This window comes from Aspergillus saccharolyticus, assembly GCF_003184585.1.
Source record: "Aspergillus saccharolyticus JOP 1030-1 unplaced genomic scaffold BP01scaffold_1, whole genome shotgun sequence".
Classification (NCBI taxonomy): domain Eukaryota; kingdom Fungi; phylum Ascomycota; class Eurotiomycetes; order Eurotiales; family Aspergillaceae; genus Aspergillus; species Aspergillus saccharolyticus.
This window is the reverse complement of record NW_020290611.1, coordinates 1,310,839-1,432,734: the sequence shown is the minus strand read 5'-3', so window position 1 is coordinate 1,432,734 and position 121,896 is coordinate 1,310,839. Positions and strand designations below refer to the sequence as shown.

Below are 121,896 nucleotides of genomic sequence, written 5' to 3'. Positions count from 1 at the left end.
GAGAATGATCTGCTCCTATCCCCCTCTGCTTCATATTCAATGCTCCAAACAACTCAGTCCATGAACTACTTCAAAGCCATTACCCGCGGCCCCCTGACATGGATTTGCAAAACGCGAGTCATGAAGTAACTTTCACTCCACTCCAACAGCGTTCTTCGCATAAGCATCGAACAAGAGGTGGGGGTGGGCAGAGAAAGAGGAAGGAAAGGAACTAGAATCAAATATCAGGGAAGGATGATGCAAGAGCCAGTTCGGCGCCTCCGATCGATCTGAATCCTAGGCCCAGATGCTCCGTCAGCTTTGAAAGGACATACTTGGCTGGATGACATTTATTATTCCTATTTTCTCATGTATTTCTTTGTTCAATCAAGTGGTGGCGTGGCATTGAGCAGCAACAGCAGCAGCAACAGGGAAAAGAAATACCCACGTGAATGCCTTGCTTCCCTGTATCCGGAGTACTAGTCAAAGTATGTCTAGGCGGCGGGAAGATCATTTTGTCATGATTATTGGACGCCATCTCAGCAGTATTCCAGTTGCATTGGAACACTAGCTATTATTATAACTTGCGCATCAACTGTTGTATCATCCTTAGACACCAAGAGATATTCAAGACTCAAAATCAAGCGTGGTTAGGATCAATCCGTGCAAAAGGGGGCGGGTAGGTTAGACTCAAGAGCAAGTGAAGATATACATACGAGGTATTGTGCAACAAATGGCAACAAAAAAAGGGATAAAAAAAAAAAAAAAAAACCAAACCACCTTGTACCAGCACCGAAAACAGCAAGAAAAGCAAAGGGTAACATTCACTAGGAAAAGGCTGCTCAGGTGAAGTTACCACCACAGCTATTACCGTGAGAACGCCCGCAACGGCCCGTATCTGACGAGTCCACGTGGAAAAGAATTTTTGCAAGAACCCCTTGCGCCAGAGCAGTTTGTGCTTTGGCCCTCGTTATTTTCCTTTTCCACCCCCTCCTCTCAAAGGCGCGGGCAAAGTGGTAAGAAGGGAGCTAGTGCGCTCTTACTAGTACAGTACAGTATGATACAGGATGTTGTGCTACCGCTGGGATGTGACGGTGTATTACCAGTTTCAGCTCGTATCAAAGGTTGCACCGTACCATGTACTGTACCACAAAGAAAAGAAACGGATTTGAAATATCTTACCAAGCCGCAGCCCAGCTAGGGGAAAGCTCCACTCACATCAACTCCTTGACAAATTCCCCTTGAGAAATTGAATATATTTCTCGCTGGTTTTTTCCGGATTTGGTAATTGGTGCAATGTGTTGCCTCTGGGTCCCTGCGCAGTTTTACGCGGGTGAAGTTGCGGAGATGGTCCCTTCTGTGTCGAGGCGATCACTTGCTATAAGGGTAAACAACGACCATACAGCTTACAGTACCAAATACTTAGTTATGAATCTTGGTTGATATAAGAAATACATTAGAGAATTCAATGTCGGCCAGTTTAAGAAGAAGAATTGACAGAGTCAAGCATGATCACAAGTCAGTTGCATGTAGAAGTCAAGGTCCATGGCTTGTAATGGATGCATCAGTATTCTTGTTCTAGCACGGAGTTGTATCTTGCGATGGACAATACTGTAACATCGGCGTTACGATGATAAGGTGATATTGATTTCGGTGGTTTCTGTCTGCAGAAGACCGGTTTGTGCGAAGTACTGTACGTCTCAGTTTTTCCCTTTCACATATCCGATCGGATCGCCGAAAAGGCCAAACCCAAAACAAAACAAAACAACACAGACAGACAGACAGTCAGACAATTAAAAATAAATTGAAAAAAGCTGCTGCCGATCACGGGCGGACCGGCAAGGCGGGTACCCTAATCCCAATCCAGCAAAGTCGATCTTCGTGCACACCGAGATGCTCCGAGAGCCAATGAGAGCTGTCAGGGAAGCTCTGATCTCAACGTTGTGCTTGGAGGAGGGGGGGCCCATGAGATTTTGCTCTCCTTGGCTGGCATCGATCAGAAGTGCCTGCCCAGTGGGGCCCACGCGCGCCGCTAACCCTGTCCTGAGGAAGCCAGGCCCTCTCATCTCTTCTTCTACTGCACCGTCTACGACTCAGCCAGCCAGTCCAGTCCGTTAGCCAAGTTAACCTGACCTACCCCAAGTCCTCAACAGCTGGCTGAGAGAGAGCAATGGGATGAAGGGGGGGGAGAGATGGGGAAGGGGTAAGTAAGTCCACTTGTTCCAGCCTTTCTTACTCATGTTTCCCATTTCCCACCCCCCTCTTCTTCTGGGGAGAAACTGAATTTACGGGAAAAACAAAACGGAAACCGGAGAACTTCCATACCGACACTCAAGTATAGTCATTGAGCTCTTCTCCTCATTCGTACCTGGAAACCGATACCGTGGACGCAGTGGACTAGCTATGGATCCGAGCATCACCTCCCAGAAGTCGAGCCTATCAGGAATCACGAAAGGGGGAAAATAAAGAAGAAAAAAATTCACATATAAAATAAAAAGAAAATCGGATAAACTCACGGCACGATGTCGATGGGGCACAAATCGATCGGGGCGACGGAAGGGCCGTGTCTGCACTGCGTCACTATGGATTCCTCATCGCATATTCGTTTTGGGACACCAGCAGGAAGAGGGATCAGGAAGTCGTATCACTAAAAGAATAGTTAGTCGGAGAGTTTCCCCTTTATGTAACAACAAGACACCAATCCTTGCCTAGAGAGGTCATTTACTCGCTGAACAGGGAGGGCGCTGGCTGTCATGCGGATGATGGTATAGATTAAATTGTTCTGATACTACTGCGAAAAGCTTGACCGACAGTCGCCTATGTGTCAGGATTTGTGCAGCAGGTACTGTACTATGTACTGATACAATCCCGTACCCGCGGGTTCGCTTTTTCGTTGAACGAGAGAGGGGGTAAGAGCGGCGAAGTGCCGACCGGGCCACACGATTCCAATAGATTAACCCAAACCCCCGATTATCTCAAACAGCGAATGAAGTGAATCGGAATTGCGGGCAGGTCGTCCTCAGCCGGGGTGGAGGAAATAGTCGAGAGAGGAATGATGATGCTAGTATTCAGCGACTATGCTCGATGAGGTATATGCAAGTGGTCTCTTTAATTAATCTTTAATCGCTATACTGATAGATGATTGATTGATAAATGCTTGGCCCATTTGCTTGGGACCGGGGGGAGACTTCAAGCGGACGAACAAGAGTTTCCTCTTAGATTCGGGGAGAACAGAACCTCGGGATCAGTCCCGCCCGTTATAAGGGTTAAGCGGTCTTCCCGGGGCAGGTCCCAGGCATCAAGGTGGTTCCTCGAACGAGGTACACATATTTGAGATATGCTCTGTATAACTTGGTTTTCTGGCTGCACGTCCCTTACAGGTAGGAATTGATCGGATGTACCCGACGCTATGGTACCGGCTGCCTGTCAACAAGGTTATCCTTTCGGCTTCTTTCCACTTTTCATCCCTCGAGACGAGATTTGACATAGACTTTTGGCAAAATTCTAATCGTAGAGGGACCGCAAGAACAAGGTTTTGAAATCACAAGAGATTCAGATGCCAATGTCGAATCGGGCAGGATAGACGAGGGGCGAACAACAACCCCTCAAACACGAGGCAAATGATGATGGGCCTTTTTCCAAGTCAAGATGCCTGCAATCGTGCGTCATGGACCTCCTTCTCCTCCTCCTCCTCCTCCTCCTCCTCCTTCTCCTCCTCATCATCATATCAGCCAGTATTATTGAGCACAGAGCTTAGTTGGTGGTAAGACAAAACAGCGAGACGAAAGGCTGGAAGGTATATCCGCATTCCAAGGGTCGCAACGAAAGTAAATGAATCAGACCCACAATGAAACTCCGCGTCTTCAACGATGCTCTTTAAATGGATGATATATAAATATGGAACGATCCCGGGACTAGTGTACTGTTCAAGTTGCGGATAGGCCAGCGACGCGCTCACCAGAAAAATTTCCAAGTTCAATGTACAAGAGCCAACTTATCCATCTATCCCCCTTAGAGAAGCTGAAGATTAGATGCATGAAGAAAGGAAGAGCAAGCAAGCAGGATTCCAGAGCTGAGTATAGTATAAACCCGATCGTTATCCCCGAAAGCACGACGGACCAATGGACAAACCAAACCAGGGGGGCTCCGCCTCAGTAGACTAGAATCGCGATTTCCGAAGAGTGGCGGGAATATCTAAGGCCCAAACCACCACTCCAGGTCTACCATAGTATCGTTGGTAACAACCGGATAACCCGGGATATACCTAGGCTTATTTTAGCCTCAAACCTTTCCTCGTAAATTTGACGCGGCTGTTTCACATCAGGGACTAGTCCAACTCTTGGTTCTGAATTCTATGTAATTCTCCTTCCGGGGGAGGTCGCTTGCCAACCGACAACGACAACGGTTTTGGGCGGTCAAGCTAGGGCCACCGGAAGATCATTACTAGGAACTATGTGGAACGCGCTGACTCGCTGAGTCGTATAACGTAGACCTACGGTCGGTACCAGTCACTGTGGATGATGCCCACAACGACGGAACAGTTGAATACCGAGAGGGAAAAAAAAAGCGAAAGAGGAAGAGGAAGAGGAAGAAGAAGCAGCAGATAAGGACCAGGTGGTGTGTCGGGCTCGGCAACGCCGTTGGCTGGCTGAAGTCAAATACACTTAATCTTCCAACCACGAAGCCAAGAAACCATGATTGTGTAGGTGTGTTTCCCGGACGTTGGGCCAGTTTCCCAAATAAGTAATTGGGCGTTATGTCCAGAGTCATTCGCACATCAGAACCAGATGTGTTTCACAAGTGTTCATGAATAGAGCATTGAAACAACTATAGGTACTCTAATATAACAGTCACAAGACACTCAGCCCCCAAATGCATGCTATGAATTGGTCAGATCCTTGTCAAGGTCTAGATCAGGTTTTGTTGCTTCGGGATAGGCATAACAACCGTTTGTTATTACTTTCCGTCGGGACGGGCAGATCAGGCAGCTACACTATGGAGTACGGAAGAGGAGTCTAGGCTGTCATAGTAGGAAGAACATTAATTGTCGAAGAGGGGGCCATAATAATATTGATAATAGAAATGGATCGAAACAACTTTAAACTATGGTCGCCGATAATCAACTTGGAACGAAGAAAAGCTCCCCGATCCATGCACCAAGCTGCATATATCTGACGATCACAGAGATTTGCGCCAGCCTCAATGCTCGCGCCCTCTCTTCGCCTCCCAATGAATTATGAGAACACACCAACAATGATAAATTGATGGTGACTAGTACTCCGTAATTGCAGCAACTCATGGCTCCTCCCTGCCTCCTTTTCCACCTATGAGGACAAACACCCAGACATAGACGTTGATAGCTCTCGAATTCGTTGAGCTGCTAATTTACGAATATGGGCACTAGAACCCCACAAAATAGATTAAAACCCGCTTGCACAAGACCAGAATGGCAGCAAGCCCACAAGCAGATCGTGTTTGTTGTAACTCGGGTTTCTTGCGGCGGGTCGAAACAGATCAAATTCCCTTTCCTCCTTATCGTATTCTGACCGAAGCCGAGGAAGGTTCTGGATCGTTTCAAAGTTCTTCAGCCCATGAACTAGGACTTGTTTGGGGTCACTATCGTTGATATGTCATAATGCCCCAGAAGCTGAAAGAACAGACGATGTGGCTTTGTTTTTCTGTCTTTCGATCCATAAGTGGGTGGACATAGTTTCAGCTGTCAGGCTGACCTTCGATCTTGTATGGGGCAATTTAGATAGATTACATGTTTAGCAATTTTAGGACAAGACCAATGAAGGTTTAACAGTCAATCAAGACAGCTGTCACTCTGTTTCCTTTCAATATCATTTTAATATAGTTTGATAAATTAAACAATAATATATCGTGTTAATACGACAAGGAGGTCGCAAGTAGGGGTGAAGGGGAGCAAGAGCACACGATATAGTGAAGTTGATGGATACAGAGACATCATATATTTGCATACTCTAGCAGATTACTGCGCTCAATTACGATGTTGTCTTTGTCATATCAGGCCATGTCATTTCGTGACAGCAGCCATTATTTCGAGGGGTGGGGTGTCAAGGGGAAATCGTGTAACGGTTTATTCTTGTCTAGTCCCCACATACAAGCAGCAGCAGCCTCGTTCTTCTTTTTTGTCCGCTATTCTTGTTCACTCGCTTGAGTAATTGGTTACTGAGGGAGCAAGAAGGCTTGTGTTGATGTGGATAAGTGTCGAGTCACCGATGATAACAAGTCAATTCCTCTCTTCCATCGAAACACAAGGCACTAGGACTTGACAAGGTCATGATTAGTACCGGTAAGGTTACGGAGACTCAGGTTACTAGGTATTAGCTACAAACATGGGCTTTACTTGATCCTACTTATCTTCACCCACACAATACATTTGTCACAAAGGGGGTTGTGGATGAAGAAGCCTGAGTAACGAAAAACCTGGGTAATAGACTACGTCACGCTGGGCAGGCTACGAAAGAGCAAGATAGCAAAAAAATTGAAAATAAGGGAAAAAAAAAGCAACCACCTCCTTCCGACCGACCCCATGTTTTCTCTTCTCTCTCCCTAAAACGGGAAAGTGCGGCGCTAACACTCGAGAATTCCAAATCAATTGCAACTGTGAGGATCGGCGGGAATTAGCGCAGCCCATCTCTTGGCCGTGCAAGGCTCTAGAGAACTACTACTACGTAACTGGACTACTTACTTTACTGTACAGTATGTATCTTAGGAGTATGTATGTACTCCGTACCAGAGATCAATTTCTGTCTTGTACGAAGTAGAATCATCAGCTCTTCAGGTTGTGAAGTGCTTTCCCGCTCGTGCTCAGTTGCGGACAATTGTCACTGAACCTTTTACTGAATGTCATTGTTGCCGTTGCTATATTTGTACTTTGTTGAAACAGGGAAAAGGATTTCACTCCAAACGGTCGACACTTCTCTTTCTATCCTTTCCGCTCATTCGCTTTTTTTTTTTTTTTTTTTTTCTTCATTCTTCTCCCGCTTGTGCTTTCTCTATATATATGCCCCCCCACTAGGCGGTTCGCATGTTTTAACACCCCGTGTAACTGTAGATGTTACTCGAGACCCCGGTTCTGATGTGTCCTCGTCAACTTATGTATACACCTACATGGGTAGGAACCTTGCGTGACAGCAATATTTACTACGCTTATCTAAAGGTATAACGAGGCACTAACATAGACAATGTATAGGTATGCACTGTCATGTGTACGCGGTGGAATAATTGGATATGGCCTAGACCAAATAACAAATGGTGACGAATCGTGGTGGGCGGGATAGTGACTTATCGTAGATCAGTCATTGAAGCCGATTAGCCGGGGTGGTATCCGTAAGTGGAGGAATGCACACAACATCAAAAAATGTATATCAACTTTTAAATGGCTCAAGGCAAAACGGCGGCGGAGGGTGGGGGTCGAAGGCAGTTTGTTCGAAGCACACTTACAGATGGAATGAACTACTTACCTATCATCATATCGGTAAGGCTCCCAAGTGCACAGTCCAAGGCTAACTGGCCTGAAGCAGACTGGCTGAAACGGGACCAAAGTTGAAAGACGACCAGAAAGAGAAAAGGACAACGGGCAAGCCCCCGCCAGGAGAATCCATGCAGACTATTAAGTATACGACATCCGGACCTCGGGCTCAATGGTCAACATGCCAGGTTTCCGCTCCCCCACTTGGGGACGGAGAAAGGTCCAGACGTTCATGAGTCAGGCGTAGGGTGTTTCCTTGATCATTATGCAGTCAGCGAATGTGTGTTTCTGAGGGGAATGTAGCTCCATGCAGTGGCGAGTCAGTCAGGTAGTGGTAGGGAGCCATGTCCTTTCCCATGCTTGGTCTATCAGGACCGTATCTAAATGGGAATAACGAGGACGCGCTACCGGGTTGAGGCAGCCAGGTGGGTGGTGGCACATGAGAGCCGAGTGCGAAGAGACATTCCTGTGGCGGAACGGGGATCCTTTTGCCTATTCTTCACTTGTCCCCTGTACATCTCCTTTGCTACTCTCCTTGACGTCGCTCATGCCATGTCTCCACCAAGACAGGGATGAATGGTTGAGACGTTCTTGAGCCGAGATAGAGGGACAACAGTAAGGTTAACGTGGTCCGCTAGGATGCTTTCTCCTCCCTTCAAGGCTGAGAGCGGGAAATAGGATCTTATGCAGCCACTTGCGAATATGCAGTTCGCTCCATCTGATCAAGGTCAATATTTAAGCAGGAGCGAGACCGCGGCCGATCCGTCTCCCAAACGTTAGCGACCAAGAGAGGTAGAGTGTGAAAAAGGATGGCCAGGGAGGGGCACTAACGAATCATCCAAGCCTTTTCGTCCAAAGTCAATCACAGTTCGGCCAGTCCCTGGATAAACTTTCTCTGGGTTATCAACCTTACCTCCCCGAGCATCCTGAATGGGGCCAATCCACACACCCACTTTCGCCATTTAGAAGGGAAGCGGGTGAGCATCCGGCCATTATGTAGCAGTCGGGTCATGCATGAACCACCCATCCATTCACAGATATGCTCATTGACCAGTTGAAAAGACGAGGGGGTAAGTGGAGGGAGGGATTGGCTCTGGATGGTTGTCAGCTGCGTCTCTCGATGGACCTATCGATCCCCAACTCCTTGCAAAAGACCATGTATGGGGAGGATGTACAGTACACGAAATCTATCCTCTCGGATTCTTTCTCTTGCTCTTCATTCAATTGTTTTGGGTTCTGTCTCTTTTTTTGCTCTATTCTCGGAATTTGCAAATGTTCATAAGTCGTGTCAGTAATCCATCCCGCGGGTTGCTCGGCTCAATTTGCTCTGACTCCCCGAATCTCGTTGCCTCGTCTTTTCCTTTTGTCGCCTCCTCGTAAGTCGTGCGCCGCCCCTTGCGCGTGAGCTCGTGAGCCCACGACCGTTGGCTGGCGAAGAATGGGCTGATGACAGCCAGCCACCTGGATGATGGATAAGCTGTGTTGCGGGACTGGCATTCTTGGCCCTTCCCATTCGTTGCAAGTCCGCTCTTTCTTCGAACCGCGCAACGGTCGAGATGGCGCTTCCAGTGAACATTTCCGGGCAAAATCATCCGATTATACGCGATGCTCCGAGTGGAAATGTTGATTTAGACGAGGGAAAACTTAGGAGAGTACTTAGTATTAAGGTATTATTGGATGTAATAATAGTAGTAGAAATGCTCTTCCTGCGCGTGACATAATGTAACAAGCAAAACAATCATGGGGTATTATTAAGTCCAAGCTCACACAACATGGCCGAAAGAACCAAAATCCAACACATACATAGAGCAAAACACAGTCTTCAGATTTGGGTCCGCTCTATACCCAGAAATCCTCACCACAGTTATCGAGTCATCGGTAAACAAAGGAGAGGAACAGACAGAACAGAGATAAAAAAAGAAAAAACAGAGTTCTCCCGAAGACTTTTGGTACCGTAAGTGAGCCAGTTCGGTCGCTTGCCACGTGACCCGCCGTGGAGATAAGCCCGAACCATGGATGAGAAACAATGTACATGGTATAGATACAAAGGAAAAAAACGATGCAGGAAAGAGTGACAAGGGTCGGTCGGGGTTTCGTGATGAAATTAAAGGAGTCATGGGATCATTCTCAGTAAGTCAACAAAAGGACCGTCGTGGATCAATTGAGTAGGTTTTGAAGACCCATGCGAGCATCGCGCGGCGACCCGGTCTTGTCTTCTGAAGAGACAGACCAGGCAGGCGATAACGAGGTCGGTCGATTCCAAGGTTGATAGTCGGAGATCCATCGTTGCTTGAGAGATAGATCTGAGATAGACTCCCGTGTCTTAGGTCCGTAGTAAGAATTGGGTAGGTAGCTCTCATCGGTGGTTTGCATAGACGATGCACTTTGCCTGCGAGAATCACCATAGAGAGGTCTCATGTCCACCGGGAAAGGAAGAAGCTGAGGAGACGCGACGGTTCTGGGCGAGGAAGAGATAGAGTTGCGATCTGACATCATTGATGGGGGCTCCATTGACGGGGCGTCGGAGTATGTGGGCGAAGTCAGAGGCGTCTCGACCGGGCGATTGAGGGCGGGAAGGGTGAAGATAGGCGTCAATTGCCGGGGGCAGTCCATGGAAGATGCTGAAAAGGATTCCCGGCGAGAAGAGGGAGATTTCGTCCAGGAGGTCATTGGTCTCTCGCTAGAGATGGAGGAGTAGCGGGATCGGCTAACAGGGCTGCTCAAGCCCAAAGATGTCCGCGCATAGGGAGCTTCAACCCGTCCATGAAAAGTACGTCCCGAAAGAGCAGAACCAGTAGTGGGCAGGCCTCTTCTCTTCCGGTTCATACTGCCATTCCACCAGTTCTTGACCGCATTGTCGCTACGATTCCCCAGACGTCGGGCGATCTCAGCCCACCGCTTGCCCATCTCATTCACCATGCGCTCGATCATCAAGCCTTCTTCAGCCGAGATCGGCTCGCGGTTCAATGAGGGTTTGAGGTTTTGGTGAAATCGCTCGCGACATTGCTTAGGAGAGCGGTAGTGCATGTGCTGAGAGATCCGGACCCAGTTGTTGGGGCCTTGTTCGCGAACCAACTGCAGTAGTAGCTGATCTTCCTCAGGGACCCAAGGTCCACGACGATGAGTAGGGGCCATTGTGAACGGAACTGCCAGAGGCGGCTAGCTATGGATGTTAAGAGGATTTTAGATTGAGTTACTGTAAGGTAGAGATTAGACTTGCGTCATGATATATGGATCAGGAAGAATATGGTTTTGAGTGTTGGGACGATTAAGTCAAAAGGCAGCTTGTGGGAGAAGGAAAACGAGCAGACATTTTGAGTGCTGGTGAGGGTGGGTGGGAGATGGCTCAAGAGTAAAATAGTGAAGGGTGTCTTACCGTGGGGTGGTGTATTGTAGTGCAGTTATGGTGAAGTACTACTACTAGTATTGGGTAGTAGGTAGTCAAGTGGTAGCCGTGCACAAGACTAGACCAACGGAACAACAGCAAACGTGGACCGCTGGAAAGTAGGCGAGGAGTAAGGAGCAATGGCCACAGATCTAAGCAGCTGGGTATTGTAAGTCGTGAGAGGGTAGAGGATTGGGGATTGAATGGCTTTGAGAATGGTTTGTTCAGGAAAATAAGGTTCGAAGGTGCGTCCCTGAGATGGTAGATATAGGATGCGAGGGGACTTTAAAGATGTTGACAAGGACGGTTGACAATAGTCAAGTAAAGGAGGGAAGGAGCTGGAGAAAGGTTACGATCTTCTATTATAGCAACAAGCAGCAACAGAAGGATACAATGACCAGGAAGACGGGTCAGAGAAAAATGGGTTACTGCTCCACACCTACAGCACGCTATAGGAGAAGATCTGATCCAAGATCTCGGAGCTGACAGTTATCGGAGGAATAATTTTTTTATATTTTTTTTCTGAAAAGAAAAAGATTTTCAGTAAATAAAAGGTGGTTATTATTATTGTCGATTTTAGTTTGGTTTTCGTGTTTACCTTTTTTTTTTCTTTTCCCTCTTGTTACTCTTAGTATCTTTCATTCCTTACCTGACCGAAAAGTATGACGAGTATGTATGGTAATACATTACTCGTGGTAAAAGAGTAAGTTACACTAGCTATCCGACACGCTTAACAGTAGTCAGTCTTAGGCAGGTACCACCGCCCACCGGGCAAGGAGGCAGAGCTCGTCCAGGTGCTAGTATTAAGGCACAGACCTATCAAAGAGGCTAGATCGCTTGATCAATCGAGTTTCTCATCCTGCTATATACAGCATTCGTCCCGGTCAACAAACATTGTATCTACTTACCTAACCATAATCACACAGAAGCGATCATATTACTACATTGACCTGGACTTGAACGATGGCCTTGATCTAGCGGTTAAGGACTATCTCCTGCAGTATCTTCTTTAGGAAACATTGGACCCATCATTGACAGGGAAACGAAACAACCACGCGGCTGAAAAAGCAAGCAAGACAGCTATCAGCTGCTGCTGCAGCTGGCGTTTCTGAGTCGTGGGGAAGATTTGCCACTATCCCAGACACTGACGGGCTTTACCACAGGATCGGGTGTTGCAGCAGGGATATTGACTGTGCCTGTCGCTGGCCCGAGTGAGGCACCGCTGCAGCTCTATGCAGCTTCTGTTCTATTCTGGACGCTTGCTTTTATTTTTTGAAATCCCTCCTCTCTTGTTGCACCGACCGACTCGTGTAAGAGGCAGAGACCGCCTGAGACGTCCAGGAGGTGTCAACAAATCCACCTCAATCGTATCTAGAGCAAAGCTGTTTTGGTTAACAGGAGCTCCGCTATAGTAGCGAAGCAACTACATAGAGCATTGAGCATTGTCTGAACTGAAGTTCTTTGCTGCGAGCAATATCTTTCTGGGGCGCTTACTCGCATGGTACACCCTGGTAATATGATCTTCGCTAGTTCTATATATCCCAGGGTAATGATTTAGCTCCGTCCAGGACCCTCATCACTCTTTCACTCTCCCCCTTTTGTTGTAGTTTCCAAAAGTGTAAGAAAGTAGAGCCAGAACACTGCTTAGGTCGGACGACACCTGACATAATCGATGGCCTGACTTTGCGCTATTCCCCACCTTGGCAGTAGTTACCATGTAAAAGTCCATACACACTTGGTAGACTTTCCGCTCTCATGGCGGTCTGCAATCATAAGCCATCTATCGACTGAGGCGAAGTGAGCAGCTGCAGATTGGCCCACGCCTGTCTTAATCTCAGGCGGCCCTGACAGAAGTAACGGGGGCGGCGAAAACGGCCAAATGTACAGCAGGCAGATGCGAGGAGGAAGGGGGCAAGTGATGGTCATACACGTCGAATGCAGCATGTCATGGATCCTGCGGGGCGGGCTCCTCCGGGGACCATGAATAACAAACTACAAACGACCAGAGGAAGGCGGAGAGGATTGACAGGGAACAAGGGAGTAGGTAAAAATAAACCAGGGAACAGAATTCGAAACCATCGTTGCATCCTGCCATTGCCCCTTCCGCCCGCATGATGAATGATGGTGTTGAGCTGCTGCGCCAACATCATGGGCGACGAGCCCATTCAGGGTTAATCTAGGTCGGCGAAACAAGAAACCCAGAGGAAGCAGAGCGGAATTAGGATGGATCCACCACACTAATGATATTGGGCAGTGACAGATCGGGCCATGCATGAGGGATGAATCTATGGATGGATTTTTTCCTACTACGGGATACGTACGTACTACCTTTGGGACTGAAATTCGGTAAGTTGATGGAGGGAATGTGCCATTTTGGTAGGGAGGTGCGGAATTGATTACTGAATCATTAAGCAACCAACCCTACTTAGTTATTGGCGGCTACAGAATGGATATTACACATCAATACCATCCTAGAAACAGAAGGCGCATGTCTCTGCAAGAGGAAATCGAACCCAGCTTCCATCAATGAGTTCAGCCAGCCATCAGAATGCTTCAGGGCCGCTGCAATAACAACTTTGAAAGGTAACTAATCTATTTTCCTTCCCGCTCCGTCCTTGATCTCTCCACTTCTTCCACCCCCTCCTCCTTCTCCCTCTCTGTCCCGTGGACCGTTATCCAGAACTTGAACTCGAACTGTTTTGAGTGGAGGTCTTATGATTGGCGCAAACCAACCTTGACAATTTGGAATCCTTTTATTTGGTCTTATACCTTTTCCGGCTGGGATCGACATTCAGATCGCGCACAATGATTTCTGGGACAGACAGATATTCGGGGACCTTAACTAATCCTGTCTCCAGCAGCACATCCTTAGTCATGCTTGACATAAGACTCCGTTCCTCCTTCCTCTACCAGGTACTTGGTAACCTATACCATAGGTGGGTTAAACTATGCCGCTCACCCCCTGGTTTCAACGGTGTGTCCGCTGCTCATTACGCACAGCTGCCAGTAAGCTTCTCGATCCGGCGTCCCGTCGTGCCAAATACACGGGACAGTCGACCATTTCCCTGGTTCAGTTATGTTTGGTTGACGGTACGCCGTACTGCTGCAGACTTGAAGATACCCGATGACTAAATTCCACTCACATCTCCTCTTTTCAACCTGTCGTACTTTTCATAGCTGGATTTCTTTTCCGATGCAGGCGCATAGTTTACTTTAGTCGTGGAGGTTCGAGCACCGGGTGAATGCCTCCATTTAGGGGCACAATTGGTGGGGAAGCGGGCTGCTTGCAATATCGCAAATACCACCACCAATCTCGAAGAAAAAGCCTTCCCCCCAAACGACAAGAAAGGAAAAAGAAAAGAAGGAAAAGTAGGAAAGAAAAAGAAAAATCAATATTTCCGGCGGCTTCGGTCCAATCAGCAAGTCAAGCCCAGGATCATGACTCACGTTTGGCTGCAGGGTTCTTTTTTCCGGGCCCCTTAGCTTCTCGGGCATGTTCTCTTGTATCGCATCTGCAGTCGAAGGATGATAGATCTCATCGAATAATCCAGGATTTCCCCTATTTGGCCCTCGTTAAGCCAGTGTGATAGACACATGTATGGCTGGCTCCTGAGGATTGCGAGTGGCCTGCCATCTCAAGGCTAGCTTTGATCGGTGCTGCACATTGTTGCGAAAGACATACGCAGTCACCGCTGATTACCAAGGGATACTACTCCATCCCACTCGCTCGCACCCCGCCGCCGCCGCACAGGAGACATAAAACCGGCAACTAGTATACGGGGACCACGATCATCCGGGGAAGCCGGAAGATTTGAAATCTGTCATGGAGGACGGAAGTACCACAGCCAGCCATTCAGGAGATGTTGCCTACGCATCGGAAGTGTTCTAATCAAGCGGCGGCGCCTGTCCCGCTGTCATGCTGACGGGACTAAGAAGCTAACGTCAACCCTTTTTTGCAACTATGGTCCACTAGCACCTCGCTTCTCAAAGACTTTTAACCTGCTTGATGGCGAAGATGTGGTTCTCTATACCAATATTGTCCGATTAAGATCTATGATGATTGCAATTGGTCGATCTGAAGTGATCGAAGCTTGCTTATTGAGAATGGTCCTCGGTCGTGGGACCAGCGTGGGATATAAGCGGAGAAAGGTGGATAAGGTGAGTCGATCTTATCCAGATCATGGCGCAGTTATCATCATCATTGTCATCGACAATCATGAGCAATCGTGAGGTAGTGCAGTCGGCAAAAAAGAAAAGAGCGATCGTTGCTCTTCTCCGTTCGCGTGGGTTTCAGATCACAGGACGCATCGCCCACTCTCCGGCCATAGAATGTCCCCAAAAATTTCCTCCTTCCCCAGCCTTATTTCGGTAAACTCTTAACGCGGGCGCAACCTAGAAAAGACAAAACAGAAATTCTCCGTGAAGCGAGATCGTCGTTACCTAGAGGTCGCCTGTGTGCTCAATTAAAGATTTGCAGCACAGAGCAGCGGATGATCCCCCTTCCCTTCTCCCTCTTTAGCTGGAGTCCAGTCTATCGACCGAAAGATGGATATCTACCCTCACTGACTGGTTGTCATCTGAGACAACCTTCTGACCGAAAGTCAACTTGCGACTGTCGCAGCTCGCAACCAGACAGTGTCCCCATCTTCTCGAGCATCAGCTAGGCAGCTGAGCCACGCATAGGTCACAAAACGATAGCGCTTTTCAGGGGAACGCCACGAGTTGGGGGCAACCGTTGAACCATTGTAGGAAAGAGGAGGAGAGATGGATTATCCGATCGGATGAATGTCATTATTACCTACCCGTCATACAGCGCATGGGAAGTTTGGTACCTTGCAAGGAACTTACCCATAGCTTGTTTTCCGAGCCGAAAATGCAAAACAGGAGACTAGACAGAAAAACTGAATGCATGAACCCCTGAGCCACACATGACGTGACGAACCATTGCTTCGATCAGCCATCTTCACAAGCTGATTGGTTTGCCGTATAAAGATATTTGTCATTCTGGAGCCTTCAGAGCTAGACCGAATCAGGGAATGATAAACGGGAATCCATAAGCCTTCAGATCGGATGTATGTATCTCGATCCCATGGACCCATTAGGTAGAGAGAGCACTAGGGAAAAAGCTACTGTACCACACCATCTGGTACAGACTACAGTACCTAGTACCTGCCTCAGTTCACTTGGGCTTTTTCATGGAATGAAACCTACATGAAATAAGACGGTGGTGAAGAAGAAGAAGAAGAAGTAAATACATGAGCCATGAGCAAAACAAATGCTAGAATCAACAATCATATTATTTCGGTTTTCAAAGAACCAGCCGGCTCTAGTCCCATCCTCGAACTAGAGAACCAGGAGTGTCGCGACCAAATTTCTATTAATCTTGTAAGTCAGTATTGTAGACGGACTCTACTTTCTGGACTTTCGGTACGACTGTTAACGGTGGAGCAGGAAACCGAACGATAGCCTTTCTTCCTGCCCACTCCCCCTTGAATCCTGGAATCCTGCTCAACGTCTGTCAAAAGTGTCAACCTTTTTTTATGCCCTTACGTTGCCCCCTTCGTGATGTCTCCGCTCGTCCCAGGGAGAAAAAGGAAAAGCCTAGCGAAAAGGTAGAAAAAATTTCAACGTTTTCCGAAGCTGGTGGGGAGTGGTGCCCGGGTCAAGTCTGTCCATGAAGCCCCCTTCTCGTATCTGGGCTGAGCTTGGTTGGGAATTGCATTAGGAAAGCCTAAAATCAATAAAGACTATTGAAAACCCGTGGGAGAAACAGCCATTTACGTCGTGGGAGAAAAGATGGTTGTTGTTGCAAGACTGCCATGTGGACGGCTACGTACAGGTTACCTGGCGATCTAAACACTGTGACCCTCTCTACCCCCTCCCTCCTTTACCTCGTGGTACGGAAGGGTGAGATGAGCGGAGGGACATACAGAACATACATACATACTTTACATACAGTATTTTATCATTCGTATGGACAAATACCGAGAAATTCATATGTACTGTGCGTACGCTCGTTGCAGTGTACATATACACTTGCCAATTGATTCAGTAGTGCTCCTGTCTTGTGAATGGTAGCCACCTCATTCATACATACTGCGAAGAAGCTCAATGATTGACTGACCAGACAAACCATGAACGGGATAATGAGACTGCCACCACTCCCTATCCTCAAGCAACTGTGGAGATGGAAATGCTTTCCGCTATAAACTCGGCGGAAACTCGTATCTCGTATCGGTCGTAACGCGTAACCAACGGCCCGAACGAGGACGCCGCTCAAAGATCATTTTCCCAACCGCTCCGGACTGTTGAATGGTCACAAAGGGGGGCGGGCGTCCCGTCCAGCGGAGGCTAAACCGGAGCAGAAGGGAGGGAGGGGAATGGCGTGAGATGTACGCCGTACTGTGCAGTACAATGCTACGATCAGTTGATGCTAGTACTGTACATTACGCACTAGGTACAGTCTTTTCCGAAAAGGTGTGTTCCCCGACCCTCCCTCACCAGTGGTAGGTAGATACCTTAGGAATTGGGTGTCCAATCACAGCATATAGGGACAAGAGGTAAGAAAGGTATTTGAGATAAACCCTGGTCAATTTCTGCCACTTTAGAGGCTTAGCGTGCAGCTTTCCTCTGTCTCCTGTCTCTCTTCTCTTGCTCTCTCTTCTTCAAGATCAGCCCTGCCACTTGCCTAAATCAAGCACTTCGTTCATATCAACTTAAAGCGCCTGGCCGCCTTGAAGTAGATTGATTCTCCAGCTCGCCGCTTGATCATAAGTTGAAATACGCATTAGTAGGAGGAGTGTATATGTTTTCCCTTCACCCAATGCTAAACCAGATCTTCGCCTGTCCTGGGGGCTATGCCGCCCCGTCCATGCTTTCCTACCCCTAGTGAAATCGGCTGATTCTAGACGATGGGTGACGGAATCCTAGATCGGATCGACGCATATGACGAAAACAGCAGCTGTAAGTTACTTAGTAAGTATAGCTGTCTCATCACTGTAATACTTGAAAGCGATAGGGGAGAGAGGGACGCAAAGGAAAAAATTGGCACATAGGATAGATAGACAAAGACCAAGCCCTCATAAGGCCTGTCTCTCATTCATCGCGCCATGCAATGCAGTGCAACTCTGGAGGGAGAGTTGAACAAGGATTGTCTGTAGGTAGGTCTGGATTGGGGAGAGGCTAGTTGCTAAGAAAGTGTGTGTGAGAGAGACAGAGAGCAAATGGAGAATAGGGTGGAGCGAACGGCGCTCTCGCATCCCGCCGCTGTATCCTGACTGTCGGGCCTCGAAGGCTGCGAACCTCAAGGGGTCCGAGCACCGGCTGTCAGTCACTTCCAGAAACTCTATCCAATACAATCAATTCCAGAATGGGAAGAGAGGAAAAAAAAATAGAAAAGAAAGCCCTGGAATGCAGTACAATCAGGTTCTACATCTTCACCTCTCATTCTGCTGGATAATAACCTATAATCGGGCACAGGAATTTCCTGGAGTATTGCCCTGCTTGGGGACAGGATTCTCCCCTTGATTTGCGCGCATGATTAAATGGTAGACAGGTCGGATTCTCCAAGGATAGTCGTACACCAAGTCCCAGCTCCCCAGGCACGGACTAGGATGCAGTATCTTCGTCACCAGCAGGGAAAACGAGAATGCTCATGCAGGTGTTCATACGGCTGGGTAGGAAGGGCTCTCAACGTCGAATCTCGGTGGATGTGCGAGGCTTACAGCTACTGACCAGAAAAGGCAAGCTCTACGCATTCATGGAAATATGCAAATATCTATACCGGCAACCATCTGAGGTTCCTTGGTCGAAAAATGGCCATTGCTCCCTACCGATGATAACAGTAACAGGATGATTCTCTCGATTCTGTTGATGATGTGGTTAATGATCGAGATAATCCAGATCTGGGATGAAATTTGCTTCTATGCCGGTCGATATCCGATGGCGGATGAATGTGGTGGTACCTTTCAATAGCTTTGAGTGACCATGACGTCGCCGGGGGAAGGGGAGTTTTGCGACCGGGCTGCAGTCGGGGAAGCATGCAGCCATTGATTGGATGCCCTCTCTGATCGGGGTTTATGTTTTCTCCCTCGGGGACCATGTGGGTTCCCCGATCCCTTCCAGATGCCCGGCTGGGCTGTCCCCTCGAATTGTCTGTTTGGGGTTTAGGGTAGATTCAACCGCTCCTTCCCCCCTCTTTGTCTGACTAGGATCCACCGGGCAACTAAGCACGACTCACTCCGGAGTAAATACATACACTACTGTAATTCTGCACTAGCTCACTACGTATCTGTAGAGTAATTTAATCTCCTACCATACCAAGTCAATATAGTCATGTATTCACTACCTCATTCCCTTCCACTTGCACCCCCGTCTTCTAATGCAGAATCGGATTATGCAGGGACAAGCGCTGCACAACAGTCTGTTACTCTTCCCCTCATTGTTTGTGGACAAGAATGCCTGTCAACCTGTGTAGATCGTAAACCTCGACGTAACCATGATGATTGATAAACGACTATGGAGGGTTGATAAAGAAGGGAAGGTGGCACTAACATCATCCCTTCTACCAAATGCGTAGCTACGCATGCAAGGATGATAAGTCGTACGTGGTGGATACGTGATTGACGTCTCCTCTTCTTGTGCTGTAGAGGATGGATTCATTCCTCAACTCCTCCCCCTCCCTCGAGCACATGCATTGCCTAGTCTGAATAGGCTTCCTTCGTACAACCACGACCACCACTCCCCACCTCCTCTGGCAGCACTAAGTTCACGGGCTAGGGAGGGTTGGATAGTAGACCCGCGATAGCCTGCTTCTCGATTCTCAAATGCCGCGGTGCAGCTGGCCGTCGAGAGGAAGTTGCTGCTCCATTCCAAGTGGTGACTGTGTGTCTGGGCCAGTGCAGATAGATGTGATGCGACGGCACTATTGCCTCGGTTGGAGACCTGATGCCTACAGGTCTTTATACTTTCAATGGTGTCGCAAGTCTGACAAATTCTCAGATTGCTAATTGCTGAGTAGCTAATGATTCAGTTCCCGATAACTATTCAACTTTCAAGCCTATATCCCTTTCTACGTCGCGCTCTCTGCGGCCACCCACGCCAACATAGAGAGACAGGGAGGAATCGTGTACGGGACCAACTGTTCCATTAACGAATTGACACCGTACGCCCTTAATCCCGAACCAGACCTCATTCATAACGGATGTTCCGCTGTCAAGGAAGTTTATTCTCCCTGTGCTCGAGCCAGTGTCCGGGCTAGGGCAAAGAGGGAGAAGAAGCATACCGGAACAGGGCACCTGCAGCCTGGGTTCGGGATTCTAGGCCCAAGAGTGGTTCTGGCGACGGGGATCAAGGACAATCAACGTCTCTCCGGGGAGGAGAAGTGGTCCCCTCACCGTCTTCGGAGTTCAGTTTGACTTGCGATATGCTTCTCTGGCCCTGTTCAGTCAACATCGATAATCGACCGGGCTAGTGGCTGGATGTGGGCTCTACAGTTCTCCCTCCTTTGCTTATTTCTTCTCGTCTTGCTTTTTTTTCCCTTCAATTCTTCTTTTTCCTTTCAATTGTTTGTCTGTAGTTGTATGCTCTTTTCAACCATACCGGGTGAGTTCAGCCTTTTGGGTCCAGCCAGACGGGAACGAACAATCCACTCCCAACTTAATAATCAACCTAATCTACCCGGATTTTAAACCCCCCAAAAGAAAAAAACTCAATCGAGTGAATCTCGACCCGATGCTAAGGTAAAGGGCATGGGCGTCCCGTCCGTGACTTGTCCTTAGCACCAATGAGCTCGGGAGCTTCATAGCCTCCTCTTTCCTCCCTCTCCCGATAGACGGAAAGAGGCTGCAGATCCTTGGAAATCTTTCTATGGCCAATAGTTTGAATCCTTCCACTACTATATCTGACCGACACTGGAGCATACGTATTTTTGTTCTGGCAACGATCACATTACACCAACAGCAGGATGATTTGCTCTTACCAGCTGATTGTTGCTCACACACTCTAATCTAGCCCCAGTTCATGATAACTGTGTCTATGTACATCCCCAGATATCCGTCTATGAATATCAAGCAAATTGGGGTCCATCCTCTTCCCAAAACAAAACTCTGAGACTAGCAGGTCTTGTATTGATTGATTTGTCGCACCACTCCCCGACGGGGCTTGGGGAGCCGTGTCCCCAACTGCTAACCCACTGAACACTAATAATAAACATATTTTCTCTCAGATTTGTTACCCGAAGGACGGAGACAAGCTTGTCGGCGAGTCAATCCGCACGAAAGAACCCACCCGATCTCCTCCCAACGACCACCAACAGGAGATGTCAAAATAAATGAAGAGAGGGTCCTTCGCCCCTCCCTCCTTCTTCCATCAAGCACAAGCCGTGCGCGTACGAGCGCCCTATTCATCACTGATCAGGCTCTAGTACACCCATGCATTGACTACTACTTTTTCCCAATCTCCCCCGCCGCCCCCCCTCTAATCCCCATTCCCCATCGCAAATCGTGGATCACATTAGACTGGGTCTATAGTGGCTACGTTTAAGGAACTGAATCTCCACAGTCCAGACCGGAACCCCCCTTCTCTCTCATCGACTCCGTCTCCGCCATGTTCTCGTCGCAGATCCGACGAATCCTCTTTCAATGAGCTCTTCTGCTCCGCCGTCAGCCCCTGTCATTCTTTATCGTCTTCAAACAGTCTAGCGGTTTCCGAAAATACCGTCTCGATCCCCACGAGGACAGCACAGAAGGACGAGGAGGGTGCAGCGGTACGACAGCAGCGTTTAAGAGGAAGGGGAAGGATGGATTGGGGTTTAGTGGATAAATACTTGTACATGCAGTAGAATGGCCCGTCAAATGGCCCGTCAAGCGCTGACGGATATCTGGTGAGCGATTTGCCATCGGAGGATTTCCCATCAATGATGGATGGATAGGCACTACACAGACCATGTTAGAGTGGTCTGTCTATCTCTCTGGATAAATACGTACGTATCGTGCTACGGCAAAGTATGTGGAGGATGGATGGATGAGAAGGTTGAAGAGGCGAGAGACGAAAACGAAGGGAGGGGGGGTTTATACTCTGCCGAGACTCCCAATGTGGAAGGAACTCACCAGGTCACCAGGCTCCCTGCCTCGTTAGCGACCATCTCCGTTTTTCTTTTGGGGTAAAAGAGTATGTTCCATGTTTCCGCTGCTTACGAACCAGGTGTGTATGGCCACCTACTACTGTACTGTACGCAGAGACGACTTATGTAGTCTAGTCAGGATGGATTGGAGGCGGGAAGGATGATGATTGATGTCTGGATTGTGCTGCATGAACCAAGGCGAGGGAGAGCGGTTATCCGGATGCTGCTTGCTACATCCTCGCCAAAACCTGATCATGCAGATAGAAAGAGGGGCAAGTTAGTTAGTATCACGCTGAGCATGCTACCAGTGTTGTGATACTGATGGAGTGCTGCTGCTGCAGCAGTAGTTCATGGTACTTTTTCCTATCCTTGGCTAGTCAAACGTGAGGTCCATCACATCACCTCTATTCATGAAATCAAGCAATCTAAATCTTCCTTTGAGTCGAGGACGCCAATTGAATGATCTCGATTCCGCTTGGAATCGTTTATCTCGATGACTCAGTACCATACAGTATAGCTCCGATGATGGTGGGAAGAAAAGGATCCATTGAATCATGCATGCGCAATCCATTTGCGGCTGGGCTGAGAGCCCTGCAATTGTTCTTTCTTTTCTTGCTATGCATCGTTCAGTGACTGCTGAAGATACAGACTAAGTACCTGATAGGGTAAAAAGGAATGTGGCTGTGGCTCAGCTCAGGCCTCTGGCTTCGATCTTGTGGCTGTAATGTCTTCTCTTTTTCTTTTTCTTTTTCTTTTTCTTTTTTTTTTTTTCTTTCTCTTTTTTCGACTTTTGCCTCTCAAGATGTGCTGTACGGAGTTTTTTATATTCTGTTCCGAGCATTCAGCTTTACTTGGTATTTTGCTCGCCTTGCTCCGCATGTGTCTTCCCATGCAGGCATTTCCCCCATCATTTGCCACATCTTAGCAGGCATCTCTCAGTCAGATCAGCTCTGTTTGCTTCAGCGACAACTGCGCTTATCTGGGAAGAAATCCCTTTTTAGCCTTCGATAGTGTGCTTCGCCAGGGCGAATCATACCTTAATTCGTCTGCAATGCAGAGACACACGCTAGTTATAGTCAAGAAACACCAAAACCGGATGTCTGGACTTCTTGTATCAAGAGATTACCCAATCTCTCGACCACCAAAGCACCCAACCAGCAAAAGTATGCTAGCCGGGTGGTTCTACTGTGAGGTAATCATCATTGACGGAAATACAGTACAAGCCCATATCCTACATCTTCGGGCTTTGGGTACTTACTGGAAGCGGGGACGGAGTACATCTCAATACATACTCCGTCGCATAATTCGAGTCCGCTAGGCTATAGCCTACAGTAGCACCGGTTACTGTCGAGTATAAGATTCCCCGCGCTTAATTATGCTGCCTCGGGCTACATCAACGTATTCTGGAGGCAAGGACGCTCTTTCCTGCTTGCGTTCTTGTGTCGCCCCTCCTCGTGGAGCTCATCTCTCTCCCTAGGTCCATGTCTTTGCTTCGCATGCAGTTTGTAAATACACAATTATATATTATTCTCAATTAGATTATGTCATTTTTTCTTCGAGGTTGCCATCTCTTCTGTTCCCAGGTTAGACGTCTACCCTGAAACCCAATATGCTTTAAGGATCTCATTATATCAGTATATTAAGGAAAGAAGAACAAGTGATGACTATACAGCAAGATGACTTGCTTACTGTTACCCAAGGTACTAACCTATATCGATTTTTATAGTGAGATTATTTCCATAAGTATATACGTATCGAGCAGGAGGACTGTCGAATATCGACCCCTCTGCAACTTCTAATTCCCCATCACAACCGATAATCGCGGTCACGCCACGCCACTTCAGTCTTTCGCCATAACGAGCTTTCTAGAATTGATGCTAGAGACTTACCAAAAGTCCTTTTCTTTTCCCTGGAAGATACCAAGTCCGATGTCTATTGGATGACTGTGTTGCATACTATATCTAATTCGGGGACACCCAGCGTTCTGGCTCATCGTCTGAAGCTGCATATACAGCCAGAGTCTCTGGCGATTCTACCCCAGTCAAGCTTGGGCGCCGCCTATACTCGAATAAAAACGGGCATTGTCTCAATGGGACAAGCCACCTCGACGTCGCGTCCTCCTTGGTAGACCTGATCGCGCTTCTCATCCCACAGCTTCCACGACGCTCCAGCCGGTAGATAGGCCGTGATCGTCCTCTGTTCGGGCTGCAGCACGGGCACCACCAGATACTTTGAGCCGAAAAGGTACTGCGTCTCGCATTCCCAAGCGCGGGAGTCGTCGGGGAACTCATAGAACAGGGTCCGCATCACTGGGGTCCCCTTCTCGTGCGCTTCCTTCATCAAGCTCCGGGTGTAGTCCCGCAGCTCCTCGCGAATGTTGATGTACTTCCGGCAAATCTTGTAGACCTCCTCCCCGTACGACCAGATCTCATTATCGGCGCCGGATGCGGTGGGCTGGCCCTCCGGCTTGGGTTCGCGGTCGCCGTGCAGCCGCATCACCGGACAGAACGCCCCCCACTGGAACCACCTGGTGAAGAGCTCTCGGAACGCCGGATCGTCGGGGTTGCCGCCGTGGAAGCCCCCGATGTCGGTCGTCCACCAGGGAATTCCTGCAAGGCCCATGTTCAGGCCCGCCGCCAGCTGGTTGCGGAAGGTGGGCCACGACGAGGCGATGTCCCCGCTCCAGACCAGGGCGCCGTACTTCTGGCTGCCGGCCCAGGCGCAGCGGAGGAGGTTGACGATGTTTGTCTGCCCCTGGGCCTGCATGCCCTCGTAGAAGCCCCGCGCGTATTCCTTAGGAAAGATGTTTCCAATCTGCAGATTGCTGCCCGCGTGGTAGCGATAGATGTCAAAGTCGTAAATGCCGTACTCGGGTTCCGCCTCGTCGAGCCAGAAGACCTTGATACCCTTGTCGTAGTAGTGCTGCTTGGCCTTGTTCCAGACGAAAGCGCGAGCCGCGGGGTTCGTCGCGTCAAAGTGCGTGATGTCAGCATCGCATTGCATGGCGACCCGCAACCCGCGGTCATGGCGGATGAGAAGACCGTGTTCGAGCATCTCGGGATAATTCTCGGATGCAGTCTCGACTGTCGGCCAGATGGAGACCATGACTTCCACATTCATATCCTTGAGCTCCTTGATCATTGTGTCTGAATGTGCGTTAATGCTGTTGACCACTTGATGCCAAGTGTGTTTTCGAGCTCTTCCTGGGGGGAAGCATACCTGGATCAGGCCAGAACTTGGGGTCAAATTTCCATTCTCCCTGGTGTGGCCAGTGGAAGAAGTCCACTACAATGAGGTCCAGTGGGACCTGTCGGCGTTTATACTCGCGCGCCACATTCAAGATTTGTTCCTGGTTCCAGTATCGTAGCTTGCATTGCCAGAACCCGAGTCCGTATTCCGGCATCATCGGGACACAGCCCGTCACCCCACTGTAAGCCTCTTCGATTTCCGCGGGACTATCACCCGCAATAACCCAGTAGTCGAGCGCTTTCGTGGAGTACGCTTCAAAGCTCATTATGTTGGTGCCCAGCACGGCTCGCCCGATACCAGGGTTATTCCACAAGAATCCGTATCCGAGCGAGGAAAGCGCAAAAGGTACGCTGGCTTGAGAGTTGCGGTGGGCCAATTCGAGGTCCGAGCCTTTGAGATTGAGTGACGGCTGCTGGTACTGACCCATGCCGAATATCTTTTCTCGAGGGTCTAGCGACTCGAGCCGCATTGTGAGGTGGAAATCGCCCCCTAAAATGGGCCGTAGCTCTCGCGCCTCAATCTCCAAGGCACTGCATTTCGGGTCCTTTGGATCCCGGCGATGACGGGCATACTCCTCGAGAAGTTTGTTGCCCTTGTGGTCGAAGATGGTTATCTTGCCGCGTTTGGAGACAGTTGCTCTGATCTTACCATTGACGATGCTTGCTTCCTCCGTCTCCGAGATTGTAATGGTCGCTCTCGGGGACTGGACCTCTAAAGACAGTGCCCAGTCTTCAGTAGGCATGGATGCAAGCTTCGTGGCCCTGATACGGAAGGCATTCTCGCTCCACGGTTCTATCCAGAGAACATGATCATCGAATCGAAAGACGAGTTTATTCTCTTCGGCGTAAAGCATGGTAAGTATCACAGCGCGATCTGGTCAGGTCTCGCTTGAAGACCCGGGGAACGAAAGAATGAAGGATTGTCCTTGAGCGAAATCACAGTATGAGTCGATGTTTCCGGTAGCGGGGTGGCAGACTTTAACATACCGCAATCACAGCTGCAAATTCCCCATAATAGCCGGGATATTGAAGTGACGCCGTGCCTCTCAGGCATGGCCCAATTGAAAAGCTCGCACAACGTATTCCGCGGTGGCCGCATCGTTGCATTGAGTGTCACCAGGATTGTCATTGGTATATCGAGGACTCTTCCATTGTTGCTGGATGCAAATCTTTCGTTGTGGAGAGAGTCTGGATGAAGCCATATGAATCCGTGTGCGGTGCCGATTGGCTTGAAAGAGGGGAAATAGCCTAAATATGGGCGTTTGTAAGAGACATGGCAGACGAGAAGCGGGGAAGGCTGTAGCTACACGTATGGAGTAGCTAATACGGATAATGACTTTCACTACCTCCCTCTCGTCCAATATCGTGCTGCTTCAGTTCTTCGTATGAAACAAAGCAGCTTTCGTGTTGTGTCTTAGACCTTTCATACCTTGTTTCACACGTTGCTGCAGTCTAGATTATCGAGTAGTCACCCTAGGCTTTTGTGCAAGAAGAACACTGCGAAAAATGATTTCCGTCGATATAAGACCAATATCCACGTCTTGAGCCGTCAGCTTGCATGTGTCAGAGTTGATCTTATCTTGGAGAGGGAATGGCCGTTGAGAGTTGAAATTAGCAGTAGACCTTATTCTGGGTCATATCTTAAATGTATACGCAATGACGAGGTTTTGTTATATTTGCATTGATAGTCTCAAGGATTTGGTTGAACTTGATCAGTAAGTTGGGAACTATCCAACAGCTTACTTTGTAAAAGAGACTGGCACTAAGTGAGAGGAAATTAGTAAGTATGGCTTTGAAGGCTATGCTTTATGCCATTCTTAGCATGCATCAATCGCCTCTTCACAGTTATACTCAATACCTCTAGCATATAATGCTTTGAAATGAGGCATTCCAGGCACACCGAATAAGGACTACATGCATCACCCCGGTCTGGCTGATGCTAGTGAAGTCGATGCTATGTATAGAGACTATATTCAGTATCAAGGAAAGGTCTGTGTTCATTGGGCCTGGGACTAGGTCCAGAAAGAGCCGTACTACAGTCGGTATCGAAGCAGAGTGGCGTATTTGCTGCTGTCATTGAAACGAAAGTAAAAGACATGAGGAGTACAGAGTCAACTTCAGCCCATTGAGTACGGATGGCTGCGGCGCAGCTCCGCCGACAGATTCCCCGGGCGGTGTGGAGGTCAACTTCATGTCGGCCTCAGTTTGCGACCAATTTGACTTCCTCTTTGCTCGTATTCATTCCACTTTACTTCCCCTAAATTGGTTATTGCAACGAGGGAGATTAGCTTTATACTTCCTCAAATAATACGAATTATCTTGCACGTCTGCCATCGCCCCCTTGCTGAAGGTCGCCATTGCGCAACACCTTCCTCTGCATAACGCCCAAGTCCCCAACAGTACACCCACTTCCGACACCATTATGGCCTCCATGGACATTGATATGGACATTGATCTCGGGCCCCTCCCAGACGATGATCACATTGAGATTGTAAGCCCAGTTGTCCTCGTTGGTCGATAGTCGTTGCGAGTCTCATTGGTCCTAACACCCTTCGACGTTCGCAGGAACAAACAGCTGCAACACCTACCACCGACGAAGCCGCCGATGCCCTTTCTTCGGACGCACAATACGAAAAGGTCCACATACGCGGTGTTGACGAACTGACGACTGATGATATCAAGCGATTTGCCCACGAAAACTTCGCCCTCGAGGATCCAAGCCGTGTCGAGTGGATCGATGACACATCCGCAAATCTGCTGTACTCATCGCCAGAGGTCGGCCTCCAGGCACTGGCAGCACTCACACAACCAAATGAAGAGGAGGATGTGACTCAATACCCCGCGTTGCGTCTACGGTCGGCTAAGCTCCTCTCTTCGCACCCTGATTCCGTGCTCCAGGTCAGAGCAGCTGTTAAGACGGATCGTAAAAAGCCACGTGCGCACGAAGCCAGTCGATTCTATCTCATGCACCCTGAGCATGACCCTCGAGAGCGCCTACGACGCGAGCTTGCGGAGAGACGTCAACACGGCAGTGGGGACAGCAGCGATGGCGACTACAGGCGGCGGAGATTTGATGGTCGGGAACTGCGGCGACGTAGGGACCGCGACGCCGACGATAGTTTCAGCGCTAATATGTATGATGACGCGGGCGTTGACAGCGCCGATCGCTCTGAACCATCTCGGGGACGTGGCAGACGAGAACCTAGGGATCTGTTCCCAGAGGACGAAGGAGGCCCTTCGGGACGTCTGCGCAACCGCAGTGCTTCACCGGGCCGCGATACATTGATGGAAGATGGATACGTGGAGACGGATCGCTCTAGCTCTCGTCGGAAGTTCCGTGAGCGCTCGCCGCCGCCCAGCCGTCGCAACGAGGGCCGGGAGCTCTTTCCCTCTTCAAAGGCCGGAAATAGCGACTCGCACGCGCGAGAGCTTTTCCCACACAAGACAGTTAAAGAGCTATTTCCAAGCAAGCATAGCAACCATCGCCGGTCCGATGCGATAGATGCTGCAGACGAGACGGCAGATCTGTTCGCTCGAAGGGTCTCCGTGCCCTTAGTCGATGGAGCGCAGGACTTGCAGCCTCGGCGGAGAAACAAGGACATTGAGCTCTTCCCTGAGAGCTCCGATTCGAGCGGGCTCAACATTCGCGGGGCTGCTGGCCAGGGGCGGGACCAGGGGATGTCTATTCGCGGTGTAGCAGGAGGCATGTCAATTAAGGGACGGGGAGCATCTGTCCGGGAGCTTTTCCCGTCCAAGTTTAATACCAACGCCGGCAAGGAGCTGTTTTCGGACAAGATTGAAGGGCGAGGGGGTCCTCGCCGGAGGGCGGAGGATATGTTCAGCTGAGGCATTCTGCATTTCGCACTAGAAAATACCCCTGCAAGGAAAGGATGCCTTTTTGCATCTCCGTTTTGTAGTATCATTACATTCTAGTCTTATCAAGTTATCCTTCCATGGCGAGTCTCAATTCGCAAACAATGACAAATCCCAGCTTTGATAGCAATCATTCATCACTTCTAATCCTATGTTTGGCAATGCGTGTGTGAAATTACGAAAGCATCTATGCGCAAAGAGCGCAATCATGTAGATGTCAAAGTACTGATGCTGTCATTGCAATGATAGAAGGCTCTAACTAGCCGTGTGGATGACTTATGTCAGAAAATATATTGCCCCTCACGCTTGACCCTGCCCCACATTCCCTCAAACACAGCAATGGAAACACAATGCCTCTCGAAGCGCGAAGCTCATCGTTGGCGAGCGAGCTTGTAGCTCGCTTTTTGCGCACGCACAATTACACGGAAACACTCGATGTCTTTCTCCGTGAGGCAGGATTGCCGGCCACCGCGGGGCAGTCCCGCAGGGGGGAGGATGACTCCTGGACCATCGAAGGCGTGCTCGCCGAGAAACGAGCGTTCGACAAGAGCGTGAACTTTGAACGGTACAATGAAAGCGACAAAGAGAAGGATTTCTGGAGTGAACCAGGCACCGTACCCTTAATCCCGCACTCGAGCAAGAACAGAGATGTTAATGCATAATGTATAGCACCGTCCAGCCCCACGGTAATCCAGACGCCAACATCGTCCAATCTGCTGTGCTGCTCTGTAGAAAGATGGCAACATGGCGATGAGAGCGAGCAGCAGCCCGAGGCCCTCCTCGTTGCCACGGGCGCAGATAAACAGCTTCATCTCTTCGAGACCTCTACGGGGAATGAGCTCGTACGGTCCTCCTCCACATCCGAGTCACCCATCCTGTCCTACACCCTGATCCGACAGGGCAAATTAGTGTTCCTGACCAACATGTCGGGCCAGCTGCTCCTCCAGCGCGGGAGCAACGTCGTCGACCGCAGGAAAGACCATGCCAAATACGCAGTCAAAGTGGTCGCTCACGAGGCAGACGAGGCAGTCTGGATCGCTACCGCCGGCTGGGACGCGAAGGTCTTTGTCTATCGGCTCCGCAGCAGCCTGTTGAATGGTGACAGCCCCGTAACCATCGGCGAGCCGGTCGCGCAGATCTCTCTGCCGACGAACCCGGAGTCGATAGTCTTCGTCCGCCACGTTGACACCCAGGAGCTCCTGCTTCTCGTCTCGCGCAGGGACTCGACGTATATCTACTACTACCAGGTGGAGTCACGAGTATCCACCACTACAGACACCCCGCCACAGCAGAGTAGGGAGTGTGTCCTTCTCGCTCAACAGAACTTGGCCCCTCACTCGAACGCCTGGGTCGCTTTCTCTCCTGCGTGCATGGCCCTCAGTCCGCATGACCCCGGCCTGATTGCAATCGCGACTTCGACGCTGCCGCACATGAAGGTCATGATCGTGCGGCTACTGTTCCCTGCGACGGAGACTCAGAGTGTCGATGTTGCGGGCGCAGGGGCCCCGGAGACGCAGGCCACGCAAGCGCTTGCAGCGCTGTCGCTGCAGAATCGGGAAGATGCTGCGATCATGGTTCAGGCGAACACTTTCGCGCCGCAGACGGCGTATTCGACCCCGCAGATTGTGTGGCGCCCGGATGGCTCGGGCGTCTGGGTCAACGGGGATGATGGAGTTATCAGGGGATTGGAGGCAAAATCGGGGAGGCTTGTCTCGGTCTTGAAGGAAGGCCACGAGCCGGGCTGTAAGATCAGGGCCATCTGGGCGGGGTGGGTTGAGCTTCCAGGGTCCAAAGGTGAAGTTGCCAGGGAGGAGTGGCTGGTTAGTGGGGGGTTCGATAAGAGGCTTGTGGTCTGGAAAATAGTGTAGTCGCTGCATTCTACACTTCTGTGAAGTGATTGAATGGCCCATATCAGGTTTGAAAATACACATTTAACAAGAAACATATGATGATGCAAGTTTCAATTCTTTGACTGTAGCTCTACATTAGTCTACTGGGCATGTAACACTCCGTCTAAGCACCCTAGAGCCATGGAGAACAAAGGCAAAGGGTGATTAATAATCGGGAGGGCATGGGATCTTCTCTCGGCACGTTATAAAATCCTTCAGCAAGCGCGCATGGGAAAATAAGCACGAAGCTGTACACACATATGCCTGCCCTCTGACTCCAGTTTCGGGCTTGGATGATTCAAAGCCAACCGGTGCGAGATTTGCTACCCACTGCCATGTGAGCCAGCAGGAAAAAGCAACAGTAGAACTGAGAACACTTTGTAACTTCCATGTATACCCGCAGAACCAGTCAATTTTCCCTCGTTATGTGACAACCATTTCGGAAAACATGTAGCCGAGGCGAAGACCAGTCTGGGCCTAAATCCGACAAGACAAGACGATCCCACTCATGCTGCGCGGAGACGTGGTGGGAAGAAGAAAGATCAACCAACTCAAATCGCTTTCATTTCTTTTTAAAACGTTTCTATATTAGTTGATTTATGCGACCTCGCGCTTGCCCTCCTTGCGCTCCTTCTGTTCGAATTGTTAGCTGGCTGACTTGAGATCGGAGGCCGATGAAGCATTTGAAAGGAAGCATATGCGAAAACCGAGAGGTTCGTCAGGTCAACGTACCAGGGCCTTGGCGGTACCGTGAAGAGCGTGTCTGTGGTTGCGGCGGAACTTGGGGTCAACACCCTTGAGGGAAGGGTAACGGTTGGTCTTGGGCTTCTTGATACTGTTGCGGCGAAGGATCGACATGGTCAGCGTCTTGCATTCTTGATTTCCCACTCAAATGATCTCATGGATATGGTGACGATGGCAGTGCTGTGCCTTGTTGGATGCAAAGCGCATGTTTCCCACATGGAAACACTCCTCCAACTCGCGTTGTATCCAACATAGCATAGCGACCACCCCGCCCTCATTCCATTCGTACATCGTAGATCGTGATTCCTTCAGGACTTCTTTCGGCAGGGATTCGAGGGTACGCACCCGTTACGGTGAGCCTTCTGGCTGTTGTGGTGCTGAGACGCGTTCTTGGACTCTGTGTAAAAATCCTGTCAGTGACTTCATCACGCTTGCCGAATATTCCCGCGAAGCATAGGAAACAGCCCCAAAGAGGCTCCTGGCTTTTTTCACGAATTGTGCATATTTCGGCGAACAAAATTTCACATAGCAGGAGGATGTACATACTCGCCATCTTGTCGGATTTGTCGCAACTGGGAGACGGTTGACGAGGAGTTGGCGGGTGAGGTTATCCTGAACTGAGCGGAAGGCCAGAGTCCCCAAAGCAGGTTCGGCTAGGGCTGGTTTTCAGTGTGGGATTTCGCTTACCGAGCACGGCTAGCGTCGCGGCCTCAGCTATTTACTTCCTGATATCTTCACTGCTTGACTCTTCCCCAGATGAAGGGAGCGATACCTGAACAATTTACATTACGCATTGCACTTAATTCTGACGTCTCTCTATCGTTTGAATTGAGATAGCGATAGAAAATTAGCTGGGGTAAACGTTGCTGCGCTATAGGATCGTTAGGTACCTAAGGCATCAGACTCCGTGATCGATGATTAACGAGATATCGTGACATAGTTATACAAGCTCATCTTTTGTAAGACTCAATTCTAATACCCATATTACAGAGAGAGATCACGAGGTGACAACTCTTGAGATGAGCTGGGAGTTAGAGACAATTCGTGGTTGATCGCTTTACGATGACATCGGTCGGTGACTGACCTGAGACGCCACAGAAGCATTGTCTCAGTGGCTAAGCAATGGCCGACATAACATCACGTGATGATATAGACAAGATCTCGCATCATACTAAATCTTGGCTTGCGCTCATATTGGTAGCTTGGTAGATAGTCCGTTTGAACAATTATGCTGAAAATGCAAATCACTACCATGCCCGCAGCAGGTAGTCAATAACAGGGTGTTCTTACGCCTTTGCGACTGGAACGTTACTTGATGCTCGCTGTTCACAGATGGATTTGTGGAAAACACAAAATGACAAAGAAGATATATGTGGATAGTATCGAAGTATGCTATGACCGGATAGATAGTATCAGTAGCGTTCTCGTTGTAGTTGGTGACCACATTTGACCACGGCGTTTGGAGTAACATACTTGGTAAATGGTTCTTTGCCGGTTGTTGTCGCGCGGCACAGCACGTGACCGAAAGAGCCGCTAGGGAACAACCGGCATCCGACTTCGACCTTTGCAACTCTCAACTCAGGTTCAAGAGGGATACTATTACCACCACCTCCATTCCGTCCATTGCAAGATGAGCTCCCTTCGCTTCGCTCGCTCTGCTCTCAGGGCTCGTCCCTCTGCTTTCCGCGTTCCTCTTCAGCGCAGAGGTTACGCCGAGGCTGTCAACGACAAGATCAAGCTTTCGTTGACCCTTCCTCACCAGGTACGTTTCCGACCCTATTGAGCAATCCTCTGCGTTCGCCATGATGTTCAGTGACTGATATGTTACTTTCGCATAGACTATCTTCAAGTCTACCGGCGTGTACGTGGCCTTTTGACCCTTCCATGCATCGAGCAATTGGACGATTCTCTTTCGACCTTGACCGCCCCCGTACTTACGAATCTTTCCATTCAGTGTCCAGGTCAACATCCCCGCTGAGTCCGGAGAGATGGGTGTCCTCGCCAACCACGTTCCCTCCATCGAGCAGCTCAAGCCCGGTCTCGTTGAGGTCGTCGAGGAGGGTGGTGCCAGCAAGAAGTTCTTCCGTACGTCCGATTATGCCCCGGCGAACAAACCGGCGTCATCTCTACCCCAAATATACCTTATTGGATGGCGCTTGTCACACCTCTCAGATCTGGCTGACTCATCGTTTTCTTGTACAGTTTCCGGTGGCTTTGCCGTTGTCCAGCCCGACTCTCAGCTGAGCATCAACGCCGTCGAGGGTTTCCCCCTTGAGGACTTCAGCGTTGAGGTAGGTTCTCCCCGCACTGGAACTTCTTGCAATAGGATAGCTCATGTAATATCCTCCCGATACTAGGCTGTCCGTTCCCAGATCGCCGAGGCTCAGAAGATCGCCAGCGGCAGCGGCAGCGAGCAGGATATTGCCGAGGCTAAGATCGAGCTTGAGGTAGGTCAAGTCCGCTTCTCTGTATTGTGAGATTGTCTACTAACGCTGTGACCAGGTTCTGGAGACCCTCCAGGCACACCTTAAATAGATACCTGATGTACATATCCAGTCGCGACTTCCAACCTGACCCTGTAGAATTAAGCAAATTCTCCTGAGATGTTGTTTTGCCAAAGCCTTTGCCAAGGCCTTGTCTGACATTAGTTCCACTGACAAATGCTACTAACCAGCCCGGATGAGTTACAGCGGGCGGTTCCCACGCCGCTCTTTCCTAATCTAGGTGCTGAATGGTAGAACAGCTGAATAGCCACCCACTCTTTCTGCCTTCCGTGAATCCTGACCTCTTCCCCTCTCGCTTCTTTCGCCAAAGCACCGTCTGGCGACCTATCAAGGAACTTCTAAGTGCGCAGGCTTGCAGAAAATCCGTTCATGATGGCCCAGCAGTCGGTGGTGCCTGGCTCAAGCTCTGCGGTCAAAGATGCCGAGCTCGGCAGCCACAAACATTCCAACGTCCTGCCGCTTATCTCGGACCTGATGTCTATGAAAACCACTCAATCATCTCCCGATCGTGACATATCCAGTGGACTGGAAAACCGCCCCGTGCCCGCAGCTTTGCAGAGAAATGACTCCCGTGATACCGATACGTTTCAGATTTTTCCTATGGAGGTTGACAATCACAATCCTCCAATCACGGCACACAGCACATTTGAGCGGGGAACCGGCCCTGAAATCCAACGTGGCTCATCGATTCCGATACCCGGGTCAATCCAGGAGGATGTATCATGCGACATTGGAAGCGGACAGTCCACGAAGTTGACTTCGAACGAGCTCACTGTGAGCGCGCTGCATGATATGCTTTCTGCCTCTAGCCTTACTGGAAGTGCCAGCCAAGAGTCCGTTCACAAGCCTCCGAAGCCCCCAAAGCCGGCTTTCCTATCCGAGCTACAAGTTTTTACTTCCCCTGCGTCTGAGAAAGTCCCCGTCATGGATTCCGGAACGACACGTCAGAAAAGAAACGTAATAGGCGCAGATCCTCCATTCATCGCACCACGGGAGGGACAAAGGTTTTCTTTGCGTCTGTTCAACCTATCATCGACGGGACGATATCAGGGACATGAAGCACCGAAGCAAATCCAGAAGCCCTGGACCAGTCATAGTTCCTCGTCGTCGCGGTTACTTTCGCGCCCTATACAATATCCGAAATCGACAGCCTACGCCTTGAATGAAATTTCAAAACGGCCATTGCCGGCACCTTTTCCGATGGTAGATGAACCGTTTTTCCAGCATGACACTGAATCATTCGGTCTCAACGTGAGCGACACTACTCAGCTTCCTGCTTCTGACGCATTTCGCCAGAATCAGCCACAGGGAGAACGTTCGTTTGGCCACTTTCTGAACACGCATATATGCAAGCCCCTCCAAACGACATGGCTACGGATCAAGGAGAATGAGTGTGCTATTGTCAGCTTATTGATAGGACAGCGATCCGAGCAGCATCTCTTATCTCAGTCGAAATCATGCTCGTTCCATGTGCATGTCAATTGGCCAATCGCACAACCATTTGCTAGAGATCGTGGTCGTCTCAAGGATGCCTTTGTCCCTTCCTCCATGTCTACGGCACACCTCCTCAGGGTTGACATCATTGTTCCACTTTTTCTTCTGCGCATGATTTGGTCATTGAAGGCCGCACTCCTCAAGGTCGTAAGGTCTGCAGCTCTCTGTGCACTTATTGATCCGCTTCAGGCTCTCCTTCATTTCTTCGTCATGGTCCTACTTTTTCTATTAGAGACAGCCGGTGTTAATGTATTTATACAACCCAGGGAGGCCCATAGTGTCTGAAGTCCTAGTGGTATAAGACGCACGTGCAGCTGACCAAATGGCCCAGCATAAAGCCGTGGCCACCAAGGAGCTTTACTCGCCGGGAGGAGGGGGGGCCCGGCACATCAAGAGCACATTGGGAGCTGGCTACTTGAAATGTTTCTATCATAGCATGTGATTGTTGTGTACTTCCTTACACAAATGATGAACCCAAGGCCACAAGTCTAGAAAAGGGTGGTGACATGATCATATCTAGTCCAATCACTGGTCACTTCCGTGTCATTGAGGAAAGAATGGTAGCCTTGATCCTTACTACAACGACATCCAATATCCCCTCTATGCCGGCCTCATCACAAGTTGAAAGTAATATGATTCAAATGACCTTATGTTCAGCCTTCGTGACGCGTGAGACCAGAAACCTCCGACGCATCTAGAAACAGTTGTAACTCTGTATTTCAGGAGAAGTCTCCCCAGGCCTGAATCACTATGGCCGTGTTCGGAGTAGGTGTGTCGACGAATCCCGATATGGGGTCTCTTTTAGTCTGAGGAGACTCGATTCTTCGTCCAATCTGAACAAGGTGGTCTCGCGCTCAGGCTACTATCCCGCTTATTGAAAGGAGGTAAACCTGCCCTATCCTTCGTCCTGTTTCCTGACAACCGAGCAAGTCCGGTAATTTTCGGCCAGTCAACTCGCATAGCCGGCGCGGCGACTGCCTTTGAACTTCTAGTTGTATGTACGGGCTGTAATGTCCCTCAATCTTTCCCTTGTGGTTCGATTATGCCGCTGTGTTGACTGCGCCCAGTGGCTGCATCACAAAGCACCTGCTCAAAGTATCTATTTTGTTCTGCTTTGATGCATTGCGTCAGCCTCCAACCAAGCAACCGCTGCGGCCTTGAACGTGATGGACTACCAAAGAAACCCTTTACAGGGGTCATCATCATAAGTTAATACATTATGATTACCAAACTTTCAGCATTACACTCACATTTGACCAAGATCGAATATTTCGACCGGCCGAGCCACGTACGTGCGTGCGTTCATTACTGTAATCACAAAAGCAACAGCACCCATCACAATAACCAGATGAGGGGCCCGGACACACAAAAAAATCATGTACATCAAATTATCAAGATCAACATCAACAATGAAGAGCTAGTAAAACTGACAAACAGAGATATAACCTTACCACATGAGATCGTCAGAGTCATATCGTTGCTATACAAAAAGAAAAAGAAAAACAAGAATCAAGTGTGCCCATTTTATCAGGTGAATTCAACGCCTTGCTGTCGCTCTTGACGGGCTCGAGCTCGTTCCGCACGTCTTCGACGTCGATTGCTTGCGTATTCGCTGGCTTCGGTTCCGGTAAATGTTCCAGTGCCAGGTGATGTGATACTGGCTGCGCCGTATGGGTGACTGGAAGGTACAGGGGGCGGGGGCGGAGGGGGCAAGTTGCTCGCATTTGGCGGAGGCGCATAGTAGGTTGCAGGAATACTAGCTGATGGAGCCGCCGATGTCCCGAGACCAGCCGCCGCCGCGGCTTGCTCTCGTTGCATTTGCTCCTGCTGTTGGCGCTCCAATTCTTCGACACGACGCCACCGATCGTAGGAGCCCCCTTCGTTTCCGGATAAGGAGCTTGCACTGCCGGCTCGGCGACGCGAATTCCTTCTTTCTCGACGCCTTGCTTCCCGGCTAGCGGCAGCTTCTTCGTCGGTCAACCTCCTGAGCGTGACGTGGCGGCCATCGTTGTGCATTTTCAATTTGACAGATACAGGAGGGGAGTCGACATGATCGTCACGACGCCGGCTTCTGCTGCGGTGGCGGTGGCCAGAGGAGGCAGCTGCGCCCAAAGCAGCCCCAGTCGCTACACCAGCTGCCAGGTTGCCTGAATCGTGTCGAGGAGGTGGTGGAGCAGGCGCTTCCGATACCACATCGTGTGGGACTGGAGGAGCAGATGCTGGAGGCAGGTCTGAGCGTGCTCTATCAACCGCCCCAGATGCCATAGGCACAGCAGAAAGAACGGAATCTCCATGCGATGGACGGCGTAGCGGGCGAGTCAACTCCGTCGAGAGATCAGTGGCAGTGAACGACTCTGGTCTTCCTCGCGGGTAGTAGGCTTCTCCGGGGTACCGTCGCCCACTATTTGCGCGAGTCAACCTCTCGTCTTCCATCTCGCGACGACGCAAGTCTTCTAATCGGCGCTGCTCATCATTCGCTTTGTTCCGACGGGAGAACAGACCCTTCAGTGCAGCGAAGGCCCCGGCACCTAGAACCGCATTTCGAAGTGTATGTGATGGTCTCCGTTCGGGTCGCTCAGATAGGTACGTGCTGTCGTAGTAGTATGATGAACCTGGGCTCTGAGGGCGACTTGCAGGCCTGCCTGGGGGTCTACTCCCTGGTCGGCTTGGCGGTTGACTGGGAGGGCGATTTAAAGGAGTGCGCTGCGTTGGCTCCAGCCGACTTAAGCTTTCTTCCGTCATACTATCACTTCGTGCATGAGCACGGCTATAACGACCAGACTCTGTATCATCGTCCCGATCGCGCTTCCTGTCAAGAAACTTCTTCACAAGCCAGGCACCACCACCGATAGCTCCCAATTTGAGCATAGTGTCTTCCCAGCGTCCCCGGCGTCGTCCTTCATCGGAGAACTTTTCTTCTGGGTAAACCGCGTGCGGATCCTCATATTCATATTCCTTGTCCCGAGAGCGTCTTCTGAAAAGTGAGCCCAATCCCGAGCCTGCTGCGCCCGCCCCTGCCATAGGACCTAGAACACCAGGGGGTCGTCCATCGTGACCAGAAGGCCCGGACACATAGCTACGACGAGCTTCAAAATCGCCCTCCATATGGTAGCCCTCAGTATCGTATAGGTAGGACAATACAAACCATGTTGCTAGAAGCGCAAAGGCGGCGATGGCGTATAGAATAAAAAGTACTTTAGGTGAGCCGTAAAGAGTGAGACCGAGTGGTATTTGCACAATCCCTAAGATCGCTAATGCGCGGCCAATCCATCGATGTATCTAGCAACTGATCAGTATTGATGCAGGCACTCATAGAAGCCATGTTCACTTACGACAAGCTTCAAAGGCACATGAAAGCGCCTCTTGTTCCTCTCAAACTTGTGAACTAGCCACCCCCATAAGACTTGAAAACACACCAAAACGTAGATTGCAAGGCCGATTCCATGATGCGGATTGGTCAAACTACGTCTGGGACCGACAGCGAACCAGCCGAATACAAATACAACGGTGCTCAACATCACCGTCAATACTTGGCACCAGACGTGCAATTTGAATGCCCAGTATGGGTTCCATCGCGAGTAATATCGAACGATCAAGATTGAGATGGGAACAAGGCCGAGAAATACGATCGTAGCGATGACCCCGTGGACGACAATGAGAGTATGGTATTCGGGCATATCTTTGAATCTGTTCCCCATTCCTAAGGTCAATTGTAAGACAGCTGAGCCAATCCTAAGGTCACTGACTTGGACCTACCATTGTATCGCATTGTGTCAAAATTGATACCCATCAGATTGGGCAGCAGAAATGTATCGCGCTCCGAGTCCCATGTTCCATCCCCAACATGGAGCGTATTCGAAGAATACGTACTGCTCCCTGGAGCCGTGAGACCTGAATCCGCCGCCATTGTTCTATAGAAGAGTCGCTTCTCCTATGATGTCAGGCCGAAATCGATGCTGGCTCTTCAAATGGCGAGATTAGATGTTGTGGAATGTCGGAACTACCGAAGGAGATCTATCGAGATCCCCCACACCGAGGAATGCACCATGCGCCGACGGAGAAAGACTGGAATTGACTTTAATCGCTAATTTGTCCTCCAGTCGGTGGACAAGCTGTCGGGGGAAAACGCGTGGCTTGAGGAATCTCTTAGGGAGATATGACGAAGGACTGCCCAGCTCTGTCTGTGCGTGCAACAAGCGCAAGCGGTGAGTGGCAGCACTAATCGGGATAAATACAGCTAGAGAGAGTCGTCAAAAGGGCAGAGAACCACGAGTCAAAACTATGACAAGGGCCAGAATCAGGAACGAAGAGAAATGAACAATGGAGGTGGGGGGGGGGGAAAGGAGAGTGTGAGAACAGGGAGGGAGAACAAGAACGAGTCTAGTCAAACGCGGTCGAGATGCAATGCAGGCAGGGTAAGTTACCAGTTACTAACCAAGTGGACTGGGTTGCTTACCGCTAAGTTTACGGATGGCTGGGGATGCGATGCGATCGCGGCTCATACTCCGTTACGGCAGGCACTGGGCAGTGGGCACCACCGACTCGAGCAACAACTGTTTTCTATCTTGGGTTTAGCGCGCCAGCGCATATCCCGGACAACCATTGCTGACTCAGTGGCCCTCGACCCCTTCTGCCGGCACGGACCGCCTGCGCATTCCATCGATCGCGTGCTATCTCTCGTCTTTAGTTATCCATCTTATCGCGCCCGCTCTTGGATCATCAAGTGATCCACCCCTCCCAGCGAAGATAAAAGACATGATGTCTCTTCCCCGTGTCTGATTCCCTGAATCTTCGTTTCTTCTATCTATGGCTGTTTGAACGGTGCATAGTTCGGAGACTATGGCCTCTCAACTCGAAATATTCGTCAAAGCTCTCTCCCGGTAAGTGTTCTCCTTATCGATGCAGGGGTCGACCGCCCTCAGTCAAATGTCACTAACACTTTGGAACATAGCCTTTTGGGCTGGATCTAGTATGTCCTTGAGCCCACCTCCGAATTTGGAGAGGAGTTACCTCTGTCAGGTTCTATCAAATCCCTATTCAGTGGCTTATTGATTGGCGTAGCACGCTTTGCTGGTCCGCATCGTTCTATCCCCAACCGCTCAACAACTTTCGGCGACGTTCAACCACAGGTCTAGCTATTGACTTCCCTACGATAAACGTTCTGGGATTCGTTTGTTATACGATTTATACATCTGCTTTCCTTTGGTCTCCGGTCATTCGCCATCAATATGCTGCCCGTCACCCTCTCGCGCAAGACGCCACGGTGCGCTTTAATGACTTCGCTTTTGCCATCCACGCTGTCATTCTCAGCGTCATATATTACTCCCAGTTCTGGCCCTTCATCTGGGGCTTCAAAGTCTCTCGGTACCAACGGGTCAGTAAACCTGTCGCCGGTCTTTTCTGGGGCTCTATCGTCGGCGTGGGTGTCGTCATTGTGATTGTTCTTGTCAAGAGCCCCAACGGAGGACTTGATCCGTTTTCGTGGGCATGGATCGATGTTGTGAGCAATCCTGAAATATTGCAATCCACTTTCATCTGGCCAGTATGGACATGACTAACTCCGCCAGATTTATGCCATTTCATATGTGAAGTTGATAATCACTATCGTGAAATACGTACCTCAAGCGTGGGTGAACTACAAGCGCAAGTCCACATATGGCTGGAGTATTGAAGGGATTCTCTTCGACTTTTCTGGCGGTGTTCTGTCTCTAGCGCAGCTGATAATGGACTCCAGCTTTCAAGGTGATTGGAGTGGCATCACTGGAAATCCCGCCAAGTTCCTATTATCCAATGTGACCATTTTCTTCGACGTCATCTTTATCGTGCAGCACTACATCCTTTACAAGGATGCAAATGACAAAAACAATAAGGGCCAGGACGCGAACGATAGAACGCCGCTGTTGTCTCAGACCAACGATCTGCCGTGAGCTACCAGTGTCTGTGTATGAGACACGAGGATTGGATTAATTCATTTTGCTTTTTTCTGGACCTTCGCGTTGCGAGTATCTGCCTGTATCGGTTGCAATTTGCTTTGTTTGTCTCGCCTCGGGTTTGCGTGCGATAATATCACAGCCGAGGCTGGAGATCTTCTTGGATTTTGTACACAACACTAGAATTTCCGTCGCAGCAGATGGCGGAGAAGCCGTTCTCCTGAGCACCGAGTAGTTGAAAGCATCTTTCGCGACCGAGGTGGCCAAGAGATGACTCAACTGCTGGTCCTCGGAAATGGATAGAATATTATTTTTGGAATTGTGTTTCACTTCAGGGTATGGCACATACATCATCTCGATGTAACATGACCTTGACACACCTACGCACGCATACACGCTCCAACCGCAGAGATCTGCAGGCCGATCAGGGCCAGCCTGGGGGGTTGGATGCAGTGAAAGCAATACCATGCATAGTAGCGACGGTGCCGACACCGCTCTTTATCAGCCTTCGGCGCTGACTGCAATCCTTTGATGCGGCTACCCTTCCACAATCCCGCCAATCTGGGGATCGCCACGCTGCGGAATCTGGCAACATGGCATGAACTTCCATGCTGCAGCAGGGATGTCCTCCTTGAGGCTTATGGTCCATCTGGCGGTAAGCAGAAGAGATCTGCATCTCAGCCATCTTCAATAGCGCCTACTTGATTGCCCGTTCCGATTAGTTGAGATGTGCCAGCCTTGCAAGCGTGGGGGGCCTAAACATACCGACAGCCATTCATGTCAGCCTGTCGGCCTCGTCCCACCCGCAACGGCGAGAGGAATCGTGCAGAACCATGACTCGAATTCTCGCATATTTGTTCTCCAATTTTGGTTTTCATTTTGTGATACGTCCTCTATGTCCCCTTTTCTTCGTGATTTCTTTTCCTTCCCGCTATTTTCGACTGGAATTTCAGAGCCCGCAGCGCTCCGGCCCTGAGGCTGAGACTCTGGCCCGGACAAGGATTCTTCGACGACACGCGAATACCGCATGCATATTATGCTGCATGCTAAACTGCCGCGCAAATATAGCCTTGGCCTGTGAAGTAATATTATAATCCAAGCTATCTTGTCAGCAGAGGACCGCGTTGTAGTAGTTACTGGGTTGGAAATTGGCGTAGATTTCGAGCCATGCTTCAACAGCATAGTGAATTCCTGACTCTGACAATGCATACGGATCCTTCTGATTCGTGCACTGTGGCTGATTTCATTTGATTGCTATGCACCTCAGCCCTATCAGGTAACCAATCTTGAGCCATGACGGTCAATATTTATGTCTGCACAAGGGGTGAAGATCTGCTTTGAAAAGAACAAATGAGACAATGCCCAGAAAACAATAGTCCGAGTTCCTAGTCTGGGATGCTCTTGGCTGGTATCTGAAATTCTTGCCCTTGGTGTTATCTATGCATACTCCAACCAAAGATGTCATACGGACTTTACCGGCTGGCACTTTGAAGTCAGCTGCGATTCTGGAATTCAAACGCAGTGGAATGACCGATTACATCATGCACCTTGCAATGCTCCCCGCTTTACATCAACCCCATGGATATGATTTATATTAATCACGAGTTTCAAAGCTAGTGTGAATGCTGCTGACGGCGTCAACGTCTGGCGAAGCCAATGACACAGTGGTATCAAACTTCAAGAGTGGATTTATTAAGCAGAGACTCGGAATGACTCCCGCTCAGCTAACCGGATTGACCGTCAGCTCTCGACACATGCATAGCCACATCTGACATCCAGAACCGTTCCTTCGAGATCAGTAGTATGTCCAGAAAGACCGTGATTTATATTGATCTGCAACATCCTCCATAGGCAACTCGAAAGAAGCTAGACGATGAAGAAGCACTGACCAGAATCTTGAGCCTGATGATACTGATTGTTAATTATCCTGCACGAGGATCACACTCATTGATGAGAGAGGAACGTGTCCATGGAAGAGGGTACAGATGTAAGTGAGAAATTCCATTCGTGGAGAATCAGGCCTGACACCCATATTTAGCACGAGTCAGCCTACAATAGAGTGTCTGCTAGTTCAGAGCCTTCCATGATGACTTCACGAACTATGACTGACAACCGGGTGCTGCTTGTCCCCGGCTCCTTCGTCCCAAGTACCATGTCATTGCAAATGCAGCCGCACCTTCTTCCAGCGGCAACCTTCCACGAGGCCTCTCTGTCAGCCATTCATGGGGTGCCTGGAAACCTGGGATATACGCTCAACCAACCCCACGGCAGAAATCCGGGAATGGACGCTGTCTTCTTCCAGCAAGGACCTTACATGCAACCTTTCTTGGGCCAAAACCTGTCGTCTTCCACCCAGCATAATATGCCACTGTCAGCACATTCGTTAGCAAGCACATCTAGTCAAGCTTACCATGTGCGCCCGGGAGGTTGGTCGACGCAGGTGCAGACGCGACTACAGGCACATACACCAACCCCAGAACCGAACGCAGCAGTCGAGTATCACTTCACAACGCCTCATCAGCACCAGCCAACATTATCCCAGCAGCAACTGACCCCCGTATCCACCTCAACGGCCGACTTTGACCTCGACCTGGATCTCGATCTTGATCTGGATTTCGACCTTGACGAGCCTCCATCTCATCCTCAAACACACCTTCCACACCCTCTCCCACATGACAACGCCGCCGCTACGGTCTCATCAATCTCATCCTCACCACCGCGCTCCGAACACCCTTCCAACAGCCACCATCCTCATCGCGACCTTACAAACTACGGCATCCCGAACCCCGATGGAACATGGCGCTGCGCTTTCCCAGGGTGCTCTTCACAAGCCCTTTTCCGTCGTGGCTGCGACCTCCGCAAACACTACAATCGACACCGCAAGCACCTCTTTTGTCGCTACGAGGGTTGCCCACAGGCCGTGCGGGGTGGATTCTCGAGCAAAAAGGACCGAGATCGACACGAAGCCAAACATAACCCCGAGATTCCATGCGAATGGGAAGGGTGCCGCCGGGTCTTCAGTCGAATGGACAACATGAAGGATCATGTTAAAAGGATTCACAAGAGGCGAGACACCTGAGAAGCTCTCTTTCGCCCCCGCCTTTCGCCCTCCTCTCTCGGTCACCCATATCCTGCAAGGGAGGGCGGCAAATTCTCGAACAAACCCTCTCGCCCCCATGGGACGAATCCTCTGGGGGGAACGGACTGGTCAGCTACACCTACATAACTACATACGTTCTGCTACAAAGTATGTACGTAGTGTTGTGCTCCTTTCCCCTTCCGCTGACGAAAAAAAGATATTTTTTTGTTCTCAGCCTCATCCCATGACTCGACCAAAGAGGAAGGAAGACGTATGGCCCCGGGTTTGGCTTGCGTGCTTGCAGGACTTGGCTTACCAGTCATCATTAGCCTAACCCGCGCACCTCCCCCATTCGTCTCACCCACCTTTGCAAAAAGGTGTGGTAAGCTAATCAATAGGTATTTATCATCATCATCATCATCATCATCATCATCATCACCATCATCGCCCTCGCTTTTGGTCGCAGGAAGGATCAATGCTCGCAAACTCCGATCCAACTTACCATCCATGGAACCAGGAAACAACAACTGGCTTCCACACAGACCTTCGGAGGATTACCGGTGCACAATGCACGGGCAATACAGCATCCACTCCACTAACATTATCAACACTTCGCCTTCTAGATTTATACCCCGTCTCTTAACACATGAAGTCACACCCCATGATTACCTTGATACCATCCACTCCAGACAAGTCCACTAAATCCCACTATGCGGTCGCTCTGCTCCACACAATCTGAAAGGTCACTGCAGGTCAGTGAGGGCATTCCGGAACATCTGATTCACTCGTGTACTCTATCCACTTACCATTCTTCCACATCCTTGCCCGCAAGACCTATAGGAATTTGTTCCTCTCTCTGTGCCCTCTGTTTATCTACCTCCTCCTCCTCCTTTTCACCTTTCTTCTTCATCTGGAATGTTATCTATTGGGATATCACTTTTTCTCCTTTTTTTTTTCTTTCCCCTCTCCTGTTTTTCTTACTGCATTGCCGAGGCTAGCTGGCTGGCTGCGCAGATGAAAATTCGAAAATGCGATATGGGGAATCTGTTCAAAACAATCACGAAGAGTTAGAAAAAAGAAGAGACCTCAATAGAGAACTCTTAAGATCAAAAAAAGAAGAAAAAAAAATTAATCCCCGCCTCTCGTTTTTCTTCATTGGGTGCCAATACTTTTCCTTCCATGCCTCTGGTATCTGATGCGCACCCATTAAGGATTAGCAGGGTTTAAAATTCAAATTCATTGAAGGAAGCCGCTTATCGACCTTCGATCAACGCCAGAGCTCCTATATGTATATGTAAGGGGATAATTTACGGTAGATGGACTGCAAACTGTTTAAAAAAAGGCGTAGAAGAGAAATCAGGCACAGCAGAGGAACGAAGATGAGGTTTGAAGAGAAAGGTCTCGAAAAGACAGCAAGGAAAAAGAGGTATCCGGCAAGCTTGGCACAAAAAAAAAAAATAAGAAAACGCCGAAGAGTCCAAAAAAGTCTTGTACAAAAGAAAAATATTGCGCGAAGGTATTCAGCAACGGACGAGGATAGGCAGTATATGCAAAGCAACGACTTTGAACGAATGGCTTGGAGCAAACGAGTCAAGGGGAAAAATGATGGCAGAGAATCAAAAGCGGCTCTAAGAACATTTGGTATCACTGAAAGAAGAGTATCAAGAAGACGGACGGGACGAGCTCATAATGCATGTGCAGTATACAAGAATCGGAGAATCGGATGGCGGGCCATGGGCAAGAGTGGCTGCGTGATTCTCAGCATGACTTATGAAGTATCAGGCTCGTGTTTGGGAAAGCCACTTTTCTGAGGACTAAATCAACGCGCTCACTCTCGCTAATGCAATATCATATGAATAGTAAACCTGCACTTATGTGGGGAGTCCTTCATAATAATCATGAAGAGGAACGCTCATTGGGGGTTGGTGCGGCGGCGCCGACCGCGGTTGCTTCCTTCCGGCCTCTGAGCCAGGACCTGCCTGAGGGCCGGGTCATCCTTATTCTTATCAACATGATGGACTCGGACATGCCTGTTGGAAGTATGTGAGTCGCAAACTCAGACTGCCCTCTCTTAGAGATAAAGCTTACCGTTGAAGGTTATCCGGTCGAGGATACTTATGTTGCTGATCGGGACAGAAAGGGCAGACGTAACCGGGAGAGTTATGGACAAGGCCATGTCGGATCATCTCGTTCTTTCTCTTGAAGCCCTTGCCGCCTGGCCCACGAGGACAGCCTTCTATGGGGCAAAAATGAGGACGGTCTTGGGAGTGGACGTTCGCGTGAGAACTGCAGAGTCGTTGAGTCTGTGGTCTCGAATCGAAAGGGGTCAAATAGGCGCTTACTTGAGTAGATATTGAGTCTGGAATGGAGGTGCCGTGCATCCAGGATGACGACATTTATAGGTTCCAGCTGTTACAGGTCCGTTAGTGTGCGCAGGAGGGTTAAACTGTCGATCGCAGGTTCCTGTGGGCGTCTGATCCGTAGGAGTAGGATAGCTTGTCGCCGGGCTTTTGACCGTGGAGGGCGCCACTTCATATGGGGAAGCCAGATAAGGTATCTCTTTTACTCTCCAGTACGGTGATTGTGAAGCAGGAGATGGCATGGTTGACAATTCCTTTGAGCTTGCAGGAGACAGATGTGAATATGGGCTGGGCGGCACTTGAGGGGGGGGTCCAAATTGTCCCATCCGCTGGTGATCCCAAAGGGTGTCCGCCCTCGAAACTGGAGACGAAGCTTGTACTGGAGGCAAAGTGTACGAAGTTGAGCTATTGATGCGTACGGCAGGATTCGGCGGTACATCTGAGACTGCTGCTAGTGCAGTTTGAAGAGAAGGAAGACTATGGTCCACAGCATTGCCCGTCAATGTCGAGTGAAGCGCCGGCAGAACCTGGCCTGGAGATGTCGCAGGATTGAAGAACAGCAGATTTTTTAGGCGGGTGTCAGAATCATGTTGCTCAATATGCTTCCTCTGGGGTGGAGGAGGATCCGACAGTAATGACGAGATATTGGCAGGCGTATGCTGCTGTTCTTGTTTAGGAGAAGGTTGCTCTGGAGACTGGTTGGGCTCTTTTGGCGTTGATCCAAACTGGACGTTCTCCCTGGGATCCTCCTTGAACAGATCGAGCGCTTGTTTGGCTGCATCCACAGCTTTTAAGTTGTCTGAGTCCGTAGATTTGAATTGATCCGGCGGCAAAGCATTCTCGAACTTAGACTTGAGTTTAGTAATCTTATCATGGGATTCCTCCGAGTCTGCCTCATGGGAGAAGCCCTGAGTATATTCGAAGTTGGCTATATCAGGTCGATTAGGCTCTAGATGTCTGATCAGCACCGAGTTGCCCTCGAGTGTTCTGGGCTTGGGAGATTCCGGCAGGCGCTTACGGGAACTGCCCGAAAACGGCGCCACGTCGTCTACAGCATGTTTAGGATCGTCTCCCTCAGGCGGCGGTTTCCCGAACGGCGGAGGCGAATCCTTGAGTGAGTAATCGACCCGGGTGACTTTCAGCCCGGGAGAACCGGGCATTTCATCGGGATCGTATGATTCTGTCATGAAGGCGGTGGTTTGAGGCGCATCAGGTGCGCCAGCCTATTGCTTGTCGGCGGTTTCTTGTGCTCCACGCCGCGTGAGAGGATGCGATCACACGGCAGAAGCAGTGGGATCCAGGTCTTTAATCTCTGCAGCGGGCACAGCAGGCCAGTCGTGCTGTGGGGCTCAGAATGCACTGTCATCTGATTAGTATGTGCGCGGGTACAGCCCAAGCAAAATGGCGTGTATGACACGAAAGATGCAGCTGACAGAAAGATGAGACGAGCAAATCGCAGTAGCTATAGCCCCATGAATCAGGACCTGAGCATGGCCCAGCGAGAAGGATTGGAACAGTCCAAGGTTGAGATGGAAACAAACAGCGAGGCAATGAACAGGCAAGGTTAGAGGATCGGACCAATGGGTTAAGATCCGATCTGTAGCACTTCGGGAAAACACCACATTTGGACCCGTTGCAGTGAGTGTGGGGTGCAGATCTAGCAAAAGACAGCCAGGAGATGTGGAAGGCAAATAAAGAGAAGAGAAACAGAATGGAGACCAAGGATATAGAAGGCAGGATTGTCATGTTTTCACATGACAGCAAGGGTCCTCCTCCCTGCTAATATACATCTTACATGTATATATCTGTTGGCTGTGTGATAGAGGATGGTGGGACGAGGAGAACAAAGAGGAGAGAGAAAACGGGGCAGGTGTAATTATTCTTTGCTTACCTGCTGCTGTCACGGAACCCAAGTCGGGTAGCCTCAGGAACCAAGCGATGAGGCTCAAGCGGAAGTCAATCAACCGCACGTCGAAATCCACTCCGCAGAAAGGCTGCACTGCACTGTGCGCATAGATGAAACAATCGGTTGCCCACACCAGGATGAGAAGCCGTGGGAACAGACTTCTGGAGAGAACCTGGATCGTCTCCCAGTCGGAAGGACAGTCGTTTGGTTCAGTGAAGCAAGAGCGGGGGATGACGATAAGAAAAGGTCACAATGTCACTTCTGGCCCGGCAAAAGATGGAAGTAGAAGAGAAGCAGGTAAGCGAGCATCAGGTCATGGGAGGAAAATCATCGTCTAACGGCGCCAGGAGTAAGCGACGGCAACAGCGGGACTTGTGGTGATAGCAGTAGCCGTAGTAGATGTAGTAAGATTGTCCATAAGCAATGGAGAATAGCAGCAGCAGCAGCAGCAGCAGTAGCAGAATGAAACCAGGGCTAGAATGTAAAGGATTAACACAAAAGAAACGAAGCACAAGGTAAGGTAACTAAAGTCAGAACAATGGTGGGCCGGCAGTAATTAAGACACGATGGAATAGTGTCCGATAAAGCTAATAGTTCGAGCCAACGGGATTATGACGCGCTTGGCAGAACCCGAAAAAGAAGCAATGAGAAAAATAAAAAAAATATATAGCAATAATGATGAAACCGAAAGAATAAAATAAAATTGGATAAGATAGAAAAGGATAAAGAAAAAAAAGGTTCAGGTCAGGGTACGGCCGAGCGGTCAGGAAACCAAAAGCAGCAACAGGAGCGTGGGAAATGGCAGAATTGAAAGGAAGGATCCGGTTAGAAGCAGGAGAAAGAATTGGGAGGGAGAGAAGGGGAAGAAGGACGACAAGAATGGGAAAATCCACACAATAGCGGATGGATGGATGGATGGATGATGATGAGTGGATGGAATTGGAATGGAGACGGAGATGGAGATGTGGATAATGGGGATGGAGATGGGATGGAATAGAGACGGAGAGAACTGTAGACTAAACTCACCTCTGAACTACCTAACCTAAGTCCTAACCTAACCACCTTCTTACCTTACCTCAGTCCACACAAAAAAGCCGTGGTACTCGGAGTGGGATTGAGGAGAAGAAGAACCGTAGGAAAACCCGCGGACTGAAAGGTCGATCCACAGACAGCCCGGGCTGGAAAAGACAGACAGACGCGGTGGAGAACAATCAGAACAGACAGCCGACAGGACAGGTTTCTGGCTTGGACACTACTACTAGTAGCATCAAGATGGAGAAGAGAAAAAAAAAAAAATTATCAGCTTACGAAGAGAGCAGGAAACTCGAAGTGATACTCTCTCTTCCCTGCCTTTTTCTTCTCGTATTTACCAGTTATTCCCTTCCCAGCTACCATTCCAGTTCCGATTATTATTGACCGTCAATGGTCCTCTTTCTATCTTTCTGCCTGGCTGGGCTGGCTGATTCTGTACTGACCTAGACTCCGTCTCTGGTACATCCCCTGTCTCTTTTGAGATCTGATTGAGTGACTTGGTGGGTAAGGTTCTCGCAAGAAAGTTTGACTGCCAGTCATGAGAATCATACCCGAGAACACTGATTTCCTGAAAACAATGTCCTAGATTCACCTTGAAAGTCTTCACCAGCATCTAAAGGGAAGGGGGCAAGAGGGAGGTCCTGAAGAAGACGTTGAGCGAGTGACTGATTGAACGCTGACTCCCAGACGCGCCACTGCAGCAGGCAAACAGAGGCAGGTGGGGTGAGTCCCTCGCCCCTCTCTCTCACACAACAAGAGGCGGACATTCGTTCACCAATATTTAGTTAATACTCCGTAAGTTAGTAATACCGTTAGTTAGTTACATGCTGCTGTTACTACCTATGAATGAACCACCATGTGGTTATCACCTTGCAGATCTATGCTAGCCTTGAACGCTCTCTTCATTTCTTTCTTTTGACCTTGATCGAGCACGCAACGAAAATAACATAAAGTCAAAACAGCAAGAAGAAAGAAGAATAATGCCACGTCCACGAGGCTGATCCAGCCAGCCTAAACCGAATAGAGGCTCCACATAAATGAGGCTCTCTGCATGAGACTCAATGATTGGTAGTCATTGGCGGGCACAGGTGAAGAGGCTGAATTGTTCATCTGCACAGAACCGTCGTAGAACTTGGCGGCGAGGGGAAAAGGTGTGTTTGACTTACCGCCGCTGCTCTCCAGGCTGACGCCGCCGCTGCCACTTGCTTGCGCTTCACAGACTTCTTTCACGCAGCTCGATCGTCGCAAATCGAGGAGATTCTCGATCGATCTCCTTCCCTCCCTTCTAGTAGTTATTGAGTATATCTAGCCACGCACGCGCATAGTTGGTTTCAATTGATCGACATCACCGTCATTTCTCGTTGTACTCCGTACAGTACCTCAGGCGATGGAGGGGCTCGCTTGCCGTGCAGTCGATTGATTAATGGTGATGATGATGGCTGACCGCCTCGGAACGAATCTCAGTCGATTTCGCAACCTCCACTTGGCCCTACTGGAGAAAATCCTTCTGGCTCGGTAACACGGACGGCACGGCATAGCTTTTTAGGTATACAGTCATCCACTGATCCCTTCATCATGCACAGGGATGTTCATCAATTTTTTACGAAGAACAGGGTTTTGAGGCAGCAGCCTTTGGGACCCGGCGATGAAAACAAACAGTCGCGACCGCACTTGCGAACAGGTCACATTGAGGACGAACGAGCAATCTTCAAGAAGAATAGTAATGAGGTTGATGATGATGCAACAAGAGAGTTCAAATCAGAAATCATGATTTCCGTACGGACATGATTGACCAGGTAGTAAATAGATTGATTGAGGTCCAGTAGTGATTGTTAGTGGCCGCTAACGAGCTGAGCCGAATCTGACTGCCCCCGTCCTTCGAACCTGACCAGTAGCCGCCGGCAGGATTGAGCATACTACAGAGTCCCGAGTACAAAGAGGAATATGGTAAGGGTTGAGGCTAGGGGAAAGAAGGAATAATAATCATTATCATCAAGTCCGCTGTGTCCCACTTCTACCACTCCCTGTTTCTTCCGGTTCTCCCCCCAGTTACATCGCATGGCCATCTCATCATCGTTCAAGAACTAAACCCATCACTGACAACAATGTCAGTGGAATTCGTATTCTGGACGGTTGGCGATTGCAGACTTGACCTCTTCGGCATTGGTTTTTCGACCCGTTGAGTCCCAGAACCATGAATCGGAATGGGTCTGGGGGGTTTGGGCGGGAAACGGTTATCTACACCAGAGCCTTTAACTAACCCCGTGTAGGAAAAGTCCTTGGACCGGACCTGAGTTAAGGTAGTGATGATTATAACTAGCCAGTGGCTAGCCACTCGACTAAAAGTTACTCTTCCCCTCTTTCGGCTCAACCAGAGACCTAATTGTCCCTTCGACGCTTGGCTTTCTGGAGTTCAATTCCGGAAGGGCAGGGAAGAATCGCAAGGGAAGGAAAGAAGAAGCAAAGAAGAAATAACCAAGACCGCCCAATATAAGAAAAAAAAAAAGGACAAGAAGCATGCTTGATGCCCATCCGTACCCCCTTGTTCGCATCCAATCCTTGCTCTGATATGCAGCCAATCCTCTATCCCTAATTAGGCAGGTCTTCGGAGACTGGCTGAGCCTGTAACTTAGTGACAAACTTACAGGAAGTTAACTATGTGTTGTGGACTGACTGACAAAACTACAGAGTACGGTGTAGTACTACAAACAACTAGGGAGTAAGTACAATTCTCTAGTGGTTCTTGCGCCTTTCTCAACCTCCTCAGTTCCTCCCCTCCTCTTCTTACCACCCCCCCTCCCCCTCCTTAGCCTAGAAGTGCTAGTGCTAGTTCCGTGGCTAAGACCCGGAGTAATTCAGGCGTGGTCACTCTGGTCAGACTTTCAACTGTCACTCTGCAGATGATCGGGTTGTAGCCAGCCCCCGGCCCCACGCGCCTTTTCTTCTTCCTTATGCCCCTCTCTTCCCCCTCCCCACCTCGTTGTCAGTGCACCGAATGATCGAGGCTCGTTTCACAACAGGCCATAAGGAAGAAGGAAAGGCGGTAAAAGCTCTCTCTTGATGCGGCTACTGCTACCTAGTCTGCTACCGCTACTCCCACTACCGGCCTGCAGATTCCGACTCCAGCGACCAGCAACTGAGGATTAACAGCGGATCACTTCGTGCTGGGGTCCATTTATTCATCTGCAGGGCTGACCAGATAGCGCACCTACATTAACGTCTCCGAATCCACTTTACATGACGACACTGCCCTTCGATGAGGATTTTCTGAAGCTCTTCGATTGTGATGATTTCCAGTGCTCGGAGGTGGGGGAGGGGGGGGGAACGGGTTGCTTATTTGATTAAGCCTGTTCATCCCGTTCCAGATATAGTGGGAAGACACTCATTACTCCATCTATCTTGATAATGTACCCGACAATCTGCCAGCACAGCATTCTGCTCCACGCTAGGAGGACTACCTCGCCCAAGGAAAAAGTACCGTGCCCATGATACATAGTTGTTTCTTGAGGGGGCTTACGGCGGCACTCACTTGCTTCCTGCACAACCATCTTTGCCTGGCTGCTCCAGTTAGGAGTCTCTCGCCGTCGAATTGTGGGACATTGACTATGGGCACTCAAGTACCACCTTCCCAGATACTTAGTTACATAAATCTCTCTATCATGTCAACCCAGCCAACCAATCCATAGAGCGAAAGTCATCATGCTCGAGTCACGGCCCACGAGCAGGTAACTCTCAAATGGGCACAGATCAACTCCAGAATGGTTACTCTGCACGACGGAAACCATGAAGAAGCCAACTTGTCCTCAAGAACAAGAGAAACACCAACCAAAGGAAATGCCCCGATTCAAGGGTTCTAAATCTCCTGAGAAGCCGAGTAAACCCCCAGAGAAAGGAACAACATGAAAGAAACAAGGAAACAGAAGGTCTTGCAAAGATGCGACATGTCATCCGATGAAATCGACCGGATAGGGACTAGAGGCGGCCCGCGCCGAAGCAAACTGACGGTTCAGTTCACCAATGCGCGGATGGATCATCGGCGGTACTTATAATTTCCAGGTAACTACTATGTGTGTATGTATGTGTGTGTATGTGGCCTTAGCCCTGTTTATTATTGTTGTTATAGGCAGTAAGCAGCACACAAACAAAAATTAAAAACATGCTCGCATGCAACTGAGAGGGAGATACTTCACTTATATTAGTTATTCAGAATCAGTATCAATCGTCAAAAGGCCAAGACAGCCGCCGCAATCTGTGCATCATAATGGTCCTGGTCGTCAACGGGTTCCTACCACCAACAAATGAATGTACTGTAACACTTCACACCTCGACCCCCCTTCGTCTGCATCACCCAATTTGATCGACATCAAGACGGCAAAAGAAGGGAGCTAGAAAACTTTAGGAAATTAAGGGAGGAAATGCCAGTTATATCGAAGGCGGGCGGATTACGGTTTGCCAACTAAATTTCAACGGTTGTCTCTCTCTCTCTCTCCGCGCCCACCAAAACCTCTCACCTCTCCTCACCTAAGACAAAACTCCCACGTCGAGAAGGAAAGTAATAATATGGCTCGGTTCAACCTCTTCTTTAATATCCTATCCGGCCCCTAGACTAGCCGACTAACCTTAACCAGCTAGTCAAAGGATTCAGATCCCGTGTATATCCACTGTACATACGACGGGCGACGGTGGAAGTATGATAAAACAAGCAGAGTTATTCCTCGGACAACATCCCTCACCTTGCCCTAAATCCCTTTAAACTTCCCGAATCTTTCGGGAAGGAATTCGAACTGTTTACTGTAGTACTAAACCACGATGGTCCCGAGTATTGTACAATGTACACAACTCCCGCTGCTTGTTGAACAGCAAAATGATACAAGTATAGTGGCTGCTGTCAAGCGTCAATGCTTGAGACTTCGCCGTTGACCGGCGACACGGTGTCGATGGTGGTATAGTGAGCTTTCTAATCTTGATTTGTTTGTTTAGTCGGTGCGGAGAGGAGGTTGGGTACTCATGGTTAACTAGTAGTAATAGATGAGTACAGTGCGTTTGAAGTAGAGTTGGCATGTTGCCCCGTGATACATGCTACGGGCCTACTGCTTCCATAGACCATTAGCTAGTAGGTACCTATGGGCGGCGGTATGGGGGCGATTCATTGCCAGATAGAGCAAGGATAGATAGCTATCTAGTAAGAGTAAGCTGCAGTGGTGCAGTGGGTATTCAAATACTAGTTAAGAGTTACTTAGTACCTAGTACGTAATGTCTTAGCTTGAAAGGCACAGGCTGCTCCACCTAATATATGGATGTCAGATCTGCCACCCTGTACCTTTCGGTTTCCTGTACTTACGTAGTCTCCTAGGAGAATAGTGATCACATCGTGCGGGGGTGAATGGAGTGACGAGCGAATAGAAAGATACTTAACGTGTATATACTCGGAATTTTAGTTGATGGTACTTTGATTTTGAGGCCCGGTTTCCCACTCCACGAGCCACTGACGTTCGTTCGGGAGGTGAATCCTGCCGAGGCCCTCCCACAGCATGGACCACGCAGCGAATAAAAGAGAACAAAAGTAGTCAGAACCCAGAACAGGGAGTGCACCTCTTGATTCATGATGGTGTGTAGGGTGTGTATGCTATCGCAGCTCCTACCTCAAAGAGAAGCTGCAATCGCGAAAGCGGGGCAAATTTATAATTGAAGCTCCAATGTGTACCGATACTGAACTGTACAATTGTGTCTCGATTGTGTGTCGCAACGCAGTCAGGGCCTCCGTTCGCATGGTACAGTCATGTGTACAGTTAAGCACACTGATTCCGGCGCTCCTCGGCGTTTTGAGAGGGGGTAGGACCTCGGATCCAAGCTGAGGCTGCTCAAAAGACGGAGACCCTAAGTGCATTAGCTCACAGGGAGCCGCACCCAATTATTTGCCTCAACCAGGGACCTCATGCGTTGGTGCCGGCCTCTTTGCTGACTTTTCGCATTTGGTCACCCAAAGAGGCGTACGCTCGTTGCTGGCCCGGGTGCTGTTCCCTGCTAAGTAAGCGCATATACGAGGAAATCCGGCGTCATCCGCTTCAATCTCACGCTCTTATTCTACCTACAGCTAATCTTACTATCCCATCCCACTCACTAATCGACTAGCTCAACTAGTAAGTTCGCTTGGCTTCCCTATAGGAACAAGAAAAACCCACGGGGAGAAATTAAGAAAAACGGAGGGAAAATGTAAAAGAGATCAAATAATATAGTTTGACCGTGCACTCTGAGGCTACTGCTGCCCACACTATTCATTGGCACTAGCGTGCATGCTGACTGACGCACTGACATTGGATTCTTTTGTTTATGCTCTTCTCAAGCGTGCACACGTACAAGTGCATCTGCTCTTCGAGATGTCACAGCCCGTCCCCGGCTCGCTGGATTCGACGAGGCATCTTGCATGAGAGAGGTCTCCATGAGTCTAAAGATCGTGAACTGCATGAGTACGAGACATGGATCACAACATTACGCCAGTTCATCATAATGCACTTATTTTTCGATGATGTCCCGCTATATATTCTGAATGTCAAGGAGCAGGCGAGTGAAGAGGGCTGAATGGGCAGAAATCACGCTTTCAAAATTTGGCCCGTTGTTGCAGCTGTTCTTGCACCTGCTTGACTCGCTCCCACGCCTTCATGGCAAATGGATTGGTGTTCCTCGCGTATTCAACAGCGCGAGCACTACTGGCCTGCCGAAGTGCAAATCGGGCCTTGATGCCCTGCATAATGACAGAGCTTCGCCATGAAAAGAACGCATCTCCCCATGGAATGTCGGGTGTAGGGTCATAGCCGGACACCTCCTGGTACCATTGGACACATTCAGCTCGCGTGGGCAACCCAGGGACCACGTTGGGCTTGAACTGGTCTGTCTTATGATCCGTTCCTTCCAGGAAGTATGGGCTAGTCAGATTACAAAGGTCTGACAGCGGATGCCCCACCGTGGCCATTTCCCAGTCCAATATGCCGATGACACGAGGCTCGGATTTATGGAAAATCATATTATCAATCTTGTAGTCCCCGTGCACGAGCGTGCCCCTATCCTGGGGCTGGGTGACCTTATTGGAAAAGAAACGCACCATGTCCATGAAGTGAGGCAGTTCTCCGACCGGTTCCTTGGTCTCCACATCCACCGCTTGGGCCTGGGCGCGAGACACTGCAGTAAATGTAGCAATCTGACGATCATAGTAGCCCGACGGCTTTCCGAACTGTTCCAGACCAACCAGCTCGGGAATGATTCGATGAAATCTGGCTAGTGTCCGGACCGCATCCTGCCATCTACATTATCTTAGCTCGAGGGACCTACTAGCGAAGGGAGGGAAACCCTGCAGGCCTCTGAGCGACTAGCAACAAGGCGATAACATACAGTGCAGTCCTTTCGGCGGGGTCAATGCCGGGCATAGCAGGATCAGTGAAGTGGCGACCATCCAGGAACTCCATGATATAGAAAGGTGTGCCGATCACAGCGTTATCTTCGCACAGGCAGTAGGCCTTGGGTACGGGCACGTCCGTATGTTCCAGAGCATGAATGATCTTGTATTCACGCTCGACCTTGTGCGCCGTCTTGGAAAGCAGCTTGCCTGGGGGCTTCTTGCGCAGGACATACTTGCTGCCGTCGGCGGTTGTGAGCTGGTAGGTAGGATTGGATTGTCCAAAACCGAACTGACCGAGGGATCAGTAAAACAAGTTTTCATGATCGGTGCTGTGAGCTAGTCAGGAAATTCGCTACCTGCTTCACATCTACTGGTGTTTTGATCTCCGGAACATTCTGCTCGAGGTAGCGTTCCAAGGAGGGAACGTCAATCGGTTGACGCACGGCTCCAGCCATAGCCCGACGGTCTAAATGGATGGAGGTGATGAAGATACAATGGACGATGCAGTTAGCTCACAATTTGGCCCTGTCAGTTAGAACGCTGGGTAGTCGTGAGCTGAAAATATGTAACATGCTTGACAGGGCGAGCAGTCGGTGGTGGTTTATAAGGCACAGGTACAGGTCAATTCCAGCCGAGGCTAAGCAGCGCACCGCATTCCATAGGACATGATTTGCGGGGCGTCGGCTTAACCTTCAAGGTTGGAGGCGGAGGGAGAGCCAGCCGCGGGTACAACCCTTTTTGTCATGCAATCAAACAGTGCAAACTGATATCCGTTGAGTAAGAAAAAGCAGAGGCAGAACATAGCACTTAACGCGCTCGTCGCGCCAGACGCGTTCCCGCCATGAAAGCTCCCCTCACCCTCGCATTTCGTCGCTTGTCTCGACAGATCGCATTTTTTCCTTCTACTCTTCCTCCTCAGAGAATCACTGGAGGAAGCAATAATTCTAGCCACTTCTTCTCAACATCAATTCCTACATCATCTACACCAACCCTTAAGATAATGACCAAGGAGACCACCCCTCCTCTCCCCACCGAATCCACCGCTACTACTACGACCGCAACATCTAACCACGAACCTCCCTCCGCTCCCTCCTCCCCGCTCGCCAAACGCACAAAATCCAACACCACCGACGAACAAAGCCAGCAACAACAACCTCAATCCCAACAGACATCAACAATGGGCTCCACCGCTAATCCACTCCCCACCCTCCTCGTCCAAAAGCTCACCCCCTCGGGTCGCGCTCCGACGCGCGGCTCTGCCTTCGCTGCCGGCTACGATCTTTACAGTGCCAAGGATACTGTCATCCCCTCCAAGGGCAAGGCCCTCGTAGACACAGGTATTGCCATTGCGGTACCTGAAGGAACCTGTAGGTGTTGACTTCAACGTTTCGTGTCTCGGACGCAAATATTCCCTCTTCCCGCCTCGGTTGTCCGCAGTCAGACCAAACTCGGTCAAGCGAGGCTTTGACTATAAGCGTATCCAGACTAACCGCATGAATCATGTACTCTCTAGATGGCCGCATCGCTCCCCGCAGCGGTCTCGCTTCGAAGCACTTCATTGACACCGGCGCGGGTGTCATCGACGCTGACTACCGTGGTGAGGTAAAGGTGTTGCTTTTCAACTTCTCGGACGTGGATTTCGAGATCAAGGAGGGTGACCGGGTGGCACAGTTGGTATTGGAGAGGGTGAGCAAACCCTATTTTACCCAAATGATCTGTCGAAAGGAGGAGAAGATGGAGAATCAGTTGGATTGAGAGATCTCAACAAATGAGCTAACGCAATGCTTTGTTTCTGCGCAGATCTACACACCTGAGGTGACTGTTGTGGAGAAGCTGGAGGAGAGTGTTCGTGGAGCTGGTGGGTTCGGCAGTACTGGTACGAACTGAATGACAACAAACATGAAATTGATGTGATGATGAGTGCAGGGGCAGAAAAAAGAACTCTTGATATACCTGTGCATATTTGGAACATAGAAAATAGCGAACCAAGAAGAGTTTCAAGAGTAGATCTTGGTGGAAATATATTATCCGCAATTTTGCGACTTTTAGTTTACATCATCCCTTCCGCTTTCATTAACAAGACAACCTCGAAATAGCGGTCTACTGCATACAGTCCCCGAGTTTCTATTCCGTCAATGCTGGACAATATCTATAATCCATCTATGCAAGCCCCATCGGTGAATATGGAAGAAGTTCTTATCACCGGAATTGTGATGGTAGATCATCTTTACTCCATTCCTGGGCTGGGAACTCTACCGTGGGCTCGCGTAGTAATTGTACATGGCGCACTACTCGGACCTCCGCGGCTTTGCTCTCACGCAGGTGCTCTTGTTTTCGCCTCTCTTCTTCACTAAAAACTTCCCCATTGGAAATGACTGCCGCCTGCAGCTCTGCGTTGCGCGCCTCCATAGTCTTCTCGAGGATACAGTGCATACTGGCGAGGACCTTGACAGTCGACTGTGCCAATGGCAAAGCGGTAGCGGAAACATCATCTGGCGAGACCCAAGACTTGGTGGTGCGAAGGGCGGGGTCAGCAGCAAAGACAGCCTCGCGGAGCCGTGCCACCGTCAGGGCAGCAAACATGTCCCCCGTCCCGCTAAAATAGCAGTCTAATGCAGGGACGTCCACGCGAAAAAGACGCGGGGAGCCATCAGAGCGGGTGGTAGAGCCGATCACAGTGAGAGTGTTTGCGGATGGTCGAGTGGATGCCGGTGACGAATCTTGTGAGAGATTGGAAATCTGGACGGATGTGATGATAACGTGGGGAACTTTGTAGGTAGCGTGAATGGCGGTGATGGCTTCTGCGAGAGTGCTGAGAGAGGTGATCTTGACACCGGATAAGACCCTGTTCGTGGACATTAGGCCACTGCTCCTATAAATGGCACACTAAGGAAGAAAGCTCACTCAGCTTCGAATTGGTTCGGTAAAATTAAGTCTGCGTGATGGATCATTCTCTTGTATGCAGGAACAACATCATTGTTGACATAAAGTCGACCTTGGTCACCCATGACCGGGTCCAGGACTGCGCACAATTAGATGATTTTCCCAGGGGAAGGCTGACCTAGCTTACCCCAGAAAAAAGAGCCTGGCTTTTTCGCCGCCTTGCGCTGCAAATCTATACCGATAGCTCCAACAGCCTCCACTGCGGCCGCGCTGGGGGCATAGCCCGACAGCATAACGTCAAAGTCGGTGAGATGGCTTTGTGTCAGGCCTTCGTACAGCGTGGTAATCTCTTCGGCAGTGGCTCTTGTCCCCTTGAATTGCCTGTACCCCGTGTGGTTACCTGGACACCGGATCAGTCTTGTGCTCGGATGATGCCATGAGACAATAGGAACAACTGACTGAAGTGCACTGTATTCAACGCGGCAACATCACAGCCCAGGAGCTGCATGACCACACTCGCCATTTTATTGCCAACATATCTGTCTATTCAGTCAGCCTTGAGCTATGTGGCGACAAGTACCATGATCAGAGTGCATATAGAGGGCAGGCTTGGAAGTGGGAGTCATTATCAATTGTTCCCCGCGGTAATATGACACATACCCATAGACAACCTAGTCAGGCTGGGTCAGCTGACTGTCCGAGGGTCCTAGGAAAAAGGTGGGAGACATTGAACATCACATACATGGCTAGCGACTGCGAGGACCCGCGTTTCAGGAACAAAGAGATCTGCGACCATGATGGAAATGAAGGAGAACCGGTGGAGGAGGGGTAGGGGACTGTTCAACAAGGTTCGGTTTTCGGACGATGGAGATGTATCATGGTGAAGAGATCCGCTCTGGCACTGGGTCGCGCGATAAGCGACCTCGGAGCGGCGGAGGTCCCTCCTCATTGCCGCCGTAGCGATTGGTTCCTGAGGCCGACCTGGAGCCCGTGCCAACCACGGCTAATCTTGCCCGCCTTCTAATCTTTCCCCCTTCAATTTCCACTTAACCTTGGAAACGAACTCCGAGCTCTGACAGAAACCTCGATCAGTTGAACCAAGCTCTCACTTCGCTGCTCTGTCAGTGCATTGCTGAAATTCTTGTCTATTGGACGAATTCTATGATGAGTTGATGTCAAGCTAGCTTTGGCCCCCCACCATCTCTGAAGCCATGCAGGCAATAGCAGTCAGCAGAGGGGAGGATGTACATGTACTTTATGGTACAGTACATTCATGAACACTTTTCTCTTTCCACCAACCCTTTTTCAATTGCTGGACAGGAGATACTGAATTCCTAAATAGTGTTGTCCGCTTTCCAACCTTCTGTCAGACCATCTCTGCCAGTGAAAACCATGCCGTCGCACTGACTCGGCATGGTCCAATGAGACCCGCAGCTAAGAATAACCCTCGACCGGTCCAGACTATTCTCTTGTCCTCTGGGTCCTCTGGAATTCGGCTCTCTCTCCCACTGCAGGAAAGACGGTATCTGCACGCTGCAATAGCCCTTCAACCCGTCCCGGTGATGGTGGCTTTGATGCCAGGCACGCCGTCTCCTCTTGTCGCGGCAGCCACACGCACGCAGTCCACACACACCCCTGGCTGCCATTGATCCATCCCCGTCTCTTTCTTTTCTTCCCAGTCTCTCTCTTTCACATCAATATTTTACCATTGTGCTCAGATCCAAGTGCGGCAGACCTACCTCTCCAGGGTCTACTGCAGTATGGTTTAAAGAAATCACCTACCTGCCGCTCTCCGCATATTCCCCGGCAAACCACTGACTTTCTCCTTGCTCCGCGCGTCCAGTGTGTCTCTATACTCGGAGTCCGCCCAGCCATCTCAGAAATCAAGACCATGTTTTCTCGATGACCACCGCACGTTCTGTACTTTACCTTCTGGTGCTACTTGACTTATTTCTCACGATTTGATTTGTGCCAGTCAATAGCAAAATTATTCCCCGAAACTGGGCGCCCATTCAGGGTTGCGACGCTCGCTTTTTCATCTAATATAATCAATCAATATGGGATTTCAATCTAACCTGGCCCAATGGTCACGACGACGCATTGACATGCATTCGGGTTACCGCTTATCGCAACCGACACTGCTCCCTTTATTTATCCTATGGAGTTCCTTCGTTATCTCAACGATCTTGTCGGCAGATGATCCACTCTTTCCAACCATTTCCCCAGCATCGTCATTAGATTCCAGCACCGCCTCCGTTGATGGAGTGAGTTTCCGTGACATACTGCCTGGTGGACAACTTCCCGGACAAACGCAGCATGTTAGCCGAGAAACCGTCACCGTCAGTCTCCGCGACATAGCCGGTCTTTCAATCCTTGTTGCGGACGATGAGAACTCTGCCATCTCTCGGCAAGAGAAGACTCACCTTCTGTCTCGAGCATCCTCCGATTTGGACTCCTTTCCCACTGCTTTCGATACCAGCCTCACTAACAATTTTACGACCACTACCTGCCCCAAGTTTTTCGAGTCTTTCCTTTCTAATTCCACCATCACCGCCTGTCATGCCGTTTCCATGCTCCTCCGCGATTCCAGCTCGTTCTTCCACGTTCTCACGTCCGATACACTGACCTCGGAACTCCTGGACACTGCATGCGCTTCTAATGTCACTGACTGCGCGTCTATCTTCTCTGCGCTCGCAGTTGAGCTTCTCACCGAAGATGTTTGCGGCAAGGACTATTCTGCCGGCAACCCTCTTGTTACGAATGCGTACACCGACATGATCACCTATGAGCCACTTTACCGGGCCACATGTCTTCAATCACCGGCGACCAACAATTACTGCTTCGTGGATGCGATCAGTGATACCAATAATTCTGCTGACTATGATGTGTATTTCATGGCTTATGGAAGCACCATAGCTGCCTCTCCATCGCCCGCCTGCAATAAATGCCTCCAGGCTACATTAGCTCTCTTTGCAACCTGGGCCGAGGTTGACGGACAGCCTCTTGTCAACTCCTATATTCCTTCTGCAGAGGCCATCAATTCTGACTGTGGTGAGAGCTTTGCCAATGTTAATATTACTGTCGGTTCTAAGAAGGCTAGCTCCGGCTCTGGTTTCATGGCTCCACTGCCGCATTGGTCATCTTGGGGCCTCGTTATGTTCAGTCTATGTTTAGCCTCTCTGCTGGCGTTGTAGGTCGTATAATGCAAGCGGGGGACAACGTCTCTGGCATTACTGTTTCCTCTTTCTTCTCGGCTCCCAGCTCGGCTTGTTGGTGGTCGTTCCCCCCCCCCCCCCCCTTTTCCAGTGCTCGAAATACGGCTTCGGATGATGACAACGATTACTAGAATCCACATTTCATATTCGGGCAGACCCCATCTATTCGCCTCGTTTATTCTACTCCTGCTTCATACAGCTACCTTGATTGGAGCTATTCCTTCTATTCCTTGTGTCATATAGCCACTTTAATGTTTATACCTAATCTCAATACTCGCTTCTATATCTGCGGCCATTAAAATAATACAGGTGCAGCACGAAGAAATCTTGGACCTTGTTGAATGGTTCAGCTCAACACAAGGAACAGTGAGACAGGGTAGACGGCTGGTGCATCAAGCAAGTAGACAAGGATGTGTCATATCTTTGGAAGCTGCTTCAAGGCTGCTTGATGACTGCGGTCAGAGTATGTCAACCTCTAGATTCAGCAGCGAGACCCTTCAAGAGACAAGGAGTTTTATGCACGGGCGATCCCCACGGTGGGGAACCCGAAAATGGATCCGATCGGTTCTGTCCAGGACGGCAACTTTTTTACCTCCGTTGCGGTGCAAGAGGGCCTGAGGCCGCTGCAACTGCTGCATCTAAAGATAGTAGATTGGCAACAACTAGCAAGCCAGACAGTAGATGTCTAAAAAGACCAGTGCCGAACAAATTGAGGTATAGCATAGCATAAGCAGAAGTTTCCTGCGCCCCTCTTCACACAAAGTCTCCCAAGGCGGTACCGGGCCGACTCACCGCCTGGTCTTGTTTGTTTGGGGTGAGTGCCCTATTTGGGAAAGTGTTGCATCACCCCGGGCGCTACCTACTCATCTCTACATACCATATTGAACTGCATTGACCTGAACCCAACCGTACCGGCCTTCATTTTCTTGCTGATAACTGCAGTTCCGGTCAGATTCAATCCTGCGGACTGTCGCCCGGACTGGATCCATTTCAGTCGCCTTGAATTTTTCCGTCATGGTAGGTGTCCATGCTCAACGCAACCTCCATCCCAATCTCCCGCTTATCGGACACCCTCTTAGGTCACCTCCAATGCGCCTTTTCGGCCATCGCCGCTGTCTTTCGGTTCGCCTCGAGCTTCCCCGTTTCGACGTCCATCCACCTCGAATTCACCTCCGCAAGCGCGGCCCAGCACTCCCGGCAGCTCGCCCGGTCGCGGATACACGCCGGTGACGTCCCCCAGCAAACTCAAGGAATCCTACACAGTCACAGACGAGGATGAAGTTCACTTATCGCCTGCTCAAGATCGCAGCCCTGTCCCTCAACCGCGCACGACACGCGAGGTGCCTCTGTCGCCGACGCGGGGGGCTACCTCCCCAGACACAATGATGGCGACGAAGGCGACTCATATGATGGCGGCCTCATCGGATGCAGCCGCTCGCCTCTCACCAGCCCAGTTGCGAGAAATACGCGAGGCGTTCCAGGTTCTGGACCGAGACAATGACGGCTTTGTTGACAAGGATGATGTGGCCGATGTCTTGGTAAACATCGGTAAGTAGCTTTCATGACTTCCGCTTTCATAGCATGGCTGACAAGCATCCATGTGAAGGTCAAGATGCATCCGCACTCTCACAATTCTTCCCGCCCGGAGGACGCTCTACTATCAATTTCCCTACCTTCCTCAATACTCTCTCACAATTACTGGCCCCATTGTCGACCCAGCAGGAACTTCTGAATGCCCTGGCGGCTTTTGATGAGGATGACAGCGGGCAGATCGACGTAGAGGAACTGCGCGACGCTCTCATGCATACCGTCCCCGAGGACGGAGATCAATCTCTGACCGACCGGGAGATCCGTGAGGTGCTGAATGGATTCACAGGCCGTCGGGCATTTGGGGGCAAGGGCGCACGAGGGCCCGGAGGGGGCAAGCGTGGTGAAGTATTCCGGTATCAAGAATTTGTTAGTGGCCTGGTGGGTGGAACAGAGACGAACCAATCGACACGACGCGATGCCTGATTTTTTTTTTTTTTTTTTTTTTCCTTCTCCATTCTTTGCTCTTGTCTTGTGTGTGCCTCTTCTTTTTCCATTTCTCTGGCTAATGGCGTACGGAGACACGAAGCATGAGATTTACAGCAGACAGAGGCTCTGGTAGCCATGCAGTTTGGCCTAGTTGAGTTGTAGATTAGACGAGATGATAGTGAATGTGCATGATTTGCGTGAGGATGAATAGAGAAATCAGTTTGAATTGATGGGGTCTCCACCTCGGCCCGAATTTAGGTTCTCATCGTTAAGTCAGGCTGGCACGAGAAGCTGTCAATCAAGGGGGGGGGAAGAGGAGAGATGCTCATTTACTCAGTAAAATTAAAGTTGGCATGCGAGGGCCAGCCATCTCGTGCAATCCATAACTATTGATTTAAATTTAAATTAATCACTATTTAATTGAGAGAATATGGGGGGGGGGGGGGAAGTGTGGATGGATCTACGGAGGTACAGTAGTAGTAACAGTAGTTCAGGGAAACTAAAAGACTAGTTCCCAGTCAGTGGAATCTCGCCAAGTCTTTTGACTCGAATTGACTGTACTCGGAGTAGTCACTCATGTTAACTAAAGTTATTCTCTACCAGAAAATTACTTGCGTTCAGTTCCAACAACAATCCGGACTCTCCCCATACACCACCAGCACCACCACCATCTTTCTTCAGCTTTTACCTTCTTTCATCTTCAACACTAACAACCTGCATTCTCCTCATTCCTTCCTTCCTTCCTTCCTGCCTTCGTTTCCCCCTCCCCCTCTCCAGCCTCTTCCCTGGTTTGTTCATTCTGACCAGGAAGATGGTTTCATGTGTTGGCTGCCCTCCCAATAATCGTCCTTGCTGATCCTCCTCCTCCTCCTCCTGCTGCTCCTCGACTTCCTCGGCCGGCCGACCCCCCCTAATCATGTCGCCCTCCCCTACTTCTTCATCTCTCTCCCCCTCCGCTCCTCCTCCTCCTCGCTCCTCTACACGACCTTTCTCGCCGTCTTCCTCATCTGCTGTCGTCCCCCAGCCAACCCAAGCTCAATTAAACCTCGCTGCTTTGGCCGGGTCCCCATCGTCACCGCGGACCATGCGAGGCTTGCGCAAGTTCAAGTCTCATCAGATCCTCTCCTCTCATCCGCCACCGCCTTCCTCCTCGTCCTCCGGGCGCCGCTCGGCCGGCGCGGAGGAGCTCACCGCGCCCGGACCCCAGCTCGATTCCCCCGTGCGGCTTCGCAGCACGCATCGCCGTGCACGTTCCAACAGTGATACTTCCTCCCGCGAGCCACCCGTTATCACCGCGCAGCGACGACCAGGTAGAAAAACTGGGTCTGGTTTCGGAGTCAAGCGGTCAGTGCTCGAGTCGCTTTTGCGCGATGGTCCGCAACATGGAAACATTCGAGAAGGTCTAGAAGAACTGCGTTATCTTGTCCTCTCGACGCGCGTTGAAGCAGACGCCGATGGCATGGTAGGATCTATCTTTTATGCATTGTGACTTGCGTGTACGAGTCGCCTTGAGAAGAAGCATGTCAGCTAACCATATAAATGTGTGTTAAGTCTACCTATCGTGTTTATCTCTGGCTCGTGCTCCTCGATACGCCGCCCGTATCGACCGACGAATACCTCTCACTGATCCACCGAGGCCGGTCCCCCGCTTACGCTAAGATTCGCAATGATACCTTTCGCACCTTGGCCACCGATCCTCTCTTCAAGCGGCGCGTCACGGAGGCCAGTCTAATACGACTTCTAAACGCCGTTGCTTGGAAGCTTCACGATGCGAAGAACAAGCGTCACCACCGTCCGCGGCTCTCGACCGGCCGACGGCGCGAGATGGAGCTCCTTATCCATACATCCCCAAGCATAGCGGAAGAGCCTTCCCCCATCACCAGCACACCCGGGAGTGTGATGAGCAATAGTACCGGCAGCGCTTTTGGCAGTCCTGGAATTACAAACGAGTCCGCCATTTACGTGCAGGGAATGAATGTGCTATGTGCACCATTCCTCTACGCCGCCCGCAGTGAAGTGGAAGCTTTCGCCTTATTTTACTCATTCACCCTTCGGGAATGCCCGGGCTACATCCGAGGAGCCATGGACGGTGTTCACAGAGGCCTGCGGCTTGTCGATCGATGTCTAGAGATTGTTGAGCCCAAATTAGCCGCCTATCTCTTCTCCAAGGGTCTACAGGCGGAACTGTATGCATTCCCCTCTGTGTTGACCCTGTGTGCGTGCACGCCACCTCTCCCAGAGGTACTGCACCTGTGGGACTTTCTATTCGCCTATGGGCCACATCTGAATATTCTTTGCATCGTTGCGCAATTGATCCGAATGCGGGATATGATCCTCGAAAGTCCAAGGTATGTGTGTTGGCCAGGACCTCATCATTACATCACCACCACATGCCTCCCTTGCCTGACAAAGACCCATCGAGCTAATTCCCATTGCCCACATGACAGTCCCAATAAAATCCTCCGATCCTTCCCTCCACTCGACGCCAAGGAGATCATCGCCTTGACCGTCCTGCTGGTTCGCAAGATTCCCGAACCGCTTTACGCCGAACTAATCGACCACGCTAAATAAAGCCCCTGCGCTTTTCCAGCTTTCTTTTCGTTGCCCTGCTCAGGACCAAGCAATACGAACCGGGACCACATCCTTCCCAATGGGTCCTGTCACAGACTCATGGGCCGATGCATTGGCTACCACCCTCCCCCTACCCCCCACTCCCCACCCTTTCTCTCCCCATTCCCACTGGAATGTCCACGATGCCTCTTTGAAGTCAATCCCACCCCACTCAACTTGACCAAACACATATGATACCTACTGCCATGAGTTCCGACGAAATGCCATGATGATTGCCTATTTGCTTGCTTGCTTGCCTTCTGTTTCTTAAACTTCCACCTGCATTCTTAAGGAATTGATGGGGAGAATCAACCTTTTCCCGTCTGTACTTCTATTATCGCCTTAACCAATTTCTCTGCTTGCCTACTGCATCGCTTATTTTGACTCCCTCCCCGCCACCCTTGGATGTCTCTTATCCTGTTTTCACGGCATGCATTCACGATAAAATTGGACTTGCCTGATCGATGCTGACTTACATGTATTGTACGTTTCTCAATTTGGTGACGGTAATTTGTGGTGTTGGCATTGGATTTTGTGATACAATTTGCCTTTCTGATTTGATTTGACTGACTGATGGACTGATGACGCCGCCGCCCCCATGATGAATGCTTTGATGAACTGGGGATCGATGATACTTTGTTTTCCTTGATGATGATGATTCTTATGATGGTGATATGAGGCTTCGCCCACTTCTCCCGGTGGGTGGAAGATCCAGAAAACGATATTTCTGTGTTGATAGTTCTCTTTTGATTGATTTTGGCCCGCCCTCCCTACTGCTGAGGGCCTCAGAGATAATCAACCTCCTCCCCGCAGGATTAGATTTGATAGATGCCACATGCATTTTTGGATGAGATGAAGTAATGAACCTGGAATGAGTGCAATTGTTCTGCCATGAACCGATCGATGATACTGTACTTTTTTCCTCTAGCAAACACTCACCCGTCCACAATATCCTCTTTGACTACTCCAAAATAAGCAGCAGATTCCCAAATCCCAATACAAAAGCGCCTGCAAGAACCACACCCTCCGTTATCCTCATCCCTTACCCTATCTAGTCGCCTCTCTACCTATTCCTTTGGTGAAAGGACATGGAAAAAGGAAATAAACACAAGACTTAACATAAACATGCATCAACTTACATGCAACTGACGTAGGAAGTCACACTCCCAACGCCCCTCAACTGTGCAAGTGGTGAAAAGAACCCCAGAGATTGTCAATGCAGAAGGTTGAATCACATTGACAAGTTGGCTGGGGGTGGAAGGTCGCACGCTAGAAGATACCGGGCAATCGGGTAGCTTTGTCCCCTGTCTGTCCGGAAACTCTCCGGTACTAGGTCGCAAGGCCATTGCGTCCGGTTCCGGACCCATTGACAACCAGCGGGCCATGACACCGGTCGGCAGCCTGTTTCGCAGCCGTGGAAGTAGAGGAAGAGGACGGTGACGACGGGGGAAAGACCTCCCTTGGGGTTGGGGTTGTGGCTGCTGTTGGAGCCTCCTCATTACAGGATACTCGTCCGGAGCCTCCTCCTTCTCCCTCTGCGCCTGGACGACAGTGATCTCTGGGTATGATGGCTGGGATAGTGAGATCATTCTCGTTTTGCGGTCGAGGAACATGGCAGTTGCTGATGATACTGGTAGCGGGCGTGAGGGTAGGGTTAGCGGGAGTCGTCTGGGTTTCAGTGATGAGATGAGCAGCAAGGCCCGCGGGAAGATTGGGAGCCATATGAGGCACCACACCCCGGTCCATCTTCACGCGGATCCTGGCCCCCAGGAAGGTGCAGCCGCTGTAGAGGGCGATGGTGCGTTTGGCCTCCTCGGCAGACTGGAGCCGCACCCGCGCGTAGCCCTTGCAGCGCCCGGTCTCCCTGTCCAATGGCACCTCACAGTACTCGACCGTGACCCCCGAGTTTTGGAGGAAGTCACGGAGCGCTAGGGTACTCGTTGCTGGGCTTAGATTTTGCACGAAGACCGTGCGACGGGGGGAGGAGCGTGGATTGGCGTCTGCGGCGTTGCTAGGTTGGTGGTTGTAAGCCTGTGCGGAGAAGCTTGGGTTGTCAGGGTATCGATAATTGTAGACCGACTTGCGAGGAAAAAGATTTCGTCGTCCGGTTGGCCCAAATCGCGTGCTCATGGGGCTGTCGAGGAAGGGCTGGACGGCGGGCAAGGGGTAGTTGGGGAGGATGGGCATGGTGAGGGCATCACCGAAGGCATGGCGAAGCGGGGCGGAAGACTGTGGTATGGTGGAAATGGCGTGTTGGGTGATGGAATCGGTGAACATAGGCAGGTAGGGCTGGTGCTGGTGCGGTATGCTCATGAGATCTATCACCGGGCCATACTCCAAGTTCTGATACGCTGGACTGGAAGCGATAATGGGTCTGTTGCGTGTTAGTGCGAACGCTCAAGTCGAACCACGGCCTTCCTGGCTATTTTCACCTACTCAGGAGATATGGGGGACGGGGGAATGGCCATGTTCTGCGTGACCCTCGGCGGCGTGGAATAGCCCGCAACATAAGTAGCAGGAATTACGCACGTGGGACTCTTGGTAGGGCCAGCGACAGGGCGTGTAGGGGAGCTGGTTCGAGCCAGTGTCACCACAAGGCTTTGGCCCTCCCAGCCATTCGTCGATAGTCTCTCTATAAGTACACCGCATCAATCACTGCACGTTCATCAGACCGTCATGCGGCTCTGGTCTCAACGAGGGGAGGCTCAACTACGCACGATATGTTCGCCATGCTTCGTCTTCGTTCTTGACAATGATCTGGCCCAGCCCGGTTGGAAACCCGTGTTGATCATCGTACACTATGGCCTGTCGGATGTGTAGCGCTGTCTGGCGGACCAGGTCTTTGAGCTCTTGCCAACGACAATGCGCGGGAATCTAGTTTCCAGGGAAGATAAGCAAGATACAAACACAGCAAGCACGGTCAAGGGAACCTACCCCTTGAAGAAACAGGACAAACTCTTCATCTGACCTTCCCTGCTTCGCCGTTCGCCCCTTGTCGCGCGCTGATGTAGGTGCAGGCATGATCTCGTACTGTCGTCGCGACCAAGGCTCTGGGACAACTTCCGGCGGGAGAAGTTATATATAGATCGAGCTTCGGTACCTAGTGGACCAGTCACACGGGACTGCTGCCTTGGGTTGGCCCCCAGAGGGACTCCGTTCGGAACTCAACGGGCGATGTGACAATAGAGTTAAGCTTCGTTGATCCTGAAGTTGTGATCAGTGATCAGTGATCAATACTAAGTCAGAGCTGACCGGTAGTCTTGTGATAGAAAATGAATGATGAAAGTGTCCAGAGCAAGTCTGCTAAGCTAGAGAGAAGCTCCGGTCGCACAGATGAACGAGTCAAATCGGACTGCTTAAGATGTCCCGATCCGCAGCGGAGCGATCCAGCTGAGATGACTGCACCGTCGTGGGATTTAAAGCGATACGAGCAGAGAACCGGAGCAGGGTCGATCGATTGTCTACATGGAGGATGTCCCACCCTCCGGAGACAGCTGAGGCGTTGAGAATGAGACTGACGCAGAAGTAACCACCTTCGGCAGATTCGAGGTGCGAATGAGACAGCAGAATCAGGAAGGGGGGCAGAAAGAGGGAGAGAGCAACAGTGACAGTAAAAACAGCAGCAGCAGCAATAGATCACTAGTGTGAGGGAGAACTAAAAATACTATGGGAGATGGAGATGCATGGAGCTCGGAAGTGAGCAGGTCAGATCCGCCCAACAAGGAATAAACGAGAGCCCGGGATGCATCCGCTGACGAATGAAGGAGGCTGGGTCTTCTCCGATTTTTCTGACCATCAGAGACCGAAATGTCTGTTGTACTTCCTGGAAGGAGTATGTATGTGGATAGGCTGAAGGCGGAAGAGGGGGAGATGTGTCAGGTTTGGAGAAGGATGATTACTTCGAGGGGGTGGGAGGAATGATATGTCATGCATGATCTACTGTGATAGATAGAGATATCTCAAAAAAAAAAAACAAGTCATGTAAGAAAAGTTGTCATTAGAATCAACCATTGACGAAAGTGGAGAACATATGCTGCGTGAATAAGTGGAATATAAGACTGGAATTCATTTATGCAATTATCTTCTTTTTGTTCCTTGATTGCTGCCATATGTACAGTACATCTATCGAGTTCCCCATAAGTTAATATCATTAACATTTGGACTTACACCGCCAGATCTCAGGGCAGCAGCCACCGACAGCAGACAGCAGACAGCTCCGCATGGTCTGGTCTCCTGGCCGATTGCATTGGAGAGTCTTCGCCAAAGGGCAAGACAAGAATCTCATGCTCCAACCAATTAACTTCTTGAAACTAGGATGGTCGTTTTGGAAATCGACACAAAGCCACTTAGGAGTCACCGCACCTTTGCTTTTTCTCTTTTCCCTATATTTTTTAATTCTCTGTACACCCTATTGTCTAGTTTGTTCACTCGCCTACTCTGGATTGCACACCAGAAAGAGATAACCTCAGCCTTGACTGAGGAGGTGGAGCTGGCCGTGACACATCTCATGTCTGATACGGTATTATTAGTCTCTGGCAAACGAGCACTCGTTCAGTGGCTGTGTCCTCGAATCATTTTGGTTGTCTTGGCTACTCGTTGACGTTTCTTCTACTTGATTGAGACTGTTGTCCATCGATGGGTGAAAAGGCCATACGAGAACTAGTCAGCGGCCATACTAGCTTCACTTCAACTTACTGTGACTTGCTGCCGAGACAGGAAAATCAACAACACATGGTTGAACAGCGACCAGCCGCCACGGGACGGAAAGTTGCAATCAGAGGATAGATCGCAGTTGGGCTGTCCTTGTAGGACCCCAGGTCGCCCCTTGGCTCAGTGCGAGGACGATCGAAGAATCAGGATGACACTGGATAGTGGGTAGCGAGCGACCTGCATCTGAAGGATCATATTGTTCGATCCTCCCACTTGTCGCCCGAGCCACTCTGAAATTGTGTACGGAGTAGTTCCCGATGCATCATTCCCCTAGGGCCCGACTTCGCCACTTCGGACACCGCCGGATACATCTCACGACGGTCGCACTGCAGGGGTCTTGAGCCTGACAGCTCGGGATGTGATCTGGATACACCGAATGCTCGGGCGGCAGACGCCTCTTTTTCAGGTCCGTCGTCGCTGAATTGAAAGCGGACCTAACGAGGTGATACCCCTAAAGAGGTGGAATCGGAGAGAGTGGAGAGTGGACAGCTGAAATACCGTACTCCGTATGTACACACCTAAGTCGATGGTTTAGATTGGGCGCGGAACGATTGAGGCCTTGATAGGGGGATCTTCGTCTTCAGGGAAGACAAGCAGAGAATGAAATAGACTCACATGAGCTTTGTGGTGCAGCAGTCAGATCGCAGGATTAGCCAAGAGGCTGCCATCCGTGGCGACTTGCGACTAAATGCCAGCCTACTTAAATAGACTTGCAATCCCAGCCTAGATCATTATGCTGGAGTCATCGGTCATCGATTAGGATAGCCGATAGATAGGTCAATTCACCAACGAGACCGAGAGCTCAGAATGACTGGAGCGAATCTCGCCCACCTCACTTCTGGGAGAAATCGATAGTTGAGCGATCGATCGATAGGCAAGATCCGCTCCCAGGCTCCTTTGCTCCACGGGTCCCGTAGTTCTGGTAAGATCTTCCGCTAACAGAGCAATCGATCGTCTAAAGACAACGGGAGGAGACGCTATTAGCTTATTTCAACTTGAGCGGGTTCGCGATCTATCGTTCGCTGCTTCTTCGACCCTCAGTAAGTGCCGTCGAGGTATTGTACATATTCCAAAATGGGTTGTGCAGAGAGCCAGGGTCCTGTCGCCCCCCAGTCGCATGGACCAAGCTTTTGATGGTGTCACGGTTTCACCTCGGACTGGATTCTCCCCTTGGACCTTCAGACCACTGTGCGACAGAATCCGCCAGAAAAGAAATAAGAAAACATCGACGAATAGCTTCGTAGATTTGTGGAGAGGATAAAACTGATTGAGTTACCAATTCAGGCAACCCTGCTGGATTCTTTCATGAGAGCCTAGTGTTTCGAATGGAGCGACCAAGGTGAGAAGTGTGCTGTACCAATCGAGAAGGTCGGGCAAGACTCCAGGTAGTAGCTCAGAGGCATCCATGAGAATCTGACATTTCCGCGTTCCTGAGAGCACATGGCAGATCATACTTTGTGTCCGTCGTGCAGATAGATGAATTCTACTACCACCGCTGCATGTACTCCGGAATACATTAAGTTACAATTGGTTCCGACCATGCTACTCAAACTTTCTATAGACTATGATCGTCACGGATCAAATACCCACCACTCTCCCTCCATCCTTTCGCTTCATTCCCCTTTTGCCCAATTGCCTGATCGGACAAGTTGACAGCCTGCCCAAGTGGAACCATGGCAGGCACAGAGAGAGAGACGAACGATGAAACCACGGCGTCCTTACTGCGTAGAACGCCGACCCACTGATCAGCAGAGAGACAGAGAAAAGTAGAGCCTCGTACTCCGTAGACTAATCGGCCAAATGGCGTGAGCGCTGAAGAGATTTTCATTTTCAACCGTCAAAGCTCCGCTGCATTGGATTATTACGTATTATATTTCGGTTATCTTCGAGGTTTGTGCGATTAACCTTTCGGACTATCTGATACTGTGTTATGGGAGATAGTAAATAGAGCTCAACGACATCCTTTCCAACTCAACTGAGAACCAATCAGCAAAGCTAAGCGATATGAGCTAGCGAGTAGACGCATTACGTAGCTGTGTTTTCTCGCTAGGCAGAGTTTCCCCTCGCTGTAAGGGGCTGAGAGGGCGGGGGAGGAGCTTCTGTAGCTCGTTGGAAGTGCTCCGTAGTACGGAGCATATGCGGAGAAAACATGACGCCTAAAATATAGCTAGGAAGAGAGGGGTGAGAGGGGTAGAGATTGAGGGACAAAGGAAGAAAATAGAAAAAGAAAGAGTCACGCTATTGCCGCACTAAACTTCACCAAGACAACAGCAGCAGCAGCAGCAGCAGCAGCAACAATAGTACAATTTCGCGCACTCGCGCAGCACAACAACCAAAAAATAAACGCCTCTTACGCGCCCCTGGCAAGCCGGACATGGCGTGTTTGGCAACATGAACTTTGGTAGAAGGGGACCTTGCAAAACAAAACCAAAAAGCTCTCTTATCCTACTCGGGGAAGGTGGAAGGAAGAATGGCAGACTAAAAGCCACTACTAAAATTAAGCCCAACCAAACCGAGTCCAGTAAGTCGCGGTATTGTGATAGGCCACTAGATGAATACAGATGACTAGTCTTGCCTTAGCTGGATTAGCTTGAGAAGCGGACACAGAGTAGTGGGATAAATGCTGTAGCTAAATCGTACTAATGGAATGACGATGGAGGCGGGAACATCATTTCGTGTGTGAGTGAAGAGGAGGAGAGACAGCGCTAGTCAATTCCTGGGGGGGGGAATCCAGCAGGCTCGGGGCATGTGCGGATGCTGCTGCTGCTGCTGCTGCTGCGGAAGCAGGCAAGAGTGTCTGGCATGTTGCGGGTTGATTTGGTGGACCTGGTGTAGACTGGTGGGTATGGTTTAGTGTTTTGGCAGAGCGGGGAAGGGAGAGAGAGGGAAGACTACCACAGTGAATGGAAAAAAGAAAGCAGACGACAACTGCGAGTATCACACACATCCCACCTTTAGAAGATCTGCACGGACTACGAGCAGGCTGCAAGTATGGAGACAAAGGGGGTGTTCAGTGACTATGCAGCCAGGTATACGTAATTGTCATCCTGTCCGGGGTGATTGTTGACTTCTCTACCCCATATCGCGGGGGCGGTGGTTGAAGGATCACAGACAGGGAACGTTGGCATGCGACTGCAGGTATCAACAGAGAGTACGGAGTACCTCTCCTGATCTATTCGTGACAATACCAAATTACCGACTACGTACCAGATTCAGTGGAGATCGGCGCTTATCAGCACAAGGTTGAAAACAGCACCTCATGGTCTACGGCAGTAATCGGTTGTAGCAATGTTGATTCCACAAAATTTATTGAACTTGTAGGCATTTGAGATAGTGCATATGTACAGAGTAGGCTATTGGCACATGCGAAAAATCGAGGGAAGAAAGATAAAAAAAGGGAAGTCAAAGTAGCTAATGCACTCGGTCGCAAAAAGCCCCGCGGGCCTAAACCTTGAAGCTGCGGAATGGAACAAACACAACGAATTCTTGGAACATAGGGATTCTGATACTACATGCCAGGGCCGAGGGTTTCAATAGTAACGATGTTCAGACAAGACTCCAGAATGCACTTCCTCGATCTTACGCAAGAATCGCGAGTGAATAATCGTGCATATTTCTTCCTCCATGTAGTGGAGGTGTAGCAATTGAGAGAGAAGGACCGAGAATTCGTCATTTTTCATGGTCAATAGCCTTATTTGGTAGAGCCGAGTGTTGGATGAGGCGCGTGAGCAAGCAAGCTCTTCCATGCCATTGATGCCATTCATGTGTAATTCGTCGCAACGGGCGCAGGCCACCCAAAGTGGTCTAGGGATATGTTTCTCAACAATCGAGTTCCACCGAGGCACGTCCATGCCGATGAACGGTGATAGATGATCTAGGCCGCACAGCGGCGGTTCCGAATGGTATCGTTGGAGCGAGGGTTCGGATACAGTTGAGTCAATCATTTGGAAATTCAGCGATGATAACGTCGACCTTGTGTCCCAGTACTGAGTCGGGTACAGACGGTTAGAGTAGGCGACGAAAGGTCTGTTCAGGTTGATATTGTCCGGTACATCCGCGGGAAAATCACGAGCGGGAGTTTATCAAATCCACTGTTCAACGTATGAAGCCAACCATGGACGCACATCGGCTGCAGTAGTAGGAGTTCATGCCGAAACGAACCACCCCGGGGGAGGATTCGTTCTCGAGGCTCATAGAGCGCTGACATCGCGAGCAGCGGACAATGTCGAAATTCATAGAGCTGGGGCTGGTAGGAGAAGTAACAACCCCTTTAGGAGTTCCAGTGGGTGGGTGTTGGACTCGAACAGAGGACGAACTCATTTTCTCCGACCGGGAGTGACGGCCCTGTGCCGATACAGTTAAGGGGAGAAACTCAACCAGTCGTTTCTGGAACAGTGAGCAAAGATAAAGCGGAAGGGCGGATAATAGATGAGTTCGACTAAGTGGCTGTGCCGGCTGACTGTCAAATAGAATAGCGAAAATCAAATGTAAACGATGCGCAAGAGTGGATGATGGTAGGAGGAAATCGCGAACTCCGATGCTTTTCTCTCCGTGAATCTCTAGGCAGCAGTAACCGACCACAAAGATGAGGCCAAAGCAGTTGCTGGTGGTTCCGATAGATAGCAGGTGATGGTGGTAGTTGTAGTAGTAGGTGTGACTCGCAATGGTTTCAGGTTGCGGAACGGGTAGGTATAAAATAAGAGTGATTGAGGTGACGATCAAGAGAGGAGAGATCAAAAAGGAGGTTCGGGGCTTGAATTCCAGCTGGACTGTAACTGCTGGAACTATCTCTATATGACAAAGCCTAGCGCCAAAGAAAGAAAGAAAGAGAGTCCTCACTCCTCAGGGTCAGATCGATCTCCACTTCTTTCGCTCCGTAATTGCACCGGTCTGGTTTAGCGGGAGCAAAATAGTACGTGGTAGTAATTTATAGTGACTGCCTCTGGTAAAATGGTAAAAACCGAAATTCGAAATTCGGGGTCGGGAAAATTAAAATCGAATGATAAGCCAGGGATTAGGATGTGCAAAGCTGTTGAAATTAGATGATAACCACAGCCTGGTCCACAACAACAATAACAACAGTGACAATAACAATAACAATAACGAGGCTAACAAGTCGGAACCCGCATAAGGAGTAAGGCAGCTGATGGTCGAGCAGCTGCACGGAATGTGGGTATCGGGTTTCAGACTTGGTGATGTCTACTGTGTCAGTCAACCAGAGGAGGAAACAATTAGGATTGTTTTCTTGGGCAAGGCAGCTGCTCGAGTCCTATTTCAATGCATCAATCAATGTAGGGGTGGTGGTGATGGAATGATGCGTTTAATGATTAATGCTTCAATTGCTTGGGCCGGAGAAGCGGCAGCCGACTCTCATGACTTTCAAGTGGTTGGCTGGTTTTCCTGCCGAGTCTAAACGGTCAATCTAATTTATAGAGTGGTTTTGACTTGGTTTTCTGATTGGTTGTTCATGGATATGAACGAACCGATGATGCGAGAGATTTCCAGTTCTTTGGAGTAAATACTAACTGTACTTCTCCTCCTGTGGCATCATCGCCTCACCTCGTTCTCAGCTACTTGATCTGATTGTTTGACCACCCCTGTTGCTCTGAAGCGCATCGCACTGATATTGACATTTGAGTCTCAGTTGGCTTCATACTATCCAAGCCTATTAATCTCAGGCGTTCATGAAGATGATGGAGTTGACCTTTGCAGTAGGTATCATCTTGCTCCTCCCCCCCTCCCTCCCCTCTTCCCCCAGTCATAAATTACGACTACTTACGTAGTGCCTCCCATCCTGATCTCAACTGCAGAAAGCCACAATAACACTCTTGCAGTTAATCGAGGCTTGATTAGATGCGTTCACAGCCCCTTCTGCCCTCCTTCCTCCCCTCTCTATGGAGGATTATAAGACTAATGCCTGCATCCGGTTTGTCCTGCTGCAATGACACATAGGGTCATGTCGTCATGACGAGCGCTGAAAGGGTGCAAGATGGGGCCGATCACTAGAATGGTATGGTTCAGACTCGGGATCTGTCATCCTTTCTCTGACCGTTCAGGGACTGAGCACTCGTGGCCTGGTACTGTCAGTGGTTCGACCTATGAGGGTAGTATATCTGACAATCAATCTGTATCGGCTCCCGTCTGCTGGGAGACTCCACCCGTTCCGTTCCATTCCTTCCATCCATTCCACCTGCTGTTTTTTTTTTGGCTGTCGAGGGGCGGCGTACTATTGAAATTATGGACCAGAAACCATTAGCCGGACGGAGTAGGTGGCCCCGCTTGCCTCTCATCTCTTGGAGTCTTGAGGGAACTGTGTTTCTCCCCCCCCTTGAATACTGAGTAATAATTCAGTTCCAATGGCTGCTCTGCCTGCCTGTCATCGAGCAATGGAACCTAAGATAGTCATCAAAACTCAGGCTCGCCCGCCCAGCCAATCTTGTTACCTGGTAGTGCATCCAGGCGGTAAATCCCGCATCGATGACTACGACGACTGATAACTTACACAGTAGAACCACCCTTCAAGATTATCGGAATTGTACTAATCAAATGGTAGCCATTCCTATTGGCAAAAAAGTGTCAAGCTCATGAATTGGAATACTCCGGCACTTGCCCTCGACTTCCACATGCCTATGAATTTAGGTCGTGTTGCCGGCAGTAAGTAATGCTGCTGTGAGATTCTCTTCGCCCACTACAGCACTTGGGCTCGTGCGTGAGAGCGACGGCGGTATTGCATGCCGCTCCAAGCCTCTTGAGTCGTGAGGCGGCCTGTTGGGATGGACTCCACTTCGAGTGTTTCAGCGGTTTCTGTCAGACTCGAACATGAGGGAGACGGTTGATCTTGCTCCCGTCGCCCAATTCGTCGGGTTCCATTCTTTTGCTGCTATCAACCCATAATCTCCTTCATTTGACTGCCTGACATCTACTTCTCCATTCTGTTAGCGCCTTGTAAATGTAGAATGATGAATCTAAGGTCCTGTCTTTAGGCAGGAACCAAGTCAGCAGTCAAGCCACTGCACTGCATCCTCATCCAGCTTTTTATCCCTCCTCTAGACAGAACACACCGTCATCGATTTCCCACGGAACTCAATTCCGTTATTCTCTGCACCATCGGTCTCATCGCCGCTGCACCCCGGGGCCACTAATTCTAACCCTCATCCACTGCCCTTGGTACACTCCAATTTTTACCGGGAGTGGATTGTGAACCCGTGTAGAAGAAAAGAGAGCGAAGCGTTCTGGCTGTGGTTGGCAAGCCATTTTTCACTACGTACTCGCTAGTAAATCAGTTGGGAGACTCTTATTTGTGAGAGTGGAGAAGGGAGGGAAGCGAAGCGAAAAATCACGGACATGTAGACTCTTTAGAGACATTTTGCATGCAGCTCAATTGAGGATAAGTTGCTGCCGCGCGTGCGATATTAGGAAGAAGACGAGATATTGGACCTACAGTACGGAGTACTAGTTATGTTGCAGCCCTTCTCTTCCCTAAACCGACTAAAGTGAGGCATTTTCCTAGTCTCCGAACCCGCTGCCAATCCTATGATTCCAGTTTAGTGTCAAACACCTCGCCTTTGAAGCCTCAAACACCAACACTCCGGCACTCCTAGATTGCGGTAACGGGAATCTTGGCCGTTCCAGGCAATTGGGGAATTTCAGTTTCCTCACGACGAATACAGCTTTTCACGTAAGGGATAACTACTTGCTACTCTTATCCCCGACATTGCTTCCTACCAGGTTTTTTGTTCCGACCATTGCATTAATACCGGTATGTCGCAGTATGTCCTACCCATGGAGAGGCTAAATTAACTTGTGATTCAATATGGCACTGAGACCTTCTGAGCTGCAACATACGCCCTAGCTCACGCATTACAGTTGCCTGTGCGCTGAGACCTTCGCCTTTCTTTCTTACATGGCTAAAAGGACAGCCTAAAGAGTCGAAAGACAGCTACACACACTGCCAGAAATGGGAACGTCTGCCATGGCACTTGTGCGAGATATGCGCCATCTGCAGAGTGGTTGCACGCGTTGAAAGCGATGGCTGAGGGTGACACTGGCATTAACAAATCCCCATCTTCAGTCTATCTTCAGCGGCGCTCTGCTGGCGCAGGGACCTCAACCTAACCCGCACAACCCAGATCGCTAGACTAGAATCAGTCATCAGGTGCGAAGACCATTGACCAAGACTTAATCTCAGGCATCTGCATGATGTTGTAATGCCGCGCTCGGTCTTCACTAAATCACCACAACGGGTGATTCAAGCAAATCTTGCTTATTCTTATTGGCACTCAACAGAGATGCTAGAGAGGCCGCTAATCCGATCGTGGCGGAAATCGCTATTAAAGCTACTCGAGTAACTAGCAGATGGCCATCAGTATCCTAAGCCTGTCAGAACCGAGCGGGGGAGAGGGGGAACGCTGCAGTGTACAGGCAGGCGGAGCGTTACGCTGACATCATTTCACATGCTTGTCAATTTGAAGTGTGTTCATCGATCGACGCGGATCCCGGCGGGTTTCCCTCAATCAATCAAGGTCTATTTCCCTGCTCCAACACAATAAGAGAGAGGGAGAGGGAAGGTGGAGAAGGCGGACAAAAGAGTAATAAAAACTACTGACAGTTCCTGCCCAACGTTGTTCGACACGGCAAGTAGAAAAGAAATAAGATGAGGCCGTTCGTTCCGGACTTCTGTCCTTATCAGCAGGCCTTACTTTACGCAGTACGGTTGGTTGGGGAAAGGGAAACTACCAGGGATGATGGAATGTTTCCATCCAATCTCTACGAAACCGTTGGATATGGCAACGACGACGTCATATAGTTGAATGCTTCCTTCTCATCACCATCACCATCACCATCACCATGCGGTAAGCATCATGAATCGGTGGGGTGAGTGACTGGAATGAATAGAATAATTCTGCACTGAGTTATCAACCTTTCATCTGTTCCTCCAGCTCTTTGCTACTACGTGGCTTCCTCTTTACCCGCCCGTGTGTGATTCTTGCTTTTTCGGCAGGAACGGAGCAATTCAACAGTAACGAACTGGCTACTGTACTAGTACTACTAACCCAAATCCATCCTTCCCTTTGCCCCGCCACCCCGCCCTGAACCTGTTGACCGAAAACTACCACCACCTCAGGATCTCTCACTAATCATACTTTTACTGTTTCTCCTCTTCACCCTCTTCCTACACCACCAGTCTCCATACAAACTACAAGCTGTCTTTCACAATGGCTGGTTCGGCGCCCAACCTCTACAGCTTCGCAAACACCGATGCTTTGGCCCAGCAACTGCGGCCTTACGTCCTCCGCATCCAGAACTCGGCTTTAAGTCGTCACAGCACCTTCCGGGTCGCCGTCTCTGGTGGTTCCTTGCCGAAGGTGTTGGCACAATCTCTCCTCGCGCCTGGAGATGGTTCCGAGGAGGATACTGCTCAGTTCTCCAAGTGGCAGATCTTCTTCGCCGATGAACGCGCCGTACCCCTTGATCACGAGGATAGCAACTACCGTTTGTTGAAGGATGAATTGCTCGATAAGATCCCAGCGGAGCTTGGCGCTCCAACCGTGCATACGATCGACCCAGCTCATGTCAATGACGAAGACCCCCAGGAGCTGGCCGACTTGTACCAGGAAGAGCTCATGCGCTCATTTGCCGCCAAAGACAGCGTGAAGCTGCCCGTGTTCGATCTTATCCTCTTGGGATGCGGTCCTGATGGTCACACATGCAGTCTTTTCCCTGGACACGAGCTCCTCCGAGAAAAGGATGCTTGGACCGCAGCTATCAGCGATTCTCCCAAGCCTCCTCCGAAGCGCATCACCCTGACTTTGCCCGTGGTTACGCACGCTCTAAACATCGCATTCGTCGCCACTGGAGGCGGAAAGAAGGATATCATGAAGCAGATCTTTGATGCTGAAGAAGGAAGAGACCTGCCGTCTTCCTTGGTCAACCAGGGTGGTGGTGAGAAAGTCAGCTGGTTCACTGACCATGCGGCCCTTGAAGGTGTTGCCTTCCCCAGACGTGGCAGTTTGTAGGCGATGACCGCATATCTGTCTGACCACCTCCATCGAACCAGAGATGTAGGTGCAGGTAATGAGCAAGATTGTGAAAACATCGCGGCTACAGCAAGCTTATGTCATGGATGCGCTTATGACCGGTGTCTGAGATACTCCTGCGCTTTTTGTTGGGCATGGATGAATGAAATACTTGGGACTGGAATTGAGTGAGCGTTGTCGCTGAGACTGGATGAGTTGTCCCGCCTTTCTGATTCTCTGATTTCTGCGGATTTCCCCTTTAGACTTACGGAAAAGTTTGTTTGTTATCCTGTGGATATCGCAGACCGCTTCCCAATGAATGGACTAATTTCATAATCACGTGGAAGAGCACCAGTGCTCAACAGCCGAGCTCTGAACCCCGTATAGGCATCTTCTGAAGGGACTGGACGTCCAAGTTTATAAGAAGATAGCAATTATAGGTACAGGTACGACGAATTTTTTGTAGTGGTTGCGTAGCCAAGCACTAACTATACGTACTTCGCTGTCTACTTACCGAGCCAAGCCAATCTTCCACTGTTTATGCGGAATCTTCACCGCAGCTGCCCCCGTCCCGAATTGCCGCCTCCTGATAAACTCAGACCTCCACCCCATCAGCGACTTTGCGCAAGCACTAACTATTTACATTGGTAATGAGAAGGGGCTATGTCCTGCCAACGAAACCCAATCCTGACTACATTCTGTCTTTCAATCAATTCAGCGCCCGCAAATGTCCTGAAACCCCATCGAAATGCCAATTCCAACGCGCTCCATTTCCCTACGTGAGCCCCGTACCAGTAAGGTTAGTTGCATCAACCAGCCACGCATGGCATCCCCCTTAATTGCATTTCCTTTAAGTGGCCGGAGTAACCTCGAAGAATCAGTGCCATTGCCCTCCTCCCTTTTGTCTCTTCCGCCCTACTATTCCCCAAGATGCTGACACAAAGCTATTCAGCCATTGACCACCGGGCGCTCCACTACAACCAAGTCTATCCCTTCGACGACTTCGACGGCGGTCAGCGGCAAATCCTCTCACCCCTACCCCGGAAATGAGAACGTCTCAACAAGAAACAAGAGCCTTCTTCCGGTCCGTGACGATGGTCGCTCTGCCCTATCCTCTCGTATCCAACAGTCAGTGGAGACCCGCCCGTCTCAGCGCCTGATCAAGACCACGGAATGGGGACCCCAACAGCAAGACGAGCCCTCTACACGTGAAGCGACCGGGGCAAGTCGTCGCCAGAGCCTCATTCGTCCTAGTCCGCTCAAACCTACTGGACCTGTGAAGCCAGCCGCTAGGCTAACGACTCCCAAACAGGCCACTTTTGCAATTGGCCCATCGTCACCAACCAAGCAAGAATCAGACCCTAGGCAGGATGCACGGCCCTTGTCTCCCAAGAAATCAGATTTGCCTCTACCTTCGCTACGACCCAGTCGATCCGCTTCGCTACGACAGCCAGTCAAGACGAGCTTGAGCGCGCCGCCCGCCAGTCGGGGCCACGCGCGCCATCGCAGCCAGGGAGTTACGCCTAATGTTAGTCGGTTTATGGGAAAACTGGAGCCTCAATCCCCGGTCAGGACGACTCCGATTCGTCCGAAGGCCCAGATTGCATCCCAACCGCAAGCTTTGCAGTCGAAAAAGTCGGTCAATCTAGCCTCAAAGCACGCGACTGCCTGCGCCTCCGAGAATGGGGATACAAGAACATCGTCCTGGCCCGAGCTTTCGACTCTGCAAATAGAGCTCTTACATCTAAGCCTCATACACTCCTCAACGCTCCAACAGAAGAGTTCTTGGACAGCCGATGCCGCAGTTCAACTCCGGATCGACTACAATTCCGTGGCCAGTGATTACCGTGTTGCCCTCGCTGTTGATCAAGGTTATCAGAGCAGTCTCAATGGACAGGCACTGCATTGCTGGTTTCGAAATTCCAATGAGCACAATGGCCCCAGGGGCTTTGCAGCGCAGGTTAAGGTCCTTTCACAAGTGGCAGAAGATATGTACTCGATGGCGGATAGTCTGGAAGGGCGGTACACGGTCGTCGTGCGGGAGTTTGAAGAGTGGTTTCAGCAGGTGCAAGAGATTCAGCACCATCGGTTACATCAGGGGTTAGGGATGCCCCAGGACGTTTTCATTGAGTCCTCGGACCGTGCTTGGAAAGAAGAAGTGTCGGCTTTATCTACGCGACTGGATTATTGCTCGCGGCAACTGCAAAGCCTAGATATCCTGGGCTATGGAGAGCTCGAGCAACTGGACAGCTCTGCGCTGTTCCGCATGACCAGAAACCTCGAAGAGATGGTGAACCTGATGACTGAGGAGCTACAAGCGATTCGTAAGATTGAAGGCGAAGTCGTAAGAGCGGAACGGGCATATGTTGGTCAACTGGCTCGGCAGCTGAGCGACACGCCACCGCCAAAACAACGACTGGGACTCTGGAAACAGGCTTCCATGCAATCATGATGAATCATCCATGGACGGTTTTCCCTTTCTGATGGCAAATCTCTTGCAACTATGGCTGACTGAGCAAGAGCGCAATAATCAACTCTGTCCTCAAGCAAGCAATCTGGAAATATTGTACCGGATTTCGAGAAGGAGTGATTTGCCGTAAGCGTTGCTAGGTCATGTATACTCCGTACATCTGGCGGAACAGAATGGGGTGTGGGGGGGTTAACCAGCGATGCATCATGGGGTCATCAAGGGACGAAAACCGGTTCTGACATGCTCCCAGCCGCTTATTGGAAGGGGTTGGCTCATTTTTTACACTAGGTAGCCCTGTTCAATGGCTGCCTTGCGTCGCAAGCGATCGGGCAACCCCCTTCCAGGACTTTCTGCATAAACCGACCCGGCTGTCAAAAGGGCCTATTGCGATTCTAGAAGGTAGGCATTGCTACACTTGGAACCTTGATTTTGGCCAAGGCTAACCCGGGACCTAGTCACTAGTCCTTCTCAAACTTTTTTTCCTGTAGTCATCTCTCTTCCTCTGATCTACCTCTGCCCTGCTTACCGAGTTTTGGCCTCAAAGACGCAAAACATGGAGGTCGTGCCCCAATCAACACATTTCCGGCTCGATATCAGTTATTCATCCACCGATGATGATGAGTGTTTCGTGCGCTGGCGAGCCACTGGGCGATTCTTGTGTGCCCTGGTGGTTGGCCTGTACCACCCTGCGGTCATGTTTCACCGCTGGGATTCCGACAGTAGCGTACAGATAGACCTTGGCTTTCTTGAGCCGGATCCCCTTTGGCGGACCGGAAAGGCCTGTCAGAAAAAGGAGGAAACAATTCGGCAAGACTGCACTGCTTCATTCGTGTTCCTTGCACCTGAGCCAAAAAGCAGAGGTCAAGTGCAGCTGAGCGAACGATATCCACTATGAACCACTTGTTGAGCTGTCAAGCCGACAATCGTCTCCACCTTGTCCCAGAGAATTTACTGAGACGGGTTGCAAAAACTGGGAAGTGGGAAGAGGGGAATAGCAATGGATCCGGTTTTTTTCTCCCCTGACCGGGAAGGCTATTGACCTGGGAGGCCGCGCGATACTACCCGTCGTCTCTTTCACTAGGCTTTAAGACAATCTAGAACTTTTTTTTTTGCCCTCTTATTCTCAGCAAGAGAAATCCATTCCCCTGAAATGTCAAATGAGAGCAGGTGGACACTGGACCCATGAACAAGCATGAGATAGGACAGAAGATACTGTACAGTTATGAACGCTGCGTGCGCTACTCTAGTTGATCACGGAGTCTGTGCTCCAGTGGATGATTGCTTTGCTCACTGCTATTCGAGCTTGGTCATTGGCTTGGAAAATGAGCGAAGATGAACGAACAATCCGACTTCAACACAGCTGCTGGCCTGGAAAAGAGGAACCTCACCGCGTCCAAGCGGGAGGATTGCAATGGGGAAAGTAGCCAGTCACGATTGGGTGAGCCGAGAGGGGATGATGGGTTAGATATGAGGTTTATATAGAGTGGATTTTGCTTGTTGGCTTTCGGCTTTGCCAACCGACTAACTGACCCAACTTTTTCTGGGGGAGTGTAACAGTGACTAAGCAACGTGGGTAGTTATTTTTTCGTCATTCCAGTCGAAAACTTTTGGTAGGGGTAGTTCAGTCCTTTTTTTTAAAATTTTCTTTTCTTTCTTTTCCTTTTTTTTTTTTTTATTTTTTTTTTTGGCCCCTTCCTATTTACTTCGTGATTTGGCTGGCATAGCAGAGCTAGTGTCAAGCTTAAGTCGAGCGAGAGCAGTCAACTGTCTTTCCTCGCATTAGGGCGATATCCACTCTCCCCTTGGCCGTGTAACCACCCTACTCGCAGTCGCAAATAGTCACTTCAATGCAGCAGTAGGTAACTAAAATGATTTCCCATAGCTCAGAGAAGAATCGGCAGTGACCCTCTTCAATGGGGTCCGCACTGGGCTTAGAAATGTTTTTACATCTCTCTGCCCGTGAGATCTCGTGTCACTGCTTGTTTGCTTTGCTTGCTTGCTCGCTTACTGACTTTGCTGCCCATCTCGCATTCCCTCTGTCTCCTACCCTCATGCACCGCCCAGCAAACCATTTGTTTGAAAGATTCCCGCCATATGCAGATTCTCTTCTCCTGGTGGTCAAGTCATGAACAGTAGATGGGAGAGGGGAAGGGGGATCGCGGGTCTGCTCAGATCGGTGACCTTCCTCCTTTAGGTATGGTAAGCATTTGACTGACGATGGTTGTTAGTGAGAAAGAGGCTGTAGACCGAGTCCCGACTCCCCAGGCCTAGTCTAGTGAAGAGGCTGTAAGTTATTGTACGGAATAGTGGTCACTCACTTAATTCCTTATTCAGTGAATTTCCTCTTCTCAGTCACCCAATGACAAGAAAATGAAGGGGGGCGAACCAGCCAAGCTGAATAACAAGCCGTCATTAATATGACACTGCAATAATAGATTAGTACCCATTGATTGCCTCTGCCTGTACGCAAGTATGTTGTGTATCCGGTAGTTATGTCTCATGTGCTAACATTACTACTGCTACTACGGAGTACTAGTATGTAAGTACCTACTCATACTACGGTTACTGTCTGCCACCTGTGGTTCTGGACCCAATGGATCTTTGGTTCCTTCTTTTGTGCATGTCCTTTGCCTTTTTTCCCTTTATCGACTTTCTAATTCTTCCCCTTTTAGTACCTCTTGCTGCTGTCTCAGTCGGCTTGGCTACTGTATCCCGTCATGTTCGACTTCTTCGTCATCGCTCTATCCTCTTCTACCTTGTTCCCCTTCCTCCTCCTTCAACTTACCACCTGACACTAACGACTAGTATCAACCGCACCCACCACACCATATACCTACATTTCACTCCTCCTCCACTCGTTTCCCTTTTTAGCTTGAAATCACCTTAGGTATTTTTTTTTTTCCGTGTTGGAAGAGATCGGGTGCACCGTCCGAAATCTGGTCAGGTCCTCCCTCTCACAGTCTCTCTCATATACCCAAACCATCTGGACCCCATCCGTCCGTCTTGCACACTCTGGTTGTCTCTTCTCTTTCCTACTCTTACTTCTTTCGCCCCTTCACTCGACTCAACTCGACTTGACGTTGCCTGGACGGTGACCCTCGGGAACACTCTCAACTGCAGCAATCTGTCTTGCCAGGTGTGGAGGGCTTGCAGACTGGTCGACAATTATCTATCTATCACCGGACACCAGAGGGATCTCCGCGGGCTGTGTTCAACTTTTACTTCTTATGTCTGATCTCGCCTCACGCCGGGATTAGCGACTGAGAGCTTTGCATCGCCGTTTTTTCTGTGCGAACGAACCCCCATCTGACGTCATTGAAGCTGCAGTGGTTCAAACTCCTTTCACGCCTCTTCCACCAGCCCCTCCACTCGCCCACACACCCTCCCCCCTTCTTTCACATTCCCGCTGCGCGCAATGATCCACTCTGGCTCGGTAATCATACCGTCTGACACCTGGTAATCGTCTGGTAAGGCCATCCGCCCACCGCACCAAACCCACCCCTCCCGGCTGCTACCTCCTCCACAATGAAGGAGTCCCTCTACGATCGTATCTGGCGTCGAGAATCCGGGGAATTGTCCCGGCTTGCCAGTATTCAGGGCCTTTATGGCGCTTCAGAATGGGTAAAGGAGCTCGACATTGTGAACGAACTCGGGGGTCATTCTGGCTGTGTCAATGCCTTGAGGTATGTATGACTGTCTGTTTATGACCGGTAATCTCCGTATTCCCCTTACCATCGTACTCCTAGTCTAATGCACCATGACGTTCCCGGTCTCTAACACAGAACAGTTGGTCGCGGTCTGGCCGCCTGCTGGCTTCGGGTTCGGATGATCAGCATCTAAACATCTACGCCTATCAACCCGACTCCTCAGCTGCTCCCTTTACGTTGAATACCACCATCGACACTGGTCACACCGCCAATATCTTCTCCGTCAAGTTTATGCCACATTCCAATGATCGAACCCTGGTCTCGTGTGCCGGTGACTCCCAGGTCCGTGTCTTTGACATCGAGTATTCTAGTAGCAATGGGCACCTGGATGGAAATTCGAATGCTCTGTCCTCGGCGAGAGGTCGGCGTTTTCACAACTTCTTCAATACGTCCCATTATCTGAGCCCGCGAACCACTAATGCGAAAGTGTATCGTAGCCATGCAGACCGCGTCAAGCGCATCGTCACGGAGTCGTCTCCGCATCTCTTCCTGACCTGCTCGGAGGACGGAGAGGTCCGCCAGTGGGATTTGCGACAACCCTCCTCGGCCTACCCCAAGCCATTGGGAGGTCAGGGCTACATGGCGTTTCGATCGGGTCAGGCCCACGATGACTCCAATGTGCCCCCTCCGCTGATCTCGTACAAAAAGTACCGCCTGGACCTCAACACCATTTCATGCTCACCAAGTCAACCCCACTATATCGCACTGGGTGGCGCTCATCTTCACTGTTTCCTCCACGATCGGCGCATGTTGGGTCGTGATCTTATCGCAGAGAGAGGAGGCTCAAATGCTTCCTTTGGGAGTAGTAGCCAAGGAGGGGACATATTGGACGATGCGACAAGATGCGTCCGCCGATTTGCGCCTAATGGACAGGATCGAATGAAGACCCGGGACGATGGCCACATCACAGCCTGCAAGATCAGCGATGCAAACCCGAATGAGATGGTGGTCAGCTGGTCAGGTGACCACATCTATAGCTTTGACCTCATTCGCAGCCCGGACGCAAGAGAAGTTATTTCGCGACAAACATCTGTGCGAGAAACACCGGCACCAAGAAAACGTCGCGGCAGCAAAGACCGCAAGCGAAAGCGACATCCCGGCACGTCCATGTCATCCGAATCGAGTGGTATCCAGCCTTCTTCGCGACGTCGTCCCAGAGACTGCCAGGATGAAGGAGAGCTGGCCTTTCGCGTGCGCTACGGTAACGGGGAGTCGGAAGATATTCCTCTTCCATCATTGACGCAGCGTCGCGCTGATGTTCCGGGAGATCTGCTTGAACAATCGAGAATGACAGTGCTCAGTGACGCTCAGAGGCTGAGCATGCGTATTGCCAAAGAGCTGGTCAAGCTGCGCAAGGCTCTATTCTCGCTTGACATGCCGGCGCGTGAAGAGCTCGAATCGGCTAATGCAGCAGATTTGGCGCCGTTTGGCGAGTCCTTTTCCCAGGCATTGACCCATGCGGCCATTTGTCTCCCGCAGATGAGTGAAGTCATACGCACGTGGGGCTATCCACTTAATCCATCTCCGGATATGGTTCGTTTTCAGCAAACCCTGCGCCGCAATCGTGAGTCCGCTTGGAGCTTTGTCCAAGCTGCAGGTACGATAGCTCGAGCTCTGGGTGGCGAGATTCAAGACACACCTGGGGACGTAGACAGAGAAATGGAGCAGTTTCAGCAGATAACGCCACTGAAAGTCGAACATGCGCTTGATCGCAAGGAACAGTTCGGTTATGACTTTATCAAAGCTATAATACTATACATTGAAGGGGGCCGAGAAGCCATGCTGTCAGGCTTCAAGCGTGGTCCTGTTCGTCGCGACCCAGTCAATCGTTTTCCCATCCCCGAGACCGCAGACGATCGTGCGATTGAATCAGTCCTTATTCCTTATCTGCAGCGCCTGGCAGGAGAGGCTCCAGTGGTGAATGTTGATGCATCTAGGTTCGAGCACGACGAGGCCCGCATTCTATTTTCGACTCAACGGGAAGCTGTTGCTGCGTTTGCAGCTATGATCAGGATCCCCGCCAGATCTTCGGCTGACAGCGGATCATCCGATGGTGCTATACACAATGGGGCCGCCCACAATGGGAGTTCTACAGGGCCACATTTGCATAGCCACGACTTATTTCAGCTTACGCAATTCTGGATGTTGAGAGTGGCTCGCGGTATACTAATGGAAAGCGGGACCGGTGTCAACTATGCTTTTGTTAATAGAGCCTTCGGTGGCTTCCGTACCACGATCACGCCTGGCTCTGAATCGGATATCGATCCTGAGAGATCACAAAACGACTTGGAGACCAATATAGAAGAGGAACCTATTCGCGACGTACGTTTGAAAGTACTACGAGGGTCGCAACGCACCCGAGAAGCATTCGATGACGGTACCAGCGAAGCAACGGAGTCGGAGACTTCGTTGATTGGTGTACCGTATTTTCCCGGGTGGATGGACATGGATAGTGGAACCGAGAACGAGTCGGGGGAGGATGAAGAGGATGGGTTTGGCGACGAACGGGACGATGATGATGATGAAAACGGGGACGACGAGGACGACGATGAGGGGAACAACGACGAGTATGAACTGGACCTTGAGAGTCTGGCGAGCGACAGCGACGACTCTGAGGCTGAGGATCGTATGTTCAGGGAATATGGGCTTCACCCTAGACAAAGAGAGTATGTGCATCTGGATGTATCTTGTTCCCCGCATACTCGCGTTTACCGCGGTCACTGCAACGTCAAGACAGTCAAAGATGTCAATTTTTACGGACTGGATGATGAATATGTCGTGAGTGGAAGTGACTCTGGTCATATCTTCATCTGGGATCGGAAAACATGCCAGCTAGTTAATATTCTCGAGGGTGACAGTGAAGTCGTCAATGTTGTCCAGGGTAAGCTTGAACAAAACTCGCACTTCTCAAGCGCAGGAACTGACAGTCTTTTTGCAGGACATCCTTATGAACCCACTATAGCCGCTTCTGGGATTGACAATACGATCAAGATTTTTTCGCCGGACCGCCGTGCTCAAGATGATGCTCGCCGTGGAATTAATATCTTGGACCCTGATAACCCAGCCAATACGCTTGGACCTCATGTGAGAGGGATTGGGGGTCTGAGCAGTCGGAAACGCTTGCATGACAGTTATCGAATCATGAATCAGAACGATGTTGATCGACAAGGCGGGATGAGTGAGGCGTCGATCACCGTACGTGCAGCCCCTCGTGTTGGTATTTACCATGCTAATGTTCATGCAGAGGCATATGCTGGCGCGTCTTGCTACCACCTTACGGGATCAGCATTACAATGTAGAGGCTGGTGGAAGTGGGGAGCATGCCACCCTGGTCTTGGACGAAAATAGCTGTCATGTAAGTTAAGACTGAGTGGGTCGGATCGGACAATGGCTGATGCTTATATTCCTGCAGGTCATGTGAATTGGTGGAATTGAATAAAGCCAATATATACCATGTCGCACATGGTGACCGAATCGGTTACCATCTCGATGAACTCTTCCCGCTTGACTGATCCTTGTCCTTCCTTCCCAACTTCGATTCCCAAATCGTTATTTTCCTTGGTTTATAGCTAGCTCATTGTGGTTATCCAGCCTATTACAGCCTATTCCTTGGCTACGACTATTCTTACGATATTCAACACTTTTCGGGTGAGAAAAGCATTTTGAACACTGAAAATTCATGCCAGATTCTTCAAAACACTGATTGAATTCGAAGTAAAAGTCGTAGTATGTACAGTACATAAGTTTGTTCTGATATGTAGACGAGATCATGAGCCTATCTCCACGTGATCGGATTTGTATCGCTTCCCCGCATTTTCCGTCCCCCGATCTAAAATTTTCCCCCTTCGCCTCGATAGAACGACCGCTTCAAAAATACCGCGACAGTTGAAGATGATGCAAGCTCTGCAGGAACGAGCGGAAGTTACGCGGCGGCTGTACGAAGATCCTCACAATCCGCACCTTTACTACGAGCGAGGCCTCGCGCATGAGAAATTGGGGTTCCCCGACCTAGCGTCGGCCGATGCGTACCGGGCACTATCTCTCCTCGACTCGGTCATCGACCCGGATGGCTGCGAGTTCCACGCTCGACGCCGGTTACAAGGATCTGTTGAGGGTACTGAGCCCGAGGTTCACGATGAAGCTAGCGATGACAGCAGTGACGACGAGGACCAGTTCTCTCCACTAACGCAGTCCGAATACGATACCCTCATTCATCCCGTTTACGCCTTATTAGTTCGCACGCTCGTCAGCTGTGGTTGCTTCCGTGACGCATATGAATTTTGTACCCAGGCATTGAACCTTAGTAGCGACGGTAACACCACTTCCTCCGATCGCGAAGCTTACTCCACTTTAAAAGCACAACTATCCATCCTGCAGCGGGAGTTCGCCCGGCGACGCAACCTCTCTTCGCCGACCACAGCTATCGTAATCGACGACCCCAGCGCCCTGCCAGCGCAGGGATATGCGCGCCGCATACTCTACCCCTGGAATACGCACGAACCAGACCGCAAAGCCCCTGATACTTTGGACCTTCTGAACGAGAAATTACGGACAGTGGCGCCTAAGTGCGAGGTCCGGGCTGTGGCCTTGCCGGCTCTCCACTCGACTACAGCCACTAAACCCATTACCACCAACACATCCTCCGCCGAACAACAACAACAAGAAAAAGAAGAAGATGAACAAGGAGAAGGGGAAGGGCAAGTAAGCATCCAACTCGGCCTTTTTGCCAAGGAAGATATCCTCCCTGGCGAGACCATCCTTCGCGAAACCTCGCTTCTGACGGCTACCAACCGCCTCCACGACGACCTGTGCGACGCCTGCAACGCCCCGCTCCCCGAGCTGTCGGCCAACGACCCGCCCGTCGCGTGCGCCAACGGCTGCGACGACACGATCTTCTGCTCGCAGGCGTGCCACGACTTAGCGCAGCGCGTGTACCACGGCGCCGTGTGCGGGCTGATGGAGAACCTCGAATCCATCGGCAAAGACATTCCCGACCCCAAAGACAAGGCGGACTATCTGTACCTGCTGCTCCTGGGACGGGCGCTGGCCATGGCCGCCACGCAGGAGGTACATCCCTTGGAGCTGGATGAGATCAAGTACATCTGGGGGGATTTCGTAGACTACCAACCCCCTACACCGGCGCCGTCGGATCATAATGCTGACGCCGATGCCGGCAAGATGGGAGGCGGAGGCGGCACCCTCCCCTTCTCCTTCCAGCTCAACATCCTCCAACCTATGCGCCTCCTGGAGGAGATGGAGATCGACCCTTACGCCAACCTCCGCCATTACGACACCTGGGTGTTGAACACCCTGTACGCCAAGTTCCGGGGCACCGCCTCCGGCCGCCTCTCCTCCTGGGATGGCGGGCCCGAGCTGTGCGCAGTCCACCCGCTGTGGTGTTTGGCAAACCACTCGTGCGACCCGAATGTGCGCTGGGAGTGGGGCGGCGAGATCACCTTCGTGGCACGGGCCGAGGACGAGAGAGCTGTCTGGAGTAACCCCTCCGGGGATTCGTTGGATCGGACGCCCGAGTCTAGGCGCGTGGCCGCAGGAATCAAGAAGGACGAGGAGATCTTGAACCATTACTGTGATATCGGACTCGGGGTCAAGGATCGCAGGGAGTGGGCCTGCGGCGCGTTGGGCGGGTTCTGTCTGTGTGAGCGGTGCCGGTTTGAGGCCGGGGAGATGTGATCTACCTTTCCATCTTGGAATAGATAGTCTTACGATTGCGGGGTGAGAGTGTGCTTCCTGGGTTCGGCTGGTGTGTGGGTTAGACTGTGATGCGACTGATAGAGCTTTGTTTGAAATACCCCCTTGGTGTTGGTACAAAGAATTATGTATATCATAGAAATATAGGTACATATAACTTGGTGGGAAAAGAGAGTGGATTGATAGCTCTACTTCAAACTGGCGCTCTTCGTTTGATTTGCACATACAGGTAGCTACAGCATTTATTAGTGGGTTCTTGACCATAGATCGAATAGCAAATTCAGGAAATTTGTCTTTTCAAGCGCTTCCAAACTAGATTACATTTCAAAGAAACCCCGAATTACGGTATGTCCTTTCCCATGCGGCCCCGAGCTAACCCACAAGCATGACAATAGATTGCATTCACTTCCCTCTCTACCCGCTTTCACTGTTTGATACACTAGTCACGGCCTCGGCGCGGCGGGGTCCGTGAAGGCGATGCGCGGGGGCGCACGGGAGATGGTGATCTCGAGTCCGAATACCGTTTGCGTCCTTCTGTCCGCGGTGGTGCTGGCGATCGGGACCCGCTAGCATCGCAACCACGACGAACAGGCGACACAGACCGGGTTCGTGAGCGAGACCGCGATACGCTCCTGGCAACCCGCCTGCGGGGAGGAGAAGGCGATCGCGAGTCGGAGTACCGGCGGCCTCCGTGGCGGGTAGGTGGCGGGGTTACGGACCGCGAGGGTGATCTGGTGTAGTTGCGGTCTCGACGAGGCGGAGCGGCACCGCCCTGTTTACGAGGTGGCGTGACCGAGCGGGAGAAAGAGCGTGGTCGTCGGGTCGGATAGGGGCTCACGCTTCGGCTAGGAGAGCGGGAATCGTAGGAGCGATCGCGTGCCCGGCGGGGAGGGGTTGTCCGCGACACGGACGAGCGCTTCCGGGGGGCCAGAGATCGGGATCGGGATCGACTATATGAAACTGAACGCTCGCGGTTCTTGGACACTGGCGATCGAGACCGCGACGGCGTGTAGCTGTAGCTTCTGCGGGACGAGCCCGACACAGACCGGCTGTAGGAGCGGCCTCGACTCACAGAGCGTCTGCGTCCGCGGCCCGGCGAAGGGGAACGGGAGTAGGAGTAAGAGCGGGAGCGCGAGCGAGAGCGAGGAGTGCAAGTCGAGCAGCTGGTGGGATGCGATGAGACAGAGTCTGCGTCTGATTCGTCGCCTCCGTCGCGTTGAGGCAGAGCGGGCACTGTGGGCTTGGGGAGGTTCTTCAAGTGCTCGCGCATGTCTTCCGTCAAAATACCCATACCGATACTGGTAAAGTAGTTGATCGAGAATCGAGTGTTGCGTGGATTGTCCATTGGGAAGAGACCCTCAAAGCTGGGACGCAGAATCTCGTCTCTCATACGCTCTTGCAGCTTAGGCAACCCCATATGCTCTGCCAAATCCTGAAACAAGATCTTGACAAAGATACGGCTGCTGGACGTCGTTTCCTCTTCATTCATGTGAATGATAGACAACACATGCCACCCAATCGCATCAGTACTGATCATATGGCCGAAGAAGCGGGCGATGTTGCGCAGTCGGTTGGTCTCGTAACGATGGATCGTGTCGTAGTATTTAGCAAACGAGGTTTCAAAGAGGTCGGACCAGAAACGGTTGATCTTGGCGAATCTCTCACCAATAAAGCCGTAGAATTTGGAATAAGTGCGTTCCTGGGAGCAGCACTCGATAACCATCGACGGCAATTCGGACTCTAGGCCCGTTGGTAGATTGATCTTCATGAGCTTGTGGCAACACTCCTCGAAATCTATGCTGGACATGATCGTCAGATAGATCGTTCTTCGGAGGTTGACAAGGTCTGCATTGGTTTGATCTTTGATGTCCATCTTCCGCTCTTCTTCTGACTCCTCATCCGAGCTTTCCTCGGATTCGTCCTCGTCATCGTCCTCGTCGTCGCTGCCCTCTCCCAGAATGTCCGCTTTCAGCTTCTTGTAGGCTTCTTCGTGCTCCTCCCACTGGGCATCGTACTTGAATATGTTCAGTCCATCCTGCGTATCGATCTCGTCGTCGAGACCGACCTGGTGGGTGATTTGATCTTCCTCCTCAATGAGATCTAATTCTTCCTTAATCGCTGGATTTTCTTTGTATCTATCCTTGCGAACCTGGAACAACACCTCAATCATATACTGGACACGCTTATCGATATCCGCCTCGTGAAGGATGTTGCGAAATTGATCGAACACCGCCAAAGCAATGGGCCCGCTCATCTCCTCCAAGTGCTGACCAACTTCCCGTGTGAGTCCGACTGCAATCTCAACACTGTCATCCGTGGGCTTGTGGAGTAAGAGAAGGAGGATCTGGGCAGCGAGCATCTCGTGGGCAACTTGCTGGTTGCACAGATGGGCGATGAAGGTGGTGGAAGATATGCAGACGGCTTTGTCGTTCCGTTTGAAGGCCTTTCGAAATTGTACGATCAGCCGATTGAGCAGGAGCTCTCCTACCTGCGGCAGCTTGGTGTTGACGATAGCTGCCATAGCAGCGTAGATGGGCGTAAAGGGCAAACTGGCTGCCTGAGCCTTCATGATGCTCCTGCAGAACAGACCGCGGCCACGAACCAAGTTCTCGCCGAATAGCTCCGGAACGATGTGCTTGATGTTGGAAACGTTGACCTTGTTGATAAGACCGTTGATTGACTTCTTCAGCGCCTCCCACGCCATCCGCTGATATTCCTTACTGGTCTTGTCGGTGATCTGCGCCTGCAGGGCACGAAGTCGAGCAGGAGGAATGTAGGTACCGCCAGACCGCATGTTCAGTAACTTCTCATATTCGGCTTTGGCGGCCGCCTGTTTCTCCTCTTCCGTCATCGGCTTTCTGGCGGCCGCTTCTTGTTTTTCATGCTGTCGGACGCGCTCCGCTAGTTGGCGTTCTCGTTCGATGGCGCGCTTCGGATCAATACGCGGCGCCTCGAGGCTGCCGTCGTGCGAATCACCTGGTGGCGAAGGGCGACGGTTTGGCGAAGGAGATCGCGAGGGAGGAGAGCGTTTCCGAGATGCTGAAGCTTGCGGAGAGTACGAGGTGCCTGGAGGCGGAGTCGGTACTCGCACCGCAGACTGTAACACAACGGGATCCGTCATTCTTCCTTCGCGGTCGAGTTACAGGATTGACCTGACAAAAAACCGTTGGGTGAGACCCGCGAAATAGCACGACGTTTGTCGGAGCTCTCGTTAACGGGCGGCGGCGGCGAAAGAAGGGAAGTCTTAGCGCGGCGACAGGTTGCCGTCACGTGAGAGCGATTTAGGAGCCAGGCTGGCGCCCGGCCCGCGGGTTGTCTCTGCCGTGGGCGATTGGGAGGAAGCTATCTTTAACTTTCCGTCATCCTTTTCGGTTCTCTCGATCTGACCTGAACACGTTGCAACGTCAGAATTGATCTTCATTATGGTATGTGATACAGTCCATTCTCTCTGGGTATCTTGTGAGATGCTAACTACCTCTTCCGTCACAGCTGGGCACTCTTGTCGGATCCGCCATGCTTTTGGTCGCGACCGCGATCTTCCTCTACTATACCACCTGGACTCTGTTGATGGTATGCTGCTTCCAACACCATGCCTCTGTCCTTTCCTAACTATCTGATAGCCCTTCGTTGATCCCGGTCACCCTCTCCACGACCTTTTCCCTCCGCGCGTGTGGGCTATTCGCATCCCCGTCTTCCTCACTCTCCTGGGTTCCGCGGTGGTCGGCACCTTCATAGGCATTGTGATGATCAACAGCAACAAGAAGAAGGCTGCCAAGGCGCAGGCAGCTGCCGCCAAGAAGAAGACTTGAGACTTCATGTCGTGGGACTGGAGACTACGTGGCAGGAATTGCGATTCAATTGTACTGTACTTTTATTCCTTGTAATGTTGGCATTACAATTTCGACGTGACCTTTCAACTTCGAACCCGCACCCAATAGCAGGCCTCAAGACCAGCTACTTTTGGCTAAAACTGTAATCAAATTCTATGTCTCAAATGCAGGCTATCCACAAGTTGGGTGGGAAGGACTAGTCGATCAACTCGATTCTGGGCAAGAAGGCATGCATTACTGAAAGTAGTTATCTAATTTTCTTTCTGCTATGGGGTTGTCACTTTTCAAGCTTGGGGCTTTGGTTATCTTATGACCCAATGCACTGGTCCAACACTCGGGGCTCAAACAAATCATAAAACTCACTTACGACTGTACAGTACGGAGTACGAAAGGAGTGGATCCAAGGAGACAAATATCACGTGCTCGAAGCTGGGGTTACATTAACGATGCTGACTTAGTTACTGTTCGTTGATTACAGAACGTCAATAAGGACAACGATAGGATGCGGTCTGCATTTGCTGAAGTAGACTTTCGAGGCGTTAGAAACAATCGCCAGCGATATACGGATGCTCCTGGTCGGACGCAACCTTCCTGGTCTAGAACAGAGATATTCACACTACTCTGCAAGGTAGGCCTAGATCTGATCGATGGGCTAGGGCTGTAGAATGTCCTACTTAGAGCATAAGCATAAGTACCAGATGAAGCGAGGCAACCAAAGTCCCGCACTGATGAAACATGCTTAGCTCGATGAGCTTATGCTCTGTTACTGGTCTCATGGATTACTTGTAACATGAGTCTCGCATTGTAACCTATCACCCGTACATTATGCAGTATCGCATGTAATACTGACTCCGCAGTATCTCAGAAATGGGCAGGCTGGTTATGATAGCGCAGCATGATGTGCGAGTTAACACTAAGTTGAATGGCCAATTACCGCTTAGTGTGTCTAGATACAGTCTGCAGTGCAGTGCTCCGTAAACAATATACACTTAGAGGAAGTGTTCCTCGTTGAAATCATACTGAAAGAACTGATGGAGAATTAGTTGAGGACAAGGTAGCCTACCCCGTGGTGTTTCTCATTCGCAGATATTGCTTCATCTTACGTATCACGGAAACAAAAGCCCCTCACGTCAGGTAGACATATTGTCGAAATTGAGCTATCACGGACGAACCAGGCTGGTTTATGAACGCGAATCTCCATTTCAATGGTAAACAAGCGAGCTGCAGAGCCGGGTGCGTTGTCACTTTCGCGGTCGAGATCCCAGTGAAAGTGCAATCGTTTATCTGACCTTTGATCGAAACGAGTTACTTAGTACACGAAACTGCAGAACGCAGTGTTTCAGAAGGACTATGGTAATTTTTCAAATAACTAATATGAGCCATTGAGAATACAGGACCCAGATGTTTCTTCCGGCTTTGTAACAAATATCCATTGTGCACGCCCTCATAAAGCATGGAACGACCTTTCAGAGAATACCATGGACACTGGATACTTCCCAATGTCGATGCCAATGACTGGAAGAAATGCCGTCAGATGATTCGCTTCCAGTTACTAAGCCGGAGAATGAATGATTCGAGGCGGAAGGAATGCTGCCCGAGACAGTCTGGCAACAAGATGGCATCATTCTCGAGTGATAACACTTTGTCCTCAAATCGAAGTAGATTCCGGGTTCCCTGTCAGCTCAGCTGCATTCCTCAGGTCCCCTGCAAGCCAACCGCGTGGTGATTGAAGTTGTACCGATGACGAACTGTGCGATCATTCGATGGAAAGAGTTCCTTGGATACGGCAGGTCACCGGTGAGGCACTGCTTGCTGAATTCCCAGGGATTCAGAAGATACCCACCGAAACAGGGGGACAGGGTCATGTTGACTCCTGGAAAGTATGGGGGGGGGTTTGCTGGGGGGGGGGAGTCTCTACTCAGTATTCCGAGATAACATGAATGGCTGATACCGGGGGAATGAGTAGCCACCACGTAAGATTCCAGTCACAGCCCTGTGAGGGATGGAGGAGGGGAGAGGGACGTGCCAATGACCGGTGGGGGCCTTGCAGATGATGGCAGTGCAGCTGAAGCCGGGGGACCCCGTGACTCTGGGCCTCTGGAGAGAGTAGACAGACAACCCGTCCGCCTTTCTCCCAAGCCTCCTGGCCGGGCAATGCTCTTCATCTTGAATACAGCCGAAGTTGGGAATCCCATGGGACCTGGTTCATTGCAAGGCAGGTAAGGACTGTTCCAGTCCATCCATGGTCAACAACACATGCCCAGGTGGTGATGGCTCTTTGGCCGCTGTCCTTTGCCATCAGTCACGTGATAGAGGGGGACCCGCTCTTCGGCGCATCGGGCTCGCGACGTTTGTCGGGTTTGCATAGGGGAGCTGGGCACTGCACTTATTACCCCTCATGCGGGCGTTTCATTAGAAGGCGGAACACTGGAGGACCACTGGAGTCCGATCCGTGTACGGAGTAATTGTGTATTTCTTGGTTGTCCTGCTTCATACCCGGTACCGTGAGAGAAAAGGCAAGAGGGAAAATTATACTCGTATTGTACGGTCATTGCAGATCATCGGCTAACCACAAAGAGAACCTGATGGAGGCAGACCGACAACTCTTGAGCGGTAGTCAGATAGTATGGGGTACCGAGTCGAGAGTACCTTCGTGACCATTACCAGCTTGCGTCATGTTATGACCGTCATACCTAATCATTCAATAGTACTCAAGTAGGTACACCAATGATCATTTGTTCTGCGTCATGTGGTTGAGTCGATTGGGAAACCTTACGGACGAACTGAACTGCAACAACTACCTACCTCGACTACCGTACGTACTAACTTAGTTAACTTTACTGATAGGAGATAAGTTACTAACCCGTATGGAGATGTCATCCATACTATGAGTAGTGCTCCTGACCCTGACCCGGTTCCCCTCCCCCTCCTTTCCCTCCTTTCCCAACTTTTGTTCCCTCCAAAACGATAACATTTTTCTATTCTTCCTCGATCTACCCATACTGTGACTTTATTGCTATCTGTCTATCTCTTTGCTAGGTTCCATATTTGACAACTACTTTATTCTTGCTCTTGGACGGCTTCAGCTGTGCTGCCGAACTGTCCTATATCTCATCAATCTACTGGCGTATCAGCGAACGGGTCCCCGCTCTAGATACGTCTGTTGCTGGTCGCGGCCTGTTGTTGCAGCTGCGACAACTCGACACGCTTCCTACGCGTCTTCGGCCTCTAATACCCTTGCGGCCTGTTCAAATTAGTTGTAAGAAGACTCCTCGAGCGTCTGCACATCCTCGTCTAGCGGATGAGTCATGCTGATAACCCTTTGTTGATCTCAGTGTTGCCTCCGAAGATCCAGCTCCACCAATTCTCGATCCGGCCTGGGCGCGACCTTCGTTGCAGGTCAACCATATTGTCAGATCCGTTCTCAGACCTTACTAAGGTCTCTGAGAGCGGTCACCTCCTGGGAAATCTACTGCCTCAGAGCAGGCAGCCTCTCCATTTGAATGCCACCGGCAGCTTCGGACGATTTGTTTCGCCAGCAGAGCCGGTCCCCAGGTGACACCAATTCATTTCCCGAGGATAGTACTCGTTCAAATCTGGAGCATGAACTTGGGGGAAAGAGTAAGAAGAAAGGGAAAAGCGGATCTAAGGCCAAGGCTAAAGCGGCGAAAGCAGCGGCTAAGTCCTCGCCAGGCGACTTGTAAGTCTGACACGCCCCGTATCATCGGATATAAGTCGTTCTATCACATGGATTGAAGCTAATGAAGGACAACTATGTGACCTACTCCACAGAGAGGAACTCTCACCACCTCTGCTGGCAGAGCCGTCGTCCTGTCCGAATCCTACAATAGAGCCTCCGACTAGTCACAACATCGTTTCCCCAGTACTCGACTCCTTGGACTCGCTGGGAGACACCCCTGAAAATGATGTCACTTACCGAACGGATACTTGGACCAAATCCATTCCGTTCGGCAAGAGTCCTCCAAATGACGTGACAGATGGTGAATTCGCTAGCGGTTCGCCATTTGGGTTTCTCACGAATCACGATAAAGGTGGTTTTAGCAATCCCTCGTCGGCATCACCTTCTAGCAGGACAAGACCTTTGAGTTATGGACACAGATACTCTACTAGTAATACGTCCAGGCAACAGTCCGCAGATCGACAAAAGAGCAACTCTGTCAGCAGTCCATTCAACAACCAGATACCCTTGCCCCATCTGCCGCAAGCCCACTTTTATGGCGCACCCGATATCGACTTACCTATATCATCTGCACAAAGTAGGCCCACTAGTGATGGCGGCTACTCTTTCTGTGCATTTGACACAATCTTAAGCCCGTGGTTTAAGACCTCCAGGATAGGAAGCAACGTTCTCCTTGTCGGTACAGACGGTGCTCTAGATGTTCTCACTATAGAAGATCAGAAGATCCGTTTGGTGGGAAAGCTGACAGGCCTGACTGGTCGGGTGATCGAGGCTAAGTTATTAACCAGTACCTCGGCGGATGACCCTAAGTCTGCATCCAGACCACATATCGCTATCATTACACATGGTCTTTGTTCTTTTGCCGATGATGAGGGCCACGCCTCCTCGATAGGATCCGAAACCAACGAGATTCCAGCTGGCCGACCGTCAATGACTGGTGGTCGGATCAACAAAGACGAGGTGAAATACTACCAAACACGGGCTGATGTTTATTCTCTGAGAAATGGGGAGCATATCACGACGCTTCTAACGACACCACCAGTTCAGTGCTTGGGCAGTATCCCGGGAATGCCGTCTTTGGCCCCGCCACCTGCCGGCAATTTGAAGCTCTATGCTAGTGGCAGTTACGTCGTGGTGGCGTCTGGGTCAAGTGGAGAAGTGTATGTGTACGGCATTGGCAGCTATAATTGCCTTGGGAAACTGTGGACGAGTATTCAGTCGAAGGAATCTCGACGATATTCAACCTCCTCTAACTCCACTGATCCGGATGGTTCACAGTCCGATTCACCTCACGGGCCTCCGAACCATGACAATCCGATCATCTCTCTTAAAGGGAGGTGGTTGGCCCTTGTTCCGCCATCTGCCACGTACAGAGCGTCCCTTCGCGCAACTGTTCCTGCAATGCTCCTACAAGGAAAGACTGTTGGAATCGAGACTCGTAGTCCACCGTCGCGACCAGCAATTACTTGCGCTACTGACGTCGGCGAAGGCGAAAGCTTTATTGGCAAAGTCGCAAGAGGCGTGACACAAGAGCTCATGCGCGGTGCTCGCTGGATGGGTGATCAAGGAATGCAAGCTTGGAACAATTACTGGAACAAGGACCAGGCACAAGGTGTCCCAGCACGTCGTTCACCAAACCTAATGGACTTCTCACCACAGGGCTACAACATCTTCCCTCCAACCCATTCTCAGGAAACTCAGACTGCATCTCCTGCTGAGCCGGATCTGGTTTCGGTGATGGATCTGCAAAGACTAGAAGAGGGTCCAGAGACCAAGAGCGCGTTGTTCGGTTCCATGACCACGTTCCAGGTGCCGAATGGCTGTAGCTTCCTTTCCTTTTCTCCTAACGGCTTGATGTTGCTTACGGTGAGCAAGAAGGGTGATGTACAGTATGTCTGGGATCTTCTGCAGGCGAAATATTGCCGCGCAGGGGCTTTTCTATCCGACGACCCTACAACTGCACATCCGAGCGTGCGGCAAGTTGCGAGGTTCTCACGCTTGACAGCATCTCGGATTATCGACGTGGTATGGTGTCCGCCATCTGGTGACAAGCTCGCTATCATCACCAGTAAACCCACAGTGCATGTGTTCGACCTGCCACGATCCGCTTTTCAATGGCCCCCTTTCCGCCGAGCTAAACCACAGCCTACCAAGGCCCCTATCAATGATCTTCAAGCCGAGGAACTGAATGACCGGGCGGCTACCGTGAATCCTTTGTCGGCAGCCTTCAAAATAGTCGGGGGTAAGACACAGCCCATCCTTGCAGCAGTGAGGGGTCGTGCACCATCCACTGGTGCAGCCTTCAACTCAATGAGCGGATTTACGATCCCTTCTACTGCAGGTGTTAGTGGAAAGGCCGTTGCTGCCGGTCTCAGCAAATCAATGGGTGCTGCCGCCACCGGCACGGTCAAAACAGTCAAAACATTTCGGCATGGTGGTGAGCACCGCCTGCACCTGTCCGGACTTTCCCGTGACCCAGTTGCGTCTCGTGTAACTTGGGTAACCAGTAAGGGCCTGCCCTCTCTGGGGCTATTGGATGGAGGGTTCTTTCGCCTATATCGAATCAAACGTTCCGTGTCTGCCAACAGGAACCGGCAGTTGCAGTCGGTGATCGGGGACAAGGAATTGGAATTTCGACTCCCTCCGAACCTGCAGACACCTTGCGGTCCTTTAACCGTTGGAAGCCTAGGTGCGGAAACTAATGTTTGGGCTACCCTGGCTCTACCCTCCTCCACAGCCCGTCTCCCCGCATCGTCAAAGCTCAAGTCTCAGCCTCTCTCGCAGGCAGAAATTGAGACAAACACGCCATACCAGCCATTTCACACTGATCAGAGGGTAAACCTTTTCGTGTATTCGGAAACGAATGACACTGGATTATCGGTCCCGAATGGTCAGTGGGTCTTTGGCGGTTCCATGCCGACGTCCAAGCTTCATGTGCGTCCTTTCAGCTCCCACAGTGAAGATGATGAGGATGATTTACTGCGCGAGCAGCACCAGGGCTTTGGCGGAGAAATGGAGAACTTAATCAGCCTCGGAAATAGCACCGGAAACATCGAGGAAGTGGTCATCACAACTCGTCGTAAGAAAAAGTCAACTTCGGCCTTGACCTCTGGAAGTGGAGTCGACGATGGATTTTTTGAGGACGATTGTGAGGTTTTGGATTTTGCGCGAGACCGGGTTTGAGATAGCTATGGCTATACATTTGAGGTTTCGGAGCGCGACTTCGAGAAATGACTAATCTTCAAATAGCTAGACATTACATTGGAATTGGCGTTGGCGTGCTTGGGATTTCGATTTCCACTCTTCCACACTTTTGACGTCACTCATTGCATATTATCCTTTAGCATCATCACAAACGTCTACACCAGAATTCCACTCAGGGAAGTTCAACATCATGGACCGTTGATCTTAGTCAGACTCTGATTCATCGCTTCCATCTGAGCGCTTACTCCTACTGTCCCGGCATTGTCTGCTTCTCCCGCGAGGTATTGGTGCACTCTGGGCTTTGTTTCATATTCCACACTGTACTTCCAATCAGATAGATAAGGGCTGTGCTCGGCCATTAACTCATGACATGTATATTTCAAGGTTGCAAATGGCAATGACTTTGACGTTGCAAATCACCCAAGTATCTACAAATAAAGATGGAAGTAGTAGCGACGTATCTCATCTTCCCCGGGACTTAGATGACGTAAAACTTTGGCATAATAGTATCAGGATTCGCACTGTGATTCTATCTAGATATAGACCCATGCTAGCTTATATTAAGGAAATGAGTGAGAATGGGAATTGGATGGGCATTAGTGGTCTTGTTGTGGTCCTCTTTGCTCTTTGCAGTCGAAACAAGGTTTTGGTGATGCAGAAAGTTGTTATCTCTGTGAGTTGATAAAGATAGAGCCGGTTGACAAAAATCTGGTCGCGGTGGGTAGACCAGTCTGCGTTGATACTGTGGTTGACCGGGGACTCGTGGAAATGACAAACCTTAGCTTGGTTGGTTAATCATTCGCGGGTACCTGACAAATGCGGGGGAAGATCGTGGGGAGCGATGTACTGTACCTATGCTGAGTGGCAGTAGTTTCACGGCAGTGGAGTCGAGTTGCCCTGTAGACCCATTCGTGATCGACATGGACTAAACTGAGTGCTCCGTACGACGAACTGCACTTACCAACGTCATGTCAGAATGCGGCCATCACTTGTCACGAATGAAATGCATTTGTTACCAAAGATCCACGCCTGGTCTTACACTCGAAGGAAGCGCGCTCCTCGCATAGAATGAGGATGGGACTATGGCAGGAGGTACAGAACTTCTTCATTCATTTCATGAGATTGCGAGTTGACGATTTCCTTAGCCGAAGACCTCCTTACTGGTCGTGTCTGGCGGTGGGAAATAATCTTTTTGTAACAATAAAGAGACTTGATGGAAATCCTGGCATCAAGAAAGAGAGGATTTCCGGGCAAGGAAGATAGAGCAAGCTGTGAGAGTGATATGATTGTATACAATAATACTATGCTGCCAGAGAAAGCGCGTTGTGGGTAGTATTAGTGACAGACAGTTAACGTAGTAGTGATTATAACAACATCCATGTTCACTGACTGGAAGCATGGAAAGAAACAAAGCGCATGATGAAAACAAAGAAAGCAATAGCTGCGTGTGATATCCCATTAATGTTTGTTTAGTTTGACTCGTGGTTCCCTTCCTGCCGCCCTCATTCCATTCAATTTCCCATATGTACTGAGACAAGCTGAGTGTGCTTTGCGTTGTTGGTGGGTTCGTGCTTCTGTTGTGGCTGAGATGTAGAAAGACTCAGTAAACCCCCTACAGAGTGCGAAGCCGCTAGTTGCATAATTGACTGAGATTTACAGAGCCCAGGCGGCGAGGACGAAGCCGAGAAGTCCGACAGTGGAGACGCCCATCTTCAGCTGAGTGATCGCGGCCGAGTTAGAGGTCTCGCTCGAACTGGCACCGGTGCTGGTAGAGGTGCTGGTCGAGTCGGAGGAGCCAGACTTGGAGGAGCCAGACTCTGAAAAAGGAATGAGATTAGTGTCATGATTTTAGACAAGGGGTGAACACCAAGACTGGGGAGAAAGCAGGATTGAGGTAAATAACTTACTGCTGGAGCCAGTGGAGGAGCTGCTGCTGCCGCTGCCAGTGGTGGTGGTACCATCGTTAGAGCTGGCAGTGCTGGCGGAAGAACCGGCGGTAGCAGTGGCGCTGGACCAGAAATAACTGCTCACGCAGCGGCTCTGGCAGCTGGCGTAGGCGTTAGTGTCGCTGGTAGAGCCGTTACCCTGAGGGCAGGCAGCAACGCAGCTGGTGGTGTCGTTGGCCTGAGAGTCGTTGGGGCAGGGAACATTGTAGCACTTGGCAATACAGCAGATGTCACTGGAGGCGCCTGAACAATGAATTAGAATGTGGCAATTTTGTCTAGGCAGCCTTTTGGAAGCAAACGGAAGGATATGAGCTCGATGAATACGTACAGGACTCAGCGCACTTGGCCTGAGCGGAGAGACTGGCAGTCGCACTGGCAGCGCTGGAAGTAGAAGTAGAAGTGGAGGTAGAGTCCTGGGCCACAGCGAGCACCAGGAGAGAAGAGAGAGCGAGAGCGCTGTTGAACTTCATCTTGGTTGTGGATATGATATGAGTGATGTAAAGACAGACTTTGTATTACTTTTTGTAGGCTCGAAAGAAGCGAGTAACGAGCGAGCGCAAAGTATGAAAAGCGAAAGACTGTTGAGGAGGAAATGGAAGAGGAAGAAGAAGGAGAGAGAGAGAGAGAGAGAGAGAGAGAGAGAGAGAGAAGAAGAAGAAAGAAGTAGTTCGTAGTTGGTAGAAAAAGTAGGCAAACAATAAAAAAAGAACAAAAACAGTGGCGGGAAATTGAATTTAGTGCCTGTTAAGTCACTTCCTATTAATCCAGTCACTTTCTGTACCACAGTAAAGGAGTGATTAGCGGGGTTTCAGCCAGTGGTTGGTCCTCTCTGTATCCAGTGGCACGACTCGTCTTGCAACAACTTCTTGGTTAAGATGCGCTGTTCGGCCTCACCCGACGGGCTGACGGACGGAATGACTGATTCACTAACTCACTGATCGACTGAACTGAATAGCCTAACCCTCACCCTTACATTAGTGGCAATTAAGACGGCCCCATGCTTGATTGCTTTTGCTTCTCTTTTCCTGAGTCTCTAACTTACCCTTCCTAATTCTACAAGATCTGATCACTGACCAAACTTGTTGATATTTCGATAGATGGATAGTTTCAGTGACGGAAGTGGCCCAAACTCGCCAACAAATCGAAAAGAGTCACAGGCTCCACTTCGAGTCTACTTCTCCCTCAGAATCCCCTAGACTTGCTTGAAGGAGACAATTTTCCGGGCCAGCGCAAAGGGTGGACAGACCCTTGGAAAATCTGGGGACTCCAAGCCAGCTCCAAGGAGGGATCGGCCAAAAATAACCCTGGAGTGGCACTACCCTCGCTATTAGTCTGACTTTAGCCCTCCTTAGTCTCCCTCTTCGTCCAGCCATTGCTGAAAGCTCTTATCCGCCTCTTCGCTGGCTTGCTCCACTCACAGAGGGAAGACTGAGCGCTGATGAGTTCAGCTCCTCGCTTGGCCGGCTGAGAGCAATAAGCGCATTGCTCGTGGCAGTCACGGTGGCAGTGAGTGAAGGTCATGCGGAAGAGGTCTGTCAAATCTCCCTGGAGTGCAGTAGCCTGCAGGACCCCCTCCTGCACAGTGCAGAGATCCTAATAATAACCCTTCCGTATCTTGTACACTACGGAGGACCTGCTTGGGAAATGAGAGGGCGCTTGCTCGGAATCATCAATGTGATTTAAGTTCCGTGGCTGCAACACTATTACCCCAACTCCCCCAGCTTGACTGGAGTTGCCTTTCCTCAATCCCGACAAAATAATGAACCCGGTGTTACACCACAGTCTTCAATTCATGACTTATCCCCTAGGAATGACGCCCACAGAAACATCATATATTCGTCGGTCTGTGTTCTCAAGTCGTGTGGCAATACCGTATGTACGGCACTTCGTTGCAAGATGAGCTAGCCCTTCGAGAGTCGCGAGGCATCATATTGTTTGCCCCCATTATGGCTCGAGCTTTGTACACATTCATATTATTTCTCTATCGCTTGGCAACAATAACGGTCAAGAACCAATTTGCCCTATCGGCTATGTTGGTTCAGTGTGGCCCAGAGTACTTAGAGTTATGAGTATGACTGTGAAGACTCGGACTGTTCAATAGAAAACTAAACTATGTTTTAACACTTAGTAGTTAGTGGTAATTGCTTGTGCCGAAGCTGTCCTGGACTGTGCGCCCGGTCAAATTCCACAACATGGTGGACATGTAAATGCATTCGCACCATACGAGTTCGGCTTGTCTCTATTTGAAAGTACTATAAGCCACAATCTCATGAGTGAGGGCTCATAAATCGTTATATTTGTTGTTTGATGCTGACTTCGCCTGTAGGACTTCTGCGCAAAATCGATGCTGAGCCTAGAGGACGTGAGGCTATACCTGATCAGGAAGTTATGGACTTCAGATGATTAAGCAGGCATGTGATTGGGATCCGACGCGTCGCGTTATGAAATGGCCAGTTCGAAGCAGCGGCGGAAAACTCAGCGAACCACGTTGGGTTCGACATGTCTGGCCTGGAAGGGGACTCTTCTGACTACTTTGACAATGATCTCGGGGATTTTATTGTTGTTGATGACTCTGATGCTGCGGCCACCTCGACCGATCGGGGATCTCCCTGGCCAGCCAAGCGCCGTCGCCTAAAGGCTGACAAGCAAACCTCATCACGTCGAAAGATCCAAAATGACCGACATAACACTCGGGAGAGCTCGGATATTGCTAGCGAAGAGTGGGATGAGGAATTACAGTCCCCATATCAAACGTCGCATTACTTCGATGGTGCTCCGGAGCCCGATGCGCAATCCAAGTATAAATTGTTCGTCCCGAAGAACAGAAATGTCCAGGAAAACATCTTTGTCACCCAACTCACGCAACCTCAATCACCTCCGGAAATGATTCGGGGCCCACGCTGGAAGAAGCCGGCCTCAGAATTTACCCCTCTGGCCGTCAGTCCGGCAACACGCGCAGTCAATGGAAGTGGCGATGGTAATAGGACAAATGACGATTTTGACGATGATGACGCACTCAAAGCGGCCATTGAGGCTTCATTGCAATCCTTCGAAGACGAAAATTCTAACAAGTGTCAAGCCCAACCTCCGAATAACCCTCAGCCTCCGTCATTTGTTAGCACTTCAAGCGAACATTCTGCCGAAGCTATGGATGTCCCAGAAGACTTTCTGAATGACATACCTGACGACGCTTTCGACTCAGACTTGTCATTATCTCCCTCTCCTCCAACCCACAGTCGACCAGTCTCAATGACTTTTACGCAGAGTGCAAATCGTCCACTGGGAGTTCGTCAGACAACTCTATTTGACATGACAGCTCGGAGCCCAGCAAATCAGCCTCCACGTGGTGAGCAGTATATTTCACCACCTGAGAAGGTCGAACGTCCAACACAGCATAGATTGAACCAGGGAGCAATGGATACTTGGATCTATCCCACCAATTTGGGGAAGACGAGAGATTACCAGTTCAATATCGCCCAGCAAGGATTATTCCATAACCTGCTCGTTGCGTTGCCCACGGGTCTAGGTAAAACATTCATCGCAGCCACCGTCATGCTAAATTGGTTTAGATGGACCCAAGATGCTCAGATAATCTTCGTTGCGCCCACAAAGCCGCTGGTCGCTCAACAGATCGATGCATGCTTCCATATTGCAGGAATTCCACGATCCCAGACCACTATGCTAACAGGCGAAGCTGCCCCTGGCATTCGAGCCGAGGAATGGAAGGCTAAACGCGTGTTCTTTATGACCCCCCAGACCTTAATCAATGACTTAAAGACCGGGATCGCAGACCCTAAGCGCATCGTTTTGCTCGTTGTAGACGAGGCCCATCGCGCGACAGGCGGCTATGCCTACGTCGAAGTCGTCAAGTTTCTTCGACGCTACAACCAGAGCTTTCGTGTCCTCGCATTGACTGCAACTCCTGGCTCGACGGTAGAGGCTGTCCAGGCAGTGATCGACGGGTTGGATATTTCCCGGGTCGAAATTCGCACAGAACAGTCCCTTGACATCCGGGAATATGTTCACGCGAAGGACATTGAAGTGCAAACCTTCCAGAATTCGGAGGAAATGGTCCTGTGTATGGACCTATTGACCCGGACACTTCAACCATTGGTTGACCAGCTTCGAAGTCTGAATGCTTACTGGGGCCGTGATCCTATGGGCCTCACTGCGTTTGGCTTGACTAAAGCGAGACAACAATGGATGATGTCAGACGTTGGCCGAAATGCACACTTTGGATTGAAGGGCAAAGTAAATGCTATCTTCAGCGTTCTTGCTAGCCTTGCCCATGGAATTGACCTTCTCAAATATCACGGGATAACTCCATTCTACCGCCACCTTGCACACTTCCAATCCAACACCGACGGACAGAAGGGGGGAAAATATCAGCGACAAGTTGTTCAAGATGAAAGTTTCAAGAAATTAATGAACCACCTGCAACCATGGACCAAAAACCCGGAGTTCATCGGCCACCCAAAACTGGAATACTTGAAGCAGGTTGTCCTTAATCATTTCATGGACGCTGGTGAGGGTGCGGGTACCGGCAAAGACAAGGGGAAAGCGGCAACAAGAGTCATGATCTTCGTGCATTTTCGAGACAGTGCAGAAGAGGTGACACGGGTCCTCAGCAGGTATGAGCCGATGATCCGACCCCATGTTTTCGTTGGGCAGAGTAGCGCCAAGGGCTCGGAAGGTATGAACCAGAAAACCCAGTTGGACATTGTGCAGAAATTCAAAAGTGGCACATACAACACGATTGTTGCAACTTCAATCGGTGAGGAAGGTCTTGATATCGGTGAAGTCGATCTGATTGTGTGTTACGACTCGTCCGCGTCACCGATTCGCATGCTTCAACGTATGGGCCGTACCGGTCGTAAGCGAGCGGGTAACATCGTGCTACTTCTTATGCAAGGCAAGGAAGAAGAATCATATATTAAGGCAAAGGATAATTACGAGAAGATGCAACAAATGATAGCCAGTGGTACTAGATTCGCCTTCCATGAAGACCAATCCCCTCGCATCCTTCCCCTGGGCGTCCGACCCACAGCTAACAAGCGGGCGATTGAAATACCTGCGGAGAACACCGTGCGAGAGCTGCCCGAGCCTAAGCGAAGAGGCCGTGCTCCCAAGAGACCGCCCAAGAAGTTTCACATGCCGGATAATGTGGAAACAGGCTTTACAAAAGCGTCCAGTTTGGCTGAAGGCGGTAAACGTAGGGGGTCGAAGAAGAGCAGAGCTCGCACGCCGACTCCGGAGCCAGTCGAAATCCCGGCGCTCGAAGATGTCTTACTTACATCAGCGCAGCAAACCGAGCTCAGTATTCATTATGGCAAGGCAGGTCAGGCCCATGCGCCGTCGATTTTCAATCCCAGGACTGACGCTTTTCCGCGCCTCCAACTCACCCCTCGGCCCATCAAAGCAGTACAGCATGGGTCTCTGACTCGTCGGATGATTGGGGCTTTGCAGAAAATGGACCGAGTCTCTGCAGACTGTGAGCAGCAGTACAGGCGTGTCTTGGCGGTAAGCCTAGAGGAACCTCAGGATACTATTAGCACCACATGCAGCAGTGAAAGGCTTGACAAACGATCACAACGCAAGGTGTCTGATTTTGGTCTCCCCGTTAAACGCAGGAAAAATGGGGAAGGGATTGGTCCCGATGGGCAGCCGAGAACTCCAGGGAATCAGGTCTCGACTGTGGCGAAAACAGCAGACGACTCATTATTTTGTTCACAGATGACGGATGACATAGGTGAAGACTTCCCTGACATGTCAACTCTTTTGGATAGAGCGTTGAGAAAAAGTGGCGGAGTCATCAATTTGTCATGAGTGATGATAGGGATGGCTGATACGGTCTTTTCCATTTGATTAGAAGTCCAGTTCCATAGGACGTTAATTTCGGCAGGATATACCCCTCTATTGGTATAAAATGATCATATCACTTTCTTGTCTGGACGCAACGTATTTGACTAGTAGATCAGAAGTGGAGGCTTTTGAGTTAGACCAAAGATAAATCTGAAAGCTGGTTCGAACAGCATCAGCGCGAAGTGGGTAAAGGGTGTGGAAGAACGTACGTCAATACGTGCTTCGCGGGGTATAAACGGTTGTGGTGTCGTGTTCTGGACGAGTGTTGAATAAGGTCCTCTCAAGGCGGCTGAAGACCGTCCGGTAGCTAATATCACTGAGTGTTAGAGACCGTCTGAGCTCACAAATACGTCTCAGTGCGATCACGAGCTTGTGGTGACGTTGATGGAGACTTCTCTCAGTGCGGTGCTCTAGGTGCAATTCAGGTAGAATCCACACCTTTCTCTGGCCAGAACTCTCAGATATATAGTGGCACTGCTTTGTATTGCACTTCCTAGAGAGTTAATTGTGGGAGCTAGGCTCAAGCGGAGCTAATTTGAGCATTGCTTCCCAGAAGTTCCTATATTTGAAAGGCATGTATCGTTATGTTAGGAGGTTGTTGTATACTCCGTTGATAAGGGGAGGGGAAGCCTTAATCGACCCACTTTCTCTGAACCAGCTATGTACACCGCTTACAGTAATCCGCTGTCCAGCCCCCGGGCCGAAGAGGAAGGTAATACGGAGTACGAAAGTAAACAGCAACCTAAACACAGCAGCATTTATCCTCACCAACTCCTCATAAACATGGCTGACGCGCAATACGATAGTGCGCTGTAAGTATGCATCGTTCAGGCTCCTTTCTTAACATTTCAGCTCTTCCCTCCCATAACCCCCCATCGGCAAAGACCAACCCCTCGCCGTGCAACCCCGCTTGCAGCATCCCGCTAACAACCATCGTGCTGCTTCCAGGGATCTCCTCCGGCGCCTCAACCCCCGCGACACCAAGCAGAATCTGCAGGCCATTACCACCATTGTTCCCGACCTGACTGAGGATCTTTTGTCTTCTGTAGATCAACCGTTGGAAGTCCGCCGCTGCCCCAAGACGAACCGGGATTACCTGCTCTGCGACTACAATCGCGATGGCGATAGCTACCGGTCACCCTGGAGCAATGAATTCGACCCTCCGCTCGATGACGGAACCGTGCCTAGTGAGCGGGTGAGAAAGCTTGAGGTCGCTGCCAACGAGGCCTTTGATGTGTACCGGGAGCTTTACTACGAGGGCGGCGTGGGGAGCGTCTACTTCTGGGATCTGGACGACGGGTTCGCGGGTGTCATTCTCTTAAAGAAAGGTGTGTTGTACTCCGTTTATCCATGCTACTTGGCAAGCCAGAGGCTTGCTAGGGCTTGGCAGCACGAAGTGGCATGTGATGGTTGTGTTTTTGGTGCTAATGCGACGTGGTTCGATTACAGGAGTAACCCCTGGTGCGAAGAGCGCAGGCGAGTGGGACAGCATCCACGTCTTCGAGGCCACCGATCGGGCTCGCATGTCTCACTACAAATTGACCAGTACGGTCATTCTTCACCTGGCGAATGAGTCCGAAGCGCTGGGAGAGATGGACCTCAGCGGGAACATGACCCGCCAGGTGGAGGTCGATCTACCTGTTGAGTCAGACGCAAGCCACGTTGCAAATGTTGGTCGGCTTGTGGAGGATATGGAGTTGAAGATGAGGAACCTGCTGCGTATGTTTTCCGCACCTTTCACCGGTAGGAGCATTCCTGCTTGTACAGGATAACGGCTAACTCAAGATCCTTGTAGAGGAGGTATACTTCGGCAAGGCTAAGGATGTTGTGGGTGAACTGCGTAGTAAGCTGCTCTGCTGTGAAGAAAGCACGATACGATCTTACTGACATGTTGCAGGTCTTTCGTCCTTGACTGAGGCGAACAAGGAGCGGGCTAATCACGCTGAGATGATCAGATCCATGCAGCGGTGATGTAAATGTTTACCTGGGTTTTGTAAGAGCGAAAGAATGTTTCTATCTGTCGTCATTTAGACGTTTGACCGTTTATCCTGCGAGTTTGCTGTTCACTGGATTGTATGTAGTCTAAGGCTCCTGGGGATCCGATTATAACTTAAATATGGCTCTCTATTGTGTTTATTCTTTCGTTGTAGAGGTCTTACGTTAGTTCGGTCATGCCAAAGTAACTGTCTTGCAATTTCAAAAGAATTGCATATATAAGCTTGGGTATCATAAATTCGTGTCTTTCCAGCAAGCCATCGTCCGCTCGATGGCCACCGACATTTCTCCCACCATCGACACCACTATGCAATAGTCAATCGGTCGATCATGTTTGAGCTCAGGTACGCAAGTATTCCTTCTTCCAACTGCTCTCTCAATCCACATCCATGTCCTCCCGTTCATCCTCCGGCTTCGCTTCCTGCCCCGCAAGTGCTGACGAAGGCTTGTGCAGGGTGAGCTGCTCGGCAAATTCCCTTGCTGCAGCCCACAGCTCCGCCTCCTTGTCCTTTCCGACTGTGTCCTTCCGGCTGTTGAGCCAACTAATGTCCAATGGGTTCGACGAGGCTGCCGCAGCTGCCGCAGCGGCTCCCGCCAACTCGCCTGTTCGGGGGTTTGTCGCCGTCGCCGCCGTCTCCGGCGCAAGAATTCCAGCTTCCTCAAACGCGTACACCTGTCGTCGCAGACGGACATCAATAGATGAGAGAAGGGCAAAGTACTGCGATGTTGCTTCTTTGAATCGTGTCTTGTGGGAGGCTAAGGAATTGTCCTCTTGAGGGGAATCGGTAGTTCGGGTGTTGGTGAGAGCTTGAATTGCCAGGCCGGCGGAGTGAATGAGTTTAGCGACATCCTTCATACAGCTTGAATTAGTGATGTTTCAGTCTAATGTGAGACATATGGCAGTAAAGGATTTGAATCCCATCTGAAGGTGTGATGCGCATGTCCATTGACGGGAAGCTTGAGCTTCTTGAGATGGCATCTAGCTCACCTTGTCAATCTCGTTGAGCTGCCGTATGCGGTCTGCTGAAGTAAAGACTTGATCTGGAGACTTGGAACTATTTCCTGTCTCGGCCATGATGTTGTAGACAGAATGATGCACGAGTGAGGTCGCAGTAAACCATTATTAAAGAGTGATCGTCTCATGGATGGCTCAGTCATCCATTGGAAGAGCGTATCATCACGTGATAACACACGGCCAGCCACACACTAGTACATACAAGGGATAGCGTCCTTGAGCTTGCGGACTTCGCAAAACCTCCGGATTGAATCGCATCTCGAACCGCGTTCCCCCCCGTCCGCGTGTCGGTTTTCCTTCCTCTCTTTGCTGCTTCTGTGAGCGTCATCGCTTATTATTCTTCCCCTGTCCTGGACCTCCTTCTCCAGCCAACAGGAAGGAGTTATTTGCCCCGTCAAATTACCCTGTCCACCGTTCAGCAGCCATGTCTGCGCCAGGCGGGGCCCCGAGCCCAGCTCCGCGAAGTGGAAGTATGGGGCCCGGTCCAGGTGGGATGTCGATGCCTCCTCAGCAACCCATGACCAACACCGGCCCTGTGACGCCTGGTCCACCTGCTCCACCGCCGCCGCCGCCGGGGGGGCCTATGTCGCAGCAGAATCTCAATCAAATAGTATGTTTACATCTCCCGTTTCTGGGGTGTTGTGCTTCCGTGCTGCGGGAGATGATTCGTGCGGAGGAGGGGTTGATATGCGGGTCCAGGCATGTCATTGTGCACTTGCAGATGTCGCAGCAATGAAGATGTCTTGAAGCCGCTAAAGCTTGCTCGCTGTTTGGGTGCGGCTTTTGTTTGGGCGCAGAGGGGCCAGAGTCATTGGTGAACGCATGGCTCTGGATGTCTTTTGAGCTTCAGGCATTGCTGCCCCCTCGACAGCGAAAGCTCCTGTTGTCCTGCCACAGCCGTCATTGCATTTGAAACACGGGTCGTGCTTGGTGCTTCGTCGATTACTAATGACAACGAATGAAAAACAGGTCATTGATTACTTAGCCAAGAAAGGCTATAGTCGCACAGAGGCTATGCTGCGCATAGAGTCGGCGCATCAAGAGATCGATGGCCGGCCGCCTATGCCCCCTCTTGGAGAAGATGCGCGTCCAAAGTATCGACTTGGATTCGGTGAGTTCGTCTCATATATTATGGATAGTCCTCGGCGGCTAATATTGTCACAGATTTGCTCAAGGTCTGGGTTGAGGACAATTTGGATCTGTACAAGGTTTGCCCATCATATCAGGACCTGTAATCGGGTAATACTTACGTTGTTGAACAGCCTGAGCTCAGGCGTGTGCTATGGCCGCTCTTTGTCTACACGTTTATCAACATGGTGTCCTCATTCAAGCCTCAAGAGGCGAAACAATTTTTTGATATGAACAAGAACCTCTTCTTGCCGGAACACACAGAAGACGTCCGCGCACTCGAGCCTATCAGTCTCCCCGAACATGTTCAGGACAACGCTACCGCCAAGCTGTATAGAACAAACAAGTACCGCTTGGTTCTGAGCAATCCGGCGTTTTCCAACCTCATGCAGTTCCTAGAGAGCAAGCAGAAAGAAGGTGGATCTGATATGACGGCGATCCTCAGCAGTTACTGTACCATCATCACGAAAGAGCGCACTTCTGACGACCGATTCAGCTTCGCCGCAATGCTCGGTCAAAGTGATGGCACACAAACCTTTCCCAGCGAAGATGAGGGTATTCCTGGTCACCACCCCGGATCCGCCTATACCGGGGATAATCCAAACATGGCCGGGACTTTGCCAAGACTGAAACTGGGAAAGCTACCACTTGAGTCGACGCTGGAGACTGATGTACGGGGCGAGCTCGCGGACGAGGATGCCAAGCACCCTCCCGGCCCAGGGCAAAATACTCTGATACAAGAGTTCGAGCAGATGATCAAGAAAGAGGACGACGAAGAAGCCCCTACTCGCGCTGATATTCCGTATCCCCCGTCGACCGCCCGAGATGTCGCAATCGAGGTCCAGAAGGTCAAAGAGAACCGCGACAGGTTTAGGATAGAAGGCAGGACCGGAGGAGTCGGGCCTGCCGTCAGCGTCTGCATGTTTACATTTCACAATACTTACGACGGGTGAGTAATTATCATCATTGTACTTGTTATGACTGTTCCTGGCTGACTTCTTACAGCGTCAACTGCCTGGATTTTTCTGATGACCTCATGCTCGTCGCAGCTGGTATGCAAGAGTCTTATATTCGGGTCTGGAGCATGGATGGCAAGAAGATTCAATCGACCTACGACAATGTGGATGATGTCCCATCAAACTCTCGTCGTCTGATTGGCCATGCTGGACCAGTCTATTCTGTGGCATTTGCGCCTTCCATCACACGTGCCGACAATGCTATTGCGCCGACCAACGCCCGTTGGTTGCTCTCTTCCTCAGCCGACAAAACAATCCGTCTCTGGTCCTTGGATCTTTGGCAATGCATGGTAGTATACAAGGGCCATGACCAACCTGTTTGGGATCTTCAATGGGGCCCCTTCGGCCACTATTTCGTGTCTGGTGGCCATGATAAGACAGCTCGCCTGTGGGTCACAGACCACATCCGCCAACAACGTATCTTTGTCGGACACGACCAGGATGTTGACTGCGTCTGCTTCCACCCCAACTCGGCATATATCTTTACTGGCAGCTCTGATCACACGGTACGCATGTGGGCCGTGACTACGGGCAACGCTGTTCGTATGTTCACCGGCCACACAGGGAACATCACAGCTCTCTCATGTAGCCGCGACGGAAAGCTTCTCGCATCAGCCGATGACCATGGATCGATTCTTCTTTGGGATCTAGCCCCAGGACGACTTCTCAAGCGCATGCGCGGCCATGGCAAGGGTGGCATTTGGTCGCTCAGCTGGAGTGTTGAATCCAATATCCTAGTGTCTGGCGGTGCTGACGGTACGGTTCGTGTCTGGGACGTTGCTGGTCCTGCGCAAGATCCGTCGCATGGTCGGGTTGTTGGCGAGGGTGGTGCAGGGACCAAAGTCGATGGCGGCAATCCCCCTGCGGCCAGCGCGCAAGCCTCCAGCTCCGTCGGACCCGGTATGGGCAGTAAGAAGAAGGGCAAGGACGTGGTGGTCACGCCTGATCAGATCAGTGCGTTCCCGACGAAGAAGAGCCCTGTATACAAGGTCAAGTTCACAAATATGAACTTGATCATCGCTGGAGGTGCTTATCTTCCTTGAGAGAGGGCGACGGAGGGGATGGGTGGAGTGGATTGCATGCACAGTGGCGCCAGATACCCGTTTCTCTTTTCTTTTCTGTTTCTTATATCATCACCTTCTTTTGCTCTTCCGTCGAGATGATCTGTCTCCTCCCGGCTTGCATTGCCATACGTGTTCGTTAGTGAATTGGTTGGATGAATTGGGCGGCGTCCTGGATGGGAAATGCGAACAGATGGCCGGCGGCTTTTGGTGTTTATTTGGCAGAATGCATTTTCTTTCTTGAAGTTTGGTTGAGAACTTGCGGAAAGGGAAACAATTACCTCGAGATATTACAGGATTCATTGTATCTGTACTCCTTTTTTTCCACGGCCATGTCGCACGTACACTCGTACACATATCGATAGAATGTTCAAGGCATATATAGTCTAGCACTGAAAAACCTTCACACCCTCTTCATGCTCCCAGCCGCAAAGCCCATCCCCACCCCATCTCCCTTCTTCATGGCCGCCTGGGCCTGCAGGTCGGCCACCTTCGGCGGCAGCACCAACGCACTTCGATCATTCCTCTTGTAGAAGTCCACCAGGATCTGCGCCGTCTTTGCCGGCTGGTCCTCCTGAATGAAATGACCCGCTTCCGGAAGAACCTGCAATTGGTATTTGCCTAAGGCCCGTATCAGTTTAAGGGTAAGTTCTAAGACTTGTTGAATCCCAGCCCAAACCCTCGATCGCAATCTTACATCATCGCAACGGGGAGGACCCGGAAGGCGAAGGCAAAGGGAGACTGAGGGCATTTCACCTTGCATTTGTCCAATCATCAACTCCTTATCCAGTCGATCGGTGCCCGCCAACAAGAGTAGTTTGCCGCCGCGCGCATCGAGGAACTTCCGGCTCAGGCCAATGAACCAATTCTCCCAGAACGGTTTGGTCGCGGACAGATTGGTGCGCCAGATCCAGGGTTTGGTGGGGTCTGTGGGCGGGGATTGTTCGTAGAGCAGCGAAGGAACGGAGATACGGGCGGAGGTTTTGTTGCGGATTGTACGGGAGCGGGTGCTTGTAATTGGGTTTAGCCATCCCCGGTGGATTGGTTTCAGGAGTTTCATAGATGGTGACAATTGAAAGTGGAAGAGGGCTTTGACTCACTGCCATTCTATGCCGGATGCGATGGAAGGGAAGCGGGAGGGGCGGGTTAGGAGGTATGTTTCCATGCTTTGGAGGGCATCCATCGCGGAGCCTGGGTTTGAGGGGGTCAGATTGTTAGTTTCATTTCCTTTGTACACCCTTTTACCTGCTTTGGGAGGAAGAACAGAAGTAGTGAGTGAGGCATTCGTAAGGAACGTTTACGTACCCTCTACAACATCGAGGACCGCATAGGCCAACACTTTGGACCCCAAGTCGCCTGACTTGGCGACGTCGGTGATCACAGCTCCTCCTAGACTGTGTCCAACGAGAACCAAATCCGGAAGCTGGTCCCATCCCATCTTGCGCTGGGTCTCGCGGACCACAAAAACGAGATCCCGATTGAGCGTCTCAAGGCTGAGATCAAGAGCCGATGAGTCTTCTTGGGCGGCTGGTTCGTCGGCCTTCCCCTCGTTGGTGCAGGTCGTCACCTCTGTGCTACCGTGGTGACGAGCATCGAGAGATAGAATGCCTGCTTTGGGGAGGAGCTTGCGGATCTCCTCGGCGCACGCAGCGAAAGAAAGCCCTGAGGAACCGGCACCGTGGTGCATGACGAAGAGCGGACCGCCGGAGTCGGCAGGGGGCGTGAGATAGACATGGTGGGTGATGCGAGTCTTGGTGCTGGAGTCGACCTGGGTGAGATGTAGGTCTTGAGTGAAGAAGTCGGTCCAGCTCAGGCTTGTTTGGGAGGATCTGAAGAGGTGTCAATTCTGTGTCCGAATGCTGCCTTTGTGGGGATGATGAGGGCATGAGTATATGCTTACCCGCGACCGCCGTTGGGTCTGGCAAATAGATTTCGGCTAGGAGAAGGAATGATGGTGCCAGTGGATGATGCTGAAGAATACTCCTCATCGTGGCTGGACTCTCCCTGTTCCTCGTTGAGTGAATACATGGGAGAGGATGGAGACGCGGACAGGGCGTCAGGGGGGGTCCGGCGCGAAAGCTTGTTGGCCAATTTGGATTTGGCAAAGGACTTCTGCAATTCGCTCATGAAGATGACTGAGTTTGTATCGGGGGGTGTGCCTTTGTTGGGATTGTTATTTTTTTGTCAAGGCTCGACTAAGTAAGACCAGGATATATTGCCCAGCAGCAACTGACGGCAGAGTGGATCATGCGGTGGAGTGGATTGTGGAGAGGTCGAGCGGCCGGCAAAAGGCAGAAAAGTTGTGGGTGGAGATAGGCGCACGTTGATAATTCCGAGCTATTGTTCTACTTAGATTAATTGACTCGG

The 121,896-nt window shown here is 50.5% G+C and overlaps 37 protein-coding genes across 37 annotated transcripts in view; 22 read left to right on the top strand and 15 right to left on the bottom strand.

The window, feature by feature from the left end:
- Positions 1–9,534: 9,534 nt before the first annotated feature.
- Positions 9,535–10,972, bottom strand: flbD (putative MYB family conidiophore development protein FlbD). The gene is made up of 2 exons (XM_025570455.1): positions 10,854–10,972; positions 9,535–10,640 (listed from the first exon to the last, which is right to left on the bottom strand). Exon 2 carries the CDS (start codon positions 10,610–10,612, stop codon positions 9,635–9,637), a length of 978 nt encoding a protein of 325 aa, XP_025436012.1. The 5' UTR covers positions 10,613–10,640; positions 10,854–10,972; the 3' UTR covers positions 9,535–9,634.
- A 12,800-nt stretch (positions 10,973–23,772) lies between these two features.
- Positions 23,773–26,434, bottom strand: BP01DRAFT_420113 (putative glycosyl hydrolase). The gene is made up of 3 exons (XM_025579442.1): positions 26,220–26,434; positions 25,204–26,157; positions 23,773–25,130 (listed from the first exon to the last, which is right to left on the bottom strand). Exons 2-3 carry the CDS (start codon positions 26,084–26,086, stop codon positions 24,043–24,045), a joined length of 1,971 nt encoding a protein of 656 aa, XP_025436011.1. The 5' UTR covers positions 26,087–26,157; positions 26,220–26,434; the 3' UTR covers positions 23,773–24,042.
- Positions 26,435–27,473: 1,039 nt separating this feature from the next.
- BP01DRAFT_310294 (NCBP3 domain-containing protein) lies at positions 27,474–29,214 on the top strand. The gene is made up of 2 exons (XM_025572412.1): positions 27,474–27,723; positions 27,798–29,214. The coding sequence occupies exons 1-2, from the start codon at positions 27,655–27,657 to the stop codon at positions 29,076–29,078; spliced, it is 1,350 nt and encodes a 449-aa protein (XP_025436010.1). The 5' UTR covers positions 27,474–27,654; the 3' UTR covers positions 29,079–29,214.
- Positions 29,215–29,439: 225 nt separating this feature from the next.
- Positions 29,440–31,030, top strand: BP01DRAFT_388150 (uncharacterized protein). Its single transcript, XM_025577797.1, has 2 exons — positions 29,440–29,714; positions 29,775–31,030. Exons 1-2 carry the CDS (start codon positions 29,456–29,458, stop codon positions 30,971–30,973), a joined length of 1,458 nt encoding a protein of 485 aa, XP_025436009.1. The 5' UTR covers positions 29,440–29,455; the 3' UTR covers positions 30,974–31,030.
- Positions 31,031–31,591: 561 nt separating this feature from the next.
- On the bottom strand, positions 31,592–31,852 carry BP01DRAFT_378630 (60S ribosomal protein eL29; the record flags this gene model as incomplete). Its single annotated transcript, XM_025577076.1, has 2 exons — positions 31,592–31,627; positions 31,727–31,852. 2 exons carry the CDS (start codon positions 31,850–31,852, stop codon positions 31,592–31,594), a joined length of 162 nt encoding a protein of 53 aa, XP_025436008.1.
- Positions 31,853–33,314: 1,462 nt separating this feature from the next.
- Positions 33,315–34,341, top strand: BP01DRAFT_310287 (F1F0 ATP synthase subunit delta). The gene is made up of 6 exons (XM_025572411.1): positions 33,315–33,500; positions 33,577–33,599; positions 33,693–33,823; positions 33,941–34,029; positions 34,096–34,185; positions 34,241–34,341. The coding sequence occupies exons 1-6, from the start codon at positions 33,369–33,371 to the stop codon at positions 34,271–34,273; spliced, it is 498 nt and encodes a 165-aa protein (XP_025436007.1). The 5' UTR covers positions 33,315–33,368; the 3' UTR covers positions 34,274–34,341.
- A 139-nt stretch (positions 34,342–34,480) lies between these two features.
- Positions 34,481–36,216, top strand: BP01DRAFT_420110 (uncharacterized protein). Its single transcript, XM_025579441.1, has one exon. The coding sequence runs from the start codon at positions 34,612–34,614 to the stop codon at positions 36,019–36,021; it is 1,410 nt and encodes a 469-aa protein (XP_025436006.1). The 5' UTR covers positions 34,481–34,611; the 3' UTR covers positions 36,022–36,216.
- Positions 36,217–37,015: 799 nt separating this feature from the next.
- Positions 37,016–40,073, bottom strand: BP01DRAFT_388146 (uncharacterized protein). Its single transcript, XM_025577796.1, has 3 exons — positions 39,493–40,073; positions 39,069–39,436; positions 37,016–39,015 (listed from the first exon to the last, which is right to left on the bottom strand). Exons 1-3 carry the CDS (start codon positions 39,641–39,643, stop codon positions 37,264–37,266), a joined length of 2,271 nt encoding a protein of 756 aa, XP_025436005.1. The 5' UTR covers positions 39,644–40,073; the 3' UTR covers positions 37,016–37,263.
- A 370-nt stretch (positions 40,074–40,443) lies between these two features.
- BP01DRAFT_352557 (putative L-cystine transporter) lies at positions 40,444–41,990 on the top strand. Its single transcript, XM_025573972.1, has 4 exons — positions 40,444–40,616; positions 40,688–40,705; positions 40,798–41,236; positions 41,304–41,990. Exons 1-4 carry the CDS (start codon positions 40,576–40,578, stop codon positions 41,661–41,663), a joined length of 858 nt encoding a protein of 285 aa, XP_025436004.1. The 5' UTR covers positions 40,444–40,575; the 3' UTR covers positions 41,664–41,990.
- A 1,645-nt stretch (positions 41,991–43,635) lies between these two features.
- Positions 43,636–44,745, top strand: BP01DRAFT_362031 (putative C2H2 transcription factor; the record flags this gene model as incomplete). The annotated part of the gene is made up of 2 exons (XM_025576205.1): positions 43,636–43,653; positions 43,705–44,745. The coding sequence occupies 2 exons, from the start codon at positions 43,636–43,638 to the stop codon at positions 44,743–44,745; spliced, it is 1,059 nt and encodes a 352-aa protein (XP_025436003.1).
- Positions 44,746–44,973: 228 nt separating this feature from the next.
- Positions 44,974–45,754, top strand: BP01DRAFT_12506 (uncharacterized protein). The gene has a single exon (XM_025570434.1). The coding sequence runs from the start codon at positions 45,019–45,021 to the stop codon at positions 45,445–45,447; it is 429 nt and encodes a 142-aa protein (XP_025436002.1). The 5' UTR covers positions 44,974–45,018; the 3' UTR covers positions 45,448–45,754.
- On the top strand, positions 45,356–45,902 carry BP01DRAFT_12574 (uncharacterized protein). Its single transcript, XM_025570439.1, has one exon. The coding sequence runs from the start codon at positions 45,456–45,458 to the stop codon at positions 45,741–45,743; it is 288 nt and encodes a 95-aa protein (XP_025436001.1). The 5' UTR covers positions 45,356–45,455; the 3' UTR covers positions 45,744–45,902.
- BP01DRAFT_12575 (uncharacterized protein) lies at positions 45,903–46,781 on the top strand. The gene has a single exon (XM_025570440.1). The coding sequence runs from the start codon at positions 46,062–46,064 to the stop codon at positions 46,554–46,556; it is 495 nt and encodes a 164-aa protein (XP_025436000.1). The 5' UTR covers positions 45,903–46,061; the 3' UTR covers positions 46,557–46,781.
- On the bottom strand, positions 46,607–48,440 carry BP01DRAFT_12533 (uncharacterized protein). Its single transcript, XM_025570435.1, has 3 exons — positions 47,088–48,440; positions 46,834–47,031; positions 46,607–46,775 (listed from the first exon to the last, which is right to left on the bottom strand). The coding sequence occupies exons 1-3, from the start codon at positions 48,290–48,292 to the stop codon at positions 46,658–46,660; spliced, it is 1,521 nt and encodes a 506-aa protein (XP_025435999.1). The 5' UTR covers positions 48,293–48,440; the 3' UTR covers positions 46,607–46,657.
- BP01DRAFT_12550 (uncharacterized protein) lies at positions 48,212–48,970 on the bottom strand. The gene has a single exon (XM_025570436.1). The coding sequence runs from the start codon at positions 48,849–48,851 to the stop codon at positions 48,468–48,470; it is 384 nt and encodes a 127-aa protein (XP_025435998.1). The 5' UTR covers positions 48,852–48,970; the 3' UTR covers positions 48,212–48,467.
- Positions 48,971–56,316: 7,346 nt separating this feature from the next.
- BP01DRAFT_352553 (phosphotransferase family protein) lies at positions 56,317–58,104 on the bottom strand. The gene is made up of 3 exons (XM_025573971.1): positions 57,793–58,104; positions 57,430–57,725; positions 56,317–57,341 (listed from the first exon to the last, which is right to left on the bottom strand). Exons 1-3 carry the CDS (start codon positions 57,889–57,891, stop codon positions 56,642–56,644), a joined length of 1,095 nt encoding a protein of 364 aa, XP_025435997.1. The 5' UTR covers positions 57,892–58,104; the 3' UTR covers positions 56,317–56,641.
- A 172-nt stretch (positions 58,105–58,276) lies between these two features.
- Positions 58,277–59,450, top strand: BP01DRAFT_352552 (dUTP diphosphatase; the record flags this gene model as incomplete). Its single annotated transcript, XM_025573970.1, has 3 exons — positions 58,277–58,803; positions 58,950–59,122; positions 59,237–59,450. Coding segments are annotated over 3 exons (787 nt in total), but the record flags the coding sequence as incomplete, so codon positions are not given.
- Positions 59,451–59,516: 66 nt separating this feature from the next.
- BP01DRAFT_12395 (pyridoxal kinase) lies at positions 59,517–61,283 on the bottom strand. The gene is made up of 5 exons (XM_025570423.1): positions 61,062–61,283; positions 60,779–60,990; positions 60,507–60,719; positions 60,341–60,458; positions 59,517–60,281 (listed from the first exon to the last, which is right to left on the bottom strand). Exons 2-5 carry the CDS (start codon positions 60,840–60,842, stop codon positions 59,636–59,638), a joined length of 1,041 nt encoding a protein of 346 aa, XP_025435995.1. The 5' UTR covers positions 60,843–60,990; positions 61,062–61,283; the 3' UTR covers positions 59,517–59,635.
- Positions 61,284–62,748: 1,465 nt separating this feature from the next.
- On the top strand, positions 62,749–63,411 carry BP01DRAFT_261938 (uncharacterized protein; the record flags this gene model as incomplete). Its single annotated transcript, XM_025571309.1, has 1 exon — positions 62,749–63,411. A coding segment is annotated over one exon (663 nt), but the record flags the coding sequence as incomplete, so codon positions are not given.
- A 1,010-nt stretch (positions 63,412–64,421) lies between these two features.
- Positions 64,422–65,547, top strand: BP01DRAFT_331701 (putative calmodulin; the record flags this gene model as incomplete). The annotated part of the gene is made up of 3 exons (XM_025573057.1): positions 64,422–64,551; positions 64,614–65,082; positions 65,141–65,547. Exons 1-3 carry the CDS (start codon positions 64,549–64,551, stop codon positions 65,545–65,547), a joined length of 879 nt encoding a protein of 292 aa, XP_025435993.1. The 5' UTR covers positions 64,422–64,548.
- An 816-nt stretch (positions 65,548–66,363) lies between these two features.
- BP01DRAFT_12338 (TBC domain-containing protein) lies at positions 66,364–68,478 on the top strand. Its single transcript, XM_025570421.1, has 3 exons — positions 66,364–67,012; positions 67,102–67,898; positions 67,998–68,478. The coding sequence occupies exons 1-3, from the start codon at positions 66,467–66,469 to the stop codon at positions 68,119–68,121; spliced, it is 1,467 nt and encodes a 488-aa protein (XP_025435992.1). The 5' UTR covers positions 66,364–66,466; the 3' UTR covers positions 68,122–68,478.
- Positions 68,479–69,489: 1,011 nt separating this feature from the next.
- On the bottom strand, positions 69,490–71,181 carry BP01DRAFT_378618 (uncharacterized protein; the record flags this gene model as incomplete). The annotated part of the gene is made up of 4 exons (XM_025577075.1): positions 69,490–70,534; positions 70,597–70,792; positions 70,878–71,034; positions 71,095–71,181. The coding sequence occupies 4 exons, from the start codon at positions 71,179–71,181 to the stop codon at positions 69,490–69,492; spliced, it is 1,485 nt and encodes a 494-aa protein (XP_025435991.1).
- A 5,219-nt stretch (positions 71,182–76,400) lies between these two features.
- Positions 76,401–77,190, bottom strand: BP01DRAFT_378617 (uncharacterized protein; the record flags this gene model as incomplete). The annotated part of the gene is made up of 2 exons (XM_025577074.1): positions 76,401–76,856; positions 76,984–77,190. 2 exons carry the CDS (start codon positions 77,188–77,190, stop codon positions 76,401–76,403), a joined length of 663 nt encoding a protein of 220 aa, XP_025435990.1.
- A 4,895-nt stretch (positions 77,191–82,085) lies between these two features.
- Positions 82,086–82,886, top strand: BP01DRAFT_378616 (6-phosphogluconolactonase; the record flags this gene model as incomplete). Its single annotated transcript, XM_025577073.1, has 1 exon — positions 82,086–82,886. One exon carries the CDS (start codon positions 82,086–82,088, stop codon positions 82,884–82,886), a length of 801 nt encoding a protein of 266 aa, XP_025435989.1.
- A 748-nt stretch (positions 82,887–83,634) lies between these two features.
- Positions 83,635–85,338, top strand: BP01DRAFT_378615 (uncharacterized protein; the record flags this gene model as incomplete). The annotated part of the gene is made up of 2 exons (XM_025577072.1): positions 83,635–83,685; positions 83,839–85,338. 2 exons carry the CDS (start codon positions 83,635–83,637, stop codon positions 85,336–85,338), a joined length of 1,551 nt encoding a protein of 516 aa, XP_025435988.1.
- Positions 85,339–87,159: 1,821 nt separating this feature from the next.
- BP01DRAFT_352541 (uncharacterized protein) lies at positions 87,160–87,796 on the top strand. The gene is made up of 2 exons (XM_025573969.1): positions 87,160–87,567; positions 87,675–87,796. The coding sequence occupies exon 1, from the start codon at positions 87,270–87,272 to the stop codon at positions 87,483–87,485; it is 216 nt and encodes a 71-aa protein (XP_025435987.1). The 5' UTR covers positions 87,160–87,269; the 3' UTR covers positions 87,486–87,567; positions 87,675–87,796.
- A 1,085-nt stretch (positions 87,797–88,881) lies between these two features.
- BP01DRAFT_370599 (WD repeat-containing protein) lies at positions 88,882–94,754 on the top strand (the record flags this gene model as incomplete). Its single annotated transcript, XM_025576618.1, has 15 exons — positions 88,882–89,039; positions 89,144–90,627; positions 90,661–91,057; positions 91,088–91,207; positions 91,241–91,408; positions 91,448–91,486; positions 91,517–91,689; positions 91,729–91,860; positions 91,900–91,944; positions 91,981–92,094; positions 92,128–92,193; positions 92,233–92,258; positions 92,308–92,418; positions 92,949–93,764; positions 93,990–94,754. 15 exons carry the CDS (start codon positions 88,882–88,884, stop codon positions 94,752–94,754), a joined length of 4,614 nt encoding a protein of 1,537 aa, XP_025435986.1.
- Positions 94,755–95,011: 257 nt separating this feature from the next.
- Positions 95,012–98,013, bottom strand: BP01DRAFT_352537 (MIF4G-domain-containing protein). Its single transcript, XM_025573968.1, has one exon. It carries the CDS (start codon positions 97,891–97,893, stop codon positions 95,212–95,214), a length of 2,682 nt encoding a protein of 893 aa, XP_025435985.1. The 5' UTR covers positions 97,894–98,013; the 3' UTR covers positions 95,012–95,211.
- A 106-nt stretch (positions 98,014–98,119) lies between these two features.
- BP01DRAFT_352536 (dolichol phosphate-mannose biosynthesis regulatory protein) lies at positions 98,120–98,713 on the top strand. Its single transcript, XM_025573967.1, has 3 exons — positions 98,120–98,197; positions 98,262–98,342; positions 98,393–98,713. The coding sequence occupies exons 1-3, from the start codon at positions 98,195–98,197 to the stop codon at positions 98,579–98,581; spliced, it is 273 nt and encodes a 90-aa protein (XP_025435984.1). The 5' UTR covers positions 98,120–98,194; the 3' UTR covers positions 98,582–98,713.
- A 3,102-nt stretch (positions 98,714–101,815) lies between these two features.
- Positions 101,816–105,590, top strand: BP01DRAFT_12107 (uncharacterized protein). Its single transcript, XM_025570397.1, has 3 exons — positions 101,816–101,858; positions 101,938–102,302; positions 102,395–105,590. The coding sequence occupies exons 2-3, from the start codon at positions 102,106–102,108 to the stop codon at positions 105,483–105,485; spliced, it is 3,288 nt and encodes a 1,095-aa protein (XP_025435983.1). The 5' UTR covers positions 101,816–101,858; positions 101,938–102,105; the 3' UTR covers positions 105,486–105,590.
- On the bottom strand, positions 105,590–105,922 carry BP01DRAFT_12101 (uncharacterized protein). Its single transcript, XM_025570396.1, has one exon. It carries the CDS (start codon positions 105,863–105,865, stop codon positions 105,695–105,697), a length of 171 nt encoding a protein of 56 aa, XP_025435982.1. The 5' UTR covers positions 105,866–105,922; the 3' UTR covers positions 105,590–105,694.
- Positions 105,923–107,159: 1,237 nt separating this feature from the next.
- BP01DRAFT_362015 (uncharacterized protein) lies at positions 107,160–107,922 on the bottom strand (the record flags this gene model as incomplete). Its single annotated transcript, XM_025576204.1, has 3 exons — positions 107,160–107,323; positions 107,414–107,695; positions 107,781–107,922. The coding sequence occupies 3 exons, from the start codon at positions 107,920–107,922 to the stop codon at positions 107,160–107,162; spliced, it is 588 nt and encodes a 195-aa protein (XP_025435981.1).
- Positions 107,923–109,586: 1,664 nt separating this feature from the next.
- Positions 109,587–113,367, top strand: mph1 (3'-5' DNA helicase). The gene is made up of 2 exons (XM_025573056.1): positions 109,587–109,725; positions 109,779–113,367. Exon 2 carries the CDS (start codon positions 109,952–109,954, stop codon positions 113,276–113,278), a length of 3,327 nt encoding a protein of 1,108 aa, XP_025435980.1. The 5' UTR covers positions 109,587–109,725; positions 109,779–109,951; the 3' UTR covers positions 113,279–113,367.
- Positions 113,368–114,009: 642 nt separating this feature from the next.
- Positions 114,010–115,437, top strand: cap2 (F-actin-capping protein subunit beta). The gene is made up of 5 exons (XM_025573966.1): positions 114,010–114,126; positions 114,263–114,642; positions 114,764–115,033; positions 115,110–115,157; positions 115,212–115,437. Exons 1-5 carry the CDS (start codon positions 114,098–114,100, stop codon positions 115,283–115,285), a joined length of 801 nt encoding a protein of 266 aa, XP_025435979.1. The 5' UTR covers positions 114,010–114,097; the 3' UTR covers positions 115,286–115,437.
- A 51-nt stretch (positions 115,438–115,488) lies between these two features.
- Positions 115,489–116,427, bottom strand: BP01DRAFT_352527 (mediator of RNA polymerase II transcription subunit 11). Its single transcript, XM_025573965.1, has 2 exons — positions 116,298–116,427; positions 115,489–116,159 (listed from the first exon to the last, which is right to left on the bottom strand). The coding sequence occupies exons 1-2, from the start codon at positions 116,382–116,384 to the stop codon at positions 115,686–115,688; spliced, it is 561 nt and encodes a 186-aa protein (XP_025435978.1). The 5' UTR covers positions 116,385–116,427; the 3' UTR covers positions 115,489–115,685.
- Positions 116,428–116,605: 178 nt separating this feature from the next.
- On the top strand, positions 116,606–119,827 carry BP01DRAFT_352526 (putative transcription initiation factor TFIID subunit). Its single transcript, XM_025573964.1, has 5 exons — positions 116,606–116,934; positions 117,294–117,435; positions 117,489–117,532; positions 117,587–118,401; positions 118,458–119,827. Exons 1-5 carry the CDS (start codon positions 116,824–116,826, stop codon positions 119,509–119,511), a joined length of 2,166 nt encoding a protein of 721 aa, XP_025435977.1. The 5' UTR covers positions 116,606–116,823; the 3' UTR covers positions 119,512–119,827.
- ppe1 (putative ribosomal protein/carboxylic ester hydrolase (Ppe1)) overlaps positions 119,819–121,896 on the bottom strand; it is a 2,178-nt gene continuing 100 nt past the window's right edge. The window contains exons 1-5 of the mRNA XM_025572410.1: positions 121,430–121,896; positions 120,835–121,358; positions 120,630–120,720; positions 120,286–120,539; positions 119,819–120,150 (exon numbers count right to left, since the gene is read on the bottom strand). The exon at positions 121,430–121,896 is cut by the window's right edge and continues 100 nt beyond it. Coding sequence (XP_025435976.1) covers positions 119,933–120,150; positions 120,286–120,539; positions 120,630–120,720; positions 120,835–121,358; positions 121,430–121,656 — 1,314 coding nt within the window. The 5' untranslated portion in view covers positions 121,657–121,896 and the 3' untranslated portion in view covers positions 119,819–119,932. The remainder of the gene's footprint in view (positions 120,151–120,285; positions 120,540–120,629; positions 120,721–120,834; positions 121,359–121,429) is intronic.

Excerpts from the sequence above, each read along its gene's own strand:
- BP01DRAFT_12506 (XM_025570434.1), top strand. The coding sequence starts at position 45,019 with ATGGCCCCGGGTTTGGCTTGCGTGCTTGCAGGACTTGGCTTACCAGTC.
- cap2 (XM_025573966.1), top strand. The coding sequence starts at position 114,098 with ATGGCTGACGCGCAATACGATAGTGCGCT. Across the intron at positions 114,127-114,262 it reads GCGCAATACGATAGTGCGCT|GGATCTCCTCCGGCGCCTCA; the intron begins GTAAGTATGCAT and ends TGCTGCTTCCAG. Across the intron at positions 115,158-115,211 it reads TGTTGTGGGTGAACTGCGTA|GTCTTTCGTCCTTGACTGAG; the intron begins GTAAGCTGCTCT and ends GACATGTTGCAG.
- BP01DRAFT_12550 (XM_025570436.1), bottom strand. The coding sequence starts at position 48,851 with ATGACAATCCTGCCTTCTATATCCTTGGTCTCCATTCTGTTTCTCTTC.
- BP01DRAFT_352536 (XM_025573967.1), top strand. Across the intron at positions 98,343-98,392 it reads CCACCTGGACTCTGTTGATG|CCCTTCGTTGATCCCGGTCA; the intron begins GTATGCTGCTTC and ends ACTATCTGATAG.
- BP01DRAFT_12101 (XM_025570396.1), bottom strand. The coding sequence starts at position 105,865 with ATGGCCGAGCACAGCCCTTATCTATCTGATTGGAAGTACAGTGTGGAA.
- BP01DRAFT_352557 (XM_025573972.1), top strand. The coding sequence starts at position 40,576 with ATGGCCTCTCAACTCGAAATATTCGTCAAAGCTCTCTCCCG. Across the intron at positions 41,237-41,303 it reads CGTGGGCATGGATCGATGTT|ATTTATGCCATTTCATATGT; the intron begins GTGAGCAATCCT and ends TAACTCCGCCAG.
- mph1 (XM_025573056.1), top strand. The coding sequence starts at position 109,952 with ATGTCTGGCCTGGAAGGGGACTCTTCTGACTACTTTGACAATGATCTC.
- BP01DRAFT_388146 (XM_025577796.1), bottom strand. The coding sequence starts at position 39,643 with ATGGCGGCGGATTCAGGTCTCACGGCTCCAGGGAGCAGTACGTATTCT. Across the intron at positions 39,437-39,492 it reads TGACACAATGCGATACAATG|GAATGGGGAACAGATTCAAA; the intron begins GTAGGTCCAAGT and ends AATTGACCTTAG. Across the intron at positions 39,016-39,068 it reads ATGTGCCTTTGAAGCTTGTC|ATACATCGATGGATTGGCCG; the intron begins GTAAGTGAACAT and ends ATCAGTTGCTAG.
- BP01DRAFT_12533 (XM_025570435.1), bottom strand. The coding sequence starts at position 48,292 with ATGACAGAATCATACGATCCCGATGAAATGCCCGGTTCTCCCGGGCTG. Across the intron at positions 47,032-47,087 it reads CAGACTCAATATCTACTCAA|TTCTCACGCGAACGTCCACT; the intron begins GTAAGCGCCTAT and ends ACGACTCTGCAG. Across the intron at positions 46,776-46,833 it reads CGACCGGATAACCTTCAACG|GCATGTCCGAGTCCATCATG; the intron begins GTAAGCTTTATC and ends TACTTCCAACAG.
- BP01DRAFT_12338 (XM_025570421.1), top strand. The coding sequence starts at position 66,467 with ATGTCGCCCTCCCCTACTTCTTCATCTCTCTCCCCCTCCGCTCCTCCT. Across the intron at positions 67,013-67,101 it reads AAGCAGACGCCGATGGCATG|TCTACCTATCGTGTTTATCT; the intron begins GTAGGATCTATC and ends ATGTGTGTTAAG. Across the intron at positions 67,899-67,997 it reads ATGATCCTCGAAAGTCCAAG|TCCCAATAAAATCCTCCGAT; the intron begins GTATGTGTGTTG and ends CCCACATGACAG.
- BP01DRAFT_352527 (XM_025573965.1), bottom strand. The coding sequence starts at position 116,384 with ATGGCCGAGACAGGAAATAGTTCCAAGTCTCCAGATCAAGTCTTTACT. Across the intron at positions 116,160-116,297 it reads AGCTCAACGAGATTGACAAG|GATGTCGCTAAACTCATTCA; the intron begins GTGAGCTAGATG and ends AGCTGTATGAAG.
- BP01DRAFT_12395 (XM_025570423.1), bottom strand. The coding sequence starts at position 60,842 with ATGGCGAGTGTGGTCATGCAGCTCCTGGGCTGTGATGTTGCCGCGTTG. Across the intron at positions 60,720-60,778 it reads GTTGAATACAGTGCACTTCA|GTAACCACACGGGGTACAGG; the intron begins GTCAGTTGTTCC and ends TCCGGTGTCCAG. Across the intron at positions 60,282-60,340 it reads CCGAACCAATTCGAAGCTGA|GGTCTTATCCGGTGTCAAGA; the intron begins GTGAGCTTTCTT and ends GTCCACGAACAG.
- BP01DRAFT_310287 (XM_025572411.1), top strand. The coding sequence starts at position 33,369 with ATGAGCTCCCTTCGCTTCGCTCGCTCTGCTCTCAGGGCTCGTCCCTCT. Across the intron at positions 33,501-33,576 it reads CGTTGACCCTTCCTCACCAG|ACTATCTTCAAGTCTACCGG; the intron begins GTACGTTTCCGA and ends ACTTTCGCATAG. Across the intron at positions 33,600-33,692 it reads ATCTTCAAGTCTACCGGCGT|TGTCCAGGTCAACATCCCCG; the intron begins GTACGTGGCCTT and ends CTTTCCATTCAG.
- BP01DRAFT_352526 (XM_025573964.1), top strand. The coding sequence starts at position 116,824 with ATGCCTCCTCAGCAACCCATGACCAACACCGGCCCTGTGACGCCTGGT. Across the intron at positions 117,533-117,586 it reads ACAATTTGGATCTGTACAAG|CCTGAGCTCAGGCGTGTGCT; the intron begins GTTTGCCCATCA and ends GTTGTTGAACAG. Across the intron at positions 118,402-118,457 it reads TTTCACAATACTTACGACGG|CGTCAACTGCCTGGATTTTT; the intron begins GTGAGTAATTAT and ends GACTTCTTACAG.
- flbD (XM_025570455.1), bottom strand. The coding sequence starts at position 10,612 with ATGGCCCCTACTCATCGTCGTGGACCTTGGGTCCCTGAGGAAGATCAG.
- BP01DRAFT_420110 (XM_025579441.1), top strand. The coding sequence starts at position 34,612 with ATGATGGCCCAGCAGTCGGTGGTGCCTGGCTCAAGCTCTGCGGTCAAA.
- BP01DRAFT_12107 (XM_025570397.1), top strand. The coding sequence starts at position 102,106 with ATGCCACCGGCAGCTTCGGACGATTTGTTTCGCCAGCAGAGCCGGTCC. Across the intron at positions 102,303-102,394 it reads AAGTCCTCGCCAGGCGACTT|AGAGGAACTCTCACCACCTC; the intron begins GTAAGTCTGACA and ends CCTACTCCACAG.
- BP01DRAFT_12575 (XM_025570440.1), top strand. The coding sequence starts at position 46,062 with ATGGACTGCAAACTGTTTAAAAAAAGGCGTAGAAGAGAAATCAGGCAC.
- BP01DRAFT_352537 (XM_025573968.1), bottom strand. The coding sequence starts at position 97,893 with ATGACGGATCCCGTTGTGTTACAGTCTGCGGTGCGAGTACCGACTCCG.
- BP01DRAFT_12574 (XM_025570439.1), top strand. The coding sequence starts at position 45,456 with ATGCGGTCGCTCTGCTCCACACAATCTGAAAGGTCACTGCAGGTCAGT.
- BP01DRAFT_310294 (XM_025572412.1), top strand. The coding sequence starts at position 27,655 with ATGGCCTCCATGGACATTGATATGGACATTGATCTCGGGCCCCTCCCA. Across the intron at positions 27,724-27,797 it reads ACGATGATCACATTGAGATT|GAACAAACAGCTGCAACACC; the intron begins GTAAGCCCAGTT and ends CGACGTTCGCAG.
- BP01DRAFT_388150 (XM_025577797.1), top strand. The coding sequence starts at position 29,456 with ATGCCTCTCGAAGCGCGAAGCTCATCGTTGGCGAGCGAGCTTGTAGCT. Across the intron at positions 29,715-29,774 it reads GGATTTCTGGAGTGAACCAG|CACCGTCCAGCCCCACGGTA; the intron begins GCACCGTACCCT and ends CATAATGTATAG.
- BP01DRAFT_352553 (XM_025573971.1), bottom strand. The coding sequence starts at position 57,891 with ATGGCTGGAGCCGTGCGTCAACCGATTGACGTTCCCTCCTTGGAACGC. Across the intron at positions 57,726-57,792 it reads CACCAGTAGATGTGAAGCAG|TTCGGTTTTGGACAATCCAA; the intron begins GTAGCGAATTTC and ends TCCCTCGGTCAG. Across the intron at positions 57,342-57,429 it reads CCCGCCGAAAGGACTGCACT|ATGGCAGGATGCGGTCCGGA; the intron begins GTATGTTATCGC and ends AAGATAATGTAG.
- BP01DRAFT_352541 (XM_025573969.1), top strand. The coding sequence starts at position 87,270 with ATGGGGTCCGCACTGGGCTTAGAAATGTTTTTACATCTCTCTGCCCGT.
- BP01DRAFT_420113 (XM_025579442.1), bottom strand. The coding sequence starts at position 26,086 with ATGCTTTACGCCGAAGAGAATAAACTCGTCTTTCGATTCGATGATCAT. Across the intron at positions 25,131-25,203 it reads CAAGTTCTGGCCTGATCCAG|ACACAATGATCAAGGAGCTC; the intron begins GTATGCTTCCCC and ends ACGCACATTCAG.